The 126,097-nt window shown below is 40.2% G+C and overlaps 13 protein-coding genes across 25 annotated transcripts in view; 5 read left to right on the top strand and 8 right to left on the bottom strand.

The window, feature by feature from the left end:
- Window positions 1–13,547: 13,547 nt before the first annotated feature.
- LOC133955404 (dynamin-1-like protein) lies at window positions 13,548–23,633 on the top strand. 6 transcript variants are annotated; one of them, XM_062390230.1, is made up of 20 exons: window positions 13,548–13,767; window positions 15,542–15,686; window positions 16,736–16,765; window positions 17,170–17,216; window positions 17,696–17,767; window positions 17,898–17,984; window positions 18,399–18,561; window positions 18,692–18,812; window positions 18,936–19,067; window positions 19,196–19,402; window positions 19,498–19,618; window positions 19,705–19,860; window positions 20,452–20,541; window positions 20,639–20,731; window positions 20,913–20,981; window positions 21,153–21,221; window positions 21,707–21,886; window positions 22,135–22,244; window positions 22,379–22,538; window positions 23,173–23,633. In XM_062390230.1, exons 1-20 carry the CDS (start codon window positions 13,666–13,668, stop codon window positions 23,227–23,229), a joined length of 2,211 nt encoding a protein of 736 aa, XP_062246214.1. In that variant the 5' UTR covers window positions 13,548–13,665; the 3' UTR covers window positions 23,230–23,633. The 6 variants fall into 6 exon arrangements, with proteins under 6 accessions (XP_062246214.1, XP_062246215.1, XP_062246216.1 ...); XM_062390231.1 differs by having other exon boundaries at window positions 13,549–13,767; window positions 20,913–20,966; XM_062390232.1 differs by lacking the exon at window positions 16,736–16,765 and having other exon boundaries at window positions 13,549–13,767.
- A 1,003-nt stretch (window positions 23,634–24,636) lies between these two features.
- sycp3 (synaptonemal complex protein 3) lies at window positions 24,637–28,799 on the top strand. Its single transcript, XM_062390291.1, has 8 exons — window positions 24,637–24,992; window positions 25,064–25,139; window positions 25,736–25,770; window positions 25,889–26,006; window positions 26,150–26,249; window positions 26,760–26,858; window positions 27,374–27,478; window positions 28,386–28,799. The coding sequence occupies exons 1-8, from the start codon at window positions 24,836–24,838 to the stop codon at window positions 28,437–28,439; spliced, it is 744 nt and encodes a 247-aa protein (XP_062246275.1). The 5' UTR covers window positions 24,637–24,835; the 3' UTR covers window positions 28,440–28,799.
- A 346-nt stretch (window positions 28,800–29,145) lies between these two features.
- On the bottom strand, window positions 29,146–32,527 carry tnnt2d (troponin T2d, cardiac). Its single transcript, XM_062390290.1, has 10 exons — window positions 32,450–32,527; window positions 32,322–32,343; window positions 32,178–32,235; window positions 31,924–32,040; window positions 31,758–31,835; window positions 31,562–31,672; window positions 30,634–30,746; window positions 30,454–30,544; window positions 30,021–30,058; window positions 29,146–29,326 (listed from the first exon to the last, which is right to left on the bottom strand). Exons 3-10 carry the CDS (start codon window positions 32,229–32,231, stop codon window positions 29,281–29,283), a joined length of 648 nt encoding a protein of 215 aa, XP_062246274.1. The 5' UTR covers window positions 32,232–32,235; window positions 32,322–32,343; window positions 32,450–32,527; the 3' UTR covers window positions 29,146–29,280.
- A 1,224-nt stretch (window positions 32,528–33,751) lies between these two features.
- Window positions 33,752–58,312, bottom strand: cald1b (caldesmon 1b). Of its 5 annotated transcripts, XR_009920880.1 has the most exons (18): window positions 58,274–58,312; window positions 47,389–47,492; window positions 44,225–44,350; window positions 43,261–43,600; window positions 42,384–43,055; window positions 42,087–42,122; window positions 41,936–42,003; window positions 41,411–41,657; window positions 41,134–41,259; window positions 40,376–40,419; window positions 40,204–40,282; window positions 39,455–39,586; window positions 39,236–39,373; window positions 38,095–38,141; window positions 37,604–37,675; window positions 37,485–37,508; window positions 36,490–36,526; window positions 33,752–35,255 (listed from the first exon to the last, which is right to left on the bottom strand). XR_009920880.1 is itself a non-coding variant. In XM_062390286.1 (16 exons), the coding sequence occupies exons 2-16, from the start codon at window positions 47,460–47,462 to the stop codon at window positions 35,239–35,241; spliced, it is 2,208 nt and encodes a 735-aa protein (XP_062246270.1). In that variant the 5' UTR covers window positions 47,463–47,492; window positions 58,274–58,312; the 3' UTR covers window positions 33,752–35,238. The 5 variants fall into 5 exon arrangements, 3 of the variants coding, with proteins under 3 accessions (XP_062246270.1, XP_062246272.1, XP_062246271.1); XR_009920879.1 differs by lacking the exon at window positions 38,095–38,141; XM_062390286.1 differs by lacking the exons at window positions 37,485–37,508; window positions 38,095–38,141.
- A 783-nt stretch (window positions 58,313–59,095) lies between these two features.
- Window positions 59,096–62,943, bottom strand: bpgm (2,3-bisphosphoglycerate mutase). The gene is made up of 3 exons (XM_062390879.1): window positions 62,810–62,943; window positions 61,507–62,128; window positions 59,096–61,028 (listed from the first exon to the last, which is right to left on the bottom strand). Exons 2-3 carry the CDS (start codon window positions 62,105–62,107, stop codon window positions 60,853–60,855), a joined length of 777 nt encoding a protein of 258 aa, XP_062246863.1. The 5' UTR covers window positions 62,108–62,128; window positions 62,810–62,943; the 3' UTR covers window positions 59,096–60,852.
- Window positions 62,944–64,340: 1,397 nt separating this feature from the next.
- On the bottom strand, window positions 64,341–67,133 carry LOC133955821 (troponin I, cardiac muscle-like). Its single transcript, XM_062390856.1, has 5 exons — window positions 66,982–67,133; window positions 66,740–66,871; window positions 66,152–66,241; window positions 65,418–65,591; window positions 64,341–65,039 (listed from the first exon to the last, which is right to left on the bottom strand). The coding sequence occupies exons 2-5, from the start codon at window positions 66,848–66,850 to the stop codon at window positions 64,953–64,955; spliced, it is 462 nt and encodes a 153-aa protein (XP_062246840.1). The 5' UTR covers window positions 66,851–66,871; window positions 66,982–67,133; the 3' UTR covers window positions 64,341–64,952.
- Window positions 67,134–69,435: 2,302 nt separating this feature from the next.
- On the bottom strand, window positions 69,436–72,075 carry LOC133955822 (troponin I, slow skeletal muscle-like). The gene is made up of 5 exons (XM_062390857.1): window positions 71,923–72,075; window positions 71,512–71,643; window positions 71,349–71,438; window positions 70,200–70,373; window positions 69,436–70,120 (listed from the first exon to the last, which is right to left on the bottom strand). The coding sequence occupies exons 2-5, from the start codon at window positions 71,614–71,616 to the stop codon at window positions 70,031–70,033; spliced, it is 459 nt and encodes a 152-aa protein (XP_062246841.1). The 5' UTR covers window positions 71,617–71,643; window positions 71,923–72,075; the 3' UTR covers window positions 69,436–70,030.
- Window positions 72,076–72,221: 146 nt separating this feature from the next.
- Window positions 72,222–78,537, bottom strand: tnni4b.2 (troponin I4b, tandem duplicate 2). 3 transcript variants are annotated; one of them, XM_062390855.1, is made up of 7 exons: window positions 78,396–78,537; window positions 77,550–77,838; window positions 77,279–77,410; window positions 76,839–76,928; window positions 76,272–76,445; window positions 73,045–75,823; window positions 72,222–72,252 (listed from the first exon to the last, which is right to left on the bottom strand). In XM_062390855.1, the coding sequence occupies exons 3-6, from the start codon at window positions 77,393–77,395 to the stop codon at window positions 75,737–75,739; spliced, it is 468 nt and encodes a 155-aa protein (XP_062246839.1). In that variant the 5' UTR covers window positions 77,396–77,410; window positions 77,550–77,838; window positions 78,396–78,537; the 3' UTR covers window positions 72,222–72,252; window positions 73,045–75,736. The 3 variants fall into 3 exon arrangements, with proteins under 3 accessions (XP_062246839.1, XP_062246837.1, XP_062246838.1); XM_062390853.1 differs by having other exon boundaries at window positions 73,089–75,823; XM_062390854.1 differs by having other exon boundaries at window positions 73,089–75,823; window positions 77,550–77,835.
- Window positions 78,538–78,788: 251 nt separating this feature from the next.
- On the bottom strand, window positions 78,789–80,427 carry LOC133955823 (troponin I, slow skeletal muscle-like). Its single transcript, XM_062390858.1, has 5 exons — window positions 80,386–80,427; window positions 79,846–79,977; window positions 79,660–79,749; window positions 79,388–79,558; window positions 78,789–79,307 (listed from the first exon to the last, which is right to left on the bottom strand). Exons 2-5 carry the CDS (start codon window positions 79,948–79,950, stop codon window positions 79,221–79,223), a joined length of 453 nt encoding a protein of 150 aa, XP_062246842.1. The 5' UTR covers window positions 79,951–79,977; window positions 80,386–80,427; the 3' UTR covers window positions 78,789–79,220.
- Window positions 80,428–83,077: 2,650 nt separating this feature from the next.
- On the top strand, window positions 83,078–88,074 carry LOC133955819 (interleukin-17 receptor A). Its single transcript, XM_062390852.1, has 11 exons — window positions 83,078–83,925; window positions 84,019–84,040; window positions 84,812–84,946; window positions 85,017–85,135; window positions 85,239–85,359; window positions 85,709–85,756; window positions 85,840–85,997; window positions 86,111–86,185; window positions 86,294–86,363; window positions 86,738–86,833; window positions 86,924–88,074. Exons 1-11 carry the CDS (start codon window positions 83,827–83,829, stop codon window positions 87,817–87,819), a joined length of 1,839 nt encoding a protein of 612 aa, XP_062246836.1. The 5' UTR covers window positions 83,078–83,826; the 3' UTR covers window positions 87,820–88,074.
- A 200-nt stretch (window positions 88,075–88,274) lies between these two features.
- Window positions 88,275–94,851, top strand: zgc:136858 (uncharacterized protein LOC678543 homolog). The gene is made up of 19 exons (XM_062390851.1): window positions 88,275–88,483; window positions 89,435–89,549; window positions 89,650–89,764; window positions 89,862–90,036; window positions 90,321–90,432; window positions 90,789–90,895; window positions 91,046–91,172; window positions 91,346–91,466; window positions 91,579–91,664; window positions 91,868–92,004; window positions 92,090–92,149; window positions 92,226–92,289; window positions 92,381–92,475; window positions 92,566–92,694; window positions 93,133–93,247; window positions 93,332–93,469; window positions 93,620–93,786; window positions 93,967–94,049; window positions 94,197–94,851. The coding sequence occupies exons 2-19, from the start codon at window positions 89,468–89,470 to the stop codon at window positions 94,387–94,389; spliced, it is 2,106 nt and encodes a 701-aa protein (XP_062246835.1). The 5' UTR covers window positions 88,275–88,483; window positions 89,435–89,467; the 3' UTR covers window positions 94,390–94,851.
- Window positions 94,852–97,803: 2,952 nt separating this feature from the next.
- Window positions 97,804–107,600, top strand: cnot4a (CCR4-NOT transcription complex, subunit 4a). Of its 2 annotated transcripts, none has more exons than XM_062390850.1 (13): window positions 97,804–98,044; window positions 100,183–100,405; window positions 100,654–100,851; window positions 101,156–101,242; window positions 101,519–101,620; window positions 101,831–101,956; window positions 102,048–102,172; window positions 102,272–102,478; window positions 103,079–103,136; window positions 103,243–103,498; window positions 104,440–104,937; window positions 105,174–105,407; window positions 105,625–107,600. In XM_062390850.1, the coding sequence occupies exons 2-13, from the start codon at window positions 100,232–100,234 to the stop codon at window positions 105,951–105,953; spliced, it is 2,394 nt and encodes a 797-aa protein (XP_062246834.1). In that variant the 5' UTR covers window positions 97,804–98,044; window positions 100,183–100,231; the 3' UTR covers window positions 105,954–107,600. The 2 variants fall into 2 exon arrangements, with proteins under 2 accessions (XP_062246834.1, XP_062246833.1); XM_062390849.1 differs by having other exon boundaries at window positions 105,174–105,425.
- A 10,439-nt stretch (window positions 107,601–118,039) lies between these two features.
- The window catches only part of kcna1a (potassium voltage-gated channel, shaker-related subfamily, member 1a), a 9,090-nt gene continuing 1,032 nt past the window's right edge, over window positions 118,040–126,097 (bottom strand). Inside the window, exons 1-2 of the mRNA XM_062390799.1 lie at window positions 125,519–126,097; window positions 118,040–124,810 (exon numbers count right to left, since the gene is read on the bottom strand). The exon at window positions 125,519–126,097 is cut by the window's right edge and continues 1,032 nt beyond it. Of these exons, the coding sequence (XP_062246783.1) occupies window positions 123,081–124,550 (1,470 nt within the window). The 5' untranslated portion in view covers window positions 124,551–124,810; window positions 125,519–126,097 and the 3' untranslated portion in view covers window positions 118,040–123,080. The remainder of the gene's footprint in view (window positions 124,811–125,518) is intronic.

Genomic DNA, 126,097 nt, shown 5'->3' with positions numbered 1-126,097 from the left:
TTAAAAGGTTACATTTAATACAATATGTTGTTAACTTACCAAGAAGCCAGCCATCACGCACTGCACCTGCCTGCAATCTTCTCCCCACACTGATGTGTGCCAGGATGTACGAATCATGTGTGATGCCAGGCCATCGTGCCACCATGTTTGTCAGGACTAAGTTTGAGTCGCGTATAATTTTAATGTTTATTGTGTCCACGTATTTTCTGTTTAAGTAAACATACTCGATTTCTGATGGAGAAGGCGTTCTGATGAACAACTTCTCCGGGCTCCACGGAGAGCTTTTCGTGAAGCTCTGATTTTTCTAACTACACTTTAGAAAAATGTGTAGTTGCTGATGCTTGGCTGTGATTGGTCCGCTGATCGGACCTCAAACTTCCTGTTTCATTCCCTATAGCACAATATACCCAAAACACGACTACGACTCTAGGATTAATGTGACAAGTGTGTTAACCCAGCGGAGTTTACCGGCTGACGGTGGCTGGTTAGAGCACTAACCGCATGTGTGTACGGTCACATACGGTTATAACGCCTTGTCATAACAGTGCTAGCGGGCTAGCCACCATGCTAATTGCGGTGGTAACAGGGCAAAAACCCGCTTTCACGACTTTAATTCCACGGCTATCATGACACTATTTCTCAAATACCATCAGGTTAAAAGCAAACACTTGGTAGTAGTTAGCATCGGGTATCCCTCCTGTCTGTGTGTGGAAGCTGGAGGGGAAGCTAGCTGCCTCCGTGTAGCTTCAAGCTCATGAATTAGCAACGCAGTTTGGAAACAAGACCGGGGAACCGCTGTGCTAAGAAACAATAACATCAGCATTTGACCCGCTGGGTGTCACTTCATTCAGCAAAAACTGTTGCGTCATCAACAGCCTTTGTCTGTTAGTTGCCATCGTTCACTGTTTGTGAGGAGCCGGGAGGCTCCACACAAGCCTTTTAATTAAAAAATATATAAAACAACTTCAAGTAAATTAAGTTCAGATTTGATTTAACAGCCGAGTTACGGTCCCGAGTCATTATAGTTTTTAATAATATCTTCTAACACTGTGCGTGTATCATCAAATCGCTGCAGTGAACGTGAGTGTGCCGTCAGGCGCACAGAGCGCACAGGAGATCACTTACTAGAAATTTAGGAACTTTCCAAATAATATCCCAGAGGAGGTGAGGATCTACTGATGTGAGGGAATCGGTCCGATGCTCTCAATAAATAAATGCTGCCGTGACAGTGGTGCAGTGATATGCTCGATGTGTGCATGTGAATGGAAGGACGAGGAGGAAGCAAGGTTTCAGCGATTTCTGATCTCACGCATTGTGTTATCGACGGCAGCAGCGGCAGAATGTCAGTGTATTTTCTTTATTAGTGATATCCCTCCTGTCCCATAAAGTCGCTCTTCACCTCCACCTCACTAACAAACACCTCGATGTCAGTGTCAGAGAGTTTCACTTCCTTTTCACATCGCTTGTTGCCGTGACTTCCTCAGGACTCACGGTGGAAACCCATTGGTCAGCTTCCTAATTTAATATCCATGACGTGCTTTGCATTGACCATTTATTGTTGAACGTGGGCGTGTGGAGGGCGGAGCTGCAGAGCTGTTCAATAGTATTAAATATGAGCCTTATCATGTTGGCAAAATAGATGAGGAAAGTATTTGTTTTCACCCCAATAATGTTCTCAGTGCCATAGGGCAACTTGCAGACAAGAAAGATAGTGGTCTGGACAACATCACAGCAGAGCACCTAAAGTTAGCTGGCCCCAGGTTGCAGTGCTACTGTCTATCTGCTTAACTGGGATGGTGACTCATGGTATATTGCCAGACTCCATGATGTCAGTAGTTCTTGTCCCAGTTATAAAAGACAAGGCTGGTAAGATCGGAAGTATTGATAACTATAGACCCATAGCACTTGCTAGTATTCTCTCTAAAATGCTAGAAAGATTAAACCTTGACAGGATAAGTGAATACATAACCACCACTGACAATCAGTCTGGCTTTAAGCCCAAGCATAGTACCGACCTATGTATTTATGATCTGAAAGAGGCAATATACACATATAGAAGGCAGGGCTCTACTGTGCTTATAGGGTTTATTGATGCATCCAAAGCATTTGACCGCGTCCACCACTTTAAGCTGTTTAATAAGCTCAAGTTTAAGGGTGTGCCCAGTAGCTTATTACGCATCCTAGCTTACTGGTATGCGAACCAGAGTATGAGAGTAAGATGCTGGAGCATCTTATCTACCCCTTTTAAAGTTGGTAACGGGGTCCGGCAGGAGGGTATATAATCCCCGGCCCTTTTCAATCTCGATATGGACGACCTTTCCAGGCAGCTGGCAGGATGCAGAACAGGTTGTATGATAGGTGATTCCCTGGTCAACCACTTTATGTATGCAGACAACCTAGCTTTACGGTCCCCTAGTAGCAGTGGGTTTCAACAGCTGCTTAACATCTGCACTAATTATGGGGTTGATTTTGATATTAGATATAATGCCAAGAAGAGCGTGATAATGGTCTTTATGTCTAAGGATGACATGGATCTTAAGTTCCCTGCCTTTCATCTTTCTGGGCAAACTCTGGGGGTGTCCCATATTACCAAATACTTAGGGCACATTATTACAGACACGTTTGAGGATGATGCCAACATGTGCAGACATAGGGGATTCTATATCTCTAAGTTAACGTGTTATTATGACATGCACCTGACATGCATGTGCACCTACTTATACAGCAGCAGGTGCTTGTGCAAATAGGTAGCTCTTGTTTTCTTCTGGTGACCTATTCTATTTTTAAAGTAACCATTAAATGGACCATGTCATATAGTGATTGATTTTAGTAATTTAATGTTGATGGCATTTGTACTGTTCTTACTGTACTGTAATAAGCCGTAAGCTGCTTTGCTTTGAAGTTTATCATCGCATGCCCATTCACAAGCAAAAAATGGTCACAGGCAAAATTTCTTTTAAGCATATGATAGGCGGTTTTTATTGCCTTTGATTGTTAGAAAGAAGTGCAAGGGAAGATAGAGAGTGGAGGTTATGTACCTAATGGTAACAAGTCAGAATCTCATACAAAGCTGAGCCATTTAGTTTTAAAATAGATCGGCATAATGCAGCTGAGGAATGTGATACAAATTGGGCTTTGGATGTTCGCTTTTACAGTATTCGGGTTTCTGTATCTGGAAAAAGAATCAAGACTCCGACAGGCCGATGTTATTTCACTAAAAAAAGAATTGTCGATAAGGAACAAATGGAATGAAGAGAAGATCAGCGCTCCGATCCAGAATTTCACTGCAAAATTTGGAAAACTGGAAGAAGAAATTAGACTCCTACAGGCAGGTCACATTTCAGTGAAAAAAGAATTGTCGATAAAAAACGGATCAAATGAAGAGAAGATCAGCGCTCCAATCCAAAATGTCACTGCAAAAATTGCAAAACTGGAGGAAGAATTCAGACTCCTTCAGGCAGGTCACATTTCCATGAAAAAAGAATTGTCGATAAGGAACAGATCGAATGAAGTGAAGATCAGCGCTCCAATCCATAATGTCACTGCAAAAATTGCAAATCTAGAGGAAGAATTTAGACTCCTACAGGCAGGTCACATTTCACTGAAAAAAGAATTGTCAATAAGGAACAGATCGAATGAAGAGAAGATCACCGCTCCAATCCAAAATGTCACTGCAAAAATTGCAAAACTGGAAGACGAATTTAGATTCCTAGAGGCAGGTCACATTTCACTGAAAAAAGAATTGTCGATAAGGATCAGATCAAATGAAGAGAAGATCAGTACTCCAATCCAAAATGTCACTGCAAAAATGGCAAAACTGGAAGACGAATTTAGACTCCTACAGGCAGGTCAAATTTCACTGAAAAAAGAGTTGTTGATAAGAAACAGATCAAATGAACTGAAGATCAGCGCTCCAGTCCAATATGTCACTGCAAAAATTGCAAAACTAGTGGAAGAATTCAGGCTCCTACAGGCAGGTCACATTTCACTGAAAAAAGAATTGTCGATAAGGAATAGATCGAATGAAGAGAAGATCAGCGCTCCAGTCCAAAATGTCACTGCAAAAATTGCAAAACTGGAAGAAGAATTTCGACTCTTACAGGCAGGTCACATTTCCGTGAAAAAAGAATTGTCAATAAGGAACAGATCGAATGAAGAGAAGATCAGCGCTCCAATCCAAAATGTAACTGCAAAAATTGCAAAACTGGAAGACGAATTTAGATTCCTAGAGGCAGGTCACATTTCACTGAAAAAAGAATTGTCGATAAGGATCAGATCAAATGAAGTGAAGATCAGCACTCCAATCCAAAATATCACTGCAAAAATGGCAAAACTGGAAGACGAGTTTAGACTCCTACAGGCAGGTCAAATTTCACTGAAAAAAGAGTTGTTGATAAGAAACAGATCAAATGAACTGAAGATCAGCGCTCCAGTCCAATATGTCACTGCAAAAATTGCAAAACTAGTGGAAGAATTCAGGCTCCTACAGGCAGGTCACATTTCACTGAAAAAAGAATTGTCGATAAGGAACAGATTGAATGAAGAGAAGATCAGTGCTCCAATCCAAAATGTCACTGCAAAAATTGCAAAACTGGAAGAAGAATTTCGACTCCTACAGGCAGGTCACATTTCCGTGAAAAAAGAATTGTCGATAAGGAATAGATCGAATGAAAAGAAGATCAGTGCTCCAATCCAAAATGTCACTGCAAAAATGGCAAAACTGGAAGACGAGTTTAGACTCCTACAGGCAGGTCACATTTCAGTGAAAAAAGAATTGTCTATAAAAAACGGTTCAAATGAAGAGAAGATCTACTCTCCAATCAAAAATGTCACTGCAAAAATTGCAAAACTGGAAGAAGAATTCAGACTCCTACAGGCAGGTCACATTTCGCTGAAAAAAGAATTGTCAATAAGGAATAGATCGAATAAAGTGAAGATCAGCACTGGAATCCAAAATGTCACTGAAAAAATTGCAAAACTGGAAGACGAATTTAGATTCCTAGAGGCAGGTCACATTTCACAGAAAAAAGAATTGTCGATAAGGATCAGTTCAAATGAAGAGATGATCAGCGCTCCAATCCAAAATGTCACTGCAAAAATGGCAAAACTGGAAGAAGAATTTCGACTCCTACAGGCAGGTCACATTTCCTTGAAAAAAGAATTGTCGATAAGGAACAGATCGAATGAAGTGAAGATCAGCAGTCCAATCCAAAATTTCACTGCAAAAATTGCAAATCTAGAGGAAGAATTTAGACTCCTACAGGCAGGTCACATTTCACTGAAAAAAGAATTGTCAATAAGGAACAGATCGAATGAAGAGAAGATCAGCGCTCCAATCCAAAACGTCACTGCAAAAATTGCAAAATTGGAAGACGAATTTAGACTCCTACAGGCAGTTCACATTTCAGTGAAAAAAGAATTGTCGATAAGGAACAGATCGAATGAAGTGAAGAGCAGCGCTCCAATCCATAATGTCACTGCAAAAATTGCAAATCTAGAGGAAGAATTTAAACTCCTACAGGCAGGTCACATTTTGTTGAAAACAGAATTGTCAATAAGGAACAGATCGAATGAAGAGAAGATCAGCGCTCCAATCAAAAATATCACTGCAAAAATTGCAAAACTGCAAGACGAAATTAGACTCCTGGAGGCAGTTCACATTTCACTGAAGAAAGAATTGTTGATAAGGATCAGATCGAATGAAGAGAAGATCAGCGCTCCAATCCAAAATGTCACTTCAAAAATTGCAAAACTGGAAGAAGAATTTAGACTCTTACAGGCAGTTCACATTTTACTGAAAAAAGAATTGTCTATAAGGAACAGATCGAATGAAGAGAAGATCAGCGCTCCAATCCAAAATGTCACTGCAAAAATGTCAAAACTGGAAGATGAATTTAGACTCCTACAGGCAGGTCACATTTCTGTGAAAAAAGAATTGTCGATAAGGAACATATCGAATGAAGTGAAGATCAGCGCTCCAATCCAAAATGTCACTGCAAAAATTGCAAAATTGGAAGACGAATTTAGACTCCTACAGGCAGTTCACATTTCACTGAAAAAAGAATTGTCGATAAGGAACAGATCGAATGAAGTGAAGAGCAGCGCTCCAATCCATAATGTCACTGCAAAAATTGCAAATCTAGAGGAAGAATTTAAACTCCTACAGGCAGGTCACATTTTATTGAAAACAGAATTGTCAATAAGGAACAGATCGAATGAAGAGAAGATCAGCGCTCCAATCAAAAATATCACTGCAAAAATTGCAAAACTGCAAGACGAAATTAGACTCCTGGAGGCAGTTCACATTTCACTGAAGAAAGAATTGTTGATAAGGATCAGATCGAATGAAGAGAAGATCAGCGCTCCAATCCAAAATGTCACTTCAAAAATTGCAAAACTGGAAGAAGAATTTAGACTCTTACAGGCAGTTCACATTTTACTGAAAAAAGAATTGTCTATAAGGAACAGATCGAATGAAGAGAAGATCAGCGCTCCAATCCAAAATGTCACTGCAAAAATTGCAAAACTGGAAGAAGAATTTAGACTCCTAGATGCAGTTCACATTTCACTGAAAAAAGAATTGTTGATAAGGATCAGATCGAATGAAGAGAAGATCAGCGCTCCAATCCAAAATTTCACTGCAAAAATTGCAAATCTAGAGGAAGAATTTAGACTTCTACAGGCAAGTCACATTTCACTGAAATTAGAATTGTCGATAAGGAACAGATTGAATGAAGAGAAGATCAGTGCTCCAATCCAAAATGTCACTTCAAAAATTGCAAAACTGGAAGACAAATTTAGACTCCTAGAGGCAGTTCACATTTCACTCAAAAAAGAATTGTTGATAAAGAACAGATCGAATGAAGAGAAGATCAGCACTCTAATCCAAAATTTCACTGCAAAAATTGCAAAACTGGAAGAAGAATTTAGACTCCTACTGGCAGGTCACATTTCACTGAAAAAAGAATTGTCAATAAGGAACAGATCGAATGAAGAGAAGATCAGCGCTCCAATCCAAAATGTCACTGCAAAAATTGCAAAACTGGAAGACAAATTTAGACTCCTAGAGGCAGTTCACATTTCAGTGAAAAAAGAATTGTCAATAAGGAACAGATCGAATGAAGAAAAGATCAGCGCTCCAATCCAAAATGTCACTGCAAAAATTGCAAAACTGGAAGAAGAAGTTAGACTCCTACAGGAAGGTCACATTTCACAAAGAAAAGAATTTTCGATAAGGAACAGATCGAATGAAGAGAAGATCAGTGCCCCAATCCAAAATTGCACTGCAAAAATTGCAAAACTGGACGAAGAGTTAAGATTCCTACAGGAAGGTCACATTTCACAGAAAAAAGAATTGTCGATAAGGAACAGTTCGAAAGAAGAGAAGATCGGCGCTCCAATCCAAAATTTCACTGCAAAAATTGCAAAACTGGAAGAAGAATTTAGACTCCTACAGGCAGTTCACATTTCACTGAAAAAAGAATTGTCGATAAGGATTAGATTGAATAAAGAGAAGATCAGCGCTCCAATCCAAAATTGCACTGCAAAAATTGCAAATCTGGAAGAAGAATTAAGACTCATACAGGAAGGTCACATTTCACAGAAAGAAGAATTGTCAATAAGGAACAGATCAAATGAAGAGGAGATCAGCGCTCCAATCCAAAATTGCACTGCAAAAATTGCAAAACTAGAAGAAGAATTTAGACTCCTACAGGCAGTTCACATATTACTGAAAAAAGAATTGTCGATAAGGAATAGATCGAATGAAGAGAAGATCAGCGCTCCAATCCAAAATGTCACTGCAAAAATAGCAAAACTGGAGGAAGAATTTCGACTCCTACAGGCAGGTCACATTTCACTGAAAAAAGAATTGTCGATAAGGAACAGATTGAATGAAGAGAAGAACAGACTACTAATGAATGATTACAGTGATAAAATGACAGAATTCGAAGCAGGCATTAGAATCCTACAGCTATTTCCAGTTTCCCTAATACCCACGACACCGGAAATAGTAATTCCTCCACGTTGCAATCCAGGCTGGCAGGAGTTTGCCTCACGTTGCTTTTCTTTAACCAACAGCATAAGTAATTGGAAAGAGGCCCGTGAGGATTGCCAAAGGCATGGGGGTGACCTTGCAGTTGTTCAGGATATGGAGGACCAGAAATTCTTGACCAACTTCACTCATCAATTTAAACAGCATCATTTGTCCGGCAAGGTTTTCCATGCAGCTTGGATCGGATTGACAGATGAGAAGACTGAGAACAGTTTTGTGTGGGTCAACAACAAAACACTCCAATCAAGTCTCACTTACTGGTCAAAAGGGGAGCCAAACAACTTTATTGCTGTTTGGGACAAAGAAGAAAATGGACAAGACTGTGTTGGCATTGTACCACCCAATGACTTTGGAGCGGAAAAGTGGTTGTTCAACTGGGATGACATTACTTGTGTCGGCGGCCGGCACTATATCTGTGAAAGTAAGGCTGTTGTCTCATGATCTAGTCCTATAGATATTGAGATGGTCAAATTGAGAAAGACAAGTCGCTGCATCAACTACCGTGGACTCAATGACATCACTAATGAACAAAACTAATAGTGTCTTCAGAGTGACTGCTCAGCAGGACCCATTTTCACATTCCACCTATAGAGTTCATCTTTGGCAGAAAGAATCTGCGGCAGCGTATCTCCATCAAGTACCAAGTCCGTGTTCCAGCTGCTGAGGAAATTGATTATAATGTTAAGATCAATATATTCTCCTGAAGTAGGTTCTGTTAGCATCTAGCGTCACGCTGAAAAGAAACTGGCTGCTACATTAACTCCATTTGTTTTGTAAACGAACTGCCCATTAAAGTTGACATTCAATGGGAAGACATCATTTTCAATTCAATGTAGAAATAGATTACACGTTTGTTTAATAATAAATATTGACTTAATATGTGGCCTCAGCTTTTTCAGCTTTTTATTGCTTTTGTGAATTGATAGTTATCAACTCTATGAGGGTTTAATTGAGGGAACATAGGGCTTACACACGATGGTGAATGTACACAGACACACTCCCTCGATAATACAGGAACATATGGTAGATACATAGATGTAGTTGAAATTGTCTGAGCTTAAAGTTTGGTGTTTTTTGTTGTTGTTTCATAAGGAGTTTTAGTCTACATTGCATTTACATTTTCTAGCTCAAGCAACTTAAAAATCCACATTTTGGTTTAGCAGTGGAATTGTACATGAGATGTGGAGTATAATCGTTGACACAATGAAGACACATAAGACCCATTTGCCTGCTTTCAGACTGTGAGTCTGATCGGTTTGTACAGCTCTATTCACCCAGCGTGCTCCTCTGCTCTCTGGATACAACAATCCTGCAGTATGAAGTCGACTGAGTCAACAAATTCTGATGAGGATTTTGATGGAAAGTGGCGGCCCTGCGGCACCGCGATCCACGTCCGTCACCCGTCGCAGCTCTCAATTGACCGAGCCCTTATGTAATAGTGAATGAGCAATCTACTGCGGCAGATGTGGTTCTTGTGCTGGTGAATGGGTGAGGTGCTAGACTCACTGACTGATTACTGCTTAAATCAGAGGAGCAGATGCCAGATGAAACGGTGGGAGTTGTTGAATTATTTATTTTTTCATCATTGTTTCAAAACTGACCAAATTCACAGATTTCAGATAATAGATTTCTCAGTGACACACAATTACAAAATTTAAAAATAAAGGATGAAGATGCCGCTTCTTTTACAAAGCAGCTATAGATCTAGTTTTGGATATCGTCAAACAAACAGATATTAAGTTGTAGTATTTTATATTTAAACTTTCACAGCTTGCCTGCTTCTAATCCATTGTTTCCTATCAAAGGCTGGAATGCCAAAAATAATGAAGCAGTTTCGTGGGGGACTATTTACAGCTTCCGATTAATATTATTTGGTATTTAAAGCACAACAGTGTTTTTGTGACTATACAAATTAAGGCGCAGTACAGGTCACACACACCAACAGGAACAAACTATTTCAGTCTTAAAGGTAATAGCTGTGAGGAGGATCAGCCACTTGTTTCTTTGCATCATGTTGCTGGCTTTGTTGACAATAAGAGCAGTGAAGCATATGCAGCTTTAAAGTATGACATGGCACAGTGCATGACGGCAGGTAGGAGACTGCCGCCTCCCAGCAGCTACATTTGATCTCTAATCCTCCATTCAGAAATCGTATGTCTGGGCCGTTGAGTGCTGCAGAGATGTGCAAATAACTAGATTGTCAATAGTTGGTCCAAAACTGTTCATTTTTCAACTCTACTTGTCCAGTATGTGTAAAAAGTTCTAATAATCATCTGGTTTGATGTCAACCTAAAGAGTTGCAGAAGCTGCTTGCTGCACTGCCAGTGGGACTTTTCCCTTAAGAATATCCAAATCCTTCTAAAGAGGGCTGCAGAAGGAACCTGTTCCCCGCTCTGACGTCTCCCTCTCGCTTTCTTCTCTCCTCTTTTTCTCTCTTTGACTCTTTCTCACCCTCCTCCTCCTCCTTCTTCCCTATGTGCTCCTGTCTCCAATGCTCTGGGCTCAGCCTCTCGTTCACACTGTTACACCCGAGTGTCTCACTGGGGCTGCTTTTACTTATTTATTCACACAGACGCTCACACACACTCCACCTCCTCTTGGTCGGTGTGTCTCACTGTGCTGACTTAAATCTTGTCTTTAGCTTCTTTATAGCTACTGTGTGTGATGGGAGTCAGAGGAGGTCCCGCCCCCTGAAAAGCTTTGTCCCGTTAATACAGTAGAGCAGGACTGAAGACGACGCTCGCTCTGGGATCAAAACGACTTAATTCGTCCTTTCAATGAATTGACGGAGCTTCCATATTTCATCTACTTGATGATAAATAGTCATTTGAATAGTGATTTTTGATTGGAGGTTAGGGTTCATTGTCACTGACATCCTTTACCAAGATGGTTCAAAAAGCCTTTTTTGTCATAAAAGAAAATTGAGTTTAAAATGCTCCTCACCTACAAAGCCATTAATAATATGGCTCATAGTACCATGTCACCCCACTAGAGGACTGCCCTGCCAGAATACAGTCTTACTTGTTGTCCCTAAAGTCTCTAAAAGTAACATCGAGGCCAGAGCTTTCGGTTATCAAGTTGTATAAAAAATGTTCAGGAATATGGGATGTGGGAGCAGAGATGCTTAAGATGTACAATTTAACACTTTACGTAATCCTGGGTCCAGTGGACCCGAACACCACATATGTAGGAGAGGACATCGGGTAATGGGGGCCCCCCCCTGTATCTATGGGGTTCTGTTGTTAAAGCAGCTCTTGCTGAAAATAACAGCAACATTTTGTCACATTTAGCTTCAAACCATGTTTAAAAAACTGGTCTGAATTTTTGAGAGACACTTTTTTGCACATTTACAGCAATATTTGTCAACTTAGAGATATTTTAAATATTTAAATCCAAATGTTAAATGTTACACTTAAATGTTAAATGTTAAATCTAAAGGCTAAATCTAAGTCTAAATGTTAAATTTAAATCTAAATCTAAATATAAATATAAATCTAAATGTGAAATCTAAATGTTTAATCTAAATCTAAATTTAAATGTTAAATCCAAATGTTAAATCTAAATCTAAATTTAAATTTAAATCTGAATGTTAAATCTAAATCTAAATTTTAAATCTGAATCTAAATCTAAATCTTAAATCTAAATCTTAAATCTACATCTAAATCTTAAATCTAAATGTTTCGGGTGAAAGTAAATATTTAACTAATATGCAAATTCAAATGCCGGTAACAGGAAGTAACAAAATAAAAGCTCAAGGAGGTCAGAGTGTGTTTATAGTGGCAAATAACGAATAAATCTTATCCGGGGAAATGGACTCTTGGACATGGACTACCGTGATATTAACTACATAAATAACAAACACGTAATAGTGGCTACAGGTCATAAGTCCCACATCCTTCATAAAATTAACACTAAAGTACTCTTCAAATAAAGTTTCTCCAAACATGTTTGTTATTTCATTTAGTTAATATCATGATTATCCATGTCCTGATGCAGCAGTGCATTGGGATTTATCCTGGCCTGTCCTGTCAGGGCACAGGGGAAGAGGATAGGGTTAGGTAGATGGATAGATGGATATGTTTACTTTTTTCTCTGCATATTACAGACAATGATCTTGCCCTCGTCATGCTGCAGCTCATGCTATAACATTAAGTTCATTACCCTCCATCTATAGTTTCACTTTTACAACCTGCATTTTCAACTTTGGAAATGTTTCGTAGAGCATGTATAAAGTTTTTAAAGTGAAAGATTTTCACATATTTAATATATTGTGGCTCCAGTATGTTGATATACTCTTTCAAAATGAAAAAAAGTATAATTCAATGGAAATATAAGCAATGATCTGCTGAAAAAGAGACACCAAACCTGCCATGGTAAACTTTAACTGGGTAAACAAGATACATTTAATTCTATAAACCTAATTTCAGTTTTACTATGTCATCATTTATTTAAACTTCAGCACCAACTTTGGGACTCCACAGGAGGAGTTGTAGATGATGACAAATACAAAAGTTGGCCATATTCCGTATTCATGCACGCGGAGACGTGCGCTCTATCATCGATTGCTCTCTCCAGCGACCGCAACATATATATATTCTCTCTCTTACCAAAGCAACTCATGAAGAAGAAAAATGCGATGGACTAACTCTGCGCTACAAAAGATTATGATTTATTTGACAAACATAGACATTTTAGTTTTTACTTCATGATTTTTTTCATTGTGATGCCTTAAAATATTTCACTATTTGTCGTGTGTCCCGCTGATCATTTATCAAAACAGCTGCACCTGATCCTTGTTGGTTATACAGTATCTTCATCTAACTGCCATATTGCTTCTCTGTTTAAAAAAAGGTCAAATGTAGAAACGATTTCCTAATTGCATTATTTTATGTTTCTAACTATTGTGGTTGTTTTACATTTTTGATGATGATATTGCTCTTGGATTGTCTTTATTATTGTATTTGTGCATTGAAAACCAATGCAAATTATATAAAGGTAACTTGATTTAATTAAATGTAATCAACAAAAAGCCTTAAATGTAAATCAATGTAAGGTTAATGGATGGTAATGAGTTTATATTATTTCTTTCGTATGTGTGTGTGTAAATCTCAATCTATATAATGAAAGGTCAAACTGTATCTTCGCCACACCCAAATTTGTAGAGTACTCATTTCATTCATTAGCCTGACGCTGTCAGACTCACAATTCTAGTCGAACTGCCCGACCAAAAATGTTGTGGGCGGGGCTAAGTTCGTCTGGCATCCAGGCTATTCATTCATGGAATTAACTTATAAATATTTTGGTATTCACCATAGTTACTGTTGCCGTTGAGGAAATATATATATATATACCTGGATTTCCATTGGTTCAACACCAGTATGACGGTATCTGTAGGAAATGTAGTTCAGAAATTGTCAAACCCGGAATACTGAACACTTTACCCTGAATCTGGCAGGACTCAAACTCCCAGAATGCTTCTCGGAGCAACTGTGTGCGCAGTTGTCTGAAGCCCCGGAGAGACGCCAACTTTTAGCCGAGGGACATTGAATGACTTTGTCCCCGTGTGTGAGTCAGGTTGAAGACAGCAGACTGTGCGGTCAGCAGCGGAGCTCATGGAGCCTCTAATACCTGTCATCAACAAACTGCAGGATGTGTTCAACACGGTGGGCGCGGACATTATTCAACTGCCGCAGATAGTTGTTGTGGGAACTCAGGTGAGTAACGTCACTCCGCTCAGAGGTTAGCACCCACGTTAGCCTGCGTCACTTGCTGCCCAGTCTCCTTTCATTTTCACAGCGCTGTTTTGGGGTCAGTTTCTCACAGGGACCGTAGATATGAACACTCAGGCTGATTTAAGCTACACTTGACATGTTTATGCTCGTCAATATGTTCTGGTAAGCTAGCTCCAACGTTAGCATCAGCTACATGTGAGCACACAGATTGTCACAGTTCTCGTACATGTAGTAGAGATCAAGCTCTGAGAAATAAAACGAAAGTCAGATTTATTATGTAATATAGAACTGGGAGGCTACTGGGGATTTCCTTATCAATTCATATGGTGATCAGTTAGTCGGTCAAACGTGATAATGATGTCAAGACATTTTTTGTTGTCCAGAATGTGATCTCTTCAAGTTATTTGAACTTGCTCTATTTGCCAAAAGCTCAGAAAGACCCTAGACTCAACTAATTAAAGATTTAGTTTATAACCATGTATTTTATTCTATTTTGTGTTGTTTATCTGGCCCTGAATAATAAACACATCCCTCTCCTCATATTATTAGCATGACTAAGCATCTGTCTGTAACCTTGGTTTGGTTTATTTTATAGATCTTATCCATTCATGCACACATTTAAATAACTTTCACTAAGCTGACAGTTTATTAACTACCTCCAAGTAGAATTGCAACAAATAATCAATATGTTTATTAATTATCGGCTATTTTGATAGTTGAACAACTATAGTTCTTCTGACTATAGCATTTCAAACAGTTCAAGCTTTTCAAACTTGCTGCTCTTTGTTGTCATTATCATTAAACTTTGGACCGTTGGCCATAAACAAGTTAGTATTTAAATTAATCAGCAGATGCATCAATAATGAAACATTTGTTATTGTCCAACCTTCATTTAAATAAAAATAAAATGAACAGCCCTGGTGTAAATCTCACCATGAAGATTAAAATGATCAGGTTTTGCTAATGCTGTTTTATTAATGATATTGAATCTACTCGTTGTTCTATGAATACATCTCTCAGCAAACCACTCATCACTATAAACCTGAATCAACGCCTCCCCTTGTCTAATACAGTTTTACTCTGACCACCTGACTACCCTAATTGGTTTAAAGAAGCGGGTTTTGTCCAACATGTTTACTTTCACTGGTCAACTAATTGGATGTGACTGTCTCAGACTGTGGGCAGCCATCTGTGGATTTTGCTCTGAGACAGAACAACTTTTCAAATACTTAATTTGTTATGTTTGATCTTGCCTGGACTCCAAAAAGGTCCAGATCTGCAATGACCTTTAGTTTAGAACTGTAACTGTCTGTTATTATAACATCAGATATTTTTGGAGCTTACGTTTGGAGCCCTCCTTCCCTAACAAGGATTATTTTTTTTTTGGTCCAGTTCATTAAAGTGGACTCTGCCAGCCAAGCGAGTTATTTCAGTTCACCAGATCTCATTAGAGGTTACTGTTCTTGATGATCAAGAAATGACCGCCTAGTGGCACCAAGTTGTTGTGTGGATAGATACTGTACAGGTAAGTTGAAGCAACCATTGGGTTTATTTGACAGGTATGTGTCATTCAAAACTTCAGCCAACTTCTTATACTATCCAAAAGTAATACCACAGGGAGCTAAATTTGGACTCTAGACTCTGGCAGCTCCTGGAATTCTTTGTGCAGTATTTCAGGTGTCATTTGAGTGCAGATTTCTCGCCTCAGTCTCTTCTTTGTTTATGCTAATGATGTTGTTGTCTTTATCGTCCACAGAGCAGTGGAAAGAGTTCTGTTTTAGAGAGCCTGGTTGGTAGGGACATCCTTCCTCGTGGCACTGGCATCGTCACACGCCGGCCCCTCATCCTACAGCTGGTGCACATTGATCCAGAGGACCGCAGGAAAACCAGCGAAGAAAATGGTATCATCAATGTGGCCTCTTCTTCTTCTGCCTCTTTGGTGTTGTTTGGTTTTCTTGGAATTAAGTTTTAATTTGATAAATAGTCAGTATCCTTAGAGAGAGGTTTCTATTTCAGCATCATCCGAACATGTGGCATTTAACTGATTAAAGTGAGTTAAATGCTCCACAATAAATCAATTCAAATGAATGCATGTGGATGTGAATGTTATGATATTAATCAGAAAAGTAGCTTTGTAAATTTAGCATATGCTGAGTTCTAAAGATTGATATTGAAGATAAATCTATGACCACGCACTACCACAGTGCAGAAATCCTCTGTTACAAGTAAAAGTCTTGTTTTTAGTCAAGTAAATCGGTTCCCTATTCAAAATGCTTAACTTACAAAAAATAAAACTACTCATTTTTGAGAATATCCCAATTTTACAATATATATTTGATCATAATAACTATATATAATATCTCCAGAGTAAGACATTCTTTCATATTTATTGTAATTATTGATGCAGTATTGTATTAGCATCAATTTAACTTTGCAGTCAGTAAAGATGATTTATTCGTAGCTACTTTATCAACTGCCTGGTTGCTTAAGCTATGATACTAACCTATTTGTTAGTTATATATTGTATTCATTATCTAAATCTGCAGAGTAACTAGTCACTAGAGCTGTCACGTAAATGTAATATTCAAATACAGTGATTACCAATTTAATATTGTAGAAGTATAGTGCATCAAAACATAGAAGTACTTAAGTGAAGTGCAAATATATTGATAATAGTTCCACTGCTAAACATTTGCATAATCACAAACTACCGTTTGAAATTGTGTTATGAAAGGAAAGACTCTTTAATTCAGAGTGAGAACTGATATCTTCCACTTCTGAATGAAATGAACCAGGGAGTAAAATTGGCCACGATTTTCTGCATGAATTTGAAGTCTGTCTGAGGAGCAGATAGTGTCAGTTTGTCTCTGCACTGCCACATAGAGCCATGCAGGAGCTGCGGATAGCCAGGCTAACCCTTTTGTCTCCTGTCGTCTCTTTTTAACCACAGAGTCCAAGAAAAATGGACGCCTTTACAGAGGTCTCCTTTTCTTGTTCTATTTTCTATTGTGTTTTTTATCTTACATAAGAACAACCCCACTCCTTCTACTTTGCCCATTCTTCCCCATCCTGGCTTGTATTTATGCAGCTCTTCCATAGCTGCCAACCAAGGTGGTTTCACTCACCAGGTCTCTGCTTCTTAAAATGCACATCCTTTGTTGCTTTTGGCCATAATTTGCTTCCATTACTGTGGTGTGAGAACAACAGTTGTTTTTCTAAACTCTTCAGCTGTGGCTCTTTGGTAGAAGAGTTTTTCCGTCCTTTCCTTGTCAACAGAGAAATCCCTCCCATGAGACATTTAACAGACATCTAGTAGTATAAGTAATTGATGTAAATGCTCCATCTGTCGTCTTAAACTACAAAATCTGTCCCCCTCCTCTGCAGCCATCGAAGGAGAGGAATGGGGGAAATTCTTACACACAAAAAACAAGGTAAGGGCAAAACATCTTAAATGAAGTATGTCTTTGCAGTTGTACTGACTATAGCAACATCTACATTTTTAATAACCTGGATCTGATCACAAAATGCCCTAATTTTGATTTGCTGTTGAGAGCTCCAGTGATTTTGCAGTTATGCTCCCAACAGCAAAAACTATTGTCACATATAATCTGTAATACTGCAGGCTTTCTCACAGTTAGAATATTAATATGACTATTGGGTAAAAGTCTTCCAAGGTTATTCTATGTCTCTTGAGCTCCACATAGTTCTTCATGTTTAAATAAAGAAATCATTACGATGTGCTGATGGCCTCATGACGTTCAACAGGGCACCTCAATAAATGTTTCTTTGTTTATTTTGTTATTCTATGTGTTATATCTATGTTATTAGGATAGTATAAACTACTGCTTACATTGATATTGTTGCCGACATGTCAGAGTCTCTGCTTTTCACAGTTTAATTGTTATTTCAGATCTACACCGATTTCGAGGAGATCAGGAGTGAAATCGAAGCAGAAACTGATAGAATTTCTGGGAACAACAAAGTAAGATACTCAAACATATTATGAGGGATTATATCCAAGGAAAAAATTAATGCAATCAATTGTCAGCTTTGAACTGAGATTTTGGTTTTCGAGCATATCAGTTCGTAAATTGATATTTTTCTGTCCCCAGGGTGTTAGTGATGAATCGATTCACCTGAAAATCTTCTCACCACATGTAGTGAACCTCACATTAGTGGATCTTCCTGGCATTACAAAGGTGAGATATTCTTTATCTCTTTTGCTTCCCAATGTCCAAACCTGTTTAAATAATGAACTCCAGATGATGCTGCACATTAAGTCATGCAGTGTATCTGCAGATTTTGAAAAGTCTTCGGTTTTCTCAAAAATACTTTAGAAGCTATTAAATTCTCTTGAATAACTTTAATAATGGTCTCAAATATTTTTCCTACCTGCCATAGTATCACTAGTTAAACATTTTAGAACCAGGCTTATTGTGTTGTTATTATAACTATTAGCCATAGTATCTGGGAAGATTGATTCATTTTGTATTACTAAGTATTATTGTTAAAAATATCTAATAAACACCTGTATAAACCATTGTATGACTGGTGGGCCCTAGTTTTGCATTATGTGTTACAAAGTATAAACTCATTGGTTTTATTTTAAACAGTTGCCAGTGGGAGACCAGCCCGTAGACATCGAGTTCCAGATAAAAGAACTGATAATCAAGTATATTTCAAACCCCAACTCCATCATCCTGGCCGTGACTGCTGCCAACACAGACTTGGCGACGTCAGAGGCTCTTAAAGTGGCACGCGATGTTGACCCTGATGGTATGTCCCTTGCTTGTTTCTCTTTTCATTTGACTCCTAAGTTATTTTATACCCTTTAGTCATGTACAGCTTTTCTGCCTCATCACAGCAGTGTTTTTGTAGCCATGGGTGTCTATGTGTGTGTGGTTAGGTAGGCGGACGCTAGCTGTGGTGACCAAGCTGGATCTGATGGATGCTGGTACAGATGCTATGGACATATTGATGGGCAGAGTCATTCCAGTCAAACTGGGCATTATTGGTGTAGTCAACAGGTAACGTTCACGTTCACCCCATTACATCAGTCTGAATTCATCCACCTATGACAAAAAGGCCAAAAAGGTTCTTAACAGAAAGTCCGACACCTTTTTAATGAGTATTTTTGTTGTATGTTTTAGGAGTCAGTTAGATATCAATCAAAAGAAGTGTGTGGCAGATGCAATCCGTGATGAATATGCCTTCCTACAAAAGAAGTACCCCTCCCTCACAAACAGAAACGGAACCAAATATCTGGCCCGAACGTTGAACAGGTAAGGGGTTAGAATTTATGTATTAATTCGACCTTATAATGAAATACCTTTTATGGTAAATCAACAAATATTGATCCCAATAATCTAAAAAATAAAGAAAAATGAGTAACCTTTTTGTAATGTTACAGGTTACTGATGCACCACATCAGAGACTGTCTTCCTGAGCTGAAGACCAGGATCAACGTGCTGTCAGCTCAGTACCAGTCTTTACTCAACAGCTACGGCGAACCCGTTGATGACAAGAACTCCACGTTGCTGCAGCTCATCACCAAGTTTGCTGCCGAGTACTGTCACACCATAGAGGGCACGGCCAAGTACATTGAGACAACTGAACTGTGAGTACTGAACTGCAGATACCTAGCACTACTAGGAATTGCTCACTCCTGACATTTCTGCTTGTATGTTTATCGCATTTTACTCTTTTTTGCAGATGTGGTGGCGCAAGAATCTGTTACATATTTCATGAAACGTTTGGTCGCACGTTGGAATCAGTAGACCCTCTGGGCGGTCTGTCCACCATTGACGTACTCACTGCAATCAGAAATGCAACTGTGGGTTTCTGCCTCCTCTCCAACTCAGAACTTGTATTTTAAATGACACCTTTTTTCAGACTGAAGGTTTCATTGTGCTTGTACAGGGCCCCAGGCCTGCTTTGTTCGTGCCTGAGGTTTCGTTCGAGCTGCTGGTGAAGCGACAGGTCAAGCGTCTAGAGGAGCCCAGTCTTCGCTGCGTGGAGCTGGTTCACGAGGAGATGCAGAGGATCATCCAACACTGCAGCAACTACAGCACACAGGTGAGCTCACATATACACACACAGATAGCACCGGAAACTAAGGCTACATCCTTACTAATACATTTTAGTTTAAAAACAGCCTGTATCAGTTATATCTCTCCATACTAACATGCCTGAAAACACATATCACATGACCTTTTACGTACACTGGGCATGTGCGTGCTGATGGAAACAGGAAGCAGATTGTCTACTCTGCTGTTCGTAGCTTAGTTATTGGAAATATTACGAGCAAGGAACATCAATGGTGAAAAGACTTGATGACAAGCTGGAACTGTTACTGACATTAAGTGTTCAAGTTTTACATTCACCACTTGTAGTCTCGTCATGACTGAAAAGAAGCAACCAAGGTCTCCATTTATTTATGTCCACACTGAAATGCAGCCCTAGAGTTTTCAAAATAAAGAAGGGCTGGCACTGTTTCCAAAGTTCACAGTTTTAGGCACTTGAAAACTCCAGAGCAGTGTGGCCAGCAGGTGTAACCATAGAAACATACATCCACACAAGTAGTGTGGATGTAGCCTAAAGGTATGGTGTAAATACACAAAACTGCAGCCTCTCATTAAAACTCTGGTGATTGTTTCTTCATTGCAGGAGTTGCTTAGGTTTCCAAAGCTCCACGATGCCATTGTAGAAGTGGTCACCGCATTGCTAAGAAAGAGACTCCCCGTCACCAATGAAATGGTAAGGACCTGCTCACCATACACACCACTGAGCAATTTTATATGAAGTTCATTCACACAATCTGTTTTTTTAATCAATGTTCTAAATGTCTTTTCAGGTTCATAACCTTGTTGCCATCGAGCTGGCCTATATCAACACTAAACACCCTGACTTCGCTGATGCCTGTGGCCTCATGAACAATAACATAGAAGTAAGAATTGAGCATCTACAGATTTCATATATATACATGCAGTGCATTTAATAATTATTTTTTTTTATGTTTCTCAAATAGAATGTCAGGTGATCATTTTAACTGTGAATTATCTTATCTGCCAAACCCATGCTTTACTATCAACATTCTTTATTGATTTTCTTTCTGGGTATTTTTGTAGGAGCAGAGACGCAACAGAATGAGAGACCTGCCCTCTGCTGTCCCCAGAGACAAGGTACAGTCCGTCTCGGTGAGAGTCACTGTTTTCTTGTAAAAGGCTTTTGTAAAAGATTTTCTGCACATATGCATCGAGTCCGGTCTCCAACTTAAGAAACCAAGTTTTCGTCTCATTATGTTAAGTTCCCTCTACTTCTAGCTCCTGTCAGTTCTCTGTCCACTCTTTTCTGATGTCTTTCTTTAGTCCCTTAGAGGCCCTGATGGGCAGTCCCCCTCCCCCACTGAGCTCTTCCCTGAAGGCCAGGTCACCAAGGTGTGTCCCGTTCACTCACTGCCTGCCCACATTTATCCTCTGCCCACCTCCAGGTCCTTAATGATGCTATTGTTATGTCCCGGCAATACAGTGAGGTCTAAGGGCCAGCTTCTACCTTAACTGATCTGACCTCCGAACTCTGCATGTAGTGTTTTATTTAAATATAAAGACATTTCTCAAATGTCTTGATCTTCTGCCATGGTCCATGTTACAAACATTTTTTAATTATGATTGAAGACAATGGTTAAAATAAATGATTTTATTCTTACTTTACATTAGAATAACATAACATGCCACTTATGGCATTAAACAAAAGGTTTTTGTTTTTTTTTAAATGAACACACATTTTCTCATATCTTTGCACAGTTTTTTTTGTTGATGTAACTTGTTTAACTAACTTCCTTCTCAAACGACATAATGCAAGTCTTTTATAAGTCCCTGAGCAGGAGTCATCCTCACCCAGTGTCTCTCTCCTCTCTGTATAGGCGGTGGCCAGTGGCTCTCAGAGTGGTCAGAATGTCAGCGAGCCGACAGACAGCGGGATGGGGAACTGGAGGGGCATGTTGAAGAAGGGAGAGGAGTTTGCAGCTGGTGACAGACCAGCAGCACTTTATCCACTTCCTGCAGTGCAACAGAAAGGCTATGCTGTCAACCTCCTAGATGTGGTGGGTCTCACACACACACTCACAATATCAGACACTTTCAAAACACTTGATGGAATAAGTGGAATCATGTGCACTTTATATCATAGTTTTAAAAACATATTCTAACTTGGTGTATACGGTTTTATTCATAAAAATACTGTATATTTTAAAAAAAAAATAGACTTCTTTGCTCTACTGTTGTTTATGTATACATTTTCCTGATCACATTCCACTTAGGGCACTAATAAGTGGATGATTTTCATTTTCAGCCTGTTCCAGTGTCAAGGAAGTTGTCGGCGCGAGAGCAGAGGGACTGTGAGGTTATCGAGAGACTCATCAAGTCATATTTTCTCATTGTACGGAAGAACATCCAGGACAGGTAAAAATTAGACTGTCCTTGCTCGTTAATGTTTTTGTCCCCCCTGAGGCTGTTTTTTTAAATTTAGACATGATCCGTCCCTTCTCATGTGTTCCACTGTCTCCTCCTTCTCTGCTGTTGTCGTTTGGCCTCAGTGTACCGAAGGCTGTGATGCACTTCCTGGTGAACCACGTGAAAGACTCCCTGCAGAGTGAACTGGTGGGTCAGTTATACAAGGCGGCTCTGCTGGACGACCTGCTGACGGAGTCCGAGGACATGGCACAGAGACGCAACGAGGCTGCCGACATGCTCAAGGTAACACATTTGTCAGGGGTTGGTGGGAAAGCTATGAGAATATCCACAATCAGTCACTTTCACACACAAAAATAGCACTTGTCACTATTGTTTATTTAAAATGTGTGTCTTTCAAAAGGTTTTTAAAACAGTAGTTTACAATTTAAAATAAATTCAAATTAAAGTAACGAGGAGCTTAGACATATATTTATTCTTAAACTCTAAAGGATAGGCTCACCATTTTCAACTAAAACAATGGTCAGGTTCTCTTTTAAAGTGGTTAAGTGTGTGTCATGTCATGAGAGAGCTTGTTTGGTTGAACATTGCACATGAAGAGACAATAAAGTCATTAAAATATCCATAAAAAAACAGCAGAAAATGTTGTATGAAATGTTGTCAGAGTATAGGTTCAGTTTGTTGTTTCCTGTAGCAAAACAGTTCTTATGGGCCTGAATACTGTTTATGACTGACATGTCAGAGGAGCTGCCAATCAGGAGGAGCAATATGTCCTGAATATCAAACATTTCCTGAATAAGTTCTAGCTTAAGTAGAAACACTTTTCCTCAGTGTTTACCCACAAAGTTTGCCTCAGGAATTCAAATAACAGAGTTGTTTAATTGACACCCTTTCTATTTTTTTCCACGTATGTGTGCAGGCGTTGCAGAAAGCCAGCCAGGTCATAGCAGAGATCAGAGAAACCCACATGTGGTGAAGACGGCCTCTCTTCATCAGCTCCCTCGCCTCAACTCCCACAGACCCTCGACCCTCCAGAACCCCTAGAATCTCCATCACATGAGGCTGCAGAAACGAACAACCTGAAATGCACTGGTGTGGATATGTGTGTATCTAAACATAGTTTTAAATTCAGTAAGGACTTGAAATTTAAAGAATGGCAGCACTTATCACCATCACTGGCTCCTGTCATAGAGTTTTATATTTTTCTTATGTAACTAAAACGATGAATATACAGAGAATGTTATACATCACCACTATGTGGAGCCTCGCTGAGGAATTACTGCTCTGAACATAGATTTGAATTAAAGCTAGAAATGACAACACGTGCTGTAGACGCTATTTATCATGTTACTCCTTTCATTAAAAATGTGCCCACTGCTATTTTTTCCATAGAAATTAACTTAATGAAATATTCTCATTGTAAAACAACATTGACCATTTAGCAACAAATACCATTTTGCTGCATCCATGTTTCCTGGTAATAACGGTATTATTTTTATTCAGCCCTGGAACAGTCCAGTTTTGAACCACATTTGGACACTTATGTAAATGAGGTGATTATTTTTGTCATTTAAAAAAAATGCAATTGGTGAAAAATTACTAAACTGATTATCAGAATAGTGAACTATAGTTTTTTTGTCGATTCCTCAAACATTTCCATGAAATGTTACTCGTTGCTTTTACAATATGATTCAGCAGCAAGGATACATAGTCCAACACTCATGTGATTGTAGCACCCAGTCTATTGTTAGACAGCTGGACAGACCCACTCATAAACAAACACAAACACACTGCAGGTACTTTCATGACCTGTTAAAGTGTCAAATAACCAAGCTTTGGGGAAAAAGACGTGGAGCAACATTTTCCCCTGATATGAAGAAGAAAAAGAGGCAACAGAACTGTAACAATGACTTCGCTTTATTTTGTTCTTTATGCTGAAGCAAGCACAAACAACAAATTCAAACATTCAAACCAACAATACTGCATGAGACTCGATACATTTTGGCAGATACTACTAATATATTATAGACTTTAAATTACAGAAACATGAAGAAACTAGTTTTAATAATTGATAATACTAATAAATAAAAGACTAAATCACAGTACACATTTATAAAGAAACTAGTTTAGTTTAAATACTTAGTAATATAAACTGCTAATAAATTAAAGACTTTTAATCACAGGAAATATATATAAAGAAACTAGTTTTAGTTTTAATACGTAATAATTTATATTACTTATGAATAAAATAATAAATATGTTTTAAAGAGACTTTAAAACATTTATAAAGAAAGTACTTTAGTTTCTATAATTAATAATACTAATAAATAAAAGACTTTAAATCGCAGGAAAAATTTATAAAGAAACTGGTTTAGTTTGAAAAGTTTCCAGATCTTTCCACGGTTTCATGTGATCTCTATTTGTTAGCCACATTAGCTTAGCCTGGTTTAAGCTGGTTTCTGCTGGAGCTTCCCTCTGGTTAAAGGTTTAAACAACACTTGTCTTTGAGTTGAAGTTAAACTCCAGGTGTGTCCAGCTGTGTTTTTGTGAAGCTAGCTCTGTTAGCATTGCAGGCTAAGCTAATGTTAGCTCGATACAACGTTAGCCACAAATTGAAAATGGCGTCAGCGAGGAAACAGGTGAGGAGGAAGCAGGTGGAGGAGAAATGTGACAAAGTGTTCGACTTCACTGAGGAAAAGAAGAAGGAGATGAGTGGATCAGAAGATGAAGTGATAGAAGGTGAGTGAAGATGGAGATAAAACTTTTTAATGAAGTAACACCACATTAATCCACAGTTTCCATTTTCTAAGATCAAACTCCCACAGTGGACAAAGTACCAAAGAAACGAGCTGCGTCTGATGTGGAGGAGGCTTCATGTGCTGTCGGGTACTGATGTACACACTCTTCTACTAGTACTTCATCAAATACTGTGACATATACACACTCTACTACTACTACTTCATCAAATACTCTGACATATACACACTCTACCACTACTACTTCATCAAATACTGTGAAATATACACACTACTACTACTACTATTTCATTTAGATACTGTGAAATAAACACACTACTACTACTACTTCATATAGATGCTGTGAAATATACACACTACTTCTAGATACTGTGACACACACACTACTACATTTTGATACTGTGAAATGTACACACTCTACTACAACTACTAATACATTTAAATACTGTGACATATACAAACTCTACTACTACTACGTCATCAAATACTGTGACATATACACACTCTACTTCATTTAGATACTGTGACATATACCACTTACTCATTTAGATACTGTGAAATATACACACTACTACCTCATTTAGATACTGTGAAATATACAAACTCTACTATCAATACTTAATTTAGATAATATGAAACATACTCACATATTTTACTCTGCGATTCTACTATTACTACTGTTTTCCAAGTGGCGTAGTACTTAACAGAGTAACTTTGTTTCCACAGAAACGAGGTCCAGACGATGCTGGAGAAGTTCGGAGGTTTGCAGCTTTTCTTTTCTCTGTCAGCAGCAGTTCTCTTGTATTGAGAAGTGAAAACATGCAGCTCTGTTCTGCAATAAGTGAAAGTCTAATGAAGTGAAGTTTGATCTGCCTCCAGCTGACATCAGCAAGGTGATGCAGGCCAAGAAGAAACGTCTGGAGTGTCTGACAAAGAGCTACATGAAGGGAAGTCAACACAAACTGGAGCAACTGTGGAGCAACTATCACGGCCAGAGGTTGGACTTTCTTCTGCCTGATGAAACTATGCCTCTCTGTCGGACATCCTCCACACATTTTTGCTTTCGTTGTTATTTCATAACATTCCATCCCTTTGGAAAATGTAAACAGGGTGTTCACGTCATGTATTGTGTGTCTGCAGGCAGAAGATGAGCCAGCAGTACTCGCAGCAGGTGTCCACCGCGCTGCAGCAGTGGGAGACTGAAGCCCAGCGAGCTGAGGAGCAGGAGGAGAAGCTCAACGTCAGTTCGACTTTCTTGGTTGATTGGTTAGACAAGGTCACAGGTTTGATGCTCTGTGACCACTAGTTCTGTTTTTTATTTAATTTTATACCACTTCAGAAAATGCTTCACTTATAAATATATATATAGATTAGGTACACACATCTCAAATACACATATACCCAATGTCCCAATGTCCAACGCCTTGTTGTCAGAAAACTCTGTTCGTATGCGAGTCAACAAGAAGAGAACTTATTCATTTAGCAACTTGCAAAACTGCTCCCTTTAAGTTCTTGTAAAATGAAGTGAGACAAGGATTAGAATTATGATGTGTGTGTCTGTATTCATGATGTGCACAGTAAAAAATCATGAATCATGCTTTAACACTGTTGTTGTAGTGGAATAATGTTAAATTTAACAGCAAGTGGGTTTTTTTCATACAACATTTAATGCCACTACTAAAGTACTGACCTGTTGTCTCGATGTTCTGTAAGTGCAGAGCATGTTCGTGATGAACTCTCCTCTCTGCAGAATCTGTTCCGACAGCAGCAGAAGATCCTGCAGCAGGCCCGGGTGGTGCAGAACCAGAAGCTGAAGACGGTCAGAGAGCTGTACGAGCAGTTTGTGAAGGTGAAGCTGTTTGAACGGACGTGGATGTGGAATGTGTTCATGTTGGTTGTTGTTCTCCCCTGACACGCACAGAACGCCTCCAGAAAAGATTCCTGCTTTTAGTCTGGTAGCATCTGGCCGGAGCGACAGAAGTAGAATTAAATGTCAAGCTAATACTCAACTAGAAAATGATATGATGATATGATTTTCTAGGTTGCAGTAGGTAGTCATGTTTCTTAAGCGTGTGTGTGCGTGTGAGTGATGTGATGTGAAATAATGTCCCATGTGCTGTGGTAATAAAAAAACAAGACAAATGATTTATTTTAAATTGACTAATGCATTTATCTGCTGCTTATCCAGATCCGGGCCGTGTTCACTGATTTATTTACCACATTATTAGTAGTTATTGTTAAATACTGTAGAGAAGTGATGATTAAAAACGTAAAGTAAAAGTAAATGTGAGGTATGAGAACTACTAGTACGGGGCGTTCCCACTGGTTTTAACATGGTTGAAGTGAAGTCGCTGTTTCCTCCAGAACATGGAGGACATGGAGAAGAGCCACGACAGCTTCCTGCAGGGAGCCCAACAGGAGCTGAGGAAGGAGATGGCCACCCTGCAGAAGAAGATCCTCATGGACACAGTGAGTCAGAGTTGATTGACAGACGGCAGTTCGATGTGCATTGAAGTCGCAACATCGCCATCCACATGTTAACACTTCAAATTGAATCTAACATTTTATATTATACAGCTAAAGATAATAACAATTATTAAGCTGTTGAATGTTAACTTATGTTTATGTAAAAAGAATCAGAGTCAAGTTGTTTTCAGACATGAGCTCCAGGTAAAATCTCCAGAGTTTCTCCAGAGTTAGTGTTTCACACCTGATCAACACAGCAGCAGGTTCTCTCTCTGCACACACACACTCGTTCACAACAGCATCAAATCCTCCTCATTCTTCAGGTGCGAGGTGGAGCAGTCGGGTCCAGCAGACAGAAACAGGAAGTGATGTATGAACTCTGCTGCGTAGATCACGTGATCATGTTTACATCACCTGACACCATCGTCAGCTCTAAGCTTTATACTTTATAAAGGAGTTCAGGGGGAGAGGTCCTTAGAGATCCGGAGGCTCACAGTCAGACACTTGCGTTCACAGGTGCACCTCCTCTTGAGAAAGTGCGGAGGATCCCTGGAGTTCAGTGCTTGAACAGTTTAGAGCTGAATCAGCTCTAAACTGTGAGATTGGTTTAATATTGGATCTTTTTATTATTTACAAAAATTCTAAACTCACAGAAAATAACTAAATTTTAATATTTCAGCTTTTCCACTATTGTGAAAAAAAGCTACAGCACAACATACATTAAACACAACAAAATATTAAACATACAAAAGCAGTAACAATAAAAGACTGACCAACTAAAACGAGTGAAAATCCATGAATTATATCTGATGTTTCTTACGTCCCGCTTTTTATTCTTTTGTTATAATATTATTAAAAAATTGTGCATCTTCAACTTGTCCTTAATTGTGTCACTGTTGTTTTTCCACAGCAACAGCAGGAGATGGCCACCGTCCGCAAGTCGCTGCAGTCCATGTTGTTCTAACCCACTGTTACCATAGCAACAGAGTTTATTCTTCGTTGCAGAGTTGTCATGGTTACAGGCATTCTATAAACTTAATTTTGTTCCTGTTCATATCGGGACGTTGTCCTCCGTTTTGTTTAAGTAATACTTTGTGATTTCAATGAAAGAGTAAAAAGGAATAAACTTTGTAGTTTCTGTGAAATCCATTTCATTCACCAGACTTTGTGTACAGGTTCATTCACAGTCTGTAATCTACATATATCATAATATATAATCTACATCCTGCATCAGGACGTTAGCTTGATGAGTTTGATATTGAAATGAGTTCCAGTGCAGTAAAGAAGAGAGGGACTTCCTTCAATCTGACTCAAACTGATCAACACTGACCTGAGCTCTTTACTTTGACTCAGAGGTTTTACACTGGATGAGTTAAAGGGCTCATCATTATTTTCGTTCAAACACTTCTGTGTTGTGGCTTAAGATGAGTAACACACGGCTGTTTACCCACTGTTATGTTACTGCTGCATCTTTAAAGCTGGCACTTATAATATAACAGAAGATACTTTGATCTTGTAGAGCTGTGTTTACACCAGTTTCATTCCTTTCAATACCTTGAGTGAGACGTGGCTGAATGATTTTGGCATTATTGAGCTTTTGTATAACATCTTCTGCTCTTAAGTCTTTAGGTTAAAAAAAAATTCACAGAAACAAACAAACTGCTGCAGAGTGAATGTAATGATTTATTTATTGTTATGATATCATGTTTAGTGACACGTAATCCAACACAACAGAACAATGAATACACATCTAGACACATGGGCCGACCGCCTTGTGTCTCGGTCCGCCTCGTCCTGAAGCGGCTTTACCTCAGCCGGCCGCCCAGCTTACCCTTGCCACGACCTTTGGCACTGAAATGGAACAGCAGAAGAAACCATTCAGCAGTGAAATCAAGGAGCTGATCAATAGGTTGTGTTTTGGCTTAAAATATTTTAGTTAAAAACAGTAACAAATGGCTTTAAACATATTGTCTCTATAAGTGCTTTTACACTATGATGGTACAAGATTTTCATAGTCTGTCTCGGTTTGCTCCAGTTATGATCAAATAGAAAATATAAAATACTTAAAGTTGTTTTATAGCACGTTTCCAAGCACATGTCTTGAGATCAAAAAAATTATTTATCTGCTTCATAGGCAGAAATATGTTTCACAGATACAGATAAGTCAATACGTTTCTCTGGGACAGTTTTTTAAATGTATTTTTCACTTAGGTTTATCACTATAACTTGTTCCAGTCTGATCAACAAAACTGCTTAGATGAACCAGATTACACAATATAAATTCACTACAGTACGCAATGAATAAACTCAGAGGTTTGTGGCTGAGAGTCTGCGAAATAAAGAACTTTAAACTGTAACCAATTTCATGACTGAAACTAAACAAAATGTATAAAGGTCTAAATAAATATTGATGTTTATTAAATATCTATTATCTACAAGCAGAAGAAAAGATTTATTTGGACAAGAAAGAAAATCAAAACAGACACAAGTCCAGTATCTATAGTCGGGATGTAAATCCACTGTATTGTGGGGTTTCTGTTCTTACCTCTGGTGATCCTGGACTCGAGCAAGAAGCTGGTTAATCTGGAAGGACACAAACCTTGTTAAGCAACAACGAAACACAGTTGCGATACCTGACATGTCCAGTAGAGGCTGCTAACATCACTCTAGAAACTAGAATACACCAAACGCATGCTGTAACTTGGAGGACCAGCTTTAATTTAAAGCTCTGATCCCATTTTTTTTGTGAGATACTACATCACAAGTAAGACAATGGAGCAATCATTCCAGAAAATAAACTTTCTGTCAATGATTGACTCTAACTAAGGATAAGACAGCCTCACACTGAGGTATTTCCTTCAATAATCCCTTAACACATTTAAAATGGAGAGGCTCTTTCAGGTTCTGTGTTTGAGTTCTATCATAATACCTTGTTTTAACTTGAGTGACATCATTGCATTATAAAAGAAACAACTCACATCATATTTCTGTCTTTTGAGTTTCTCACTGAGGTCAAACTTCTCAGCTTCCAGACCCATCAGCCACTGCCACAGCTCATTGGCCTTCTCCCTGATGATGACATGTAAAACGTACTCAATCGAATTTCGGGTTTATCCGACATCTAGCATGAACCAGCTCTATGCAGAGGTCGGTCTTACTTGAGTTTATCTTCGTTCAGATGATCAATGTTGAAAGTCTTCCTGCGGTCAGCCAGGATCTTCTTCTTCTTCTCCCTCTCAGTTTGCTTCTTGCCTCCTTTTCTGGTGTCAGTCTGTATTTAGTCAAACACTCAAGTCAATCTCAATGCAACAATAATATGTATCGGGTTTTCAATCAACCTTTTCCAACTCAGGATTGATGAGTTAAAAGTGGAAACAGAATTAAAACTGGTGCACGTCAGGGGCGCAGCTAGAGGGGGGGGGGGGGGGGGTTTACAGTGAAATAAAATAATATTAATGGATAGTCTTCTGTCTGATATAATGAATAACTATTTTACCATCTATTGCAACAATATAGAAATATCTTCCCTGTGATTGTTTATTAGAATACAATATATCATAGCTGTTACTGTATTATTAATTACACCAAGGAGAAAATGTTTTCATTCTGTCAGCCGGCCAGCTAGTTAGGTAGTTATTTAGTTACTTAAATAGTTAGTTAGTTGGCAGAATTACCAATTATCAAATAATCAGGCACATTTATTGAACTGAAGATTAAGAGTGTGTGCAATGAAGTGCTTGATGGAATTTAAGGGGATTGTGAAGATTTGAGCATCATTTACATGTTTTAGTTGAAAACACAGAAGATATTTTCCATATCTGTTGGGTAATTTAACATTTCAAACAAATAAAGTTATTAAAATCCGGAGGAATAAAAAGTACAATGTTTGCCTCTCAAACGTAGTATACAGGAGCATAAGATGGGAACACTCAAATTCATAGACTTGTACTTATTCATATCATTGTACTATTTACATGTTTGTAGCCTTTATCCAGTAGTAATTAATTGAGTCTAGCCACGGCACCAGTTCTTGAGTTGGATTATTAGGTTTCACAAAAAAGTAGAGGCCATGAAAAGCTGAATGACCTTTTGTCCAGCACTGTACTGCTGGGTCATGTTGGAGAGAGCCTTCTTCTTCTTGGCGTCATCACCCAGCTTCTTACGCTGGTCCTCCATCTCCCTACGTTCCTTCTCCTCCTGTGAACCAGCACAGAGGAAACGTCATGTGTGGTTTGATCATCTGGAGCTGGAGGTTATGAATGAATGTGCACTGAGATCTCACCAGAAGTCTGGTCTGCCTCTCCTTCTCTCTCTCTGCCCTGACCCTCTGCTGCTCTGCTCTCTCTGCACGACGCTTCTCCTAAAACACACACACACACAAACACACACACACCGTCAGTGTCAACATAATCACAGTGGTTTTTGGACCAAACAGGTGACACACTCACGATTCTGTTCACGAGGGCGATGAGCTCCTCCTCCTCTTTCTTCCTCTGGATGAAGTGAGCCTCGATGAGAGACTGCAGCTCAGACAGATCCTTATCCAGACGCTTCCTGTGGATGTCCTGATAGCAAACCCACATCAGAGATGGTCACATTGTGTGTGTGTGTGTGTGTGTGTGTGTGTGTGTGTGTGTGTGTGTGTGTTGTTTGTAAGATAACATTTCTGTCCAAAAGCAGAAGTTCAATAAGATCAACTCACATCAAAATCCACTTTATCCCCATCAGGGATCTTTGGGGCGGATACATTTGTCATAAACCTGCAGTGGTGAACAGGACATTGTTGTTTTATCTGCATTAATGGATGTTTCTCTTTTCTTAACACAAGCAGATCGGGGATTCTTACTTAGGCTTCGGCTTCGACTCATCTGGGACAAAGAAAAGAAAGTAGAAGCCATTATGAATAAAGTGACGAGTGGAAGAAATAATTCATATACTTAATAAATGAAAAGCTTTGAAAGACACTCTTCTCACCTGTCGCCTCCTCCTGTGCTGCTGATCAGAAGCATGAATAATTAGGAAAAGGGTGTGGAAAGAATGTGCCATAAAAACAAGCAAGTTTGAATTGTCTTACCTCCCTCCTCCCTTCAGCGGGAACAGAACAGTAGTGTTGGCAAGAGAAAGAATAAACAGTTGATCAGCTTTTATCATGATGTGTGTTAACTTAATAAATGGTATAAATGGAAGGATTGAATACTGCGCATGAGTGTTGAAATGATTTTACGCACTGCACTTCCTCCTCCAGGACTTCTTCTGTGTCAGACATCTTGTTATGGATGAGCTCAGCAAGATGGATCCGGCCTGTTGGTTATTTTTAGATGGCAAAACATTTGTGATCATTAAACAACGCAGAGCACGTGACGACTGAGAGTTCTCACAGTTAACAGCGAGTGTCAGTACTGAGCTAAACGGCTGCACTCACTCTGGCAGTAGAAGAAGAAGTTATATTGTGTTTTACAGCAGCAACAGCAGCAACAGGTGCAAGTTCATGAGCACCAGCATGAATCCTTCACTTTACAAGTATTGCATTCAACAACTACAGCAGGTGAATAAGGACATTACAAACTGTATGGTGTGTTTGAATGCTTCGCAGGTGCTATAAGCTCTTTTGTAATTGTAAATAGGTCATTTAAGTGAATTTGTATCACATTAAAAGTTAAAATGTTCTCTAATAATAATAACTCAGTCACATTTGGCTCAAACAAACGTTTTGCAGCAAGAAAAGACTGAACCATGAAGGTGAAAACATTTTCTTTTTCATCCTGAATGTGTTTTTTTCCATGTATCTGAACACAGGTAATTATCAAAAATTACAAAATTAGTTTAACTCTTATATTCCGTAAACAGCAACTTAAGGAGCAGGACATGTTCTCGACAAATGCATCACAAATCGAAGGACTTTAAAGTACGAGCGTGTCCTTACCTGTGACCCCGACGTAAGGAGCTCAGAGACGAGCGACGGACTTCGGCTCCTTGAGTTTCACCAGCAGGTTGAGCATCAAGGATACATAGTCCCACCCTTCACACTCATGTGATTGTAGCACCCTATGGCCACCCAGTCTATTGTTAGACAGCTGGACACACACGCTCACACACACACACACGCACAGGCACACACACACACACACACACACACTCCAGGTACATTTATGACCTGGTAAAGCATCATATATTCAAGCTTTGGGAAAAAAAAGACGTGGGGCAACATTTCCCCCCTGATATGTAAAAACAAGGCAACACAACTGTAACAAAGACTTTTTTCCTTTTTTTTTTTTTCTTTATTGCTGAAGCAAGCACAAACAATAACTTCAAACATTCAAACCAAAAATACTGCAGGAGACTCACAATACATTTTGGGAGATTTCAACTCGGCTGCACCGATAGAAACACCAGGCTACACTTTAAGTTCACTTAAGCAAATATTCCAACTTGAAAGCATAATGCAGTTGTCATGCAAAGATAGTGGCATGTAATCTGATTATGGATAAGCATGGGGGCTGACTGATCACTGATTCGTTGTTTCTGTCTAGCACATGATTTACTTGACTTCCTCTTGTGCTTATACGACACAATAATGTGATTGTTAAACTGCCACAAGTCAAAAATACAAAATAACCAGGAATTGTTGACAGAATGATTGTCATGCTTTTAATTGTTGTAACTGTTATACTCTGGCTGTCCCTCTGGGAAGAATGAGTCACTGATATTATGTTCTGCTCTCAGGATCCTGTGTGAGGAAACCAATAGCTTTATTAATAGTCTATTTACCAATGCTTTATATATCAGTTATAGGTCGTTAAATAGAATAGGTTTTAGGTGTCCAGGTTTTAGAATAACCTGTTGACTGGTTTTATTGTTTCTATTTATAAATATGTTAGTTATAAATCTAGGGAATCCACTAATAACTCAATTGGTTGTAAGACATATAGACTTCTTAGTCAATAAGACATTATTCCACCCACTCATCATCTTATTTGAGCTCTTTAACATAAAAGAATGTTACCGCTGAGGATTATGAGAATTTGATTTCTTTTCAGGTATTTGCTTACAAACCAAAGTCTTGGAGAATTAAGGTAACCGTATTTACCTTATTAACTTTATTGACCTTTTGACCTTTATATTGACACTAGATGGAAAGGAAGAGGATCACAAGTGTTGTTGTGAATAATTTTAAGAAGAATCTCTGTAGCAAACATGATGGACGAACAGCCGTGATTGTCCTGTTGTCTCTTTAGAAGCCTTCCTCATTAAAGAGCCCCTCATTAGAAAGCGCCTAACTACTGAAACAATTGTAATATGTACATGCTTTCTATAGAGTTAAAACTGCGACTATCATCCCAAAAAAGCAGTGCGTGTGTAGAACAATATAACACAAATGCTTCTAATGGGGCGGGTCAGTGTGGATCAGTGTGGGTCAGTGTGGATCAGTGTGGATCTGTGTGGATCAGTGTGGATCAGTGTCCTGTTTTTGAATTAGCGAAAATGAAGATGAAATCTATCCCATGAGTTATCAATCATTTAAGGTGTGGTTTAATATGACAACAAATTTCTACATGAAAAATATCAAAACATCAAACCAATCAAATCAATACAAATTAATAGATTTTTAGTGAAAGCTGGAACCCAAACGTCACTCGTCCCGGTCCCTCGTCTTTCTCTCACTCGGAACTTAAAATACAGGCGTGTTGAGGGGGAATGGAAACACACAGGAGCAGAGTAGCCTTGTGTTTGGTCAGGTTTGATTGATATGATGGGGTCACTGGTTAGGGTCTTACACCTGCTAATAGAAAGAAGAAGCAAACACATTAAAGATCCATTAGTCAAAGCAATCCTCCATGTTGCAATCCAAAAAGTAGGATTTACCAACATTTCTCAGGTGTTTAAGGATATTGGTCTCTGAGCTTTCCCCCCCCTACTTCGCCTGTGTGCCAGACACAGTCCCCCTGGCGATGACATGTACCGTGCAGCCAAAGCCAGGACATGATTGAAAGCTGTAACTTTGTCATTTGCCCTTTACTTCATTGCTCAGTCTATTTCTGATGAAGAAAAGGGGACGATAGCTATTTAGGGTTGAAGCTGACACTTGACAAAACGCTTTTCCACCTCTATTGTTCACATTCTGGTTCAGGCGGGCTAGGTGTCAGAGGAAATGGGACTTTTGATCACGGAGATTAACAACATTTTTGTCATGAGTACATGATTGATATGAATGGCGAGTTCTCTCTCAGGCTGTAGGGCTACGTGGAGGGTCTTTATCATTAACAATGACTGAATAAGCCTTATGATTGTTGCGATTTGTTTATTTAATAGTTGGTAATCCTCCCTAGCAGTTGGCTGTAATGTGAAAATCAAGCAGCTGCACTGCGGTATGCTTGACAGCTCGCCGGTAGTGGGCAGCCCAGGTGTCACCGGGTGAACAGTGCAACGCAAAGACATGACAGCCATCCCAGGGGGCTGGAGGTTCTTTATACTGGGAAACAAGGTCAGGGTGAAAGGGTTTTTAAATATAGACCACAGTGCCACGGAGCCAAGCTCCTGCCCTAAAATCTCCTGTAGCCGATTTGATTTACAGTGAGCAGCTACTCTGGCACATGAAGGAAGGTTGGTGAGCTGTAGTGGTTAGGAGTCCATCGGGGATATAAATCAGTCATGGCATGGTCAGAGTGACATTGTAGTTAAGTTAGGTAGCAGCTTCAAAAAGTAAGAGACCAAAAGTAAGAGACCTACTCTGAAGACATTACTCAAGTAACTGTCTTAAAACAATGGCAGAGATGCCGATAAATTAATAATGAAATAGTTTTTGATTGTTGAATCATTTCTGCGTATTCATCCTCTGTGAGTTCATGCTCAAATTACATTTTTGTTGGACTTTAGCCATCAAATTAATGTTGAATGAGGATTGTAGATTTGACCCATTTCATTTACACCTTTTTCAGTGATTATATCGTATTATATATGTACTTTTACTTCTAAGTTAGAATCAAACATTATTTACAATCAATTTACAAACTTACCATTTGTGACGAACTTGCCCTTTCCTACCACTGCCACCTGGAGAAAATGTGAGAAGGAAATGTGAGAAGAAGAGTCTGTATAATGTAAAAAAATTATTAAGAAAATATTCTAGGATACATTTCAAGCTAAGGTGTGTTAACTTCCTCTTCCTGAGAGTGAATAAGGATCCATATAAATGAAACAATATGAAAATGATGGTTATGAAAGTAAAGAGATATGAGAGGGTGAATGTTGTGGACTGGTTTAATAGATAGACAATATACAATATATAATATGCCATACTAAAGATTTTATTAAAACACTCGTCTGAAAGAAAATCATATCACTAACAACCACATGCGCTTAACAATATTATCCTCCTCACTGCAATGCAGCTTGTAGCTCGGCACAAAAAGCTGTGCTCAGTGCAGCCAAAACGTCCAGTCACAACATACCAATCACATTCATGTTTAAAAATAATCCATGTTCCACATAAACAACACAATCAAGGCCAAGGAAAAACTATTTATGTCCTCAAGACCACTCAAGGAACAAAGTAACCCAAATATTTGGTATATGTATATTGCAGTACGTGTGTAAGTGATAAATACAGAAATCTACTCTTTCATCACGTCAATATTTAAAGTTCCGTTCAGGCAGCTCAACCAGAGACTTGAAATCCCCAATTTGACTTTTAATAGGAGATAATTCATGTTTACAGATGTGTGAGGTTCAGTTACATGAACATTGTTTGGATGTGTCACATCCACAAGTGCTTCTTATATAAACCATAAACGTTTGAATATAAGGAGCAAAGGTGGACGTAGAATGTAGAGTTACATCGTGAGTTCAGTCCCTCACAGAAACATCGGACAGATTTTGACTGAATCACTTTTTGAATTGCCTGAACTGAGAAAAACAACCTATCGTATGTGTGTTGGGCGAAGATGTACAATCAGTGTAAACATCACATATCAGTCACACCATGCCTGTTGGGACATGCACTGAGTGTTACCTCTTTCACCATTGATTATTTAGACTGAATGAAACAAACAAACAGGATTATGTCACTATGAAATCCCTTAGAACTCGAACAGGAAGGTGTTAAACACAGGACGTGTGTCTGTGTGTTACCTTGGCAGGTGCAGAGCTTTTCTTGGTTTCCCACATGCCGCGCTTGTTACCAACGTCACCTGGTTTCACTTCCTGTCACAAACAACAACAACATGGCACCTTTTAGTCTCACACAGGGGAGGAAGAAGTAACTGTATTCTTTATCAGAAGAAAGGTACAAGTACAACTACGTACACATACTCCAATACAAGTATAATGGAAATATCAAAAGTCAAACTAGACCTCTTAAGAAAATACTGTTATTGTCAGACAAATTTCCTTAAGGACAATCTCATCTTATCTTATCTCATACCATCTCATCTCAATGAATCTTATCTCATCTCAATTTATCTTACCTTATCTCAACTTATCATATCTTATCTTAACTCATCTTACTTCATCTCATCTTAATTTATCTCATCTTATCCAATCTTACCTCATCTGATGAATAAATATTCATTGTGTGTGTGGTTATGGGTTATAGCTGAAGTCATATGTATGCAAAGGGATACCTTTATCAGTTTGAAGAGAGGAGCAGGGAAAGTTTGAGTGAGGAAAACTGTAAGAAACAGGTGCGTCAGCAAAGTGGAGAGAAAGGCAGATAAGAAATGAACAAGTAAACACACAGAGAAGAGAGCACAGGCCATTTAAAGAATTGATCATGCAGCAGACTGCTATCCAGTTTCATCCCATCAGGGGGAGGCATGGCCGCAAAAGTAGAGGCAAGGTTGAAACCAACTGCTCCTTTGGCCAAGACGTTTGACACTAAAGATATCTCGCTCGTAAATGTCCACGTTAGAACAATGTCACACTTCATTCTGCAACCGCTCTGCTTATGGACACAGAGTAATGTCTCCAGACGACCTGCTTGGATTAGCAGCTGGTGTCCTACTTTGAGTCAAGGACACAGTGTCCGCCAAGAACAAATGACCTCCTCTATTTAATGGCACAATACCATTAGTAAATAAACTAATAATTCCACGACATGTTGGTTATATTGTCTGTGTTGTGAGACAAGTGAATAATGTCACTGACAAATGTGAAGGGACATGACCTTCTACCTTAGCCTGAAGGAGACCTGGAGAATGGAGTCGCAGTGAGATCAAAATACAGCATGTTGTTTTTTTGACACAGACAGAATCACAACGACTGAGCAAACTTTTTGTAAGTGCTGTTTGTTCCATGGGCTGTAACATAATCTGAAATACCTGCAGAGGTCAATTTGATTAATGTATAGAGAGGAAAACCTGTGAATGTAGATTTACTGCTGTCTGAATCGGTGCATTGTGGTTGATCAGTTGTCTGCAGCAATGAGAACAATATTCTTTGTAAATTCAAAGTTTTTTGTCCTCATGTTTATATTTAAAAACTGCATTCATCTAGCTTAAGGTTTTCTTTTTTTTGGAGGGTTGCTTAATTTGCAGATGCTGTTACGTAAACTGTCCATGTGGTGTCACTACGCTCCTACACCAACACTGCACGCTCCTGCAGCTCAGAGGAGAAGGCCACAGCCAACAAAAGGCTGGCATGTTGACGTGCAAATGAGAACATTAGCATGTACTGAATATCAAGGGATTACTGTGTTTTAGTAACACTGGTGTCAGATTTACAATAGCCTGTGTGCGATGAGGACAAGGGTTTATCGGGCCTTACCGCCGGCTTTGCTGCTGCAGGTGGTGCAGCTGCTGCTGCTGCAGGTGCAGGTGCAGGTGTCGACTTCTCTGGCTCTGCAGGCTTTGCCATCCAGCTGTTGACACGTCCAGCCACACCTCCTCTGATAACGGCCAAGTCCTGGGGGAAAAAAAGATCTCATGTACTCAGTCTCATGGTCCATCAGTGAACCTGTCCGTCCTTGATTTCTCAATCCTCCACCTTGTTGGCAGGGGCTGGACTTTCAGAGGAGCCGCCGACGTTGCCTTTCTCCCACATGCTCTTGATGCTGCGTGTGCCTCCTGTAGGAATATCTGCCAGAGGAGACTTGGGGGATTTGCCTTCTTTGTTACCCTGTGGAGACAGAAGATGATTTCATACTTTGAAAGGACAAAAAGCAACTGGACGCTGAGAGAGGATCAATGGTGGAATGTACATTCACTCAATACTGTTCCGAAGGTGCTTGTTCTGACCTTGACTATTTCCATTGCTTTTCTGTTTCCATTTTCTGTCAAATTAGTTTGACAGCCAAGGTTAACTTTGAAGATTAAAAATAAGATGCATTGTTAATTAATCAGTGGTTCCAATAATTTTTTATTTACCAATCCAAACTGTGTATCGTTGAGTTTCATTGCCATATTTGACATGAGTTACACCAAAGACACATTTCCCCACCAGACTTTTCAGATAATTCTATTTGTCTCAAGTTTATTTCAAGTTTATTTGTTTTATTCAACTTCATTTTTTTATTTTTTTAACATTACTTACTTTTTTACATTCCTATTCTCTCACTGCCCCTGGGACTGATCTTGTCATTTTTTAGTTTTGATAATTTAAATAGATTTTTTGGATAATACTTCTCCGCTGTTACTTCAGAATTTTAATACAGGCTTAATTCTCTAATTAAGATTTGTATACATTGTGTATTGGCACCTTTACTTTAGACAGTGAATAATGTTGTCTTAACTCACCTGAAGTGCAGAAGTGTACTGGTCCAGTCTGTTGCCTATCTTGGACACAAGTGGAGTGTGTGACACTCTTGCTGCAGTGCTGCAAAGATGAACAACACAATTTATTTAGTTCAATAAGACACACTAACCCCTGGTTTATTCATCCACAGAAAAAAACCCATTAATTTCTCACTTTTTCTGGGCTGATTTGTTCAAGAATTCTGCCTTCTCTCCAATCTGCACACAACAAAACATCAAGTTTTAAGTTATAAATTAGTCGGAGTCACTGACATGCGCACGTAAGTTAGACTCGGTCAAGCTGCACTGTTTTTTCTTCCTGTCTCCAACATGTTCTCACTGAGAGGCAGACCAGTCTGTCACTGGGAATGTCTGTCTGTACTGCTACTGATCATTGTACTGGTCAGGGCCCGAGTGATTGAGTTTGGCTGTAACAGAGCCAGGACACACACACACACACACACCAAGCATGGTGTGTGGGATGAGGACTACTTTTGAAGGGAATCAGAAATTCTATGTACACACTCAATTCTGAACATTCCTCCAAAAATACTCCAGCAAGAAAAGGCATCATAGATCATCTACTGCCATATTTGAGTACAGCTCAAATGGCAGACAGCATATTTGTATATTCTTGTCATCTATTAATAAGTCTAATAGCAACATTCAAAATAAATGAGCAAAACCAAAGATAAAGGGACGTAGCTGTGCTTTGGTTGCCATGTCTCTCAACTGTAGAAAACAAATAGAAACTGATCAGAGAAACAGCTAATGTGAAATGAAATTCGTTCCTGCTTGGAGCTTGATGAGAAGGTCAATGTCAAGGTCATGCTAATATGTTCAACTAATTATGGTAATTCATATTTTTTTTTGCCAATGATTGAAACCCTGTAAAACCCTGTAATGTGTCTGAACCTCTGGTCCAAGACTCACCTTGGAGGAGCCTTTTGGACTGATAGCAAAGGAAGGTTTTGAGGTGTCCTCTTCTTTCTGTTTCTTCTTCTCTGCAGCCTCCGCCCTCCTCTTCTCTATCTCCTCCTTCATCCTCTTCCTTTCCTCCTGTTACCAAAGCCACAATTTACTGTCACACCTTCGGCCCAACAATCAAATCAAACTAAAGTTAAGTGTTTTTTACATCTCGGTTCCTTACAAAAATTTCACAATGTGGAATATTTGTGTGGTATTATGATTTTCCGTAGTCCATCCTGACCTGTTCTTTGGCTTTCTTGTCCTCCAGCTCCTGTTTCCTCTGCTTCTCCTCCTCCTCCAGGATCTTCCTCCTCTCCTCTCTCTTCTTCTTCAGCTCCTCAAGCTCGGCTTCTGAGTTCTGTTGCTTCTGCTTCATCTTCTCAAACTCCTCGCTCTCCGCGTCGTTTCGCCGGCGCTTCAGCTCCTGCAGCTTATTTTCAGCCTCCTTTCGCTCCACGTCGTCTGCCTTCATGGAGGGAGCATGGTCCCTGCACAGGCAGATGTTTAATGAAAACACACACATATACAAACTCACATGACCGGTGGCTTGAAAATTATTTAAACTGTAAATGAACACTATAAAAGTAATGGCTACATTGAGTCAATTTTCTCATAATCTGTTTTCTCAGTTTTAGCCCATTTTCTCATACTCAAATCAAATGTACAACTCTTCTTATAAATTTGTATGAAATGAAATGAATAAGCAATAAAAAGAAAATGACAAAAACATTGTGTAATATGGAATAAGGTGCCTGGGAAGATTTACCTTGACGTCTTCTCTGTTCTCTTGAGTTTGTTCTCAATGAAGGATCCGTTCTGTTTGGCTGGTTCATTCTTACAAAAAGAAAAAAATAATTTAGACATATAAAAACCGCACTGAACTGTAATGTTTATTAAATTAATCACTTTTGCTTTACCTTTTCCTTAAGACCAAATCTTTTAAGCTTTTCCTCCTTAATCCAGAAGAAAGAAGAACACGAGTAATACAATAATGGAACGAAGGCTCAGTAGAAACACATCTTGTCAAAAACCCATACAAATATGAGAGAAAATGAATTCAAGGCAGATCTAGACTGCTGTAACATCCTGGACACAAACAATTTGTGACCACAACACAAAACTAGGAAACAGCAAATATCTGAAAAACCTATAAAAAATCCTTATTCTGTTGATTCAAAAATTTGGACAATATAAGAAAAGGTTGAGTTCAATACCTCCTCTTTCTTCTTTCTTTCCTCCATCTCTCTCTTTTTGCATTTATCCTCCTCCTCTTTTTTCTTTTTATCCTCTGCCTCCCTTTTCCGCTTTTCCTCCCCCTCCTTCTTTTTCTTTTCTTCCAGCTCCTTCTTCTTGTTTTCCTCCTCTTCCTTTATCTTCTTCTGCTCCATTTCTTTCCTCCGCTTTTCTTCCTCTTCCTTCTTCTTCTTTTCTTCCATCTCCTTTTTGAGTTTTTCTTCCTCTTCCTTTTTCAGCCGCTCTTCTATTTCCTTTTGCTGCTTCTCCTCCTCCTCTTTCTTCTGTCTCCCATCCATCTCCCTTTTCTGTCTGTCCTTCTCTTCTTTTTCCTCCATCTCTTTTTTCAATTTTTCTTCTTCCTCCTCTCTCAGCCTCTCCTCCATTTGTTTCTGTTGTTCCTCCTCTTTCCGCTTCTTCCTCTCCTCCTCCTCCTTTTGCTGCCTCTCTTCTTCCTCTCTCTTCAGCTTTTCCTCCATTTCTCTTTGATGCCTCTCCTTCTCTTCTATTCTGAGCTTTTCTTCCATTTCTTTTTGCTGTCTTTCCTCCTCTTCTTTCCTCTTCCTTTCTTCTTGCTCATTGTCAACATCAAGAAAAACGTCCTCTTCTTTTCCTTGATCTACCTCTTCATTTGTTGCAGCGTCAATCTCCTCCTATGGGAAAATTTGGATTTATTTATTTTCTATAATTTTCTTGACATAGATAAGTAGAAATAAAGTTATAGGAAGAAAAGAAAAGATCATATATAATTTATTGTGGCTGATGATTCCTGCCAAGAGAAAAATAACCTCCAAAATACATTTTTTTGTTTTAAGTACATTATTCTCTTAAAAAAAAAAGCTGGAAACTCCTCCTTACCTTCTCTACTTCCTCCTCCTCCTCTTTTTTCCAGGAGTTCATATCCGCTTCTGCCACCTGCTCCTCCTTCTCCTTCTCCTTCTCCTCCTCTTCCTCTTCCTCTGTCCGCTGCTGACTGCTGCGGTTGCTAATGGAGGACACCTCTTCAAGTGGGCCGTCTGTGCCGTCAGGGGTGCTGATGGTGGGGTCAAACTCCTTCTGTCTCTCCATTGCCTCCTTCATTCTCTGCTGCCTGCGCTCCTCCCTCTTTGCGAGGCGCTCCAGCAAAGCCTGGTCATCATCTGCACCTCCAGCATCGATGGTGTCAGTGGGTGTGGAGGAGGATTCGTTCTCTTCAACACTGTAGAAATGTGAGATTGATACGTTCATAAAGAAGCAGAGTCTGAAGTTCAAGTCCAGTTAAAGCCTAATCTCTAAATTCCCCAATACCATCATATTTCTTAAACTATTAAAAGTCAAGAATCGTTCTGCTGTGGAAATCATTCAAAGAAGGGCACAGCCACTGGAAGCGGGTGAAAATATTGAAACCCAAAGTGATTATCCAAACCTAAATGCAGGTAGAGTTTGGTGCTTATATTATATAATATATAACATAATGTTTTGCTGGTATTTATTTTTCCTTATTAATCAGAGTACGGAAAGGGTTCGTGTTCTAATATTTTCCTCAAACTTTTGTTACCCCGTAGTGTACCATGTTGGTCCCAAGTACTTGCTGAAGTATTTGGAGTTTAATTTATTCATTTTTTTCTCTAAAATACCCGTTCTCTTATAGTATTCTTATAAGTATCAGCTCAGTTTTTTGTTGGTCTAAACTAAAAAAGACTCAAGTCTTCTTCTCTTCTTGATTCAGAGGCTAAACTCAGAGGTCTGTATTTGTCTGTCTCTTGACTATCATGCCCAAGTTCCTCTGTTTTGTCCCACAACAGTACACTTCAGAGTTATTGTCCCCTCATCCTCATTGTACCTGTTACTGTTGATAGCATCAGAAATATCAGACTCCTCAGGCTCCCTCATCTTCTTCCTTTCCTCCCTCGCACGTCTCCTTTGCTCCCGTGCTTCCTCCTCGTCATCATCGTTGGTGTTACCCGGCCTGAACCATCACGCACACAGAAACACATTAATGTGGTCAAACGATGAAAGACATTTACGTTTTTTACATTTTCACTCCATAATAAGACACACACTGAGGAAAAATTGTGTTTTCCTAACAGTCATTATCCAGTTACTGAACTTGAATCATTAACAACATGATAGTTACTCAGGAGAAAATGTTTTTCCCTAAAATAGATGCTTGATATTTTTCATTTCCCAATAAAATGTGTAAACCAAAGTGACGTGACATGAAGACAGTGGGAATTAACTTTCTTCTCAGAGCACTTGACCCTGTGTTGACCTGCATGGAAAGACTCCAATACCACTGTTCTCATCCATGTGTATAAACCAGTTTCCATTCTATTTTTTTACAAGTTTCCGATTTTCAGCCTCAGGCGATGCTGCTAGATGGTACGTGAGACAAATGGTCAGATTTCGTGTTAGCAAAGCTCCCTCAGGAGTTACAAAAACGTTTTACATAAATGTTACTGTTACATCTCCAGATGAGCAACCCAAAGGATGTTAAACAAAATAAATGGAGAGATGATGATGAGGGCATATTGGCCAACACAAGTGGAATAAACAGCTAATATTCAATGTCCCCAAAGGAAAAGGGAAAAAATGTAGAAATATCTTCATATTGTGTAACAGAAGTATCCTCCATCCTTTGAAAATTTTCTCTGTACCCTTTGAGACATCTCAACCCCCAGGTTGCAAACCGCTGATATAAGCCACACGATTTCAAGAGACATAATCAAGACTGGAACCACAACGGAATGAGAACAGGCTATGAAATAATAAGATAATAACTCTCTGTGTGTCTGAGATACAAATGTCACATCGAAGAAACAGAACATTGAGAAAGTGAGGAAAAAGAGAAAGATGAGGGAATAAGACATTTTTCTAGAAAGCTAACAATATAGGCTATTATGTGCCGATTATAGATGAGAGGCAATTGCCAAAAATGTTGCCCTCCTGTTTTCCCCTCCATCCTCTCACATCCCTCGCTAGACTTTCACTCAACTATGAGAACATTCACAGTGAGACTTTCGAGCGTGCCAGCCTGGGTCTTTCCAAGCATTACCAGGCTTTATGAGGCAGAGAGAGAGCTTCATTTGGCCCATTGATAGAACATGGGCCATTCCCTCTGCTCATCTTGAATTCTCTGCACAATGATTTACAGATGTTGGGAGAGGAAGAGTTTGATGAGAACCACAAGCTTCCTCTCTGTCTTTAGAACAGAAACAAAAAGCCAAATTAGGCGGAAATCCAACAAATCCCTGGGCAAAGGTTCCTCCGAATAGAGTGGGTCGCCTCAAGTAATCACAGAGGAAGTAATTCAATAAGATATTACTCCACCTCAAGCTGGAGACCTGCTGTGAGGCTGCTGTAAGAGTTTTACTGGTACATTTCCAGATGAGCAACCCGAGGGATGTGAAACTATGATAAATAGGGGGAAATATGGTGAGAGCTTATTGTGCAACAGGAGAATCAAATGAAATGATAGAAAAGCCACTGAAAACCCAACAGACAGTTTCTATCGCATTCACAGAAGGCTGTGTCGTGCCAAAAAATGGAAGTCAAAACATTCCAGCGTCTGCAGCACTTCCTTGGGCGGCAAAGAGGATCGGAGGATCTGGAGGCTGGCGACAGGCAGCATGGCAGACTGGGTTGGTATGGTAGAGTTGTCTGAGGTGAACAATTTCCTTCTCTGAGACTCCAATAGGACATCAATTGAATCCTGAACTTAAAGAAAATGATGCGTGAGATGCTGATATGGCCACATTTCACTATCATCTCTTGGTGGATCAAACCAATGGTATTTTAGACTTTGAACAGATCCCATTTAAAAAAACAAAATACCCGACATGTTATAGGTTGTCTATCAATACTGTCTGACTTCCCTAAACTGTAGCTTTGTCTCAATTCAGGAGCTAGAACCTTTCTGAGGCTGCATTTGAAGACTGATTTGAAGTCACAGTGGCACATGTAGGCTGTCCGATTTCAGAGACTCCCGATGTGACCGACAAATCCCTTCTTTCGTCCCCAAGAAATTATGGCTCCAACGGGGGGGGGGGGGGTCCTTCCCGACCCAACCTATCCCAGGAATCATTGAGCTTCAAGAGGTAATGGCACCAGCAAGCAACGAGATCTCCAATGCTTGAGTGTCCAGTTCAACAGTTGACATGTTAAGAAAGCCAAGGGGCATTAAGACTTTCTCCTCATGTCCAATTTCAGGGGTTTCATAGCAGAGTATTCGTTTGCTTCATTTTCATCTTAAACTGCTTGTACTTGTTTTAAAATATGTATTCACCAGTCAGACAATGAGTTTCTGTTGATTCATTCCCAACCCCTTACAATTTAAATGTAATTATCTAAGGATTAAAATCAAATTCAACTTTACTCACATGAGTGCACAGTTCAGACATTAGAGTCTGCTTTATAACAGTGCTGTAATATTTATCTGAGAACAGAAAGTGAGCGGGAGGAGATGACAGAGAGTGAGGGACAATTCCAAACAGCAGCCCAGTCCAGTGACTCTGCAACGAGTGAAGAAATCACTGGAGATCATTAAACCGTCATCACCTGAGCTCCGTCCAAGTCTGGCCTGCTCCAATCTGCTGCTCCGTGTGCTATCACACAGGCACTCACAAAATCACTCACACACACTATGCATAGTTCAGAAGCGCAGGGAAAATTTATGTAAACTCTAAAAGTGGCTCGTCTTGATTAAACTACTCCACACAACACTGATGACTTCCTCCGGCTGTCTAATAACCGGCAGCAACAGCAGATATGGTCTACTGAAGTCACACCCCGCTGAAAACTTTGAGGCTTGGATTGAAGAGGATGAAGTTTGGTATTTTGCCCGTCCTTCAATAGTTGATTTTCAAATTCTTTTTTTGGCCTGATTTCACTCACTTTCCCCAAACCGTTTCTCTGTGTGACAAAGTGTCAAGGCCCATGACAGTGTTTTTATCTGCATGCATGTGTTTCATTTGCACATGTTTACATGTTCTAAGAGCGCTCACTTACCTTTCAGAATCTACACGCATCTGCTCTCTCCTCTGCCTCCTCAGCTCCATGCGGCGGTCAAAGTCATCATCCATGGTGCCCAAAAGATTCTCCTCACTTTCTCGCTGAGAGACAAGAAGATGTTTCAAAACAGTTAATTGCTAATCAATCATTAACACATCCGTGCATCGTACCTTTGGATTACAGTTGGATCCTACAACCATTTAGGACGGCTCTCAGTACATCAACATCATTTCAAACTGTTGGGATATTCAATAATCCCACTGTGACAGGAAAGATGCTACTTTCAAGAAGAAGCAGTAAAATAATTAAAGTAAAAAAGTGCTGGGAGCAACACCCAAGACAGTTTAATGGTGTAAAAAGTCACAAAAACTCCAGAGTCTGTTGGTTCACAATACCTGAACAGTAGCTGAAAGTTAGTCCATAGACAGCAGTGTGTCCCCTCCTTCTTACACCAACTTCTACAGTCTGGTTTATATCCCGGGCTCTGCAGCACCGAGAATTCCTGCTTGTTCTTTCAGTAGCGTTTAACTACCAGAAAAGGCAAAGCCTGCCTCTGTGCTCCCCTCTCGTTCTCTCACAGCCTCCCACCTCCTCCTCCTCCTCCTCCTCATCCTGACTCCTACTCTGTCTCCCGTTCTCCTCCCTGATCCCTGATTGCTGACTTGTTCAAATAATTTCTCTTAGTTTATCTATCCTGCTTTCTTTGCTCTATCTGACGTGCTGTAGATCTTGTTTAGTCTGTTTTTATTTATTTCTTTGAAACTCCACTGGCTCCCCTGATGCCCTCCTGTTTTCTCGAGGCTGTTTCGTTGCTGATAAGCTGGTGCAGAGATATTTCATATGAATTTCAGCAAACTTCAATAAACTAAAGCCTTAAAGCACCCTGTCATGAATCAGTAGTACAACAAAACCATGTTTCATTTTATATTAGGTGTTAACTTCAGAGAGGGTTGAGATTTATTGTCAAGGAGTTAATGACCTTCTGAAGATGTTTTTTGTCAAGCTGACCTGCAGCACCTTGATGCTCTGAGCTCAGTTTGACCAGTTTCCTTTTTACTGTTACACTAATTCTAACAAACGTCAGTACAAAGCTGTAACAGTCTAGAGAAACCTACTTCAATTATTCTCATTCATCTTTATTTGACAAATTTGTTTTGCTGCCGCTCTCTTCTCTTACATTTGTTCTTGTTCAAAGTTCATAATCATGATATCACATCATAATAGTGTGCACCTCTCATCCCTAAAAAGAGTTTAACAAGATTTTAATAAACTTTGCTTTATATTTTTAGAAACAAAGTTTTCATCATTAATGATAAAATGGGCTCGATCACTTTTTTTACTGAAAGTTAGATAAACCTCGAAATGTTTGTCTAGTAAATATGATGCTATAGAGCAGGCATCTTATTTCAGTTTAGCTCATCTTAGTTTATATTAGCTTAGCTTAGCTTAGCTTACCTTAGCTTATCTTAGCTTATCTTAGCTTATCGTAGTTTATCTTAGTTTATCATATCTAAGCTTATTTCAAAGTAGCTCCATGATGCTATCTTAGTTTATTTTAGCTTATTTAAGCTTAGCTCAACTCATCTTATCTGAGGTTAGCTCAATGTAGCTTATATTAGTTTATTTAAGCTAAGCTCGTCGTAGCGTAGCCTAGCTGTATTGCTTAGCCTCGAAACAGAAACATAAACAGCTCACACTACTCTCATTTGTTTAACTTATACAGAAACAATGTTTGAATTTGTCATTTTCGTCTAAAATAAGTACTTTTAATCAAGAATTGATTATTTAGCTTTGAGGTGCTGCAAGGAAGATGTTGTTACCTTTGAATAGAGCCAAGCTGGGCCCACTGTTCCCAGTCTTAGCTATGATAACTCTGCAGCGTTGGCTTGTCATCTATCTCTCAGCTGCAGCTTTTCAAAGTAATCATTTAATCCTGGATGCACTTCTCGAGTAGTCTCTAATAAAATAATAATACATCTGTGTTTTTTCCTGCTCGTGTAGGGTTCAATTCCCAAAGTTGAGCCACTTATGTAATATAAAAAGACCATAAGTTCATGTGCCGAGACTCCAACTGCATAACTCCCTGCGCCCGAAAGACCAAGAGGCATTATCTCAAGTGCTCAAAGATATCGTGTTTGAAGAAGTTGAGTGCATAGACTTGCAAACAATATGCAGGTTCATTCACCTTCAGCCTTCAGAGCATTTCACCATGTGCCTACACCCAGCTTTATAAAACATCTCATGGAACATTGGCACAATAATCAGCTGCCATCAACCATCAAGTTTAAAAGAAACTCAGACAGCTGCGCCAACAGGTGCCGAACACTGTCTTGTCACAGTGCAGAGGAGCCAACAAACACTCAGAAAATCATTATGAATAAATAAATAAACATAAAAATAAACATAAACGTAGTAATCTCATTTTCTTTCGTTTGAATTTTGAGAGCAAATACTTAAACCCCAGGAACGCTAACAAAAAATATGCAACATTGGTGCAATTACTAATGAGCTTTTTGGTTGAAGAAATAAATAAATGAAATAAATTCATTGTAGTCTAATATTTATCAAGTAGTCTGATGATCTACTGTAATGACTAAAGACCTCGATGATGGAGGAAAAAGCCCTCCATCAAATTCAGACACACACACACAGAGACACACACACACACACACACACACACTCTGAATCATTTGACATCTAAGAACATGCCTCGTGAGAAAACCACCTTCTCGTCCTTCTCCTTCTATATCAATCAATCTTTCTATCTCAAGCTTCGAAGCAGTGGGAGTCCGAGTGACATGAGCTCACAGAGTCAAGCTGACATCACACTTTATTTCGTTTATATCATGCTCTTGGCTAGTTATCTCCCCTTACAATGATATGAGCCACCTGTGGTCTGTTTATATCCCCACCAGATGAAACTAAGTGTAGCACAGCATTATAATCTATTCTTACCTGCACAAGATTACGTGAGTTTTATGTAACTCTCTCATTAAAAAGGGCTACTTCAGTGTCGTCCCTTTATTTTGTCATCTGGATCTTAAGGGTGGAAGAGGAGCCCACCAACAGTGAGCAGTGGATCACAGGCAGTTTGGTTTTCACTATGGCTGATACCATATACAGTCACAAAGGCTTACAACCAGAACATGCCGACAGAGGCCTTTCTCTAACACCCGCCCTACATCTCCAACAAGAGGTTTCCTAGAAAAGGTCGCGCTCGTTTAAACAGTGCCTCTAAACAAAACAGGAAAGTGATTTATTGCAACTCATATATCTGCTCAACAAAACAGTTTTAGAGGTGGTTGTTACTAACACAGATACTATAATGATCTGTGGAGGTCAGGGACTGAACTCAAAGGTCTCATTTTAATGTAAGTCTCATAAAGTGATGATACATCTTGATCCACAGCCTCAGGATGTATCCTCACTTTCCTTAAAGAGTGACTTACAAAGTCTCGTCCACTAACCACAAAGTTGGAGGTTTGATCCTCAGCACAGCCAGTCTGCATTTGTCCTTGCTCTGTCTGAGACTGACAAAGGACCATTTCAACTGATTATACCACAGCAAACATACCAGAAGTCAGTTTGGTTAATTAACGCATCACCCTGTATGTGCAGGCTGAACTGCATGGCACTGAAACATCCAGGATTACGTGCAGTTACAGGAGACCTACTGATCTCTGGTCTCCTGATCTGATCTGCAGCACAGAGGCCACATCAGCAAGGCACCATGTCAAGGGCCCCTGCTGTTCACAGGCAGATGTGATCGGGATGAGTACATCTGATCATTTTGCTTTCAGAGACAATCAACAGCACCATTTTGACATAAACCTAAGATTATCATACATTTCGTACAAGAGCATTCCTGCGTAAAATTCAATGTTCCAGTCCTAATCTATGGAAGTGAAACACTCACATCATCACTGACTTATTTCCTTTTTACAATCACATAATGCAAAGTGATATCAATCACTCTCCTTGCAAATGTTCATATATGACTAATGGACCCCATTATGCTGCAGACTGACTGACCTGCAGGCACACACCTCAATCACCCCCCCCCCACACACACACACACATACATACACACACACACACTTCAGATTTGAGATCCAGCCCTGTTTTTATTGGCCCAGGTCCAGCAAGGCTGGCAAAGGTCTGCATTTCTAAAGTTTAACAAATCATCACTCTGGAAGCAAGAGGGAATTAGCTTTCTACACACACATTTACAGATAATCACTAGAGAGTTTCCCCCTAGCAGTGGCCCCATCAGTCATCTGAAAGGTGATTTGTATAAATTAGAAGTGTGTTGCTTGCATAAGGTAATTCAAATGCAAAAAATCCACCGTTTATGTGTGGACATTATGTTCTGGTGCCCCCTCTTTTAACAATTTTATCTTTTTCTTCTAACTTGCCAAAAAAACAACATAGAATGGTGCCTGCAACAGTTTAACAATTATACATCAGTTACTGGTTAATCTTGTTTTACCTCTTTACCTGATCTCTAACACTGACCAGATGCTTCTCATGAATCTCTATGTGGATGTTTGCAAGAGTCACGTAAAACAGCCCTGACAAGGAAACAGTTCTGCTATGCTGCTGGGAGCATGTACTGTGACATGTGGACGGGTGAACAGTGGTCGTGTATGTGTTCCAACATTTGCATTTAAGCATTTCTGAGAGAATGTCTATTTTAAAGACTGTCATTTCTATGCATTACATACTGAGCAAGAGCCAGGATGCAATTAGCCAAACTTAAAATACAGTCTGCAGGGGAACCAGTGAGCCTGGCTCAACCTCCCAGCCACTTCTAGAGGCATTTTCACAACTGAAAGTCCAAACCAACGTTCATTGTTTGTAACTTTTCTGGTTAGTATTGGTTTCACATTGCTATTCCAGAAGCGCCCAAAAGCATTCTGTGTAACAAAGGTATGGCCTGTCGTCATCACCTACAGGAGCTGCACATATACTTGACATTGATTGGTTTGACTGGTGTGTTTCTAACGTTGGCATGCTTTCCATTCTACAATTGAAGAACAGGTTCCTTTTATTAATTTTGTCTCTACTCTTTTTCTGGACAGAGCAGCAAGGCCTCTGCTTTTTTCCTTCTACTTTTCGGTCCTGTCACGACTTCCTGCAATTGCTCCGAAAGTCCAAACTATCTATAGAAGTGTTTTCAAACTGCAAATAACCCAGACTGTTTTGGTCAGATCAAACTTTGTCCATTCGTCTGAACCTTGGTCTGAGACTCCACACTTTGGTTCAGACTAAACTGAAAAGCCTGAAGGTCTAGACCAAACAAGGCAGGAGTGAAACTTCACTGAATAACATATTGCATTTTTATGTCTCAGTTTGCTCTCAAATTATTAAATAATATTTAAAATATAACTTAAACGCCCCCCCCCCCTCCAGTCTCTATGCCAACAGTCTAATCTTCTTATGCCTCCTTTTCTAAATTTAACACTTACATTAGACATGAGTGTTACTTCTCCTAAAATGTTGAGCTATATTATTCAAACCTGGTGCAGACAAAGAAGGTTCAGAGACTTTTGATTCATCCTTTTAATATACTTAGAACATTTTATTGGGAGACCTTAAGAGAGTAATTAACAAGCACAGTTCTTAATAAAACTTGTTTTGCTTTTGGAAACATCCAGAGCCAGTGCCACCAAAAGAAGTTAAATCACAGCGAACCCACATTTGACTCTTTTGTCTCTGAAGCTGAGGATTTGGCCTGAGAATTCCTCTAGTGGTCCACTGACGGTTATAATAAGTCTTCTAGGACATTAGTGCTTGGCATGCAACACAAAAGTTAAGAGACTCCCACTAAAAACCCATAATTACATAAATTGCATGGTCCTCCTTTGTGTTTCTATTCATCCCAGCATTGTGTACATGCCATGGGCTGTTTGTATATAGTCTGCCTGTGTAATTACTGTCCTGATGATGGCGTCTTTCTGGAGAGGTTGCCAATGTATTAATAACACATCAGACGAAAAGGCAGAAAAGAGAATTGTTTTTAATGGCTGATTTACATTTGGTCTGGCAGCTTACAGCAGACCTCACATCTTCATTCAGAAAACATGCAGGCAGCTGGATATCTGTCTGTACTCTCTCTGTCTCATAATCAATCAAGTACGACTGGTGGGTGTGACGAAAAGGAAGCCAGACAATCACAAATTAGGTCTTTGTCCTTTTTGTGTGGAGCCATAATGTGATCATAAACATCGGGCGTCAGCTTTGGAGCCGCCATTTTCAGTTGCACATTCTGCTACTGTAGCAGCAACCACGAGTCGATTTTTTAGCCAATTAGCTCACACTCTTACAACTATTCTTTTTTCAGGTCTGTGAATTTTTCATCCTTTATTATGGCTGTTTTTCACTGATGTTACTGTTACTGTATAACAATTTTGTCACTTTAATGCAAACTACAAAATGATCGTCTAAGGTGATTTAGGCAATTTTACCAAATATAAAAAATCTACCATATCTCTAAATTACGATGTCAGTGAAACAGAAATTTATTAGAAAATGCAACTAATCAATCAATTCAGAAAGAAATGATAAAGTCAATGATAATGAAAACTGCAAATTGCTGTGGCCCTATATTAGATAAGTGAAAGCTGACCCTTAAAATTCTCCACAGATCATCTGTTAAAAATGTTTCAAAGCTGCAGGAAAAATTTAGCAACATGAGCTTATTTCTGCATCTTGAAGTGAAAGTGAAATGTTCTGCTTGCTTATAGAATACTAAAACTCTGTTTGAATGACTTCATTTGTTTATTTAAGAATATTTACTGACCTTTTTTCTTCAAATTTTAACTCTCAATAAGACGAACAAGCCCAAGAACAAATCAAACTTTCAAAATATACAATCTATGCAGACAAATAAAAGTAACCTGCAAGTAACTAAAGTAACTGCCATGTGTTACTCACTCTCATATGAGCCTGGTACATCACACTCTAACCCTTTCTCCAATTGTAAGAGAAAACACTTACATATATAATCATCATATCGTTATGTAATCCCTCCAATCAGCTACATTTGAGATCTGACACAGTGAGGGATGTAGTCAGTGTGTGGCACAGACAGGACTTGTGTGCAGGCAGCTGACAGTGTGTAAAATGGGATGAATATGAACCTCATTATAGATGCTCTCTCATGTTATTGCACTTCTTTGTTTGACTTTAATCAAGGTAAGAAACAAGACTTTGGTAAATCATTATGAGAAGATGAGAGGGGTTTCATTTGGAGTCTATTAGCCTGCTGCTCTGAATTCCTGTGGGAGATTTTGACTTGTCCTCCATCCAGAACAGTGGTATTGTGGCATTTATTTTGAAATTCTGAACCTTTCAAATTTTGGTGAAATACAGAAACCAAAAACTCAGTCACTCGTTCTGTGGAGGCTAAATGTTTCGCAAAAAGTTGCCCACAATCCTTTGGGCCAAAAGGTGACCACAAGAAACTCAATACATTTAAACTCTTAGCAGCTTCCACATTGTGATAAATCTAATAACAAATTCTAACATCTCACCTGCCTAGTTGATCATTCATCAGCCTGCTCTTGCAAAATATGGTAAAGTCCTGAAACATGAAGGTAAAGATGCTTCGGGTATTTTCACACGGATGAGTTCTTCCAGACAAACTAACAACACCAGCCTCCTGGTTGTTGGGTTCCAGGATCTGATATCTGGGACGAGTTTGAGCCGTTGATTGATAAATTGCCGGGGTTTGATATTTTGAGTCTTTAATTATAATGTCCTTGATGGATTTGGGTCACCAATGTAATATCTCACCTCAAGACTTGTATGCTTAACCATGATCATCCATCCTCCTCCACAGACATGGCTGATCCCTGAATAAATACCAGTCACAGAGCTCCAGTCACAAAGTCTGCTCAGTGAGGTTTTAAGCGGGCTTCCCTATGGTTTCACATCTTTTTTCTGATTTGGGATCAGAACCATTGAATTGTCCTCCCAATAAATGTTTGGATGGTCCATTTTGGTTTCCAGTAAAGATGCCGAAAGCCAACTACGATCTTAAACCTTTATTACATCTGCCAAGTACATTATATTTGCTTCTGCATCTGTTTGTTTGTTTGTTTGTTGGCAAGATTGTTTTTGTTTTTTTTTGGGGTGGGGGGGGGCGTGACCCCAGAAAGATCATATTAGGTGTTTGTGAGAAAATGTGCTCAACTCACTGCACAGTGAGAGCAGAGGTGTGTTCATGAATGTTTTTTTCATCTCACAGTGTAAATATTTGACTTTTGGCTCTATTATACTGGTTAGTGTTTTATAAAGAATTAAAAGTGATGTCATGGTTGCTCTCTCTGTAATTTGCACCAATAAACATACAAACTATATACAACATAGAGGTAATTCTATACCCCCAATCAGAGGAGGTTCTTTCTAAAAGATAAAGGAAGTGCTTCAACACACTCAGTGATAAACAAATGCCAGAGAGGCGTTTGCAATGAATCAAGAAGCTGCAGCTGCTTACTCCACATGACCAAACATGGTCACATAAGTAAAAGTCCCTCACCAGGATGCAAATTCCTTCCAGTCTACCAGCCAGGACGTGCACGCTGTAGTGCTGACCTTTACTGCAGCTCATTAAAATGTTTGTTTGGTATAAAAAGGAGGGTGTGTCGATCTGCAGCTGATAACCATCAAGTGGTTGAGTGAAGATTTGGATACTCAGTCGGGCTCCTTGTTTCTCCTCAGTGCTTTAGTAAGCAAAGGACCCAAGGAATCCATCATGCGTTGACAGATGAAGCTTGAACAAGGGAAATGTGTTGTTCACTTGCTGTAATCTGTCTTTTATTATGACAAATTTGCTCTTAGTGATAAATTAAACATTACTGAGGTATCTTTGGATATGTTTAATGAAATCCAAACCCAGAGCTAAGTAACAGTTTCCTTCTCGACCAGGGGACTCAATGGAAATAGATACAGCTATGTGCACTCCCTGCTTCGCATCCCATCAGCTGAGACAGTGTACTCGGCCTCCTTTTAAGGAAGCACACAACCAGTGTTAGTTGTAGTGTCCCAGCTTGGCAAAGTGCAAGGCCACAGACACAGAGCGTGGTTTACTCTAGGAAATACCTGCTGCTATACAAATCTAAGAATAACTGCTCTCCATTGTAGTCGCCATGAGTCCACTGTCCATACTGTGCTGCTGGGAGGCCAACTATCATCACCGTCGTCATAGCGATGGTGCAGGAGCAGGTGAACGTTTAAACAAATAAACCCTGCATCTCAACCGTTCCGGGTGTGAGCCAGAGGAATGTTATTCCACCTTGCATCTACTAAGTAGATTTGATGGCAGACTGATTACTGATGAATGCCTTCATTTATGTCAGAGCCAGTAACGTTCACCTCTTACCTCTCCTGCAATTTGCTCATGTGGAAAACCATTTCCTCTCCTGTTTAAAACGTCCCATCTGTACATCGACAGAGCAGCCGGCCTTCCCCTCTGTCGAATCACGCCACCTCTCAGCAACAAGGACTCATTTGTTGCTCAGACTAAAGCATCCGCAGTGTGATTCAGCCCTGTATCGGTTTCTCATTTGGCAAATTTGACTTCTTTTTAATGACTGCCTTTAAAAGTCTGTTTAAAAACTCATCTGCCTGTGTTTGTGTTCACAGGGCAGCTCGTGCCCTACTCTCTCCTGTCAAAGACGGTGGTGTTTGGATCAAGCTGATTTGATGCCGCCCTTTACGAGGAACTTAAGTCGTCATGTCATTAGACTAAATCTGTGAACTCTTCTTTGTGTAGATTTATAGAAGCTTTGAAGTCAAATCTATGTCATAAAATACTTACACTTCATTCAAAAACATTTTTACTGGATCTCTGCACAGCTGCATTCACTCTGATTATGGTAAACTATCCCGAGGATACTCAGTAAACCCGGAGAGACGAGATGAGTCGTGGTCATGAACTCCAACTCACATGTGATTGTAGCCTTTATCTCCAATACCATCTAAGGAATAGGAGACTGACTTGGCATGTCCACAGGCAGCAACAGCTTCTCCACAGCCCGTTGTCAACTCTTTGGTCTTTAGTCAAATAACAGTATTCAATGCTGTGTTTGACAGAGCAGATGTGTGTTTTCTGCTTGCAATTTATCTTTTGTGATTGGGGAAGGACAAGTTGGTCGTTTATCTGTCATACCCTGATAGAAATGAGTAGGTCCTGCCTTCCCGATATAATGTCACAAATGCAACGTGGATATAGAGCCTTCTGATTCCTCTGCAAAAATACACTGAACTATATGATTGTATTTTTTTCAACTTTACAAGATTTTCTTGACTGAGAATTGAAAGAAGAAATTATTGCTTTCAAGTTGTCAGAAAACGGACAAAGGTTTAGGTTCATATTTTATATCATGTTGTCTATTTCTCAAGCCTGTGCACAAACGTGCATAGAGGTGAGAGATTTTAATTCACTCTCCTGATGTTTTAATATCTTTGTGCAGACTTTTCTCTGCTTTATTTAAATTTTTTCACATTAAATATCAAATGAGTTGTATTGATGATATCAACTTTTCAAAACACATCTACCCTAGGATAGTTGTAATCAGACTAAATAGAAGGGCATTTTTTTCCAAGGAGTGAGATATCTATACCATATATAACCCAATTTATTGCAACATGTTATTTACAGTCTTTAGAATATAGAGCTCTTCTCAATCTAATCCAGTTGGTTAGTTTAACCCTTAAACCCTGTGGTGACATCAAATGATGTCTTGACATCATCTAAAACCACATCGGTCACAGTGCCAGCATTATTCTGCTGAAATTCACCGACATCAATCTCAAATAATAATCACAATAAAAACATCCCGTTTCAGCTGTAAGAGGATAGCATCATAAAACTTACCAGTCCTGCAGACTGAAGTGACTGATCCTGCTCGAAGTCAGGGGAGCGCGTGCCCCCAGAGGTTTATAAACACAGCATGAACAGCCCCGCCTGCTCCGACTGCAGCTCAGTGAAGTCCACACTTGGCCAGTGTGTGTGTATGTGTGTGTGCAGGAATTTATCCATCCAGTTTATACACACAATTGTGTATGCGATTACTTAGCTCCTATAATTATTTCAATATGATGTAGGTTCTATTATGATAAATTAGGTATGTCTGTCAAAATTTTCTGTCTTCTCTCCGTCTCTGGAGTTAATGCATTTATGTCAAGACATTAAGTCACACAAACATCTGAGAGGCCGAATGATACACATCCACAACACAACGTAGCAAATAAATTACATGTGATTTCACAATTCCATACAGTCAAATGTATTGTTATCACCTCATAGATGGGAGCAAAAATCATGCATATCGCTGCGTCTATTTTAGAACAATTTCCTCCAATTAGAGGTTTTTCTCCCTGGCTCAGCCCCTCTGGTCTGGACAAATTACAAGAAACTGTTTAGAAACTAAGAACCACTCCTCTGCATCCATCCGTGGTAGCTGAACAGTCTCGGCTGTTTATTGTTTCCAGTGGGCTCAAGGAAACCACAAACCAAATTGCACACATATCTGTGCTTCCAAAACAACACTGTTGTTTGTTTTCTAATTTGTTTCTATTGCTCCATCACTGAATTTACGGCTAACCGTATACCACCGTGACATCTGAGACACTGTGCTGTTGCCAAACGATGAGTTATCTGACAGGGTGAAGCTCGACTTTAACAGAGAAATGAAAATACCATTTTGGGAAATATTTATTCCCTTTATTCAATCTTGATGATTCCCTCATGATACATAAGGTGCAGACAGAAGGGAAGGTATTAAATCATGATCCTACATCAAATTACAAATATGAGTCTTTTCTACCCGTTAGTATCAAACAGATATGTTCTTAACTTATCCTCCTTCCCCTGTTGACCTTACAGACCAGTGTACACATTAACAGTGGCAAAGAAACACAGCGAACAACAGAAAACACAAATGATACACAGTGCAGTTACAAACAATAGACACAATGAAACATTCAAGTCAGTAGCCTGCACCACACACGCCGCAACAACATAATAGGAAAAGACAGTGCTGTAAGAGATAATGTGCAGACTCACAAGGACTTTGCAACACTTTCACCCACATCTCAACATCATATAATTGCACATGTATGATAATATTTTGAAATTCAAATCATGATAGTACTTATTTTTTCAGTTTATCTGCATTATCATTTATCCAAATTAATGCTCTCTAAAATTCATGGTTTTTCCTTTTTTTGTAATGAGGAGACAAATTGAAAATCCTCCAAATATGACACACAACCAAATATGTCAGCCATTGTTTTAAATTCAAGATTTAATGTATTATACAGAATTAAGCTAATAGATTCCCCACTTCAGCTGTCATACTTACAATTTTAAGTAGGACATTTTATATGACACAGCATTCTGCGGCTCACAGTTACCCCAATCTCCAGTTTGCCTCTCAGTATTTATGAGGTAAAGTTTGTTAAGAGCAAATAAAATCACAAGGTCACAAATAACCGAATTAATAGCGAAGGCACATTTTTAAAATGCAAAGTAATAATATTATAAGTTTATCGGTGTAGGAAAGCATCATTGAGCAAGGCAGCGTAATTTTCTTCTGACTGAACAGGATCTGTTTTAAAAATTGTAATCTTCTCCAGATTACTAATAATCTGTACATTAGTCAATAAGTAAATAAATAACAACTTTAGGGTCCCTACACAGTCATGTATAGGCACAAATACCTTAAAAATAACATTTGAACCAATCACTTGCTCAGTGCTTACAGATAACACAGTGCTGAAACATTACAGTACATTTCTGGACTTCCTCCTGCGCCAGAAGAACCAGTCGGACTTGCATCACCCACATCCTGTTTTTTAGGTCAGGACACTATTTCACATACAGTAACTTCACAGTATGGCCCCGTTCAGACCTGGTGCTTTTCACTTGTCTCTAGAGAGCTGATCACAAGCGGATTTCTCCAGTTACAGTGCACACCTGATATTATAGTGTGTCTCCACATGCATGAAGAGTGAACACAAATGATAAAAACTTTTCTGGTTCCATATGCATCACATAATTACAAACGTCATTCTTGCTGACAAAAATCTAACTATGATTTTTTTTGCTAATCCAAGTACACAGACGGAACATTGTCAATGCGTTTGTGAGTTTGTGTCTGTAGAGATAAAGAGCGAGAGATATTGTGGTGGAGGTCACACATAAATCAAGTGATGGGAAACACTGATACTAAAATACTTTGTACTAAAGTACTTTGGACTTAAAGCTTCCACTTGTGATCTGATCACCTGAGACATTGATACCAGGTCTTAATGGGGTTTAAAACGTACTCCTGTTCAACGTACCCACAATAAAATGATGTTGTTGGTATCGTCTACTTTTTGACTATTTCAAAGAGACTCCTTAGAGACATGAACAGAGCGATATTCAGTCTCACAGCCAGTTCAGTGCGTTCATGTTGATGGTCTGGCTTTTCCCTGGTCCTCCACCTTTTTAATGGCTGCCTGAATCTTCGCCTGGTCTCCTAAGAGCTGTCGTGGTTTCACAGGCCTGAGGTTCTCATCCAGCTCCAGCAGAACAGGTATCCCTGTGGGCAGAGTGACGCTGGCAATGTCCTCGTCTGATATACCTGTGGAAACAAGGGCAGTGACACTAAAATCCTGCCGAGTGATGTAACTACAGCCAAGCCTGCTGACAGTTTCATTCATGCATGAGTGCAATGTGCCAGACAGTTAGATAATTGCCAAATCACAATAGCACAGTTGCAGACAGTCCAGATCCTGTGATGCATATCATTTTGTAAGAGTCAATATGTGCTAGGTTACTGAGTGGCCTGGGACCCCTGTAGCCCCCACAGCTTACAAGTGTGAGGAAAAGGTCAGCGTTGATTTCATGGCCACAGCCGAATGTAACATAAACTCACTGGCCTTTTTGTACAAGTTCAGCCTGCCATTTCTGGAACTGAAATGTGTCCAACCCAATTCAGTGACTGTGATGAATAGAAACAGCAGCTTGTAAAGAGCTCGTAAAAAGGGGTTCATGCATTCACGGTTCAAAAACAAAAGCTGAGAGAACAATGTGTATAAGAGATCCGTTCAGTTGCATACCTTCCAGATGTTTCAGCAGGGCTCTGCAGCTGTTTCCATGAGCAGAAACCAGCACAGTCCTGCCTCTCCTTATCTCTGGCACCACAGTGCTGTCCCAGTATGGCAGCAGCCTGTCCAACACCTCCTTCAGGCTCTCTGCTCGGGGAAGGCTCTCCTTCGGCACGTCACAAGTGGTGTACCTGCGGTCGTTGTAGATTACCTGGAAGTAAGGATGGGATTCCTCGATCGAGGGCGGAGTGATGTCGTAACCCCTTCTCCACAACTTCACCTTTTCCTCTCCGTGTTGCAAAGCCATCTCTGCACGGTTCAAGCCAATCAGGGAGCCATAGTGTCGCTCATTCAGTCTCCAGGACTTGACGACAGGTACCCACTCCTGGCTCATAGCCTCCAGCACCAGCCAGGCGGTTTGGATAGAGCGGCTCAGTATGGAGGTGAACACCAAGTCGAACTTGTAGCCCTGTTCCTTCAGGAGCCTGCCACAGTCCTGGGCCTCCTTCACCCCATCCTCGCTCAGCTTCTGGTCCACCCAGCTGCAGAAGCGGTTCTCTTTGTTCCAGGCCCCCTCTCCATGCCTCAGCAGGAACAGTTTGTATTTGGACATCAGAAGAACCGGAGCGGGACCCTGTAACACATTCAGTAGTTTCGAAACATAAAGACCATGCGGACAGTGACAGCAGAAGTGAAAACAAACCTAAACAGAAGTTGGCAGCGCATGATGTAATGGCCCCAGTTAGTGTCAGGGTGTGTATCTGATCCGAGTTCAGGAGCAGGGACTTGAGGCCAGCAAAAGGTTAGAGGTGACCGTGTAAGGGCAGATAGCTACAGCCCCATCAGTTAATACATTAGTCAAATTATATTGGATGATCCAGACTTTCTGTGGTTTTGAAACAGAGGAAGAGTTTATCACAAACACAGGAAATCTGTAACATAGCTTCATATCAACATCTCCCTTTGAATTCACCACAGCTTCTTAATTCTCAAACAATCCTGGCACATTTTAAAACACAGAAACAACACTGTCTGGTTTTTATAGACACCTTAGACTTGAGTGTACATATACTGGACACAGCAAAACAGCAGCTTAACTGCCATCGCTAAGCACAATAAGCAAATATCCCAGAAACCATTTCTCGCTGTAGCCGCTTTTTAGCGCGTCTGAATGAATGGATCGGCGTGCCGCTAAACAACCGTTAGTCCTGCGATTATTCTATTTATAAACCACCCTACGTGTAAAAAAAACAAGCAGCCACGTGGTCCCCTCGTCCCAGAATCCCCAGAGTACGCATTCAAAACGTCGTCTTACCCTCAGATGATGTGAAATCCGGCTTTGAATGTCTGTGGAGCCGCGGTGAGTGTTGACAGTTCCAGGCCATGCACAGCAACCCTGCAGAGGCCAGTGATCGACGTTGGAGGCGTCCAATCGGAGCGGCGGCTCGAGCATTTGGGCGGTACGTTGGTCAGAGCTCATGCCCATATTAGGAACGGTCGTAGAGAGAGCAGGGGGGCGGGAACCGCGTCAGTCATGGATGAGGATAGATCCGTTGTTCACTGTGCAGCTCACAGAGGTTTCATGGTGTGTGTAAGAGGAACACTGCTGCTCTTAGATAAGAGACAGTGTGTGTTTGTTTGTTAAACTGGATACAGACGTGTCACAGTGTCAATGTGAGGAAGATCTAAACTGTCAGTGTTTTGAGTTGCATCAGAACAATGACGATGTTTTAATTTCAAGTTTGATAAACTGCCACTTGAAGTCCAACATAATGTTCAGCACAGTAAAGTGGGAGAAAAAGTTGTTAAAGACTTTATCAATTTACATTCCTTAAACTTGGATTTAAGAGCTGCAATGAATCGTCGATCAACAGCAACTTATAAATATTTTGATAATCCACGAGTTGTCTTGAGTGATAGAAAATTCTCTGGTCTCAGCAATCTTCGTTTTGAATGTTAAAAAACCTTTCTGCCGTTTATGAAAGCTATATTGATTAATTTGGGAGTTTTGTTCTATTCCCAATCAAACTATATTTGGAGGAATCTTGTGCTTTGGAAGCTTTATGGTGGTTGTTTAACTGGAATGGCACATCAGTCCACCAAGGCCAACAGTTTTCTTATGAAATGATATAAATATTCAGTGGAAATCAGTGAAATGTTGAAATGTTAAAGAAAGAGAAAGACAATCCCTGGATCTGCCACCTGATCTGGAAACAACCCCCAAATTTAAAGTGTTCTCCCCTGACCCAAAATCGGTAGAGAAGCTTTTGCGTAATTTTGCTTTCAATCAAATGGACAGGGGTGGAATTATAACCTCCTTGGCATTATTGCACTATAATAGTTATCAATAGCAATGTGTCAATGGTATAATATATATCGAAACAATACCACGTTTAGCACTTAATCTACTATAGATTTATAAAAACAAAAACCTCAACCTTCACCCATCAGTCTTTAAACTTAAAAGAAGTAATAGTGTGATATTTATTGAGTTCACTTTTCGTTAGTGATATATGATAATTGCCCATATTATAGCAATTAACTGAAAATAAATCAATAGCCTAATTGATAATAATCATTTACAGCCCTACTTGAGATTTGATGTAACCCTTACCTTGAACAAAAATGAATGTATCACAGTCTAATTTATTCTACATCATTATATTGACATACTATGAGAGAAGTTAAAGCTAGGATGTGTCTGCTTGTGACCTGAAAAGGAATGTTAAAATCTCTGACAGTAGATGTATTTATGAAAGTTTCGTGACCTATACCAGTATACTTTGACAGTACAGTAAAGAGAACGGTTTTCCATCTAAAGGCAGAGAGGACCATTCTTCTCGGAGCAATGTCAGCATAATGATTTTATTATTTGCTCCTTGTCATCACAATGTCAGCGGATTAACTGCACATTCATTTTCATGGGTCTCTCAACTTGATGTGACTCCATGAACAGTTGACTGCCAAAATTAGCTGTCCCTGGAATCTCTCCCCTAATCAGACATGCAAAGTGTCCTTGCGGAAAACACGAGAACAAATGCAAATGTTGTTCTCCAAGTTCCATGTTTGCATGACTCAGGAGAGGCAACACATTTGCATTCCCTCTAATTATTGCCTGTGTATGGAATAATAGATATGGACAGCAAACAGTGGTGCTGTGTTCATGAACTCACAAAGTTGCTAAGAACTACAAAAGCACAACTGCTCAAATGCATCAAACACATATGTTTTTTCATGTAAGAGTTAACATTACATCATAACGTTAAAAAAACAATATGTAAATCTCAAGAAGTGCAATTAAATGCATATGTTCACTATTGTCATGTTTACAAACAATTGAAACACCAACATGAAACCTACTGGTTACACTGGTCTTCACTTTTTACTTTCATTATAAAGTGAACAATAGTCACATGATTCACTGCTTCTATCTGCTACAGAACATATTCACTTCCAATCTACTGTCCAGCATTAAACAGCTTCTTCCTGCCCTCCATACCAGACATGGCGTCCACGTTCTTACGCCAGTCGGTCACCTCCTCTTTCTGTGTATACAAAAAGCATCAATAAACATTTGCATCGCTGACTTCTGATTAAAACACAATTATTTGTTAAGGATACATGCATGGTAATATGAATATTTTCATTTGTGGTAAAATCTGAATCTATTTTAATAACTCCACTAACTCTTTTTTTGTAAATGTTAAGAAATAATTTTCTTTAGCTTCAGGAGTAGCTGTCAGTATGCATGTTATGTCATTGTACAATCCACAAATATAAAGTCAAACCAGCGGCGAGGATTCAGTGTATTAAAGCTTTTATCAAAAAATGGAAATCAGTAAATAAGTGGATGAGGTCAGTAGACCCATGATGTTTTGCAGTTAAAATCTGGCAGTAAACTGGTCACAGCCAGCGACTCTTACCTTCTCCTCCTCCTTCTTCACGGTCTTGAGGTTGGCCTTGAAGTCCACCGACTCCTTGACCTTGCAGCCCAGCAGCGCTCCCAGCATGGCGTCAGCAGAGACGCGGACCCTCTTCAGGTTTGGTCTCTTCATCTTGCCCTTCAGCTCAAAGATCTTCTGTGACAGGTCCTGAATCTTTTACGCACACGAAGTACAAAACCGTTTTCATCATTGCCTCCAAATACAAATTTATCATTGAACATAGAGTATGTATTCCTTAAATTAGCTGGATGATTAAAGCTATTCAAGCCCTTGCCAAAGGAGACAGTGCTTATGAAGCCTTTCACCACCAGGTTTATTTAAATGAATATTACAGCATTGTTTTAAATCCAGTGTCTGTTGATATTGCTGTACTAGTGCTCTACTTATGATCCACTTCATTTCAACCAATGATTGGTTTGCCAGTGCTTAAGAGTTGAGCAGCCGTAGCAATGGAGAGGACGTGAGCTACGGTAATCAAAAAAAAATTTTCAGGGAAGAAAAACTTTGGAAGCATCCAACAACAGTTTGTGATGCTCCGTTTAAAAATAAACTTTGTGTTTGGTCTGAAAATGAATATGATGTACAGTGAGGACAAACACAGATTATTGCTGGAGTGGATTTGCCAGAAGGAGGAGATAAACCTTTTGCACTGCACGTTGAAGACTATGTGAAGAAGACTAAAGTTAACTTTTTTATTTGCAAATATTACTTACCTCTGTGCCATTTTTCGTCACTTTTGAATTAATGTCGTAGCGCTCTTCATCAACCACGTCAATTTTCTGGTGTAGTTCTTTGCAAATATTCTGTGGACAGAAATCTTGAGTGCATTAGACTTAAAGTTTGCACAGTCCCACTATGGCATGTGCATGAGAAAACATTGTAAATCGTAAACATAAATCTAAGTAAGACATGCAGTGTTTTTCTGCATAATTTGTTCAATACACAGATTATAACCTCAGGGTCAGAATTAAAATAGTTGATTTTGAGGTCTATGGACTTTTCAAGCTAATTGTTCATGGCGAGAGATATGGCTTGTTTGGGGTTTTTAATTGATATTTGTTCCAATAAACAAAATTACGCAGACCTCAGTTGTATTTTGGAGGCTGCAAACATCTCAGTGGTTATTTCAAAAACCTCAGCCAATAAAACCAAGCCTAATTGCTTGTGGCTTGATACCATTTGGAATAGAGGGAAAAGGGGATTTGTGTGAAGTGACAGATTTAAACTGTTAAGACAATCGTGTTATTTAATCTGAGTTAACACAAAATAATTATCCATATGTGGATTCAAATGCTTCTTACCTGTAGATCCTGTTGAGACAGGCCTGACAGCTGGAGGACCGGGACTCTCTCTGAGAGGATTCTCTCTCGCTCATCTTTTTTGAACTGCTTGTCACTCTCCAGCATAGTCATGGCCTTCTTCAGCAGTTTGGTCTGGTGCACAGCACATAAGAGTATACAATTACACTTTAGCCAAGGAGACAATGTATGGATTCCAGTATTCAAAGCATGTCAATTCTATCACACAGAAGCAATGAGGATACCTTCAGGAACAGTCTCCTAGAGGCGGAGAGTTTGGGCTTTGGTTTCTGTAAAAGAGAATAAAGTACAGTTCAGTTTTTTAAAATGGATAACCTAATACATCTCCTTGCATTAGTATGTCTAAGTGTTGAATTAACAGACATTTGAAAAAAAAGGAACTCCATGACAGTAATTTCTGCTCATCTTATTTAACTCTTATACCAGTAAATGGTTTTATATGGAAGTTTACACACATGGTTTCTTGTTGAGGGTGTGATGCCACACATCCTCTGAGTAGCGATACTTCTTCAAGGTGGACTGGAAGTTACATTGACTTGTTATTGCAAAGTGATGGAATGAGTGGAGAGCAGCCATGGCTGGGTGGTTAGCATGCTGGCTTCAGCAGAGGCAATGATAGAGGGGTAATAATGATGGTCTTCAATTGTAGCTTGGCTTCATCTGGTGTTTCAGCCTTTTAATCGCAATAACGTTAAAAGCCGAACCTGAGGGAGTTTGCTGAGGCTGAAGGTAAATCTGACCACTGGCTACTGGCTTGTATGGCAGTGCTATGACAGCCATGTGGCCCGCTAAGTAGATCAGACATCATTACTCCATGCCTGTTTTTACACTAAACTAAATACCTACTCTCATAGGCATCAGAGTCAGAAGCTGTCATATTTAAGAAACTACATCAAATGTGGTTGTAATGAAAGTAAGTTAAAACCACACATTAGTACCAGCGTTACAAATCTCATGTTAAAAAAGGTCGGTAGTGAGCTGGGGAGCCTAATTTCATCAGGCAGGTGTTCCAGAGCCTCGGGGCCCTGACAGAGAAAACACGGTCACCTTGAGTAGCCCGCCTTGACCTTAGGGGCAGATAACAAGGGCAGGTTGGACAATCTCAGGTTACGACTGGGATTGTAGGGAGTCAAGAGCTGCCAAATGTAAGGGGGGGGGTAAAAGAGAAGAGGGGGGGGCAATGTTGAGGTTTAAAAGTTATTAAAAGAATCCTAAAATCAAGAATTGGCATGATATGAGACCTACAGTTTGTGGCAGTTTGTGGCAGTTACTAAGTACGAGTGGCAGTTACTAAGGTTTGACTAAGGCTTACATGGCGTTACAATAATCCAGGTGGGAAAAGACAAAGGCAGGTAGTAGCGTTTCTAAGTCAGGGAGAGATGGAGTTCATTTAAATGTGGACATATTTCGTTGATGGGAGTAGCAGGTTTACTACCTGAGTGTCACAACCAATAAAATACAGTGTTCAATTGTCAAAAAGTCAACTCACCGCAGGCCTATCCATTCAGGACCATGGTGTAAATAATTCATAGAGAGAGAGAGAGAAAGTAGAGTGAGTAAAACTTTTCACATTGCACATTGATGAAAGTGTTAATAAGCCTGGGTCAGACTACTTACGCTTCAGACATGGTTGCAATTTAGTGAGTCTCCCTTTCCTTAATCTGTCAATGGACAAAAGAAAGTAAGGAGAACATTTGTAAGCTTGTAAATAGAGATAAGATGTGCTTAACATATGCACACATTCATCTACTTTGTGAAATTGGGAAAAAGTGACATTCAGTTTTCATCAGTTCTACATTAGAAAACCTCTAAATTATAGAAGTGAATACAAAGAAGTTATGACATTGCATAAAGGTCAAACCAGTGACTTAAACAATACTATTTTAAACAATGCCAAAAATAGTTAGAATCAGCTGACAGGTCATAAATCAAACATTTAGACATAGACCAAAGAAGTCAGGATTATTTTAATATAAAGAACTATATTGATTCCATATTGGTACATTGAGATAAAACAATATGAGCAATGGTAAACAGCTCTGGTTAAAAAAGTAAAACACAAAAATCTAATTTTACAATGTCATTTGGTGTTTATAACTACTGCCTGAGCTCAGAGGGAGGCAGCAGAATAATGTAGGAACCCCCCCCCCCCCCCCCATAACATGTAAGATATTTTGAACAATATATCCTTCATTTAAAAACTAGATGCAGTTGTTAGAAATTATAACTGTTTTTAATACAAATGCTCTTTTATTCTTGCTGATGAATTTGGAGTATCATCAGTTACTGATAAAGCTCCTACCAAGTGTGTTGTAATAAAAAGCTTAGTTTTGTTTTGAATAAATATCTTGTAATAAGAATTCTTACCTTACACAGCAGTGGACAAATTCTCACAGGCGTCTTTTTCTGAGCCGAGAAGAAAGAACGAAGGTGGATATATAGATTCCAGCCCCCATGTGAGTGGCTCACTAAAATAGACCCTCTGTCCTCACCATTCTTGTGCCGCGTCCTTCACATCTCATATGTAGGAGGTGTTAAATGTCTCGTTGGGACTGTTCACTTGTGATGTTAACTTTGTGAAGACAGAGCTTTAATCCAATGTAACGTGTATGAAATAAAATTAAAGTCTTTACATAATCCGTGTTGATTAACAGATGACACAGTGGAGGAGATCAAGACAGGGTTGATGTGTTTTTATTGAGGGATCATTGCTGGTTCCAACTTTGTATCAACAACATAAGCAAAATATGAAGATACGTACTCTCACTGCTCTAACTTTAATAAACACTACAAAGTTAGTATTTAATGTTGGTATAAATTGTCAAATTGGACAAACTAAATGGCATTTGATCGAAACAGATTAATCAGATAATGTGAATTAATGAGGGACACAATCCTCACTGATCCTCAGTAGTTAGTTGACACAATAAACACATCGAAAGAATTATACTGCCATCTGAAGGCTAAAGTGGAGAACTACAGCTACAGCTGTACAACTATTGCACATTATTTAATACTGAAGTATATTAAAGTCAAATCATCACCAAACAAGAGGAAAACAACATGTGGCAGAAAACATGTATTATTTTGATCTATTGTTATAAGTTGAAACAACATGAAGCTTAAACAGCTCCTTTTTTTAAATATTCCAAACTGTTGATTTTCGGGGGTGTTAATCTCATATAGCAATTCATACATCTACATGATATACATCAGATGGTGGGTTATGCTGGGAATTGTTGAAATTATTTACACTGGAAAATACTTTTTTCTTTAGTTTCCAGATGTATTAAACAGCTTCTTCCGGCCCTCCATACCCGACATGGCCTCCACGTTCTTACGCCAGTCAGTCACCTCCTCTTTCTGTAGAAAAAACATCATGGATAATGGAAAATAAAACAACTCTGAGTTTTTGAGAATCAAAAGCAAAAGCCAGTCTCACCTTTTCCTCCTCCTTCTTGACCGTTTTCAGGTTGGCCTTGAAGTCGATGGACTCTTTGTGTTTGGAGCCCAGCAGGACGCTCAGCATGGCCTCAGCCGAGATCTTCACTCTCTTCAGGGTCGGTTTCTTAAACTTACTCTGGATCTCAATGATCTTCAGGTTCATGTTATCAATCTAGGCACAGGGTCGTGAGATAGAAAGACTGTATATAAAACTTGCTGTTATTGATGAAGATAATCTCACCTATCCTCCATCCATATGTAGATTTATAAAACTGGCTGATATCAACGTATCTGCTTGTGATTAATCATAAATTGAGAGCTGACATTGAAAAAGAAAAACCCAAGATATTCAGGATTCACTTTTTCACATTAAATGGAATTTACCCATATGAAGAAAGATGTAGTTAAAAGCTCTGGAAGAAGCAAATAGACACTGAGTCAAGATATTTAACTAAACCAAATTGTTCCGATTCCGTTGTGGAGAGTCTGACTTCTTCTAAAATGAACATCTAATGATTCCTTCATATCTCTTTAATGCTGATTCAACTAAAGTCATAGACACTCTGTCTGGAATACACTGATGTGTAAATTTTTTTTGCATATTGTGGCATTTACCGATAAAGAATAAATAAAATGTTTAAGGAAAAATGTGATGCTACTTTTACAGATATGTATTCATCTCTGGTTAGGAACTAGTGAACCAAATGGTATTACAACTCTATGTTTGATTAATAACTGCTAAAAGCCAATCATTGCCCAATGTATAATTGGTTTAACTCTGGTATAGAATATATCTATGTGGGGGTTTGTATTTCATTCATATCAGTATCGTAATTCAATTTACTGCCCTGTTGTATGGGCAAGTTTAATAATGAGACTCTGCAAATATAAAGTCACAAGCTGACTGTTAATGTTCTAAAACGAATAAGTTAGTTTATTTTTCTAGTTGAAGAAGCCAGCAGGCCTAATAAATAAGATTCTGCTATGTCTTGATGTTCTCAGAGCTGCCACTAGAGGGCAGTGTTTGCTAATTTTAAGATCCTTACTGTAGTGACCTTGTCCTCACATAGAGGGCGCTGTACGTACTAAGGTTAAAAACATTTCCACAAGGATCTTAGTTCTCCCATTCATTGTTGACGTGTCTCACCTCCTTGCCATTCTTGGAAACCTTCAGGCCGATGTCATAGCGCTCCTCGTCCACAACATCAATCTTTTGGTACATGTCTTTGCACAGATCCTATAAAAGAACACAGTCACTGAGAAAACGACTCAAATAGAGGAAAAAAACGTTTTAAAATGAAGTTTCCTACCTGCAGATCTTGCAAAGACAGACCATCCATATTCAGAGGAGGAAGTTTTTCTGCCAGAACAGTTTCTCTCTCCCTCATCCTCTGCTCCGTCTCCTCCTGCAGCATCTGAGCTGCAACTGCCAACAGTCTGATCTGTGGAAAACAATTTAACTGATCTCTAGACCTACTGGAGCAAGACAAATATACTAAATGTCCAAATAAATGTAGGAATTTTCAATCATATCTATGATACAACTCAGCCACAAGTTCATATTGAAACAAGTTATTATCTGAATACAAGCTTAAAAAGTAATATCTCTACTCTTATAAAGTGTGCTGACTATGGCATACCAAGATATATAACCTTACATCTCCAATCCTTCATATTATATATAGTTAAACATAACAATGTATCAAATCTAAACAGCATACCTTCAACCCCAGCCGTCGAGAGGAGGAGATCTTTTTTTCAGTTTTTTTCTAGAATTTAAAGAACATTTCATATCCTCAAGCCACAGTTTGTCGTGAATTGATACATATGATTATTTAAATGACTTTTATAGAGAAACATGGGCCTGAAAACAGGGTTTAAAATAAAGATACTTACAGTTCTGTTGGAGCATTGACAAGAGGGAGAAAATACATGAAAACACGTCAACACATGTCAACACGTTGTTTTACAGTATAATTTGAAGCTGTCACTGCAAACATCACGAAGCGATCATACTCACTCATCAGCCATGATCGTCTTAAACTCTCACACTGAAATACAGAAAACAAAGGCAGTTGCATTGACATTGTAATCAAGAAAAAAATAAACAGTATATGTGAAGCTGAATCTTAGGAAATATTAACACTTAAGCACTTAATTACAAATAAAGTAAGTTCAATTCACATTGAACGCTGTTGAACTGAGAACAGACACTGAAGATTGATGATGTTCCCTGGTCAAAGTATTTCATGCACTCCAAACAGTTATTCACACATTAAAACTGCTGGGGCACACCGGTATTTATATTTAACTCCCCTAATTGTCTGCCTTCTAGAGGATCTTCAAAGTTACGTAGATCCTGTAGGATGTATGATAACATTGTGTCCGCATAAAATTGTGTCTACTTTTTTTTATGATGATTCACATTTTTTTTACATGATATGCAACCAATAGATGATACCAACAGAATTTTTCTGTTCCTCAAATTTAAGTTTTTAAGTAATGGTAAATTACGATAAAATGTTTGTTGCGGTTGCAATGTAATTTTACATGCATTACGCATTCTTACAAGATAAATCTAAGTATGAAAAATACTAAAAGCCAAATTCTGTGTCTGGTTTTAGCAAGACAGACGAGCTTCTCTGCATAGGTGACAAAAAAGGTAAACGGCCAGATAATCCACAGGCATGTTGGACGACAATTTTCAGCTCGTTGTTAAAGTTTTAACCACAAGACATTACTCTGCATTAGAGCTTTTACAGATTCTAAGATACCAGTGGGTTTTATCAGGTTGAAAGAATACTTCCTAATCACAGAATCCATTTCACATAACCAATACTCACTCAATCTACTGTAATCCATAAGTATCAGAAGAGCACCTCCGTACCTTAGTGAAGCTCCTTGAGAAAAGTATGTGTGAAGGGGCAGCAGTGGAGAAAAATCAGATTTATAGTGTCCGTGCCAAATGCGGATTGCTCACGGAAATAGACCCCTTGCTATCTGTGCTACTGCTACAATGTGTGCACTAACACTGACATTTACTGGTGTACGAGGCATCTCTTCAATATTCAGACAGGAAAGGGGGTCATAAAAGTGCATTTATGGGCCTAAACCTTGGGCCATCTGGCCTGGGTTCAACAGCACCTGCTGTTGGAGGTGGCAGGGAGCATTTAAAGGGCTGGCCTCACTCAGGCTGGGTCAGTGTCTTGACCAGATAGAGCCAAGTTTATAAGGTGTCAAACTGAAGAAAGGTTTCAAACTACAGTATCCGCATTTCATCGTGCTGCACCTTAATATATGGAACAAATAAATCAGCACCCCATGTGAATCTGGATCATGTCGAGATGTCATGCCATAGATTTGTATAGAAGTGCTTAAAGTGCTGCCAACTCAAATATTTCATATCCGTGTTTAAAATGGCCACATCAGCTGTCTTGGAAATGAAAAATGTTCTTATTTGCAAATACATCTATGGTCCATCTAATTTATTTTGGGAGAAATGTCAGCAACTTCTTGCTGTTGCTAGAATTGAATCAGCTTTTTCTCTTTCCATCATTTCTGATATCCTCTATCCATTTGACGGTACATCACTATTCCATTGCATTTGCATGATCAACGACTCCTGCAGTTTGCTTACACGTTACAGGACCACCTTGTAGTTAAGAACAAAGCCAATGATTACACTGGTTTGTATTCAGGGGAGTAGAGGAACAAGAACAGCTGCTGGTCAAGGCTTGAAGGTTCCGTAAGCTGAGCTAGCCTCTGTTGCAACAAGGAGTAAAATGCTCGGCCACTGAGTGACTCAGGTCCTCACAGAGAATAGTGAACACAAAACACGAAACACACAAATATTATCTTGAGACGACTCTTAACTTTGCTTTAAACCCATAGCTTTAAAGTGGTACCACAAGCACTTAGCATTGCATTTCCATAAAGTTGGAATTCTCAGAAGATGAGAAAAAAGACTGGACAGTACTGATACAGAAGAGACTGAGACATCCAGACATGTTGTCTCTTATACATATTTGATCAAAATCCTAAAAATAGTGGATCTTCTACCTCCCATAATGCCACCAGTTTATTTTTTTTTCTTAAACCACCTCTAAAAATGATGTCGACATTACATATCTGACCTGATCATTTACCAATTTGTTGCTTAGCAGGTGGGAAGGTATGGAAGTTGAACTCGCAAGGGCTCATGTGCTGTCACAGACATACAGGTATGCCTACAATCTTTTGGTAGTTTGTAAATAGGCTCACCTTTAAAAGAAAGCAGTGAGTGTGAACTCATCATAACATGATGATTATTGTCAGAGTCTGCTGCCAGGTAACCTAGTGTCCAGTTTATTTCATCAACTTGTGTGTGAAATGTTAATTACAGCAACATAAATAATTTGAGTTTGGTGCAGAGGCTCCACAATCATCACTGATTACAGTATTGAAAACCTCTCTGCTGGAGCCGGCAGGTGGATGCTGGGGCTGAAAAAACAGGTGCAATAGCAGAGGAGGCATTAACCGGCGATTGATGGGGAACATTTACATCCTTGAGAGTGACTATAGGAGGGTGGAGAAGGAGGCACGACATTTGTACCAGGACTGAAAGAGCAGCAGTGGAGTGAGTCTTACTGGCTCATCCAAAGTGGGATAGCAATCTGAAGCTTTACGAGGGCCACGGTACTCAAAGAGGCTTCGCTAAAGAAGCATCTAGGAAATGGCATCTCTTTAACATACTGCAGAGTTTATGATCATAACAAAAATATAACTCAGTTGAGCACATCCCCCTCACCACGACCCAACAGTCCCATTAAATTAAATTGTGTGACCACTTCAAATTGCTTGTTCTGTCAGAGCCTCAGTACCAAACCCAAAATATTTAGAAACTAAATCTAGAGCAAAATCTTGAAATAATTGGATAAATATTATTTTATTATGAAAAGGTCTTGTGTGTCTCTAATTGTGTCTGTAATGATTATATTTAGGAGGAGGTGCGCTGATTGTAACCATGCTCCTTGACGTTTTAACTGAGCAGTTTATTGCAGCCTTGAACCTGCGACCTCTCTTATTTTGGAACGTTCACAGCTCTGCTTTTGATTGCAGAGAGGATTTAACAACTTTGTTCTCAGCTGCCATTGTTGTCAACTGCCAGGTCCTAGAATTTTTACTACCAACTGACTTGTGATCCCAGTCTTGGGCAAAGGTGATGTGAAGGTAGATGTTTAAAAACAAAAGAACAGCATTAACTTTGTGTTTTCATCAGAAGTATTTATTATCATGAGGTAAACCGGGATTCACCACAAATTGACAGAGCATGAAACACAGCAGATTTCACAATGCTGATTTCTGGGGTGGGTATCCAGGTGCCAAGGCCATCAAATCATGGACAGGAGTAAATTATATTTTAAATATACACAATCTACTTCCTTTGAATCTTGAATTAAATCTTAAACCCTAAATATTGCACACTCACATTTGTCCATTCTTATTTCTGTCCATTGTAAAAGAGCATTTATATTTAAAGTATCCAAACATGCAGATCTACTGTCCTGCATTAAACAGCTTCTTCCTGCCCTCCATACCAGACATGGCCTCAACGTTCTTACGCCAGTCAGTCACCTCCTCTTTCTGTGTGGAGGAAGATTATTAACGGGTATTAGTGATACTGTATTTTGAAGAACCGGAGCACATAATTCACAACCAGTTTAAGCTTTAAAGGGATAGTTCCCCAAAACGGAAAATTCACTCATTCACTTCTCACTCTGTCTGCTGTGATCAACGCACAAGGAGGATATCATAGGATATTTAGGCTTACAGACACTTGGATGACATTTTGTTTTTTTCTTTGCATTTGAAGAAGTGGTCCCCAGTTACTTCAATTGTATTTGATTTGGCTGTAACGCTGTTTACCCCTGGGACTCCAAAAGTGTTTTGTTGACTCGAACACTTCACCCAGCCCTCCATCAGCATAGTGGTGAGAAGAGAAGTGTCCCTTTGGCTTCCTTTCATATCATCTTAAAAACGTTCAAATCCAGCCTTTAAATCGAAATGACTAGGCGCCATTCGCCTTTCTTACCTTCTCCTCCTCTTTCTTCACAGTCTTGAGGTTGGCCTTGAAGTCCACGGACTCTTTCACCTTGGAGCCCAGCAGCGCTCCCAGCATGGCGTCGGCTGAGATCTTCACCCTCTTCAGAGTGGGCCGGTTCATCTTGCCCTTCAGCTGGAAGATCTTCTGAGACAGATTCTCAATCTGCGGTAAACAAGTAGGACATCTTCAGTGAGTAAGATTTAGGTGAAAGAGAGCTATTGGCAGAAATTGAATATATAACAATCCTAGTGATGTTTTCACAGGTGCGGGTCCTCTCTACGGAGGCCGCCATGTTTATTACATGGGCCCAAACTGGAAAAACTAAACAGCTTTTGAGTTTGTATGACAACTGAAGGTTCCCACAGGTTCTCTTTCATGTTAGAAAGGGGAGGGTGAGAGTATTCAGTTGCAACATGCAACTTCAACACTAGTTGTCACTAAATCTTATACACTTAACCTTTAAAATAAATTTAAAACATGTACAGTATTCATAACAGATTCAGAAAGTATTTTAACGAGTCCAAAATTAAATTGATATAAAAAAAGAACACGTACCTCCATGCTATTTTTCACCACCTTGGCTTCAATGTCGTAGCGCTCGCCATCCACCACATCAATCTTATGGTACAGGTCTTTGCACACAGCCTATCGACAGGGAGAGGATCACATGTAATGAAAGTATGTTGTTACTGCTGCACGTGTCAGGTTACTTCTAGATTATTAACGTATTAGTGGATACTTGCTGTGTATTTAATATGCTAAGTAATATTTTATTGAGTTGCTATTTCCTTGAACGTTTGACTGAGTAGTTGTGTCAGCAAAATTCCCAAAATATAAAATGCAGACATCGAGGCCCCTGTTGTCCAATGCACCTCCTGCATGTGAACATGCTGAATGCATGGCATCTAAAGGGCCCCTTACGTGTGAACCATTTAACTCATGTCGTTTCATTGTGGTATGTATGATAGGGGGCTTGTGCAGTGACCTGAACATACCTGAAGGTCCTGCATGGACAAACCAGACAGCTGGACAGAAGGGACTCGCTCGCTCAGAGAACTTTCTCTCTCCAGCTTCTTCGCCTCCTTCTCCTTCTCCAACATCACCGTCGCCATCTTCAGCAGTTTGGTCTAGAATTAGGAAAGACACACACAGATTTACTGGCACATTTTGTGGACATGTGGATTGTGTGATGATGTTGATGATTTAGCAGTAAATTGTTTTGGGTCAGATGGTCACAGAGATGATGTTGTAATGAAGAGACAGCACCTTTAGAGCCAGCCTGCGGGAGGCAGAGTTCTTTGATTTTTTCTACATAAGAGGCAGAAGAGGAAAACAGTTACATAAAAAGACCCACATGGTTTAAAAGATAAATAATTTTAAGATAATAATAATACTTACGGGCCTGTGGAAGAAGAGATTTGGAAAAGAAAGCAATAAGGATACAGGTTGAGTAATGACATCATGAAACAACAATTTTATACATGGTTAATTTTTAAATAATCAATAGATATTTAAATAACTTACCCCTCAGACATGGTTGGATGCCTCTGGTCTGCTGAAAAAAGGATAAAAGATTTTATAATAAAAGATACATACAAGCAAGATATCTTTAGCGTTTTTCAACTGTATAATAAACTCGAAGCTTTTATAAATGAGCTGATATTTTATATGTTTGAATTATTATGTGATTCATTTTGTGAACCATTATTTAAGTTTATATTACTACACTAACTTTTTATTCACGTTTTTCTGGATAAGCTAGGTGAGAATCATCCAAAAACACCAACATTAAGACTCTGAATTAGAAACACTGTCTGTGTGCTGCAGGTTGTTTGAATGATCTGTTTTCAAGGCAAACAAATCAGAAACAAAATCAGAATTAGTTATTGCAGGAAAAGACACACAGCATGTATAAGCACAAGAATTATTAGAAATTCCCAAACATGTGTTTAAAAAATGCGTTCTTCCTGAAAAACCAGAAATAAATCTTACATTTACAGTAAATTTGCATGTTTATGATCTTCCCTTGTCTCTGCAGGTCCCTTTCCTTCCAGACAACAGGTAAAAATGTCTTAAATATTCTCACTGTCATCATCAAATCAATCAACATACCTTTTTTAATCTCTTCAGAAATCCTGTTGGGGTTAAACTCAGTGACTTTTAATGAAGATGAATGAAAAGAAGAAGAAAACTCAAGTCACAGTCTTGATTGTCGCCTATTTTCTACTGTGAGTGTCAAACTAAAATGCTGCCTCCTGTGTCATGAGAGCAAGACAACTGTAAATCCCTGCACCTTCACATGACCCCCCCCCTCCCCCCAAACAGCAGGTTCACCACCAATTTACTCCCACTGCTCAACAACCAGATTATAGGATGTCAGAGCAGTCTGGACTCTGTTTGATTGTGAATCTAATACACCACTATAATTTATCATATGATTGAAATAGCTAACTGGATCTCTAGATTAAAATGAAACCTGAACAAATGAAAGAAATTAAACAGACAAGGGATTGTGGTTGTTTAATCAGCATCACATGTAAGACACATAGGGCGACAGCGCCATCATCTGTATAATATGAATACTGCACTTCAAACATCTAACTCAAACGTTCTTCAGTCAAAAGACACAATTTCAACATTGAAAGGATGCAAAGTCGTCTAATTAAAGTGGCACACAGTGGCAGTCATTATATACAGGTTTACGTTACATCAAGTGCATTTGTGCATTTGTTTAATATTTGTTGTGTTGACATGAACTAACCGGTTGTGTTTCATCCTGAAATGAAAATATTTTTTATGTTGACATTAATTCTTAAATTAAGACAAAAAAATCAATTCATTTTTTATCTTTAAAAAATTACTTAAACATTGGAAACTCAAGATTTTCTTCAGAATCAATGTGTAGCTAACATCGTCTTGTTTAACATGGGCAGCTTCTTATTGTCCAGCAGTGAACAGCTTCTTCCTGCCCTGCATACCGGACATGGCCTCCACGTTCTTACGCCAGTCGGTCACCTCTTCTTTCTGGAAAGTGATGACACAATAGATTTTTAATCCGTAGTGTATTATGCCCTGTGGACGATTTGATCAGCCAACAACTTTACCTTCTCTTCTTCTTTCTTCACTGTCTTCAGTTTGGCCTTGAAATCCGCCTTCGTGAGTTTGGTGGTTTCTGTGAATGCACCCAGCATGTCGTCTGTCGTTTTCTTCACCCTCTTCAAGTTGGGCCGCTTCGCCCCCTTCAGCTCACTGATCTTGAGATTCAGTGTCTGGATCTGTGCAACAAAAGTCAAGCCCACTGGTGAACCAGCCATCCCACTAAATCATCCAGATAGGCCAGCTAATGTATTTACATTGTATTTGTGACCAACTGTACCTCAGTCCCACTTCTGGCTGCCTTAGCCTCCATATCATAGCGTGCTTCATCTACAACATCAATCTTACGATTTAGTTCTTTACAAAGATCCTGCAAAGAAAAAAGAACCATGAAAAATATTTATAGATATAAAATATAAAAATAAAGTAACACTGATCAAATCCGCTGAACCTTTTGCGTCAGTACCTGCAGCTCCTGGACAGACAGGCCTGAGAGCTTCAGTGGAGGGAAACACTCGTTCAATGCTCTTTCTTTTGCATGTTTCTTCTCTTCACTTTCGGCCACCAGCATAGAAGCTGCCTTCTTCAGCAGTTTGGACTGGAGGATAACAAGGTCTCAATTAGTGATGAAAACCAAAACAGTTTTCAACTCCCCCACACCTCCGCCAAGGTCCATCGATCCCCTGAAATTCAGTCAAGCTGCACCAAACTGACTCACTCATAGATATTAGTTCCTTGAATATGCCTGAAAATTCCCTGGGAAAACTTTGAAATTCCAAATCAAACGCCCCCTGATCCAGATTCACACAAATTTAAGTAGTTCTCCCTTGATCCACCAAGTTTCATCTTAATCGGTTCAGTAGTTTTTGTGCAATCCGGTTCACAAACAAACAAAGAAACATACAAACTAACAAACAAATGGACAGGGGTCACAACACAATGTCCTTGTTGGAGGTGAACAAGCAGCATGCTGTTCACATATTGGCTTAAGGGCTACAACACTAACCTTCAAATGCAGTCGGCGAGTTGCTGAATACTTTAGCTTTCTCTGTGACAAAGAAACACACACTTTACACATTAATGCGTAGCTATAAATGTAGGTTTTATATGTAATATTAAGCATGAAATTCATAGAACCTCTGTATATACACGGATGATCAATTACTGAAAGAAAACGTTTTGCTCACCGGTCTTCCTCATCATTTGACATGAAAAGTGAACAAAAGATGTTTTATATTATTATTCTGGAAACCAGAAGAAACAGTGTAAAACCTTTTAAACAGGTCAGTGAGAATACACAGTAAAAGTAGGGAATCTGTAAAGTAAAGTAGAATTGTACACAAATCAGTTACTTAAAGAAGTTAATACTCACCCCTCAGACATGGTTGAAACTTATGATACCTTTTGAGCAAAAACAAATTTTTAGAATCATTTTAAGGTGTGAATATTTAACATATGTTTTATTAAACAATTGATGCAATCTTCACTTAATAAAATCATCATATTACTTATATGTATCCAGCAAAGTCTCAGTAGTATTGTCAACAATTAACAATTGAATCCAACAAGTGAACTAATAGATTTATAGGTGCTAATTCTCCACAGGGGCTCTCAGCTACACCTCTCTATTCTTCCAGGACCAGCTAATCCTTGCTATTGTTATAAAGGGGGGGTGAGGGGTCTGTTTGCACAGCTATATCTGGACACATGTCTCTCATGCTTTGGTGTGTCCTCGCATCATGTGGCCTTGATGACGCCAGAGACAGTTAAGCCGCAGAGCTGTAGCAGCCAAGTGAGGGACAAAATAAAATCTGTTGGGACTGTTAGACTGGGAAAACTAGAGCAGGCCTAGCCCTTCAAGATTTATATTATCGTTTCCTTGTTTTGAATCAGGTTATTAATTGTTTTCATGTGGCATCGACACTAGAAAGTGCCAGTTTAGGTTAAAATGAAAATGAAAAGGACTTCAAAAGTTGTGTAATATTTTTTGTCATTAATTCCCCTTTCTTGTCACTTGACCAACATCAGCAACATATAATAAATGAACCATGACATTTCATATTAATAAACAGATGGAGGTGTCAGAGCAGAACTAATGCCTGTAAGTGCCTCTGACACAACACAGAAATATATCCAATTTGTGCTAAGCCGGCTTGACAGGGAGCGAAAGTCAAGGTAAACAAGCAAAGCCTGCAGACCTTGCCCTCCACGCCAGGCCATACGAGTGAGCCATCATCACTTATCACACCAGCTTTTCAGCCGTAGCCGTGGGTCAAGCACGCGGCCACACCAATACTTCGGTGGCCAGTTCAAGCCTTGGGTTACATATCCTCACTTAGAGGATCAAGCGCCCATCAAGAAGCTTGAGGTGTTGTAGAAGTCAAAGCCTGAAAGCCACAAGGTTGCTATGAGAAGTAGTAACATAGCAGGGATTCCCTCATATAAATACCAGCGACAGTATAGCCTTGTCAGGGGCATGCTGACATGCAACGTTCACTACTCACTGTAAAGCTGGACTCGATTTGACCCAGACTAACACTTGGTTGTAGCGACTAGAAGATCCAGGATGAATCTGAATTGTTACGACACATAAGAGTTTCATTATAGGATCCAACTCACCCTGAGTATTAGTAGAAATCAGAGCAGAAGCAGCAGCAGCAGTGGTGAGCGAGGTCAGGAAAAGACTTTATAGTTATTAGTGAGCGATTTGTGTTGTGATGATGTGAATGCCCCCCCCCTCCAAACACCTGACAATTGCTGCATCACAATGCACAATCCCCTTGTTGGTTCGCCCTTAACCCGTGACCCATTTATTTCATGTGATTGTTGTGCACAGGGTCACACCTCAAACACCCCTGATCTGATAGGCAGCAGTAATCCTCTGGGCAGATATCAGACACCTGTCATGCGCCGTGCTGGCTTAGGCTCTAACGTCAAAGACAAACTGTTATGAAGGTGCCCTTTCAGGTCGGGTTCAAAAGTAAATCGATGTCAGTTTATGAAGACGAATTGGAAATCCTTTAATAAAGTAGTATTATTATTATTTATGTTGGGGAGTCAGCCGCAGCTTCACATGTAAGGTTGTTTTTGGGCATGAAAATACGTGAGCAGGCTAAGATGCAAAGGGGATCCGAGCATCACCAAAGGCACTTTGGGTCCAGTGAGAGTGTTATGGCAATTCTTCCAATAGTTTTTAAGACTTTGGGGTTTTGAACAAAAGGACTGACTGACCACCATATTTTTTTTAAGTATAAAAATCTAAGTCCAAGGGGTCAATCTGAGGCTGGTGTTATAGACTGAATGTGTGGAAAATGAGGAAAAGTTTTAAAAACATTATACAGAAAACAATTATGGTTCAGATACCAGTTATCCAAGTTTTCAACTACAAAATTGGTGGGTTGAATAAAATATTTACATAAACCCTGAACGCAGCATGTCACAGACTATAGGACAGTTGTACTGGACATAAATGTATTTTTATATTTGGATCATGGTGTCACCATGGCTCCTGAATCAGTGCTGTGACACCACTCTCATACAGAGGATAAATACAACAGCTACTTTCTATTCTGGTGAGACGTCAGAGGCACAGGACCGTCTGTCCATCCACCTCCCTGTCTGTCTGTCTTACCATCCACCTGTCTGTCTGTCTGTCTGTCTGTCTGTCCATTCACCTCTCTGTCTGTCTGTATGTCTCTTTGTCTCTCTGTTTGTGTCTCTGTCTGTCTGTATTTCTCCCTGCCTGTGACTCTCTGTCTGTCTGTCTGTCCATCCACCGCTCTGTCTGTCTGCATGTCTCTTTGTCTTTCTGTATGTCTCTCTGGGTGTGTGTCTCTCTCTCTCTGTCCACATGTCTGTCTGTGAGTTATGCAAACTGATAGAGTTGAGCTCAAGGTCCAAACAGAGCCACAGACACATTTTTTTCCTATAAAATAGAATCCTTGGCACCTTAGTGGCTCATGTCCCTTTTTCCTCCTCATGTACTGTTAATTTTTGACTGTTTACTGTCCAACAAAGACTAGCAAAATGCAGGGTACACTCTTTCAACAGGACATTTGCTTCTTACAAACGTGATCACTGCTGCCACCCAGTGAATGTTTGGTGCGTTGACATATCATTTGACATAAGTCTTTATATTCTTTGAGAAGAAGGAACAAGAATATCTAACATTCAGAGAGCAATATAAGTAACCAATGCTGTTCTCACGACAGGAATGGAAACTACCTACCACACCTGATAAGAACGTCCTTCCTGTGTATTCAGATGCAAGCACCTGATAAATCTGAAACGAATCTCATTGGTTAAACTCAGAGTGCCATCTTCTTCTTAGTGTTTGTTCAACCAGACTCTCGAACCATCTCCTCAGAAGTGTCACTTAGTGTTTTGTATTTACTTTTTACTTTCTAAAGATTTTTCTCGTGTATTGTGCAGCAACACTAGCAACACAATGAGCCATCTTCTTTTTTTCTGTTTTTGTTTAACTGCTGGGCTCACAGCGTCGTCTTGTCTTCGGATTCTGAACCCACATCAGGACTGCAGACAACCGGTGAGGATTCAAAGTATCTTTGAGCATTATGAACAAATATTGAAGTGGGTTATTTCCAATCATAACGTGTGTGTTTTGCCGTATTGTTTTCAGGGTCTTGCCATTTGCAAAATCAGTGAGTATTTTAATTGTTATGTAGCCTATAGTTAAAACAACAGAATGGAAATATTTTGTGCAATTCTAAGCACTTTTGGATTTGACAGTTTTTAGTATTATTCCTAGTAAGGTGGAAAATTGATGCATAATGAGCTGGGGAGGGTGGGAATAACTTTATGAATGTTTTTTTTACATAAATGTTGTTCTATTAATCAGAATTTGTAAAGCAGTTAGTTACTATCACGTCAGATTGAATATTTTGCAGTGGAGCAAAGAAGAGTAGGAGTGAAAAGAAATAAGATTAAGATACATTTACAAGTCCCAAACACATGCACAGACATGCAAAGGCACACTCATAGGGAAATGGAACCTCTGCTTTTAACCCATCTGGTGAAGGACACACAGAGCAGTGAGCAGCCATGTACGGCGCCCGGGGAGCAGATGTTGGGGGAGTAAGGTGCCTTGCTCAGGGGCACTAGACAGGGTAGGGAGAATCCTCTTGGATTTTTGGACAGATCAATCCAGGTTCGTCTTTTTGTTGTTTCTCCGTGGAGTCGAACCAGAGACGAACCAGAGACCTTTTCTGCCCATAGTCCAAGTTTCTGCCTCTAGTCCACAGCAGAACTCGTTGGGAACATTCAAGTAAACAAACAAGTTTCAGAAATGTTTACCTTTTTGTCATGATTAAGTTAATGTATTGCATACTTGTGGGCAATTTTCAACCATTGCATATTAGTCAGTGAAATGTATCTGAAACATGATAATGTTTACACTTTTCCCTAAATACCAGATAACTGTTCAGATAAACACAAGGTATCTCAAGCTCCCAGCGGCCCAGTGTGGGATCCTGAGCATGTGGGAGTCGTGACTGACGAACGTGGGAGCGTCCCCAGTATGAATGTGACATGGAGTTTACAGACAAATGGTAAGTAATGCTAAACTCTGCAGCCCTGTGTAAAAGTACTTTACTCTACAATATGCGCTTCTATTGACAGGAGGAGTATTAGACCAGTCTGGGTCAGAGATAAATATTCGGGATGAAAAAAGTAATCAGAGTGTGTGTGTGCAGTTTTCTTTCAACATCACTGAACAGCATAATCCAAAAAAAGAGAGGGTAAGCAACATATATCTTTAACTTCTGCTGTAGCAGTGCCAACCAGTATACACATATACACACAGATGATATAAAACAGTAATGATTCTCATTTCTCTATCAGTGGAAATTTTCCTTGGATGGTGTTGTGGTCGAGCCTGATCACACGTACGCAGTGTCAGTTGTTAATTTGCCAGAACCCAAGAGTAGCGATGTCACTATCAGAAAGATAATTATTATCCCAGGTGAGTTTCCTTCATGTCTCGCTCATCAAAAGTACATTTTATTTTCTTAGTTTTTGTCAGATATGCATTTTTGGGGATTTGTCACATGATGTAAATTATATTTGCACAGTTATAAAGAAAAAGTTAATCGATTGCCATCTATTCAAATAACAATTGCAGCTTTGATTTTCAGTTTCACTTTCAACATGTTGTTTATTTGTTAAATAAACAGGAAACTTTATACTTGTTTATCTTATAGTTGACATTTTTTATGTTATTTCTCCAGTTCACTGATTTTGTTGCTTTTTTTTATTAATGGGGTACGACAGGAAGTTTAAAACCTTCTAATCAGATTCTTCTCAATCGTCAGGATGTGGTGACAGCAGAATACAAAAGGCTCAAATGTGTATCGAAAATGGTAAATTTCTCATTTTTACACTTTTCCAGTTTTAATGCAAAACCCAAAGAAATCCATTGTACTCTTTGCATATTTTATTTCAGGTAGTCTATGGAACCCTCACATGACCAAAGCCATGTATATGGATGAGGTAAAGAAAAAGTTGTTTGTCGTTTTGGGTTTTGAGGCAGCAGAGTATTCAGAGAGATACCAAGTCTCCATCCAGAGCCAGACTTTCCATTATTCACACAATGTCTCAAAGGTAAATACACCAAATGTCTCCCATTTCACCAGTGATGACCAGAATAACTGTGTGAGACCTAATTTGTACGACCATAAACCAGAATTTATTTTCTTATTCCATTAAACAAACAGGAGAACCGAACATCACTGAACGTGACATTTGCGTTCGGTTTTGGGCAGCTCCAAAAGTGTGACATGTTGTTAACGGTGAGTTCGGTTTTGATTTAATCTCCCATCCTCTTTAGTTAACAATGTAATCTAACTTTCAGAGGAGGACCATCAACATTACAATGACTTTACTCGGCTGTTTCATAGATTCAACCCTTTTTTATACGATGCAAAAACAACTGTCAACGCCACAAGATAACAATCAAAGACTGTCCTTGTAAGTACCTTTTTTGACCCAATCTCAATGACTCGAATCAGTGACTCCAATCAGTTTGCTTGTGACCCATTAAAATGAAGCACAGTTCACTTTGTTACCCTTTGTTGCAGCATTTCTGAAATTATTTAAATATTTATTTCAAACCCCAAAAAATGTTAACTCATAAAATATAAGAAAACAGATGCAAATGTAGGTATGAAAACTTTTTTAATTACCTACTATGAATAATGTCACCAGCCCCTGTGATTTAAGACCATTGCATCAGCGCCATACCTCAGATTGGGAATCACTGGTTTCATTATGTTTTGACTATCTTTTTGTATTGGCATAACAGTGTTTCTAATCTCTATCTGTTTATCTTGTTTATTGGTCAGTTTATTCACAACGGACACTCATCATAAAGGCAGTGGTGGGCCTGTTTGTCATTGAGCTTTTTTTTTTTTACTTCCTGTGGAGAGCATGTCAAAAAGGTTTGTCCTCGTATACTTAAACTTAACTTGAATTCAATCAAATTAGGCGATCATTGAATTCAAACTTGATTAACTGCCTACTTGTCCCAGGTTCCCTGAACACATCCTCATCTGCTGCCAGACAGCGACCAGAGGGTTTTCAAATGCAGGAGAGAAAGCGAGTCCTGGTCCTCTACTCTCTCGACCACCCCTTGTACAAGAACATCGTTCTCAAGCTCTGTGGCTTCCTTGCAGCAAAATGCGGCACAGAAGTGGTGCTGGATCTGCTGGACTCTGCCAGACTGGGAGCACTGGGAAGGATTCAGTGGTTGGACTGGCACAGAGAGCAAATCGAAAACTCCTCAGATAAGATACTACTCCTGTGCTCAAGAGGGGTACAGGCCAAATGGAGAGCCATGTGTGGAGACAAACAGGTTATTCTGAGGGAGGACGTCCACTCTCCTGTAGGCGACATGCTGACTCCAGCCCTCTGCCTCCTGGTGCCACATTTCATCCGATCTGCATCCTATGAAAAATACTTGGTGGCTTATTTCGATAATGTTTGTTCAGAGGAGGACGTCCCTTCACCTTTCAACATCGCAGTGAGGTACAAGCTGATGAAACAGTTCGAGGAGCTGTTTTTCAGGATCCTGGACACTGAGAAGCATGAACCAGGCAGAATGAACCACATCGAAGGGCTTTCAGAGGACGTGTACCACCAGTGCCCCTCGGGTAGAGCCCTGCAGGATGCCATAGAGGCTTTCCATGCACACCAGCTGGAGCATCCACACTGGTTTGAAGAAGAATCACTGGAGAGCTCAGAGCTGCAGGCTGATGATCCCCACATGACCAAGCAGCCTGACAGATCTCACTCCTTACCAGACTCCACCCAAGTCATCAGCCATGTACAGACCTGTGACACTGATTTCACTGCTGACAGAATGGCACTCAAAGGACCCGAGCAGCTGTTTCTGTGCTCCTCAGCTGAGTTCAGATCTTACTGTTGAGGCAAAGCAGCCGGTTTGATGATGATGCTCTTGAGGAAGATCCTACCAGGAAAATACGGTAGCACTTCACTTATGTAGTTTATTGACAACTACAGCCTGATTCAGATGCAAGAAAAGGATCTCGTACGAATAGATATGGGCTCATCCATAAAATAAACTAGAAAGGCACTAGAGTGCATACCAAGGCTCAATAGTCCATTTAAATTCACAGAAGGTCCCGTAAATAGGCCTGATTTTTCTCATCTAGACTCATTCATTATTCATTTGAAAAATCCCTGGATCCATTACAAAATGTAATGGGTTCTTTACTGACCCATTCCACATCCTAAGTTTCATGGTCGTCCTTCCAGTAGTTTTTGTGATATCTTGCTGTAATTTGTTGGTAGAAAAAAAGACAGGAACATTTATAATTCCTTTCCAGACTTTATTATATCTATGTAAAAATTGTTTTAAACAAACATGCTTTGTTGGTGATATACCGTGTGTTTTACCGTGTTGCTTGTTGCATTGATGTCAGATGTCACTGTCAACAGGAGACAATTCCAGACTGTAGTTTAGAGCACAGTGATCTGTCGTTGATGCTTGTGGGCTGTGTAAACAGTGTTCAGGTCAAAGTTCAACCCCTCTGGGCAAAGTTTCCAGTATTTGAGTTGCATTGGAGAAGGTAAGCACTAAACTCTGCTGGGGGAAACTTGGGGTAGCTTTTCAGTTAATGTTGATGGCTTCTTTCCAGCACTTTGATGGTCAGATTGATGGATTAAATGCAATGTTGGTTTGGGTCAATCGATGTCTGTGATCTTCTCTGTGTCATTCATGAGGTGTTGTTAACAAATTAAAGCTTTTAAATGAGCAGTGTTAACAAATTTGATCTGTACAATGAACCTTATTTGCTTTATGCATCAAACACAACATTGACAGTGTAATACATTACATCTCACAATCTTCTGTGTGTAGATGCAGTGAAATAGAAATAAAATGTGATAATAACACAGACACTGGCTGTGGACTTTGGGTGTAAGTTTTTGAGACTGGCCCCAAGAGGGGGATGGTGGTGGGAATTTGTCCCGACTTAATGGAGCAAAGAAAATCCTCACAATAGCTGGTTTGGACTTGTGCCTTGCAGTGCCAGAAAACACACAAACACACACACACAGATACAGCTTGCGGAGCCTGTTTGATAGTTCCTGCAAGAAATTGAGGTAATATTGTTTATTGTTCTGATTTCAACAAACAAGTGACCTAAACAGATTTTATGTGTGTACACAGAATGGCCACACTTTTTTTCAATATATAAAATTCTGCAAGAAATTGACCTAATCAACTTTATTGTCTCTTTAGAGTCTTAGTGTTTGCATTTTTGGGCTGCTGTAAAGAAACTGATGATCATCATCTGCTCAGTGTTCATCTTATTTTTAATCAAACAATGAAGGAGAAAATGTCTCAATCAAAATCATCTGAACCGCATAAGCATAGAAATTGACTGCTCATGTTTTGGTATTTATGCAAATAGGAGTAATACTGGAGGGGAGAATGACATCATCAGGCTGTAACAGTGAAAGACAGTTGATCAAATCAAGTTGACTGATCAGCTGACTCTGCTTTTTTCCCACTGAAGTGTTTTCAGGGTTTCCCTCAAAATCTGAGCAGAATGAGGAGAATGCTGAAGAGCGTCCCTGCACTCGTCCTGAGAAGGGGAATCACATCGTATCAGAGCACATGGTGCAAAAATGGTACATTTATCTTTGAAATCTCAAAAAGTGTATATTCCACACACAGCTCAAAGTGTAACGAAGATGATGGGGATGATGATTTGTGAATCTTTCCCCTCAGACAGCCTCTTCAGAGTTCATCCATCTGTATCACAGGCGCTGGCAGAAAACAAACCAGTGGTTGCCCTTGAGAGCACTATTATCACACACGGCATGCCCTATCCACACAACCTGAGGTACACCTGCAAGACCTTCAGACGTCAACACACTCTGATACCAGCAGCTACTGTGTTTTCATCCCTGACAATGATCCCTCTTGATATAATCGCACAGCACAGCAAAGGAGGTGGAGGCCATCGTACGAGCTGAAGGGGCCACTCCAGCCACGGTTGGAGTGATCGCGGGCAAAGTGCACGTGGGCCTGTCGTCAGAGGAGCTGGACCACCTCGCGCACTGCAGCAGCTCCGTGAAGGTGTCCCGTCGTGATCTGCCATACGTCACCAGCAAAGTGAGGCTATTCAGCTCAGATAAGAACAGTGCCGGAAGAAGTTTTCAGATTGTTTAACTTACAGTAGAAACACTCAAATTCTCCCTTTCATGTAAATGTCCTAAATCCATTTACATGATCCAAACCCCTGGTTTCATAATAATGTTGACACTGGGAATTCATGTCAGTCTGATATACGTGATGGCTGACCTGGTTGCAGGGTTTCATCCGCTTGAAATAAGTGAGTTTATATTTCGTTGTGGTGTGGTGCAGTCAGTCCTGAATGTATTTGTATGTTTTCTCAGGGGCTCACTGGGGGAACGACAGTGTCAGCCACGATGATAGCTGCCCATCGGGCTGGCATCCCTGTGTTTGTCACAGGTGGTATCGGAGGAGTTCACAGAGATGGAGAAAACAGTAAGATGACACACACTATTGAAAAATAGTGATGATAGACAGACTATATGGTTTTCACCTCCTTTTACGCGGAGGTCATTCTCAAAATAAACAATGACGTCCTCATATACCAATCCGATTTGATAACTAAGACCATGAACAGATCCAGCTGCTGAGGGCCGAGCCCACCTGGTGAGGGGATAGTTCACTCTGAGGAAGACCTTCCTTTGCATTAACACCAGGACTCAGGATTGTGACTTTGACTTTTTTTTTTTTTTGGGGCATGTTAAGAAGAATAAGCTGTTTATTTAAGGAGCCATAATAGTTACATAAAGTCTTACCATTAGCCTCCACTGACTAAATGATTGTTCCTTTAGGTCTGGACATCAGCGCAGATCTGACAGAGCTGAGCAGAACTCCTATCGCTGTGATCTCTGCTGGGGTCAAGTCTATTCTGGACATTGGTCGCACCCTTGAATTCCTTGTAAGAATATGGAGATAATTTTTAAATACTATTTGAGTGGAGACTTTTTATACAGCCAAATATGTATCAGCAATATTTTGTGTTGTATTATTTGAGATATGTGAATGAAACTAAAATAGGTTATTCCTTCTGCTGTGTATCTTTAATCAGGAAACACATGGCGTCTGTGTAGCCACTTATGGGAAGTCAAAGAACTTCCCAGCATTCTTCTCTCCTCAAAGTGGATTCACTTCCTCGTGCCAGGCTGAAAACCCTGCTGAAGCTGCAAAACTCATTGGTATATGAACATTTCATATCCTGAAGATTGTCCTAGAGTTTAAAGAGATTCTGTGTCCAGGCATATTAAAAACAGAATATGTTTCAGTTGGTGAACCCACTGTACAATTGGTTTGTCATGTTTTGTGTCATTTTTTGTTACATGTCTGGATGTCAGTTTTCTCTGTCTTTCAGCGAGCACTCTGTCCCTGGGTCTTCAAAGCGGTGTCCTGTTGGCAGTGCCCATCCCAGAGGAGCATGCAGCCGCTGGCCAGCAGATAGAGGAAGCCGTCCAGGCTGCTGTGACAGAGGCCAGGTACAGAAAGCCTGTTAAACTCTTGTAATCTGTCTCAGCAGTCATTTTCTACATCAATGGCGAATTTGATAGGGAAATCCTCACTTTTTGTTTGTCTTTTTGATTCCCTCAGCAATAAACGAATCACTGGAAGAGATGTGACCCCATTTATTCTTCAGAAGGTCAATGAGCTGACTAAAGGAAAGTCCCTTCAGGCAAGTATCCTTGAGAAAATCTGAAAAAATCAACCAAAGAACACAGGAAACATGATCATATCAAATTCTTAGAAAAAATACATTTTAGGTAGATTGATGAATGTGATTCCTGTCAGGCTGACAGAGTTAAACTACAGTCAACTTTATTGTCTACTGCTGATTACCTATGTGCTGTAATACACCTTCCTTAACCGGGGATGTTTCAAGACATCGCTCTCATTCATAACAATGCTCGAGTTGGAAGTCAGATCGCCTGCGCACTGTCAGAACTCAGGAATGAGAGAAAGTTCAAAAGTAAAACTCATCATTCTGGAAAACACACATCGCAATCAGAATCAGATATCGTGAGTACAAACACACATATTGGAGTATTTCCCCGGAGGTAATTTATTGGCAGAATAAAGAGACTGTAGTGCTTTTATTTTACAGGTTGTGATTGGAGGAATAAATGTAGATTTCATTGCCAAAGGAAAAGCAAAAACAATTCACGTAAGTTTCATTTACAACACATTTATCCACAGGTCTTGTAACAATAAAGTCTAAGAGCACTTCTTACCTCTTTCAGTTTGGACAGACCAACCCAGGAAGTGTGTGTCAGTCATTTGGTGGTGTAGGACGGAACATCGCTGGTGAGTTCTTTATCTTATTTTCCTGCATGTTTTCATCAACACTTTAAAACCTGATTTTGTCACATTCACTTCTGTGGTGTTTGTCTTCCAGACTCTCTGAGTCGATTAGGCCACAGGCCTCTGTTCATCTCAGCTGTTGGAGCTGATTCAAACGGTGATGCCGTGTTAAACTACTGTAAACATATGGTATGTGCACATCAACAGGTGACTGTCACTAAGCAGGATTAAAATTATTCTTACTGAATTATGTAAATGTTAAATTCTTGTTTCTGAAAGAACACCAGTGGTGTTGCCAGGCTGGGGGGACAAAGCACAGCTACTTACTGTGCTGTCATCACTGAGAGTGGAGAGCTGAGCCTCGGCTTGGGCGACATGGACATTCACCAGCAAATCACAGAGCAGTGTGTAAGTTTTATTGGGCAATATATCAATTAAATTCACTAGATCTGGATCTCATAAATATAAATTACCTAAATATGTCGGGTTAGGGTTAAACAACGCCCCATCTCACAATGTTAAAGAAAGTGAAGAAGAAAAAGAGATCCTGAATCTGAGCCTACCTGCACAGGTTCATATTAAATGTGTTTGATATAAATATTCTTTGTGTTATTTTGTTTACATTTATAGATAAATAAAACTACTTTCATGAAAATAATTAGCTGCATTAGTTTTCAATCTATATTTAAATGTTTTACTCTCTTAACCAATCCCTAAAATTATTTTTGTATTTTATGTGTAGCTGTGAAGCAGCTCTGTTATTAAAGGTTCCATAGAAATAAACATAACTTATTTGATTACTACACTTGTTTTATTATTATTCTATCTTTTATCTACATTTTCTAGGTGTCGCAGTTTGAGAAGCAGCTTTCATCAGCCACTCTTGTGTGTCTTGATGGAAATATCCCTGTCTCCACTATTGACTATGTTTGTGGTGTTGCCAAAAAGCACAACATCAATGGTAAGCATTGGTAAGACGGTGACTGATGATGAAAGATTGTCAACACAAGGTTTATTTGATGTATACCACTGATGTGTGTCACAGTCTGGTACGAGCCAACTGATTCAGAAAAGGCTTGTAAGCCTTTCCTGTCTGACGCCTGGAAGTCTCTGTCCTATTCGTCCCCAAACCTGGCGGAGCTGTGCACCATGAACAAAGCACTGGGTGTCCAAACACCTGAAGGTAAACAGAAGTGGAACGAGAGGCAGAAAAATAGTATTGAATGGTTCAACTGTAGACATTTGGACCCACCGTTGTTAGAGTTAGGTCACTTGTTAAAAATGTGAACAGTGTGACAGGCTGCGGATGTGGTTTTGGTTTGTGGGGTTGCAGTGCTGCCAAGTTCTCTGGAGGAGGTGCTTGGTGTTGCTGTGGATCTCTCACGCCCCCTTCTGGAGCATCTTCACTGTCTGGTGGTGACTCTGGGGGCTCATGGCGTGTTGGTGTGTGGAGAGCAGGACGCAGACTCAGTCAACCTGCAGCCAAGACAACAGAGGAGGGTAAGGACTGACTGACCATACATACAGTGTAATGTATGTCGATGATGATGATGATGATGATGATGATGATGATGATGATGATGATGATGATGATGATGATGATGATGATGATGATGATGACGATGATGATAAAGGTCACCAGAACAGTAAAAGTGAGGATAGTTTGTGCTACACTTTCAGAGAAGGCAGCTTTGTGCTGTACATTACCCGGCGCTGACCGTGACGGCAGAGGAAACAGTGAATGTATCAGGAGCAGGAGACAGGTGCTAAAACTTTTCTTCACCTTCTTTCTCTTCCCTTCTTTTTTCTTCTGCAGCTACAGTTTCAGACACTTTTCATTTCCAAGGATCTGTATTCTCTCTGCCAGTAACAGTTCAAACAGCAGACACTCATCTATGCTCTCTCTTCAGTCTTGCCGGCGCTCTGATGGCAGGGATCCTCCGGCGGCACGACACAGACAGCTGTGTTCGGATGGGGCTCTTGGCTGCACGGCTGTCCCTGGCATCAGCGCACCCCATCGACCCAACGCTCACCTTTGACTCAGTGGATCTGAACAAAGTCCAGACTCAGAACTGGCCCAAACCGAGCTACAGGTGCATATAGATTTGGGGAGAGCGTGGCCTAGGGGATAGAGCGGGGGTTCTGCAACAAGAAGGTTGCCGGTTCGAACCCCACTCTTTCCCATCTGCATGCGTAAGTGTTCTTGACAAGATACTGAACCCCTAAAATGGCCCCTCATAAATGCTGAGTGTTCTAAAAATGTAAGTCGCTTTGGACAAAAGCGTCAGCTAAATGACATGTAATGTAATATAGATTGAATATATTTTCAGTTTGGGACATTGACAGAGAAACATGTGAAGAATTTAGATTGTTTAACAGATGTTTCAGTGTTTTAAGATTTTCAGCCTTGGATTCATATGAAACCAAAATGAAACACTGAGTAAATAAATGTAATGTATGATAACATTTAGCACAAATTCTATTTGATATTACTGATTCTTTTGATGACCCCTTAACTTGAGCTCATGATTACAAATCCTTGTGAATAAATTATAAGAATAACCCGTATAAGGTTCTCTAGAGTTTTGATTTCTTATACTGCAGAAAACTACATATTGAACAGCAGTGATGGAGGAAGTAAGCGTTTTTGTCTAGCCTATTAGTGCTAATTTTACTTATAAAATGCGCTTCTTGAGTAAACTGACTGAAAAGAAGCATTGTTCCAAACCTTGGATGTTATGTTTATATAGAACTTAGATAAGAATGTCTGTTTTTATTAATTTAATAATACTTCCATCCTTCCATTCATTTTGTACTGCATATATATAGGCTCAGAGTGTAATGATAGATAGATGGATGGATGGATGGATGGATGGATGGATGGATGGATGGATGGATAGATGGATAGATACATACATACAAACATGCATACATACATACATACATACATACATACATACATACATACATACATACATACATACATACAAAGAACATTAGCAGCAATCGTTGGGACAATAGTATGTTATGATATGTCTTTCATTATTCAGAGTCAGGATCCAGATAAAATACAAAACAATTCCTAAACAGAAAATACAGACAATAATGACGGCAATTTGATATGAATTATCATAACTTAATGCACTTGGTTAATATTTCCATGGCACATGATTCATACTCAGTGTTGTGCATGAACGAATGCAAAAAACGCGTTCATTGAACACGTTCACTTTCATGAGAACGATGAACTGAACGCAACTCAATGACAATTAATGAGTTTGAACAGTGAACACGTTCATATTGTAGCGTCCTCGCGTGCATACGACAGGAAACTTCTCTCTTTATGTGTAACTTTATTAAAGTCCAGTGAACACATCACACTTCTTGTTCGTAAATCCGACACCCCTACCTGTTCACTAACGCTTTGGACATTTCAATACTTTCTCCTCAGGAGAGATGCTGTCTAAATCGAATGCTTTCACCATGTCGTTGCTCAGTGCCCGTAAAATGTCCGCGATGTAGCTTAACCTAAACCAACTAACTCTAATAATAATAACTAATTATGAGAGTCACAACAGGAAGTTAAAAGTAGAATGAAATGTTTCTAGAATATCTAAATAGTTGACGGGTAATTTTCTGTTGGTCGACTTATCAATTCATTTATTAAAAGCTAATTTTACCCTGCTAATTAGTCTATAGGGTTTTTATATTGTGTTTTATTTACATTTTTTATATTTGTTTATTTTTGTCGTGCACTGATTGCTGGTTGTACATCAAATTGCCCTTGAAGGATATTAAAGATTTTTTTTTATGGACAACTTTAGTTAATCACAAGCTGCGCAAACCAAGCTAGAGCAGCAGAGGAACCCAGCAGCCAGCAGGGGGCAGCCTCAGGACATCACAGCAGACTGTGATTCTTGTAAGGCGTTCAAAGATAAGGTTGGAAAATGTACTGGGTTATTCTATATCCAGTATCTAAAAGGTAAAAATCTAAAAGTAACTTTTAAGTAAGGCTGTCAAATATATGTAGTAAAGTACTAAATATTTTATCAAAAGCAGCATAACGGACACACATACATGATAATTTGGCCATCTTCTTGATGTGTTTAGTTCTTCACAGCATTCATCAGGCGGTGTGGCCTAGTTGGTATAGCATCCGTTCTCCAACAGAAGGACCTGGGTGGATTCCCACTCCTTCACACTTTTAAGTCAGAATTATATCGAACTCTTAAAATTGGTAGAATTTCACTTAATAATTGCAAAATATCTTACACTATGTAAATTTAGCTTAATTAAATATAAAAACAGGGAAAAAATTCAATTGTGCGCATATTGCGCACAATTTCTGTGCAATATGCTTCTGCTCAGGATGTGTGCAATGGGCTTCTGCGCAGATGTGCGCAGTAGGCTTCTGCGCAGCATGTGCGCATTGGGCTTCTGCACAGGATGTGCGCGTGCAGTTTTTATATTTTTAATTAATTTAATAATTTAATTTAATTTAATTTTTAATTTTTAATTTTTAATTTAATTTTTTTATATTTAAATATATAATTTATTTACACCGATTCTACCTCCGGTGCGTCCCCGGGGTTAGAGGATGATGGTGTGACTTAATCAATGTTTTAAATTGCATGTTTCACTTCATGAGAAATCAGTCTCCTATGTCGCCTTTACCAGGAGCCGCCCCTGTCAATGGTTATCTTGGCTCGCTGTCTGACCGGTAACCAGCCGTCCGGACCGCTCCGTGAATAAGGAGGAGGAGATGTTTCTTTACTTGGAATGCGGCCACTCTATTTCTCGGATATACAGCAGGAGCAACACTGGCATCACCTCCAGTTGGTCCGTCACTTCTCGTTATACACACACTTCTAGCGTCTTTACCCACAATACCCAGATGCACTACGTCACACACTACAAACTTTCCTTAAAGGGGCAGGCCATACCTGCAACACAACAGCTCTCGGTCTCATATACAGATGGCAAGAGAAAGCAGGGAGGGATTTTTACACACTGTCTGATAAAGATTCCGACAGTAAAGGCAAGGGGTAGTGATGGATAAGGTTTTCTTTAACAAGTTAGGTCTTTCATTCTCACTTTCCACCTTAAAACTATGACTTGAACTGAACTATGAACTAGTTCAGAATTTAAATGGTGAACTATGAACGTGAACTATTCATGTTTACTTGTATGAACTGAAATTTGAACTAGTTCATGAGAGGTGTAAACTTGCACAACACTGTTCATACTTATATCTGCATGACCACAAAACTGGTATTAAACTGACTTATATTACATATGATATTTAAATGCTCTGGAAACGTCGTAATAAAATGTCAGTATTCAAACAAAAACCTTTAATTGTGAAGAACTGCACTTTTAATGCACTTTGCCCATTTGCCGTCATCTCATGAGTCCCGTTCCGTGTTGGCAGAGAACTTTTCCCGGAAAACTCCGTCTCCCACAATGCCCCTCTCCTCCTGCGCAGACTCAGTGGCACAGCATACTTGCCCCATTCCCTCCTCCCAACATTAATGCTAGCTAAGATGGTGGTTTGAGCGTAAATTGTCTCTACAATACCAAGAGAAGAAAAGGGGCAGAAACATCTTTACAGCCTTTTAATCACAGCCGACCAACTCGTCTACGGTTGTCTTAAGTGACCGTCCGTAGAAATTTGGACATTTCACAAACACTGGGCCGCAGTCTCCGCCCAATCTGGTGTGACTCCCTCGGAGTGGAATCTAAGCTAAATACGGACAGGGTAAGTGACGCTAACGCTAGCCAGGTTGCTAGCCGGACTAGCCAGCACCCATTCCCCCTCATCAATCACAGGAGACCTGGGTCTCCCACGACTTCACACACTGACGCGAGAGCCTCCCAGAGCCTGTGAGGGCACCGTCCGTGTTGTGTTAATGTCGTGGGAGCAGTGTCAGTTGTTTACTGTATCAGTAGCCCTCCTCCAGTCCAGCGCTAGCCTGTGTAGGCCGCGCCGTACGTCTTCATGATAATGTAGCACGCTAGCTGTTAGCAGGATTCAAGCTGTCAGTTAGTATGTAGGATAAAGAGTAAAGTGGTGTCATGGGTTTATTCATATGTTCAACACCAGTAACCAGATGACATTCACATCTGTGTGTTTTGTTTTGGCTGGTTACACATCCAATCACCCCTGGATATCCGATGCTAGCCCGACCGGCTTCTTTCGCCTAATTTGCGCCCAATGTTAGCTTAGCCTATCGTTAGTCAAATAACATCTGTCATTATGTGGGATCCAGGAGACAGAGCTGTTACAGTTACCAGCCTCTCTATCTGGGTATATAGGCTGAACACACGACTTTAGCTTCCAGCTGGTGTCCGCAGGTGAAGCTGTGACTCCCGGTTTACATGAGTATTCACCAGCTGCCAGCTACAGTAAAAGGGAAATGTTGGCATTTCCCTGTCATCATCCACTGGGGTTATACCACAGTGACGGCAGCGGTGTTGTCACACGTACACACTGAAAGGATAGCATTTAACCACTTCAATCGTAAACAAACACCGATTCCTTTTTAAATTCCCCCTGTAAAGCCCAGGATGACTGTTTCGAGTTAGGCACTCTCAACCAGATACAACCAAAGATACCACAACATCCGCAGCAGCTATCGGTAGTGCTGCTATTAGCCTGTGTGTTTGGATGGACATTCATTTTCCACTTTAATAGCAGGGGTTTGAGTATATTCAGATTAACACTTCTGTCTGAGTATTCATAATGTCTTGATCATTAAAACAGTTGCAGATAGAGCTGAAAGTATTAGTCGACTAATCCATACATTGAGAGAAAGCTATCAGAAATGATTCTGATCCCAAATAACTTCAGGTTTCAGCTTCTCAGCATGACAATTTTCTCCTTTTCTTCGCCAAATGACTTCCTAAACCAAATCCTTTTTTGTGTGTTTTTTTTTAATTACTTGTGTTCGAACACAGTAAGACATAGGAAAAAGCTGCCTTTAACTTCCACTATTTTGTTATTTCATTACCTAAATTACTAATTGGGTAATTGTAAACGTAATGTTGCCCTACCTGCAGATAATTAAATCTCCAAAATATAACAATAGTCTTTTCAAATATTGAATCTGCCCTTGATGGTGTAAATGAGGAGATAGAATATAAGTAATGCAACGCACTTCAGCTCAACCACAAACTACAGCCACCAAAAGTTGGATTCACACCTCTTTAAAAAGTTTAATCATAGACTGAACACTATATTTGTCATTAAAGTAAAAATATATTTCATAAGACTGCAGTAGGTTTAGCAAGGTGTAACTAATAACCTGTCAACTGAGTGTTATGTTTCATCTGCAGCTGACTGGGTAAAACTCTGCATGGATGATATTTATATAGTAATATGGCAGTGTTTGCTTAGTCTGATTTTTTTTTTTCCCTCTGCTGTTAAAGCAGCACCATCCTGCTTACTTGTTAACAGGTTCAAGTACGATAGCACTCAGAAAAGCAAATATATCCGTCAAGGCCCCACAGTCTCCTTAAATCCAAACAAGCTGTTATTAATTGTACACAGTCATAAATACTCCTAAATATGCCTGATTTCTTTCATCAACATCCATGAATTATAACTTGTTATATTGGTTAAAATGTCAAAAACACACAATGTCAAAGTCAGTGAAATCCACCCCTTGGTCCACACCAAAAGGGAACTGTTTCTTCCTTGACACTTACCTCTTCCTTCCACTAAGTTTCATGGAAACTGGGCTTGTAGTTTTTGTGTAATACTGCTAACTAACAAAAAGCACAAAGCACATGAAAACATACCCTTTTTGGTGGAGGGTTAATAGTAGAAAGAATTCAAACGGCTGACATTATTAGAGGGAACTCTCAGAATAAACCATCCTTTCTCTGTTTCCGTAGCCCTGTGCTCTGTGAACAACGTCAACACTCACACTAGCCGTGCCATAGGATGTCCCACAGCCCTGAAATGAAGGATGACCCCATGGAGTGCCCTCTGTGCATGGAGCCGCTGGAAATTGATGATGTCAACTTCTTCCCCTGCACCTGTGGCTACCAGATCTGCCGCTTCTGTTGGCATCGCATCCGCACAGATGAGAACGGCCTGTGCCCTGCCTGCAGAAAGGTTAGGAAACTTTGCAACGACCACGGAATCAGAGAAATTCATCCCAACTGGACACTGAGCTGTCTGTAGTGTCAGCAGAGGGGATGTGCTTTGTGAACACAGGGTGGAAATTAACTACTCAACCCCCTTTTTAAAATAGTTTTTGGATATCATTTCATCATCAAGTGAATTCTATACCATTAACCGTTTGGCAATTAAAGCCTGTTAAACAACCACACTGATAACTTCTTTGTGTTTTCTCTGTGTAGCCGTACCCAGAGGACCCGGCTGTGTACAAGCCTCTGTCACAGGAGGAGATCCAAAGGATAAAGAATGAAAAGAAGCAGAAACAGAACGAGAAGAAGCAGAAGGTGACAGAAAACCGCAAACATCTGGCAAGTGTCAGAGTGGTCCAGAGAAATCTGGTGTTTGTGGTTGGGCTCTCACAGCGGCTCGCCGACCCGGAGGTGAGTAAAGAGTAATCGCTCACCAGCTAGTGAGACCTGTGCTGCTTGTGTGTTGTTAATGATAACTCTGATATGAATAAGGTAGTGGCTGTGAAGGTAGCTTCATCTTGAGCTTGACTATCATCCACAATGTGAAGATTGAAAAGATCTTGATAGGAAAGATTTTCATGGACATATAAAGGTCTCAGTGCAGCCCCCACCAAAGCCTCAAAGGCTAAAGCTTGTGTTCAACATTGTGTATTTGAGAAGTCGCTGTCCATCAAAGCTCTCTGCTAATTGTTATTTCTTCACATTGTGCCTACAGGTCCTAAAACGACCAGAGTATTTTGGGAGGTTTGGGAAAATCCATAAAGTGGTCATCAACAATAGCACATCTTATGCCGGTTCACAGGTGAGTGGTCAAATCCTACTGACTTGATGAACACGCAGTAGATAGGTTTATAAACTTTATCAAAGGTTAATCAATATTATTTATTTGAATACAGAAGACCTGTGTTGTTTACTCCTTTCCTGAAATGTTACCTTGAGTTGCTTAATATTTTTGTGGCATTGTTTTAGGTATCTTTTTTTCTGCACTTTTTGTATATACATTTTTATAATTTAAAATAAAACGTTTTTATATTATTGGATTATTAAGTAGCCACTGTTTACTTTTCTGTTTTTTCAGGGGCCAAGTGCTAGCGCTTATGTCACTTACATCCGCTCTGAAGACGCTTTAAGAGCAATACAGTGTGTGAACAATGTGGTTGTTGATGGCAGAACACTAAAGGTGAGAATCCTCATCAGTTGAACTTATATTTTGACTGTCCAGCTTGTGTATGGTTCTTAATTGGCTGTTTTTTAACAGTTTGAAAGATATGCAGTGTATATGCAGGATTACACAAAAAATATGGCAGAAAAGTCCTTAATTTTTCACATTATTTTTCACATGTTTTCTTGTACTATTTTAACTCTGCTTGTATCTGTTTTTGTATTCCAGGCTTCTTTAGGCACAACAAAGTACTGCAGTTACTTCCTTAAAAGTATGCAGTGTCCCAAACCCGATTGTATGTATCTACATGAGCTTGGGGATGAAGCGGCTAGCTTTACTAAAGAGGAGATGCAGGTAAAAGTCTTACGAATACATCTTCGCTCTGTTCTGTATGAGTCGTTAATAGTTGAAAAAGCAGTCCTCATGTTGTGTCGTTTGTTTTTAGGCGGGGAAGCATCAAGAGTACGAGCAAAAACTCCTCCAAGACCTCTATAAAATTAACCCTAGCTTTCTACAACCTCCAGCATGTGGTACAGAGAAGTCGAAGAGTAAATCCAACTCCACACAGAGGTCGTTTTGTCATTTCTTCTTTAGTCCTTGTCCTATTACCTCCACAGTAGCTTGTAGTATTGGGCTAACTTTGTTTTGATTTCTCCTGCTTTGCAACAGATCCAACAATAGCAATGGGAAAGATGGGTGGCCAACGCTGTCAGGGCATAACAAACTGGCCAATGGGCTTTCAGAGGACCGCAAATCCCCTCCACTCCTAGACTATCTAGACCAAGACGTTATTACTTCAGACGGGCTAGATACAGACCTGGGTCCTGGTCAGCGTACGAGCCTGTCCCCCTTCTCCTCAAACTGCGACAGTAACAGGTAACACTGACCACTCCTCATCAGTACTGCTGTATACTCCAAGAAATGATTTATCATCTTCACAGGGTCCACATTGTAGAACATACTATTTTCATGTCTCAGTTTTGTTATGAACCATGTCTTGATATGGGGAGGTGTCAGCTAAATGATATGTAATGTTTCGGAGCCAACAAGCTATGAGAGTAAAAATATAGGGAAATACTGCACAATCACTGCATGTCAGGAAGCATATATCGTTTTCCATCCTGCAGTTTGCCAGGAGATTTTTTTTTCTGAAATACCACAAAACTAATTTGACTCTAGATTTGATTGTCCGTTTTAGTAATTTAAGCGCTAATATTGCTTGGGGAGTTTTACCAAGCTATTCTAGGCTACTCTTCATTATCTCTGTGTGGGCTGGCTTTACGTCGCTCAGAAGACATTCAGCCAATCAGAGCAGACCAAGAAAAAAGGCCTCTGTATTTCTAAAGCTCTGAATGAAAAGCATGACAGAGGATATGTCAAACTGTATAGAGATACTTCTTTTGGATATCAAAACTTTAGATAAAACGCTAGAGATGTGAAATATTGTATCTAAATAAATGTATTTTCTGTCCTTAGTCCCAGTGACAAACCTTCAGAATCAATGGGTATGGTGAATGGAGAGACTTTACAACCGGTAAAACTACTTAAACTATTATTATTTCAGTTACATCTAAATGACGGTAACTCTGGTCTGAGACAGACGACCTCACAAGCATTTTTGTTCCCTTTTTTTTTTCTAGATGCCCACCAGTGACTCCCCCTCTCCTCCCCCGGGTTTAACCAAGCCCAGCCTGGTGGTGCCCATCAGTGTGTCAGACCTCACAGCCCGTTCACCCTTCGAGGGTGCGGCAGCCGAGTCCCAGTCGCTCTTCTCAGACAACAGCAACTTCAGACACCCTAACCCACTCCCTGCCGGGCTACCCCCCTTTCCCAGCTCCCCCCGCGGCAGCTCTGACTGGCCCATGACCCCTGAACCACAGAGCCTCTTCACATCAGGTACAATTGAGATTAAACGAAAATGGTTGTGCTTTTAAAACCGTGACACAAAGTCACAGCAACAGTTTTGAAATGATGGATTCATCTCCTTTATTCTGACTATTTGTTTTCATAATACAGTATTGACTCTATTGGTGGTGTCTTATTACTTTTGAATTGTCTGCTGTTGCAGGCTTTGTAAATTGTTCTTGATAATAAAACGAGCAGACTGCCTTAGAGGGCTGCCCCCTCTTTACAGATCAGTCAATCTGTAGTCAGAGACATAGTCACCATTTACTCAATACATATTTTTTTTTATAGGAAATGACCTATGATTTAATAGTCAACACTGAATGATGTCTCTGGCTTCCTGGTAGTGCTCTTAAATATATTAGTCTTGAATAAGATTTCAAAAGGTCTTTTGAAAAGCATTGCAGAGACAGTTTGAGGGATTTAGCCTGTTACCAGACAAACTGCCAATTTAGTGCACAAGGCTGAAAATAATGTGCTGAAGATGAAATTGTTACTGTTCTTGAACCCTTTGATTACAGTCATAACTCTGGCCTCCTTTGAATAGTTAATTATGATTACAAAGTCAGCATAAGAGCAAGAGATACTGAACCTAAGCACCAGAGGCCCAAACTGTGTAGAAATGCAAAGTATTTTAGCCAAATTTTTTTATAGGGAATAGTAGCCTGTGGTAAAACTTCGTTTTGTGTGGAAAACACTTTGAAGGTAAAGCCACAAATCTTGACTAATTCTGTTTCAACAGCTGTTGCAGTGCAGTATGATCCTCAAATGCACAGATGTTAAGATCAGAATACTCTGACCTGTCAAACACAATTGGTGTCTTCTAAAATGTTTTGAGCAGTCACAGATGTAGCTCTAAATGCACCACACAATGGCAGTCAGTCATGTACGATTTTCTCACTTCAACTTGTATCTGTCTTCTCTCCTCGCAGACACAATACCAGTGTCCTCTTCCACAGACTGGCAGGCGGCCTTTGGCTTCGGCTCGTCCAGCAAACAGCAGGATGACGACTTGGGCTTTGATCCCTTCGACGTCACCCGCAAGGCTTTGGCCGACCTGATAGAGAAGGAGCTGTCGGTACAGGATCAGAGTCCCTTGTCCCCGGGGCTCCTCCCCCACGGGAGCAATCACGGTCCCGGCCTACCACCCCTCAACGCAAGCGCCGCCTCCCATCACTTCTCCAGTGGCCTGACACGCCTTCCCCAGCTCCACCACAGAGCCATCTACAGCTCGTTCAGCTTCCCCGGCAGTCAGAACAGCCAGGCCAGTCAACAGCAGCCAGCTGCCAGACACCCCTGGATGGGCATCCCCACACGAAATAACCTCACACACTTGAACCACTCAGCCAGTGCTGCCTCACACAGTAATTTCCTGGACCTGAATCTGCCCCCTCAGCACAACACAGGACTGGGAGGGATCCCCATTTCAGGTACAGGACACCTGTGTCACTTTGCATGTTAAAATCCTGAGCAGATGCATTACATGATGATGTCATTGAATTTCACAGTGTATGTCTACTTCCACACAGCGTTAAGATACTGTTTACAATTGTTTTGATTAACCTTTATTGACCTTACAGAGGAAACAGTCGCAGTTCTGCAATCAACCACTAGTCTGTGCTTCCGACACCTGAGAAACTGACACATGTTTTTTCCTCTCCTGCAGAAAACAGCGGCTCTATAGACGGCTTAAATGTAAAAGAGTGGCAGGACGGCCTCAGAGCTCTCCTGCCCAATATCAATATCAATTTCGGGGGTCTCCCAAACTCCTCTTCGTCTTCATCCTCCTCATCCTCCAACAGTGTTAATCACATTGGTGGGCCGACAGGGCCAGTAGGCATCTCGCACAGCCTGAGCTGGGATGGTACAGCTAGTTGGATGGATCCTGCTATCATCACAGGTAGAAACTACAATGCAGGTCATTATATGATTTAATAATCCCAATTTTTATATTTCATTATTTGGTTTAGTCATTACATTTACAAAACTGTTTTATCATTTTTGCTGAGAATAAGGATAAAACAGTTATCACAATACTTTCAAATGATTTTTTGTTGTTGCTCAAGGAATTGTATTAGCCTTACACTCTTTGTATTTACTCCCCCCCCCCCCCACAGGCATCCCGGCCTCGGTAGGCAACAGTTTAGACTGTCTCCAGGACGACAACCCACCACACTGGCTCAAATCCCTGCAGGCACTCACAGAGATGGACGGCCCATCCAGTTCAGTTGTGACCACGCCCCAGCCCCACCACAGCGGCCTCCTCGACGCCCACCTCCCACTCCACCACAGAGCCGCCGGCGGCTGGGCTCCCTACATGCCCACACCCACAGCCAACCCCGCCAGCCAGTACCACTCCCCACCCCCAGGCTTCCAGACCGCCTTCAGACCCCCAGGACAGCCCGCCACAGAGCTGCTACAGAGTTCCGCCGTGGACCGCCACTGAAAACAGACTACAGCAGACACCCCATCCATTCCCTCACTACCACTTAATACCCACTCATCCTTTACCCTGTACTGCCCCTCCCCCCAATGCAATACACACCAATCTGCAGAGTATGACAAATTATTAACAAAGTAACAAACATGCTTTTTTTTTTTCTCTTCCCCCCTCCTTAAATGTCTACTCCGAATGCCTATTTGTTTTTGTTTCTGTTTGTGGCACACACGTTATCAAGACCCTTTGTCTGCTACCATCTCCAATCCGTAGAACTTGTTCTGGGCGTTAACATGGGTAATCATTGTGTTGCTTGCCGTTTTACGGAGAGCATAAGAAAAAAGTAGAGCATCAAAGCGACCAGTGGTGACACAAGAGTTCACAAACTCTACAAACTGGCAAAGAAACAAATCAGCTGAGGTGAGGTCTTTTAAAAAAACAAAAAAAATACGTAACAGTAAGCATGAACAACATTTGTGTTTTTTGAAAGTTGCAATTAGGTTTTGAGGAATGAAACAAGCTGTGAATCTGCTCTTTGAAGCTTTGCCCCAAAGACCCTCATCCTCCCCACTTTTACAGGAGACTGAAACGGTTAACCCTTCCAGCTGAGAAGCAGATAAAACGAGGCGAGAGAGAGAGAGAGAAAAAAGGGGTTGGCCCTTGGCTTTTTTTGAGTGTTTTTTTTCTTTCCAATGAAATGTCCCAAAAAAAGAAGCTGAGATTTGGTGAGAAGAGGGTGAATGCAGATGACACATGGGAGTTGAGGGCACAGGCTATGCATGGTCTCCCTGTTAGGTAGGGACAAAAATGGTCTGCCTCAGAGGCCACTTAGCCCACATTCCCTTCAGTGGAGGGCTCTCAGTAGCCCCGTCCTGCTGGAGGGACATTTTTGCTGAACCTCTGTATCAGAGGATAGAGCACTGCCTAACCGCAGGGAGCCAGGGCTTTGGGAGATCGTGGCACACATCCTGAGCAATAGGGCTAGACTCTTACTCACAGTGCCACTGTGTGGTACCTGCAGTAGCTAGCCCTCACATGGACAGCCACCAAGTAGACAGGACAATGATAAGGCGGATGAGGAAAATGACCCACGATGATAGTGAAAGGGTTAGCAGGTACCCTTGTTCGACCCACAAGGGCTTAAACGAGGCCTTAAAATGAACTGATGAGAGAAAGGAGTGAGTAAAGGGAGGACTCTAACGATTGCTGAAAATTATGCAATATTGTATTTGACTTTAGCAACTGTATGTGAGCGTGTGTCATAAAGAAAGATGCAGCGTGACAATTATGAGTACTGAAGTAATGGTTATTTTAAGGAGCTGTCACCCATTAGGATTCGCGACCGGCCTCTCGGACCACCGCCGTTTTTCTTTTTTCTTTTTTGAAGTCTTAATTCTCTCATCCGTATTCGCTCTGTCTCTCTTTCTCTCTCTTACCACCCCCCTCCCCACCCCACCCCCCTCCTGCTGTTCTGTATTTAACAGTATTCACAAAATGAACAAACTCATCCAGGAGAAACCAACCACAGAGTCATACAATGGGTTTTAACATGATGTTGCGAGGTTTAAAAAAAAAAAGAAATCGAGGCGCTTAAGGGGGTCAACTGTCCTCTGCAGGTCTGGAAAAATGAACCTTAAATAAAACTGAAAACTCAGAGCTGGTGTTTGTCTGATGTTGTGTTCTCATCACCACGACTCATATGTGCAAGATTTTAACTATAAAAGTGTCACCACCATATTATTCATGACTGATCTTGTAAATCACACCTGTTTTCTATTCCCAAAGTCTTCCACTAGGGGGCAGATCACTGTTACTGATGAAGCTCTGCAGTCAAACTTTGGGTCAGCACACACAAGGTTACACTGAATGACACTCGGATACAGCACTTTTCTCTGATGCATCATCTTTTTTTTGCTAAATAACACTGTTAAATTTCACGGTGTTTAATAAGCACATTATATATATATAAAGTTCAGAAGGAGGCTTTGATCATATTTTTTATTTATAGCAGCAGGCGTGCAGATCTCAGCAGCAAGATTTTGCAGCCCTTCAGCTTATGCAGCAGCAGATTCCTGCAGCACTTTATTTGTCCTGTAGGACTAGTGACAGACAAAAGGAGGAGTAGAACTGATACAAATACTCTACTGTCTCAGCAGAAAGATACTGTACCTGAATCAGGTGTCTCTGGATTTTTTCGTGCCCACAAATCCCTGATTCCAGTGTGGGTTTTTTTCTCTTATATTATAAAGTTCCCATCATTATGTGAGTGTTGGGGAGTGTAAACAGAAAGTAACGTTTTTTTTTTTTTGGGGGGGGGGGGGGAATTTCCCCACCTTTCCCCTCATTTGAAACACATTAAAATTGTTCAAACCAGACAAAGTTATAATGGCTTTTTGTCTTGGGCAATTCTATAGTGTTTGTTTAAAAGTTAAGGTTCTGCTGGAAAATCTGAAAATAAAGATATTCATCTGTAAACACATTTTGCAAATAAAAAAGTAAATTACTAATGTATTAATAAATATAGAAGAAATAACGATATTTAATTAGAATCACTGGGAAACATGGACTCAATAACATTATGAATAACTAAAATTGGTGGTAATAGTTTTCATTATACATAATAACTTGAGTTAGCCACCATAAAACCAACATGTCTTGGCAAAAATATTCTGGGTGGGAACTAATCCAAAATAAATAGTTTATACGGATTTTTTCAGCATGAACACAGGAAGTGCTTTATACGTTAAGTTTATTTTCTTAGCTAAAATGTTTACTATCTGACACTACTTAACTGGAACCGAATTAATCACTTGCAGTTTGAGTTTTGCATTGTTGCCACGAAGGTTAAGATCATGATCACTAAATTGATTTGATACAGAAGAAAATTTAAAAGTCTATACTTTTTCAATCAAGTTCTGTGATTATGAGGAGCGTCTTTTTCCTGTGATTTCAAAATAGATTTCTGGCTGCGTTTGCGATACAAGGTTGGAAACAACGACGCCATTGGGGGGCGTAAGTAACACACAATTGAAAAATGTGTTTATCCTGTCTGTGTGTGTTGATTTGGCTGAGTTAGGACTCTGGAAACGAGTTCACATTTTAGCGCAAATTGCGGCTGAAGCCTCGGTTCTCGATGTGTATAATCTTGTTTGTGCTAATGGAAAGAAAAGCAGAAAATCCTCAATTGGATCTTTTCTTTTTCTCCTAAAAGCTTACAATCATTTTGTTTTAGTTTTTATTTAAAGATCAGTTGCTTTTAAACTGCCCCATTCAGCTTTATGACTTATAACTTATTTATTAACTTATTGATTTATTTATTTCAACAAACTTTACAACTGCCAGGAAGACAAATCACCACTGGTTATAACATGAACAAATGCTGAGTTATTATCACTCAAAACCTTCTATATCGCATTTACTCATATAGCTTAACACTTTAAATATGTAAAGAATAAAATGGTTTCTGCTAAAGTGATGTTACCTTTCAGGGCCATGGTCAGTGAAAGTCTTTTTTCAATTTACACTTAAAAACCTGAGTGGCAAAACACAATTGGTTAGTTAGTGTGTTTAGCTAATGTCTGACTCATAGGTCCGGATCCCGATACCAAAATAAGATAAATAAATGTGGATCCTTTTTCTGAGTTTTGATTAGTGTTTTTTTTTATGATTCTGTCCCTTGACATTCACCTGCTGCTCATCTCGATGAACTAACTTCTAATATTTCTGTGACGAGCAGATTGAAACATAATACGTTTTTTCTTCTGCAGGATTCTTTTGAAATTTGTGATACATTTGGATGAAAACTCAGATTATCAATAATTAACTTTTTAAAATATTATTTAAAATAATGTTTTGTAATGTTTTCCAACAGATATTAAATGAGATTGTGTGTGTGAATTCTTCATATCGGGTTTCTCCGGAGGTGGGGGTAGGATCTTTCTAGATCAGAGGGGCCAATAATCTTTATTTACTGGTACCTCTGTATCATCAATTAAAACCACACATCAATTAATACATTTGGAGAATTGTTCCATGTACAAGCTCATTGTGTTTTTCAAAAAAGCTTAGAAAATAAAAAATCTTAGCAGATGACTAATGGATTGTTGATCCTCTCAGTGCTCGTCCTGGAGTAAAGAGGCATGTTGTTGAAACTGAGGCCCCTCTGCTCAGACCGGGGATGTTTGAAGTAACCCCCCCTGAACTACCACCATCCCACCACCACCACCATCCCGCTGTTTACAGGCTCCAGGTGCTGAGGAGGCAGCAGCAGAGGAAGGTGAGTGTGTGAATAATGCAGGTGGGCAGCAGATTCAAGGGCTGTGACAATGAGTCAGCAGCAACACACAGAGTGGGAGGGGAGGAGGGGGGCTCTGCTCTGCTGAGAGGAGGAGGAGGAGGAGGAGGAGGAGCAGGAGGAGGAGGAGTAGAGTGTTCCTCGAACCAGCACACACTCACGCAGACGCTGCACTGAAAACACAGTGCAGGTATGTTTGTGATGATGCACCTCCGACGCGTTCAAGAATAGCATCTGTTCCCTTTCTGCAAGCTACAGAAAATAACTCCGCTTGTTGTCTCTTCTCTCTGCTCCGCCGGAAACGTTTGCCCTAAAAGCTGCATGGACTGGATCTTCAAGCATTTTGTGACAGACAGTGCTGCCACTGATTAGTTTATTGATCTTCCTGCACTGCTGAAACAGCATATTTGTGCTCATTATCATAAAGGGGATAGAGGAGGAGTGAAGCTGGATGATGAAGCAAAGGAGGTTAGAGGTAGAGAAGTCCTGGATGTTACTGTCACATTTGTTCTTATTTTATTTGAAAGAGTCCGAATTGGGGGATATTAGGTGACTTCAAACTCCTGTCTCTAAATGTCTGACTGATGAATGCTGAGCATTTGCAAAATAAATGTCTACAAACTGCGTTTAACTGGAGTCAGGTGTAACATCGGGCGAGGCAGAAAAAGCCCTGATTTGTCACTCTTCCACAGAGCCAGCCCTCTGCAGGGGTTCAGTCTGTTAAACTGCTGAAATCTTGCTTTTCTTGAGGACTGCAGCTACAGTGAGAGGGCATGTGGAGAGGGCACAGAATAGCTGCAGTGGCTGCTGCTATAGAGCTTGCTGACAGTAACAGATGGATCATAAGCCAAAATATACACAATGCCGTCCCCAAACTGCAGCTGTGACGTCTGCGGTGGTTTTGTGCCGTCTTCAGTGACACTGCGCCGGTGAGCCAGGACTCGTAGGTTCTGTCATTGCACTTATACTTCAGTAGTTGTTACATACTTGAGATTAAGCGAGGCTGCTTTCAGCCTCATGTACCAGCAGATCCACTGTGACACTTCCCTGCACTGTACTTAATAATGCAGCATAGAAAATATAAAAATATTTGTTTTTATTTTCTACAGACTCCTCTCCTCTTCACATAGAATAACCTGCAATACATCATTTTACTGACCGCCGCCATGGATGTTATGTTTTCATCAGTGTTCGTTGGCCTGTTACTTAGCAGCATCATACAAAAACTACTGGACAGATGACCACTAAATCATGGGTCAGGATACATATACAGTCTATATTCAGGATACATAGGGATCAGAACCCATTACATTTGGGTTCAGATCCGGTTTAGTTGTGGGATCCAGGATCCATTTCCCTTGATTTCCCTGAGAATTATATGTGAATCCTGATGAAAAGGTTCAGACATATTAAGGGAAGTGATGTTTTTGCGTTTGAGTAATTTGATATGTATGTAGGTATGTATGTTTGTGTGTATGTGTGTAAGTAGATCTGTACAGTATGTACATGTGTAAGTATAATTTCCAGGCCCTCTGGCTGCATGGGAAACCTGCAGGGACTGCTCTCAGCAGAAAGCACTCTCTCTCTCCATTTGTCAGCCATTGACAGGCTCTCTCACCAGTGCAGCTGCTTGCACTGCAAAAAATTACCGTTTTGAAGTGTAGTCCCATGTTGAGCTTTTACAATGAGGGATGCAATTATTTGTCAGGTTAATTGGATGGAAAGATAATTAGCAACTATATTGTATTGGTTTTTGCCGAAACGGCACAATTCAGGGGCTCCAGCTTCCTCAAGGAAATGTGTCTTAATTTTGTGTTGATATAAACTGTATCTCTTGTACATTGCGCAGACAAAATAAGGCACTTTAAGCTGTTTTATAGACCAAACTGCTTATCAAAAGAGTAATTAGCAAAATAATTGATAAGGAAATAAATAATGATTTGCCATTATAATTACAACTGTAATTTGAGGTAAATAATTCCACTCGTGCCATTAATTTAGAGGAAAATAATTGTCAATTGGCTTGCTTTTAAAAATTCATAATCAGAGGAGAGTCAGCAAATGTTGACGAACATGATGTGGTGGGTATTTTTTGCAGTGTGCATAACTCTCAACTCAGCCACACAAGCCTTTACTGTAAATTCCACCAGCAGTCCAGTTAATGTGTCCTGGTCAGAAATTACTGACATGCTCCTTCCTCATCGTACAGTGTGTAATGGCTCTGCTGCGAGGGGTCTGTATGTAGAGCAACATGGACGCTGCTTTATGTCCAACAATGTCTTTGTGTCCTCTCCTGCAAACTTAGGGAAAAGACCCTTGACTCTAATTAGACTCTTTTGACAGCCGTGCATGACTCACTCGTATTGAATTAAATATAATAAATATTTAACCTGGATATTAAAATGTTGCTATAAGGTAAATGAGGTTGATTCACATAGTTGACTACAGAGGAGTAGTGCGTTGGACGAGAGACGTTGATCCTGGTCTCATTAACCTTCTATGTGGCAGAAATTTGTTGATGGATCCTGATTTACATGGTAATGTCAACACTAACCATTACACTAAAGCTAAAATGATCAATTGGTCGGGTCATTCATCATAAATAGAAGAAGACAATTCCCTGGTACCTCTGGTGCTGGTTCAGTCTTCAGTCAGCGCAGACAGTCGATGCTCAGGTTGTGCGGATCTCAGCAGGTCCCTCACTCTTCTTGCTGATGTCCTTTTTTGTGGTTTTGTGTTTGCTGGCCTCCTTGAGCGCTGTGTGGGGATGTAATTGAAGTGGGAAGGTCACAGCACCGATTCCGTTTTGAATTTTTCTTGCCCAGACAAAGGTGCTGCTGACCCTGCACATTTGGCCGGAGCTCAGCACGTAAACTGAGATCCTCATCACCGGATATCACAGTGTAAAACGTGAACTGCAAATCAGACCAATATGGAAATATTGCCAACAAAGTGAACTTGTTAATTCGGAATCATCAATGTGTTCGCACGCAGTTTCCAAGCAGTCGGGTGGATGAATAGATGAACCGATCCCTTTACAGATTGATTGTCTTACGGAGGGATCGTGGACAAAGAGACTTTGTTATGTATATTGATGTTTGTTTTCAGTCAATGTGCTGAGTCATGTATTTTCCCCTGAACATGTTGTGATGGTTAGACACCACACCACAGGATGAGCCTGTGTCTACGTCAATGGAAATCAAATAAACCGGTACATAAAAAGAGGAGTGGTTCATTCACGATGAACTCATCCCTTCTAATCAGGTCATCGCCACCTTCTCTGGATCCTGTCGTCTCTGCCGTATCACTACAGTGGTGTAGGGCTGTCAGTGGCCCGAGGTAAAGAGGTACATTTAACTGGCCTGAGTTTCAAAGAGACCATTTGTGGACTTCCACAAGGACGAGGAAATTATGGACATGCCCTTAATTATTAAACAAGTGTGTCAGCAGCCTGGCCTGATGGAGGTATAATGCAAAGAGGAAGTGGGCCAGGGAGAGGACCTTTGGGATCGGGGGATAAGAGATGAACTGGTGGGCTCGGACCTGGGGGCGGGGTGGTGCTAGGCCCAAGGGGTTTGCCTTTAGCTTGGTGGATCCAATAATGCTGTGAGAGCTATATTGCACATTGTTAACATTCAGAACCTACATGAAGCTGTTAGCGCGCCGTGCACAGGAATCTCACCGATTTGGTTTTACACAGTGAGACGACAGAGGACAGCTGGCGATTTGATACAGGCCAATCATATGATACTCTGCAGGCAAAGCTGACCGGGCGACAATGAAAAGGCCCTGGAGAAGTTTTTGGATGATGTCAACAGGAAAAGCATGGCATTTCTGTATAAGGGATATGGGATGATTGTTGTCTTCAAATACATCGATCTGGGAATATCAAGTGAGCCAGAGGCCTGACTCAGGCAAATCGACCATCCTCGCTCTCTCTGTGTTCGTGTGTGTGCGTGTGCGTGTGTGTGTGTGTGTGTGTTTGTGCGTGTGTGTGTGTGAGAGATAGCACGTGCAGCCGCAGTACACTTACATCCCTGACAGAAAAACATTTGGCTCACAGCTGATTGTCGACTTTTCATTCAAGCAGACTTGTCTTTAGGTGTTGTGTAGAGTGTGCAGGGAGGAGGAGGACGAGGGTATTAAGCTCGGTGAAGGCCCGTTACACCGCTGACCGACAGCACCTCAATTAGTCCAACACGCGGATCAGGGATTACCAGGACAGTGGCTTAAACACAGTTTCAGTTACGTGTTTGTCATTTGCATGTTGAGGCTGACATCTGAACGAAAGTGTGGACATGAGACCACCTTTAAACATCCATCTGACAGTGTGAGGTAATGGTGGATCCAGTTTGGCATATTCGGTATCGTGCTGGCTGATCGTTATGATAATGGCGGATCCTTTATCGTGTTAGCATCAGATAATGGTGGTGGACCATGACCGAGGTAGCCGCTGATGATGGATCCAAATAGGCGACAGTGGACAATGACCGGGACAATAGTGGCATCCGATCTTGATGGTGGATCATGATCTTGATGATTGCAGCAGGACTGCTTGATATATATAGTACACTTGACATCTATTGCACTTCTGTCCTTCCTGGGAGAGATATCCCTCACATGTGGCTCTCTCTGAGGTTTCTATGTATTTTTACCCTGTTAAAATATTAGTAGTTTTTCCTTACTCTTGCTGAGGGTTAAGGACAGAAGAAGTCACACCATGTTAAAGCCCTATGAGACAAATTGTGATCTGTGAATATGGGCTATACAAATACAATTTAATTGATTGATTGATTGAAGACTCAACCTTCTTCTTGGTCAGTCTGGTAATAAGCTGTACTTTAGTTGTTGATTACATATCCCATAAAAAAGACTAAAACTTCTTTGCTTATTATTTGTATTCTTCGCCTGATGCAGCCAACTCTGTCAGTTGTTGCAGGTCTGGTCATGATATTTGCCAAAACAGAAAATAATTTGTAAATATACTCCATGTTAACCCTCCAATAAACCTTCAATGGATATTGTAGCTGGTTTTCACTCAGTGTCACTATTGGATGAAAACAAAACCAGTGTCCAGCTGTTTTTGGAAGATTGTTCAGCCTTGTATAAAATAGTAATAATATATTTGTGACAAATTTTTAAAGAAGAATGTTTTAAGGAGGACTCAATGCGCTTGTGGCTGACGAAGCTTGGGGCACCCAAACAGATTTTTGGTTTATTTTTGTGGGATTTGACAAGTTAGATACGTGAGGTTTTGATGATTTTATTAAATGTTTCTCTTCATTTGGACAATTGTCTTTTTCTGCTCTGCGTGACGCGTGGACACCTTTTTGCAGAACTTAGAATGGATTACGTCTTTTAAGAGAGATCAGTTATCGACTCATTATGGTTGTGGTGCTTGCGTTACAATTTGTTTGCATAATTGTTTGTGTGTGTTATTAAAACCCTTGTGTTTGTGCAGCCCTTTGCTGCTTGTAGCTGTAATTTATGGCGATTGAGCTGCTTTCACTAGTTTAGTGTATTTTAAAGTCCATAAAGGGAGAGGCTTCACAGGTATACTATTGGCTACACAAAATGCTGTGGTAGGCGATGTGGTATTGGTTATAGGTTATTTGCTGTAATTGTCCTATAAAAATAAACAAATAAAAGGTAATGATGTAAAAAATCAACACAGGCATTTAGATTTATTATTTGACAGCTCTGTGTGTGTGTGGGTGTGGGTGTGTGTGTGTGTGTGTGTGTTTTGGGGGCATAAGTGTGAGATAAGTTGTGACAACAGGGAGTGGAATTGGATTAAAGCAGGTACAGTCTCTCCTCCAGCTGAGCCCCTCTGCTGTACGACGCTCTGCTGTTGCAGTCCAGTGGAGCTTCACAGCACTCAGGAGAGGGAGCGGGTGTGCAAGAAGAGTGGGACCTGCGCCAGCTCACCCCACCCCTACTGCTGCTGCTGCATGCAGAGTGAGGAGTGCTGCATTTCCTGAGGGCAATGCAGAGGACAAGGAAGAAGAGACTGGTTGGTGTTAAGGTCACCGTCAAGCAAACACAGACCCCGGCTGCAGACACAGACACACAGAGTGTCTGTGGTGGACACAGACACAGAGGGACAGACGAGCTGCAGCATTCGCCAGGATCCGTCTGCTGTGAAAATGTTCGGCTTCACGCGCTATCAGAGGACAGGAGTGGGAGTGAATCATTTTCACACCCCAAAAATGACGCCCCCTCATTTCAGCTTCACGGCTCGAATTTTCCTTTCACTGTTCTATGATTGGATGTGTGTGTGTTTGTCGGCTGATTTTTTTGTCACTGCGCTCGACAGATTTTGTGCTGAAAGACCAATTTGTTATATGACAAAAAAATGCATTTAGAGTAATACTTTCAAAGACCATTTGTTGAAGAGTGTGTCCAAAAAGGTTAGGATGTAATTATATGACCGACGAAAACTAAACTTAACCTTTTAAAACACACCATCCCACCAGTGGAACACCTTGGCCAGTGTTGCTCTACTTTAGGTGTGTTTGGGGTCTTCACTCGACCGTCACTAATTATACATTGTTTGAAAGCATGAAGTGTCCGGATTCTATGGTGAATGGTCTGTATTTTCATAGCAGCTTTTCTAGTCTTGATGACCCCTCATCAAGACTAGAAAAGACCGGGATCAAACTGCCGATCTTCTGGGTAGAGGACGAATGTTCTACAGCCACATCCGCTATCTTCACAAAACATTTCAATGTTTTTTACACAAATGGTGATAACCATAGGCATGTATTTCCTTTTTTATGCTGAAAAAATAGACCGTAAATAACCCAAACAATAAATATCCAGTTTAAGTTATGCTACTTCCATGTTTGTGTGTCTAACTTTTTTCAATATCACATTCTGACTTATGTCTTTCGAAGGAGCTGGAGGGAAATGATGCAATGAGAAGGCATGAAGGGGATTCATCATTTGTAGGCTTGTGCACAATAAGCAAATAAGTAATAAGTAAATTAACAAAGATTTACAGTAAGTCAGCACACTAATTTATAAATAAATGATAATCGTAAGTGGTGTTGGTTTACGAGATATAGCCCACTGCACTCGCACTGGCACGCGGACGGTTATTTTACAGCTACGGTTGGATCTTTGAATCTGTGTGTCTGTGTGTCTGTGTGTGTGGGTGTGCGTGTTAAGTAATCTAATGAAGAGAGATGTACTTTTACAGTTTTGGTTTTGCAACAGGAAATTATGTGACAAATAGTAATTTTGATATGATGATTTGACTTTCTCTCTTCAAGTAAAAAAATACTACACATTCCCAATTTGTTTACATCTCCAATGGGACGTTTCGCTGCTACTCTTGGTCATTTTGTCATTTGTGATGTAAAACTGAATATCTTCACCTTGTTACTTTGGTTACACATTAATCTTTAAATAAATTATAAAGATCACTTGGCACTCAGCAAGCGCACAACATCTCGAATGTGTGCGTGAGAATACAGGAAGGAACAAAAGGGAGTGATGGGTTTTCTTCATGCCTCTGAGGTGTGTAACAACTCGTAGGGAATGACAGAGGTAAGCGGGGCTCTCCTGGGAATAGGGATTAGTGTGGAACCATTACCTTAGCCCTGTGAATCACTGCTAATGGCTTAAGCGAGAGGGTAGTACAGAGGTTGACACATTTAGATTGAGACTTCCAGTTCTGTAACACTGCACACTGCAGCATATTTCTCCTGTTAGCGCCCGCAGAAACCCCTCGGACAACTTAGTGCACAGTTGATAGTTTAAGCCCCCCCCCCCCAACCAAAAAGAGCGTACACCAGCAGATCCTTAAAAATTTATTGAAGTTAATGTAAGATGAAATCATAAGTGATATAAGAAAAAAAAATAACCCTTGCATAGATCACAGACCATGCCTTTGTCATCATCAGACAAACTGAATACATTGTAGCATAATCCTCAGTAAACACAACATGACAATGGTGATTGGATCAGATAACACAATCAGAGTTTGGTTTTCGTGTGCATGAAAAGAAGAAGAGTTCAACAGTCCCTTTGCAAGTTTTTCTCCCAAAAAACGTCCCTACCAGCGATTTAAATGTGCGTTCTCGACAGAAAAAGACAAACTCAGCCGTCGCAAATTGAACACACACCAGATCTTCTCACTGAAAGTCTACTTTGACGAGAGAGGTACACAACAACAACAACAATCCCGACATTTGATCCTGTCCACTGCCTCCTCAGCAGGCAGAGGGCAGTCCAGCGTCACGACCTTCAGCAAACAAGAAATGGCTTCAAAAAACCGATGTGGTACAGACAAGGGTGTGTGGCACAGGCCCTGTTTGGACATGGCAGGCATGTTTCTCACAACACAGTATCACTACAGTCTAGACTGAGATAGGAATGGGGGGGGGGGGGGGGCGAAATGTCACTGGAGCGAGCGCTTCAGTCGTAGAAGAGAGATGGAGTTTGAGAAACTACAGCCCTTGATGTCCTCGCTCACATTCAGAGCCTAAGCGAGCGCAACCTGAACATCGGCACACGCTGGGCACGGCTCGGATGCCCAGCGTCGTCTTGGTGATGAGGTCGGTGCTAAGGTGCTTTTTAAGAAATCCTGCGGAGGACACGTTTCACGACACACAACTCCCGAACAGGGCCTTTCACACAAAGCCTTGGTGCAGATGAAAGCAAGGGTTTCTTTTCTTTTTTTTGTTTTGAAATGATGCAACTGTTTTATAGTTGATCCACAGTTTGAAAAGCTCATGCAGTCTTCCGTCGACCATGCAGTTTTTTGTGATCAGTAGGTTCCTGTAGAGATACTTTGAAGCATAGCTTCAAGCAAGAGACTGGAAACAATGGGAACATGGTGTTTGAATGAATCCTCTACTTTTTTTTATCTAGAAACCAAAAAGAAAAAACATTTGTTGTTTTTAGTACACTTATAGTCCATATCATTTATTGTATAACAATTTATCATAATACAGTAGTTTCATTATCATGGCTTGCCAGTGGAACAAACTATCTTTGATATATTCCAGTGTATGGCATGTTCTTCCTAAATCAGTCATGTTACAGTGCCACCAAAAAAAAAAGGAAAATAAAAACACACATTAAAGTTGTTTTTCATACATAATTGCAGTATATAGTGGTTACTCTATCTTATTGTAGCTAAATTGCATTTTGTTCTCGTTTTTTCTCAGTTTAAATGAATGTCATTTTTTCTTGGATCGTCTCGCTTTTGTTTCTTTGCAGAAGCGTAACATCTGACAGTAACTTCAAAGAAATGAATATGTAAAAACAATTTAGGCACCTTCTCTGACGTTCACTCGTGCGGCCGATCAGTCCAGTGAACTGATAATAGATCCTCTCTAAGTGCATTATGGGCCGTTCCTTTGGGACTGCGTTACAAGGTTCGCCCATTGATCCTATAACAACGACTGGAGTGTGACTTGCGGGGTTCATGGGGACTGTCACTATTACAAAGCTTTTATTTAGATTTTTTTTTTCCCGTGATCCTTCTAACAAAAAGTCGGCCTTCTCCACTTCTTAACCCCGTTGAACTTACAAAAATCACAGAACAGAGAGCAAGAGGCTTGGTACATAAACAGCCCTGTTGTGAGTATCTGTCAAGTGATCACAGTTCCTCTGACATTCAAAATAGATTTGTTTTTCATTACATATATATTTATTTTATATTTTTTACAAAAAAGCGTCTAAGAAATTGGTTTTTCCTGTTAATCTATTGCTGTTAAAGAATGCATGTTTCTTTTTTTGGGTAATTTAATGCATAGCACCATCCGTACATGCCCTCACAGCGGGAAAAGCAACAGTGCTGAAAATGTGAGGGGTGTCATATTTATTTTCTTCACCTCACGTGAGCTGTGGCATGCAGGACATGTTACACACATCACCAACTTTCCAGCATCAGTCATCCGAGATGACCAAGGCCAACAATTTCCTGATAGCTGCATTTATGAGGCGACTATAATTATCTTGAATCACCCTATATATATGTATATCTATGCAGACACAGATATATATAGTATCAAATATATGGTATTGGGTGTTATTGGCGTCCTTCTGTATGAGAAACTCTACACAAGCTAAAGATCCATGACACAGATGTGTCTTTTTTTGCTCCTATGAAAGATACTGACATTAAGCAAGGCTCTTAAAGTGTTACCTCGCCTGAGGCCGACATCCTTCAGCCGTACAGTACAAAGATCAGTTTCAAATCAAATAATAAACAGTTCCCTGTACTAACCAACCACCAAAAACAAAAACCGTCAGGAACAAGAATCACAGAGTCTTGTCGAAAAACAATTAATGAAAGCTTCAGATATTATGTGATGGTGACAGGACAACGATGGTGGTCCTGCAGTAGCACCACGAAAGATAGCCATTGCACCAACAGAAACGACTATGACATTCAAGTAGCACTGCAGCAGAGCTTAGTTTTTCACAGGACCTTGTCAGGAGATTGCTAAATCTAAAACAAAAAGGGCGTACAGTACAAACTCTTACCGTCGTTAGAATGAATTTGTCTTAATACTGAGTGTAGATTGACGTACAGTAGCTGGAGATTTTCAAGTAGTTGTTACAATTTGTCCCTGTCTATATCTGCAGTCAGCCTGTTTGGGACAATGTGCTGAGAAACAACGCACTACGTGTGAGCAAGCACAGTGACAAGGAAAATAAATCTAGCTAGCAAATTAAAAAAGACTTAGGCAACAGAACGAAATGACTGCAAAAAGTCGGGCTGCGCTTTGGATTGCACAATGACAGATTTAAAAACGACATCAAACTTCCATCTGCTCTCTCTCTCCCACACGTGTTGAAACATAACACAGTGACTTTATACACCACTGTTTCAAAGAAAGCAACATATAAAACAGGCAACCTCGCTTAACTCTCTAAAGATGAATGTTCTGATTGTGCGTAGCTTTAAGTGAACAAAAGGAGCAGGATTTGGGTACACTATTTGTCCTAAGTGCTTGTGTAAAAAGGCTATGCTTTGGGACTCTCACATTCAATATTGCATGACTGCTGTTTACACTTAAGGTTCCATTTTGCATTATGGTATAGGAAGCCCTGCATTGAAGCTTGCAGCTCTGCAGCAAGTTTGCAATGACCTCGCTGAGGTAGAGACCCTGAAAGGATGCATGATGCACAAACAAAAAAAAACAACAGACATGAACAAAAGATGCTGAAAACCGATGGATATTCCCTTTTGACTTGAATTGGTAAACATGCAGAGTACAATACATTGCTGCTTAAGGGCATAATTAAGTGCATGAAAACTGGGTTGTGAATGACAGCCATGGATCATCTATTTGTTACTATATTGACCACAATCAGCTTCTAATTCCACCTTGCTTATCTGGCATCATTAACATCCTAACCAACAGTGTTTCCACACTTAAACAGAAGGTGAACCAGCTCCGCTCAACCTCACAAATACCATTGTACACAGAGGCACTTTCACTGGTCCTGTTGGTAAAAGGGATAAAGGCACTAGCAACTAATGTCAGAAGAATTCTCAATGATATGAAGTCGAATGTGGTGATGATCTTTTTTGAGTGGATTCCTAACAAAAATGCACTAAAATTTGAAATGGAGATGGAAGCATGACTAATAATTTTCTTCTTCGTAGAAGGTCCATGCACTGCACTATTGATGTAATACTGTAATTGGTGCTTATTTATGATTATATGCATTTTTGATAATATTTATTCCGTTTCTTTGTCTACTTTTAAAATTAGAAACTCTGCATCCTCAGGGTGGGTTCGAATATATTCGATCGCAATTCAGAAACATCCAGAATTTGATTTCCGTAGTTTCCCTGACAATAGGGCACTGCAGAGTGCCTGAATTGCAACAAGCTGTATACTCATGTCATGCGTTAAATATACCAGGATACAAAAGTACCTTAGTCAATAGACCATAATGCAGGTAAATTTTTTCATGCTATGATCTCATTTTATGTACTGTTCCCTTAAGATTTAACATTCAGTTTCTATACTTCTAAATGAGTAGCATTTCAAATGAAAAACTCATCCAGTGCACTCGGTATGAAAACAGATGAGAAGGGGAGGTGGATGGAGGCAGGTATCCAAAAGAACGTCCTTTCCATTACGTGAGATATGTCACATACATGCCGATATCAAAATGGAAAGTCTCTAATCATGCTTGTGTGAAGCTCACTTTATCATTGTGCTGTGTTGCATCTAAAGGGCATGACATTGAATCACTTGGTGATATCACATTTACAGCCACTGCTGGAAAACAGCAGCATTGCGGATGTCCGTGAAGCGAGTAGATCACCATCTGTTTACATCCAAACAAGAAGAGATCAGTCTTCCTCCTATAAGGTGCTTTGCTGAATAGTAGATCCAGTGTAGGAAGAGAGGAGGGAAGAGGGCGTGTGTGAAGAGGAAAGGGGGGGGTCACCTAACTTCTTGGCGCTTACCACTTGACTGCAGATGCTTGCATGTCTCTGCAGACGTTTCTGGTGCATTGTGCAACTTGCTGTAATGTTATCTGTACTCCATGCATAAGATTTGAATTGTCACGCTGTCGTCTGATGAGACAGTGTGGGCTCTGCATCCTCCAGGGAGCCGTTTATATGCGCAGTAATCGATGGTTTCTTTTTGATAAACCTATATATTTGTAGGATCAGAAGAATTAATTATTCTAACTACCTGTCATACATTCTAACAGCTTTGTTTTTTTCTGTTTCCTTTCTATTTAGCTGAGCATAGTTGTAGGCCTATTGCCAAAGAGCGCTTTGAGGAGGTAAATGAAGCATTCCTAACTGATGGTCTACTCCACAGTCCAATAGAGATCCCAAAGTTTCTAACTAGTGTCTAAACATCTGTAAGCAGCTTGCTTTTATTTACACAGTTTTGGTTGGCTATAGTGCAATTGCCAGTTCTGAGATTTGCCTCCCTAAAGTTGTCGATGCTATTGTTTATGTCTCCATCAATCTCCATGTACTCCGACTTGCTGACAGTGGATGAACTGCGGCGACTGGAATTGGTTTCGGAGGGGAGGTTGGGATTGCTGACATTGAGCAGCTGGGCCTGCTCCTCTCCTTCTGTCTCCCTGTGGTAGAAGTAGTTGAAGTTGGACACAATGACAGGCACTGGGAGTGCGATTGTCAACACTCCAGCTATGGCGCACAGAGATCCTACAATCTTGCCTCCAATAGTAACCGGGACCATGTCCCCATAGCCCACAGTTGTCATAGACACAACGGCCCACCAAAATGCATCTGGGATGCTGCCAAATTGGGTAACTTCCTCATCAGCCTCCGCAAAGAAGACAGCGCTGGAGAACAAGATGACTCCAATGAACAGAAAGAAGATCAGCAATCCCAGCTCTCGCATGCTGGCCTTGAGGGTCTGCCCCAAAATCTGAAGTCCTTTGGAGTGTCGTGACAGCTTGAAGATTCTGAACACCCTGACCAGACGAATCACCCTGAGTATGGCCAGAGAGGTTGCCTGCTCCCCCATCCCCTCGCTGTCGGGATCCTCGGCCAGCTCAGTGCCAAGTGTGATGAAGTAAGGGATGATAGCCACAATGTCGATCATGTTCATCATGTTCTTGAAGAAGGCCGGTTTACTTGGGCACGCCAGAAAGCGTACTATCAACTCAAAGGAGAACCAGATTATGCAGAGTGTCTCAATGATAAAGAAGGGGTCAGTAAGGATATTTGGCTTGATATAAATAGTAGTGTTCCCCACTATTCGAATTGTTACATCCTCTTTCAGCTGTGGTAAAGTCTCTAAACAAAATATGACTATTGAAATCAGGATCACCATCACAGACACAATGGCGATCCCTCTGGCGGGACCCGAGCTTTCTGGATGCTCAAAGAGGAGCCACATCTGACGCTGGAACTCCCTCTCAGGCAAAGGCCGCACTTCCTCCCTGATGAAACCCTCATCCTCACGAAACCTCTCCATCGCGTCCACTCCCAGCTCATAAAACTTGATTTCCTCTGAGAACATATCCAAAGGGACGTTCACTGGTCTTCTCAGCCGACCCCCTGACTGGTAGTAGTAGAGGATGGCATCAAAGCTGGGGCGGTTTCTGTCAAAGAAGTACTCATTTCTCAGAGGGTCAAAGTACCGCATCCGCTTTTTGGGGTTGCCTAGCAACGATTCTGGAAACTGGGAGAGAGTTTTCAACTGTGTCTCAAACCGGAGACCCGCTATGTTGATCACCACCCTCTCGCAGCATTCGTGGTCATGATGGTCTGGGGGGTAGGTGTCCTGAGGGTGACCAGGGACAGCCGAGGTCTCGTCCATGTTATCTCCTGCTACAACAGTCATTTTTGTAGGAGGAGGAGGTGAAGATGAGGAAGAGGAGGAGGAGTTGTGTTGGGTTTTCGGTTAGTCTGACTGAGCAGGCATTCAGGTTGGGGGGGAAATTTTCCACTCCTCAGCTTCCCACACCCCTTAAATTGTTGGAGACGTCCCCAGGTACAAGGGGGTTGGTTGGCTGCTCTGCCTCAGTGCGGCTCCACTGCGGTTCTCGCTGACTTGACCGTTGCTGCTCTCCAGTGCATCTGCTGCTGTTGTTACTGCTGCCTCTGTCACCCAGAGAGAGAGAGAGAGAGAGAGAGAGAGAGAGAGAGAGAGAGAGAGAGAGAGAGAGAGAGAGAGAGAGAGAGAGAGAGAGAGAGAGAGAGAGAGAGGGAGGGAGAGACAGAGGGAGAGGGAGGAAATAATGGGATGAAACTGCCAAGATATTTGCTGGCTCAGCATTTTCTGCAGTTTATTTATTTATCCGTTTACTTCTATCAGCCCACATTTAGTGCAACCCCCCGATACTGTATGTAAAATACATTTTTCCGGGGATCAATTTGTCATATTTCTACATTATAGGTATTTACAATCTTTTAATTTGGGAGTGCACAAATGTTTTGATCTATATTGTATTTTACACATGATCTTTAAATTCCTTTACTTAATGGCTTTGGCAATATCTACTACATTCCTATGACATTTCTGTATTGATTTTTACTTAAGTTTGTCATATGTGTTTATGTTTTAAAGGAGCATAGCAGTGATTTATCCTATGCCACTTTCTCCAGTCTGACGCATAATATACTGACATTATAGCAACTGATGTTTCTATATGCGCAAAGCCTTTAGGCCTAATGCAGGGTAAAATACTCACATCTCACCTTAAGAGAGAGGGAGAACACTAGAAGAGTACTAAATCATCTTTACATTAACAGCGGCTGTCAATTCAAAGAATACATGATGGCTACATTGTGTAAGTCAGCAGTTCTCACCGTGGGTTGTTCTTGGAAGGTCTTGAATGCGTCTCATCCTCGGGTAATATCATCCAACAGCAGGACACCAGTGGGTATCATGTGGCAACTTTACATTGCACCTTCTGAGGAGAAAAGCCTAGAGCCTCACTGTGGTCATCATCACCATCCCGTGTCCCGTCAAAGTGCCCTCATAGGTCTGGACGCCTTGTGCGAAATCAGGCAAGTCTATAATGAGGAAAGCCTGAGATGGAAATGCAGCGAGAAGAGAAGGGTTGCAAAGCTGCAGCAGCGTCCGTAAAGTTGCTCGCTTGGCGGCACGGTGGTGTGAGCAGCTTTACAGTAGAGGCTGTTCCGCAGGAGAAAATCTTGCGCAGCAGTTCAGGGGGGGAGAGATACATTATGGGGCAACAAGCGAGCCCTTGACATTTCCAGACATCACTGCATCAGCAGAAATCTGCTGCCTCCTGCGAGTATGGACGCGATTACGGGCTGGAGTGTGTTTCTCGGAGAGCGGAATTTTACGCATCCCCCCCCCTAAAAAAAAAAAAAAACCGGAGAGCGGAGAGACGAGTCAAGTGCAGCAGCGGCGAGGTCCAA

The sequence above is a fragment of the Platichthys flesus genome, chromosome 6, assembly GCF_949316205.1.
Source record: "Platichthys flesus chromosome 6, fPlaFle2.1, whole genome shotgun sequence".
In the NCBI taxonomy this organism is placed as follows: domain Eukaryota; kingdom Metazoa; phylum Chordata; class Actinopteri; order Pleuronectiformes; family Pleuronectidae; genus Platichthys; species Platichthys flesus.
The sequence above is the reverse complement of the archived record's forward strand: the minus strand, read 5'-3'. Positions and strand labels throughout refer to the sequence as shown.

What these genes read in the sequence shown, in the direction of transcription:
- LOC133955404 (XM_062390230.1), top strand. Translation starts at nt 13,666, where the DNA reads ATGGAGCCTCTAATACCTGTCATCAACAAACTGCAGGATGTGTTCAAC. An exon ending in ATCTTCCTGGCATTACAAAG is followed by an intron (nt 17,985 to 18,398) that starts GTGAGATATTCT and finishes TATTTTAAACAG; the next exon opens with TTGCCAGTGGGAGACCAGCC. An exon ending in AGGCTGCCGACATGCTCAAG is followed by an intron (nt 22,539 to 23,172) that starts GTAACACATTTG and finishes GTATGTGTGCAG; the next exon opens with GCGTTGCAGAAAGCCAGCCA.
- sycp3 (XM_062390291.1), top strand. Translation starts at nt 24,836, where the DNA reads ATGTTAGCTCGATACAACGTTAGCCACAAATTGAAAATGGCGTCAGCG. An exon ending in AGAAGATGAAGTGATAGAAG is followed by an intron (nt 24,993 to 25,063) that starts GTGAGTGAAGAT and finishes CCATTTTCTAAG; the next exon opens with ATCAAACTCCCACAGTGGAC. An exon ending in TGTACGAGCAGTTTGTGAAG is followed by an intron (nt 26,859 to 27,373) that starts GTGAAGCTGTTT and finishes TGTTTCCTCCAG; the next exon opens with AACATGGAGGACATGGAGAA.
- tnnt2d (XM_062390290.1), bottom strand. Translation starts at nt 32,231, where the DNA reads ATGACAAATGTATCCGCCCCAAAGATCCCTGATGGGGATAAAGTGGAT. An exon ending in TCGCCCTCGTGAACAGAATC is followed by an intron (nt 31,836 to 31,923) that starts GTGAGTGTGTCA and finishes TGTGTGTTTTAG; the next exon opens with GAGAAGCGTCGTGCAGAGAG. An exon ending in TCAAAAGACAGAAATATGAT is followed by an intron (nt 30,059 to 30,453) that starts GTGAGTTGTTTC and finishes GTGTCCTTCCAG; the next exon opens with ATTAACCAGCTTCTTGCTCG.
- cald1b (XM_062390286.1), bottom strand. Translation starts at nt 47,462, where the DNA reads ATGGATGATGACTTTGACCGCCGCATGGAGCTGAGGAGGCAGAGGAGA. An exon ending in AGGAGGAGGAAGTAGAGAAG is followed by an intron (nt 43,056 to 43,260) that starts GTAAGGAGGAGT and finishes ATTTTCCCATAG; the next exon opens with GAGGAGATTGACGCTGCAAC. An exon ending in AGTACACTTCTGCACTTCAG is followed by an intron (nt 39,587 to 40,203) that starts GTGAGTTAAGAC and finishes CTGTCTCCACAG; the next exon opens with GGTAACAAAGAAGGCAAATC.
- bpgm (XM_062390879.1), bottom strand. Translation starts at nt 62,107, where the DNA reads ATGTCCAAATACAAACTGTTCCTGCTGAGGCATGGAGAGGGGGCCTGG. An exon ending in CCTGCTGAAACATCTGGAAG is followed by an intron (nt 61,029 to 61,506) that starts GTATGCAACTGA and finishes TTGTTTCCACAG; the next exon opens with GTATATCAGACGAGGACATT.
- LOC133955821 (XM_062390856.1), bottom strand. Translation starts at nt 66,850, where the DNA reads ATGACTATGCTGGAGAGTGACAAGCAGTTCAAAAAAGATGAGCGAGAG. An exon ending in TGACGAAAAATGGCACAGAG is followed by an intron (nt 65,592 to 66,151) that starts GTAAGTAATATT and finishes TGTGCGTAAAAG; the next exon opens with ATTCAGGACCTGTCACAGAA. An exon ending in TGAAGAAGGAGGAGGAGAAG is followed by an intron (nt 65,040 to 65,417) that starts GTAAGAGTCGCT and finishes TTGTATACACAG; the next exon opens with AAAGAGGAGGTGACCGACTG.
- LOC133955822 (XM_062390857.1), bottom strand. Translation starts at nt 71,616, where the DNA reads ATGCTGCAGGAGGAGACGGAGCAGAGGATGAGGGAGAGAGAAACTGTT. An exon ending in TTTCCAAGAATGGCAAGGAG is followed by an intron (nt 70,374 to 71,348) that starts GTGAGACACGTC and finishes CCCTGTGCCTAG; the next exon opens with ATTGATAACATGAACCTGAA. An exon ending in TCAAGAAGGAGGAGGAAAAG is followed by an intron (nt 70,121 to 70,199) that starts GTGAGACTGGCT and finishes TTTTTTCTACAG; the next exon opens with AAAGAGGAGGTGACTGACTG.
- tnni4b.2 (XM_062390855.1), bottom strand. Translation starts at nt 77,395, where the DNA reads ATGGCGACGGTGATGTTGGAGAAGGAGAAGGAGGCGAAGAAGCTGGAG. An exon ending in TGGTGAAAAATAGCATGGAG is followed by an intron (nt 76,446 to 76,838) that starts GTACGTGTTCTT and finishes TGTTTACCGCAG; the next exon opens with ATTGAGAATCTGTCTCAGAA. An exon ending in TGAAGAAAGAGGAGGAGAAG is followed by an intron (nt 75,824 to 76,271) that starts GTAAGAAAGGCG and finishes TCCTCCACACAG; the next exon opens with AAAGAGGAGGTGACTGACTG.
- LOC133955823 (XM_062390858.1), bottom strand. Translation starts at nt 79,950, where the DNA reads ATGCTGGTGGCCGAAAGTGAAGAGAAGAAACATGCAAAAGAAAGAGCA. An exon ending in CAGCCAGAAGTGGGACTGAG is followed by an intron (nt 79,559 to 79,659) that starts GTACAGTTGGTC and finishes TTTGTTGCACAG; the next exon opens with ATCCAGACACTGAATCTCAA. An exon ending in TGAAGAAAGAAGAAGAGAAG is followed by an intron (nt 79,308 to 79,387) that starts GTAAAGTTGTTG and finishes ATCACTTTCCAG; the next exon opens with AAAGAAGAGGTGACCGACTG.
- LOC133955819 (XM_062390852.1), top strand. Translation starts at nt 83,827, where the DNA reads ATGAGCCATCTTCTTTTTTTCTGTTTTTGTTTAACTGCTGGGCTCACA. An exon ending in ATTCACACAATGTCTCAAAG is followed by an intron (nt 85,998 to 86,110) that starts GTAAATACACCA and finishes TTAAACAAACAG; the next exon opens with GAGAACCGAACATCACTGAA. An exon ending in AACAATCAAAGACTGTCCTT is followed by an intron (nt 86,364 to 86,737) that starts GTAAGTACCTTT and finishes TTTATTGGTCAG; the next exon opens with TTTATTCACAACGGACACTC.
- zgc:136858 (XM_062390851.1), top strand. Translation starts at nt 89,468, where the DNA reads ATGAGGAGAATGCTGAAGAGCGTCCCTGCACTCGTCCTGAGAAGGGGA. An exon ending in TGTAGGACGGAACATCGCTG is followed by an intron (nt 92,290 to 92,380) that starts GTGAGTTCTTTA and finishes TTTGTCTTCCAG; the next exon opens with ACTCTCTGAGTCGATTAGGC. An exon ending in TAAACTACTGTAAACATATG is followed by an intron (nt 92,476 to 92,565) that starts GTATGTGCACAT and finishes TGTTTCTGAAAG; the next exon opens with AACACCAGTGGTGTTGCCAG.
- cnot4a (XM_062390849.1), top strand. Translation starts at nt 100,232, where the DNA reads ATGTCCCACAGCCCTGAAATGAAGGATGACCCCATGGAGTGCCCTCTG. An exon ending in AGCGGCTCGCCGACCCGGAG is followed by an intron (nt 100,852 to 101,155) that starts GTGAGTAAAGAG and finishes TTGTGCCTACAG; the next exon opens with GTCCTAAAACGACCAGAGTA. An exon ending in ACAGAGCCTCTTCACATCAG is followed by an intron (nt 103,499 to 104,439) that starts GTACAATTGAGA and finishes CTCTCCTCGCAG; the next exon opens with ACACAATACCAGTGTCCTCT.